The sequence below is a fragment of the Diabrotica virgifera genome, chromosome 4 (assembly GCF_917563875.1).
Source record: "Diabrotica virgifera virgifera chromosome 4, PGI_DIABVI_V3a".
Classification (NCBI taxonomy): Eukaryota; Metazoa; Arthropoda; class Insecta; order Coleoptera; family Chrysomelidae; genus Diabrotica; species Diabrotica virgifera.
Window position 1 is genome coordinate 239433622 of NC_065446.1, and position 127099 is coordinate 239560720.

The 127099-nt window shown below is 32.7% G+C and overlaps 2 protein-coding genes and 1 long non-coding RNA gene across 5 annotated transcripts; 2 read left to right on the forward strand and 1 right to left on the reverse strand.

The window, feature by feature from the left end:
• Positions 1–222: 222 nt before the first annotated feature.
• LOC114327130 (guanine nucleotide-binding protein subunit beta-like protein 1) lies at positions 223–23921 on the reverse strand. Of its 3 annotated transcripts, none has more exons than XM_028275660.2 (5): positions 20168–20303; positions 17834–18188; positions 13812–14008; positions 7048–7284; positions 223–1367 (listed from the first exon to the last, which is right to left on the reverse strand). In XM_028275660.2, exons 2-4 carry the CDS (start codon positions 18159–18161, stop codon positions 7048–7050), a joined length of 762 nt encoding a protein of 253 aa, XP_028131461.2. In that variant the 5' UTR covers positions 18162–18188; positions 20168–20303; the 3' UTR covers positions 223–1367. The 3 variants fall into 3 exon arrangements, with proteins under 3 accessions (XP_028131461.2, XP_028131444.2, XP_028131452.2); XM_028275643.2 differs by lacking the exon at positions 20168–20303 and adding an exon at positions 23606–23921 and having other exon boundaries at positions 225–1367; XM_028275651.2 differs by lacking the exons at positions 223–1367; positions 20168–20303 and adding an exon at positions 23606–23921 and having other exon boundaries at positions 6032–7284.
• On the forward strand, positions 9356–10223 carry LOC126883358 (uncharacterized). The gene is made up of 2 exons (XR_007697621.1): positions 9356–9690; positions 10037–10223. It is a non-coding gene; the product is annotated as an uncharacterized LOC126883358 (long non-coding RNA).
• Positions 23922–28624: 4703 nt separating the features above from the next.
• Positions 28625–114404, forward strand: LOC114327146 (signal peptide peptidase-like 3). The gene is made up of 7 exons (XM_050648821.1): positions 28625–28808; positions 56882–57235; positions 62173–62343; positions 76980–77152; positions 84365–84512; positions 98018–98259; positions 114032–114404. Exons 2-7 carry the CDS (start codon positions 56908–56910, stop codon positions 114101–114103), a joined length of 1134 nt encoding a protein of 377 aa, XP_050504778.1. The 5' UTR covers positions 28625–28808; positions 56882–56907; the 3' UTR covers positions 114104–114404.
• Positions 114405–127099: the final 12695 nt, after the last annotated feature.

Below are 127099 nucleotides of genomic sequence, written 5' to 3' on the forward strand. Positions count from 1 at the left end.
TTACATAAGTTATGAATATTTATAAAAAAAAACTCAAAATTTATGATTTATTTGGCAATTTTCTAAGTAACCAATAAGGATAGACATATTCAGCGAACGCCATATTGCAGTTTTTTATACGGTTTATGAGTCTATTACTCTCAAATTTGTTTAAAATGCCCAATTTTTTAGTAAGAGACGAAAAAAGCGAAAATTTACCGTTTTTTGATATTCATTTGTTTATAACTATGTATATCATCAAAATCGGCTGCAGGAAACATATAGGTTATTATTATAGATGACCATATTACTCGAAAAATTTGGTTTCAGCCTGGAGGGGGATGTGTCACCAACACGATATTTTTTTTCCTTATTTCTCTGAACTATAGTGCAATTTCGGTTCGAAATTTAATGAGAAAAGTATTGCGAATAATAACAACGCAAACAAGTAATTAGATTGTAATCGATGGCTAGTATCAGTACCTATGGCAGTACCTAAAGTCTTAAATATCCAGAACTCTTAAATATCCCCTCTACCTACGAGCTCACAGCGGATAGGGGAGGCAACACAGCTGCCAGAATTAAACTGAACTGTAATGGGTTGGTTATAGAGATGATTACTGCGTCTCTTTGCCTTCCCACTGATTCTACAGAACAACTTCAAGGGACTAACTTAGAGAAATTTCTAGAATATACCAAAAATAAGCGTACAGAGCTTATTATTGGAGTCGACTCCTATATACCAAAAGGATTTTTAGAAAATGTGTGACATCGATCTCGTAGTTCTAGACACGTTAGTGCTGCCTTTCATGGTAGATCTGCAAAAAAGATACCCTACGGTACATTTTTTTTGACCAGGGGACCGATATTTGCATTCAAAGTTATAGATTTGTATGTAGGATTTATACTTAACACAAATACCCCTCTTTTTCGTTCTTGTAATTTTTTCTTTTTTGTTTGAATCAAGCTGCCAAGTTTTGGATATTAATATATTAACAATCTTGTCGTGGGTAGGCCAGACTGAAACGAAGAGAATATTACACCTTCGAACTGTGAGAGATTTGTAATCTTCTGCTTTCATGCTTACAGAAAGCAAAAAAATACCTAACAAAAAATACAAGTCGTTCCGCTTTTACAAAAATACGTTTTGATAACAATAGAAGCTTTGCATGACTATAACATTTTAAACAAATATTCCAGGCTTGTGCCACAAATTAGAGACCTTATTTCAAGATTGTACTGATTTAGTGAACATCTCTGATTAAACAAGACAAATTTTAACAGTAAGTGAACTGCAACACATAGGAAACTTACAAATTTTCACAATTTGGCACGAAAAGTAGTCCAACTGAACATTTTCAATATATTTTAGACGTTTAACACAGCTTCTAAAACATAATAAAACATTATTTAAAATATATCGGATTACAATCTTTTTCAATGACTGTTTTCCACTAAAACTAATTCAAATTGACCTGTTTAATGAAAAAAAATATGTTATAATAGAATTTAAGCTTGTTAAAATATTTCTTTGGTTTGCTCTGAAGATCTACAAAAAATACAATAGTTAACTGTTTTGTAAGATTTGGCCTTGAAAATAGAGATATATTTGGTTAAAATTGGAAATAAACGTTCGTTTACTAAAATTCTACGTATTCTTCGTTCTTCTATATAAAGAAGAGTCATGGACCTCAACTGAAGCGTCACTGAAGGAACTCGAAAAATTTAAAGTGTGGTGCTGCAGACGCCTGTTGAGAATGGGTAATTTCATCAAAAGTTACGCACAAAGAAGTTCTTCATAGAATATGTTTTGCAAAAGCTTGCAAAAATCATCTATTGTAGACTCCTCTAATACTACTATACTGTAATACTGCTGATTTGTGCAAGTTTCATCATCCCATTTTGAGCGCACCAACATTTGGTGGTCTTTTAAATGTCCAGATATAGTGACAATTGACTTTTTTACAAATATATAAAAAAGTAAAATAAACAAATGTATATGCATGAACCAGAGGTGTAGAGATGAATGGATGGAGAGGTAGGAAGTAAGTGGTGTGTTGCGTGACAGAAATATTCCAATAAAACTGAACAACCAATTCCTATGGCTATAAAACTAACTTAGGTTAAAGCACATAACTGTCACATCGTAAACGAATTTTATAATAATCATTGGTCAATTACACTTTAGTTTAAAAACGTAAAAAAGCAGTAAAATTCTCTGTAAATTAATTAACAGTCATTAAAAAAAATCAATTTCACACCTGATAGTCGTAACTCATTTGAAACAGTGAATTATAACCATCACTGAAAGCTCGTTGAATAATAAACAATCATAAATTCGGTAAATGTGTAGTTACACGCACCGGTTACGGATCGTTTTCAAATCGTAAAATGTGCCTCGGTGTTGCCAATTCTACATTTTCGCTCTAACTTGCAGAAAAAAATATTTAAATTAGTGTCATTTGTGAACATAAGGTGACAACGTCGTGTATTAATGTGACCTATTACCGAAGCCTTATATTTGTCTCTCCAAGGGAAATTTGCCTTATATTTGCATTGGCTCTGCAGGGAAATTGTTTAGAAGAAAAAGAAAATAAATTGTCAGTTGCACTGAAGAGTTAACAGATTACTATGACAATAACTTTCATTAACAGGAGCTATTAAATGATTGTAAAGAACGAAAATATCTCAGGGTAAGACTGGATCAAGCTCTTAATATTTAAAAACTGCTGTCACGATACAAAGGCCAAAATTCCCTTTAATAAAATTAATATAATTTAGAAGTTAACAAGTTGCATCCAACTGTATTAAGGATAGCCCAGGACTTGTGTTTCTCTACAGCAGAGTACTCAGCTCCAGGTCCCGGTTTGCCCATACTTTCCACGTTGATCACCGTGTTAATGAGACTAACTGAATATTTAATATTTTATTAAATTGCTTGAGAGAATTGCTTCTCTCACAAGACAAGAATAGTGGTATCTGAAATTCAAAAGAAAAAAGTGATCCACATCATCCTATGTTTGTCATCAAAAACAAGACATCCAACGAGACTGAAATTTCGCAGAAATTTCATAGTTCTATGACTTCAATTAAAACAATTCCTGAACAACGTCAAAAAGTCCGTTGTTAACTTAGATCATAAAAAAGAACTGCTGAAGGTTGCCAATTATTACCTTACACCGAATGGACATCCCTTAATAGGGTCAGAACTGGTAAGGCAGGCCTAAGTAATGTATGCATCAATGATATAGCGAATATACATAAATGCAAAAAGTGCCATTGCCCATTAAAATGGAAAATAAAATTTCAGACGCATTTTCTGTCAAAAAAGGCTTCAGACAAGGATGTTCTTTGTCCCAACTCTATTCAAAATCTATATTCAGGAAACATTAAACAACTGGAGGAGAAAATGCACAGGAATGGGAATAGAACTGGGAAACAAGTACATAACAAATCTTTTCTTCGGAGACGATCAAGTGATTATGGCAAATATCGAGGAAGACATGAATCATATCATTCTGACAACTCTCGATTAGAGATACAAAAAAATGTGAAAAATTTAAATACTTAGGGACAGTGATATCGAAGAAAGAAACGTCGAAACGGAGATCCAGTAGAAAATACCACAGAGACGAAATGGGGTACAAACACTAAATTCGTTACTTTGGTCTCCTGAAATTAGTCTACAAACAAAAATGACATCTTGTAAGGGTACGGAAAATCAGTATCATTTTCGCTCCACCCTATATGCTAAATCCGTTTCAGGAATTGTACCGTGTATTGCGTAGAATTAGGTCATCTGTGATTCTTTTTCGTTTCTCATAATATTAAATCAATCATCCAATATTGTGCCGTTTATCTGATTTATGTTCTCTGGAATTTGGCGTAGATATCATAAGTACATCAAATTATTTATTATATTCTACAGAGGGCGCGGTATTAACTTCAAAGAGCTGTTCGTGAGAAGTTGCCTGGATGTCGCTGTTATGTTTATCTTATAAAGATAAAGTGTCTCTGAGTTGTTTATGTAGTATAACAAGTTCGCACGTGCAATATTGCTAACGATGTGAGAATCAGGAGAAGGCCTTAAGCTGAGATATAGTCATCAGAAATTTGTTGATCGATTCCTGTTCGCTAAAAAGAAGTAATTGCCTTATAGAGGCGTGGTTAAGTTTGCTTAGTTTTTCTATTCGTTTTGTAATGAAGAGTGGAAATTGGCTAATTTTTTTGATTGGTAAACCAGACATGGTTTAGTAGGATGGAAAAATGGGGAGAGGGAATGAGTTTTGGGTTGTGAGAGAGTTCTGGGGAGATTCTTTGCCGGATTCTTGGGCAGGCTCTTTGCCTTGCTGACGGAGAAAATTGTTGATAATAGTTCAATGGAGATAGTTGTTTGTATTTAGTACAGTTCAGTTTTTGTTCCAGAGCCGAAGTAGGCTTAAGTGGCTGCTGTGGTCGTAGAGAGTGTAGATTCTCGACCGTATTTTGTGTTTCTAGTGATGGATTAAACTGATCCATTGGTTTTCTTTTGTCGAAAAGTTCTTCGTTTCTTTCAATTAAGTTTAATCACTAACAATAATAATAATAATTTCAGAAAAGTATCCAAGCGTTGCGTACAATAAACGAACAATGGAATTTCATCTCTAATATAATTAATAGCTATACTTTATCTGTCAAAATGAGTGTCGTTATGTGCCGTAACATCAGGACAATGTTTAACACCTTAATTGCCGCGTGGATGGACTATGGATCACCCACGGATAAAGAACACAATAAGGTACTTGCGCTATTTTTAATTGTTGAACTCTTACGTTTTCTCGCCAATTGGTAAAATGATTAAAGACTTTTTTTTGATAACAACTTTACTAAATTTTTATTTGTTTTTAGTAAAGTAAGAATTATGTTTAATTATTACATTTTCTTTACCAATCTCTATTCTTCTTATAAAGTAATCATGCATGAAAATAGCTACGGTAAGCAATATTTCAATTAGTTTCTTATTTTTGAAGTTATACTTCTTTAGGCGCGATTGAGGGTGAAATTGTATTAATCTGCGCGCATGCGCACACAGACAGTATGAAGTTCGTTACTAAATATTTTAATTTATGTATGTATCAGTCCAGAAAAGGTGTGGAAAGGATATATTAGTGTTTTTAAATATATTTTTCTATAAACGTGTTAAAAATGCAATTTATAGCACTCCATAGGAGCGTTAAAAATGCTACTTTAAATTACCAGGGCTTTAAAAATTTTAAGGCACTGCAGTTAAAAGTGAATTGTCAAATTGTGAAACGTCAAAATATTTATATTTCATTTATTAACATTAATATTAATAATAAAACTTGCGCAATTTGAAAAAGGTGGTTTAAAAGGTTTTTTTAAATTTAATTTAAACTGTATTATTGCATTTTTAACACGTTTGTAGAAAAAAAGTATTAAAATTATTTGTTAGAATATTAAAAAATAAAAGTAGATGTTATTCTATAGTTGTTATGATTTACGTATTGACAGTATAGGCAGTTTTTATGTAATGTCAGTCAAGTTCAAGTAAAAGTTTTATGTAGGTATTTTCCTGTAATTGAGAATGAATAAATTATAATTGTTGATATATAAAACGTTTGTAGAAAAAATATTGTATGATATAGGTGTTAAAAAGTACATTTTTAAGGCACTCATGTGAATTGCAGAATGAGCGAAGCGAATATTTCACATATGTGCCTTAAAATTGTGCTTTTAACATTTATATCATAAATAACTATTATTATAATTTTTGTGTATTTGGACTTGTCTACCTCGGGAATAAGATAATAAGTAATATTTAAAGTATTTTATAATACACTTCGTATGTTTGTCACTATGTCTGAGAAATCTTGTAGCCCGTATAAACAAAAGGGTACAGCTCAGTGGTAGAGCGTTGGGCTGGAGATCAAGAGGTCCCCGGTTCAAATCCTGGTGTTTTCTAATCTTTTTTTAATTTTTGGTATTATTTTAATAATAATTTTTGGAAAGTAGTAAGTAAAAGTTAATTTAATCTTTAAATAAAATACAAATAAACTGTCCGAAAGTATATTTATTTCATTGAAATCATATTTAGAAGTATAACTTCTTACGTGCGTACAAAGTACACACACATTCTTTTTTTTTATAAGTAAGCATATATTATATTTTCTTATTTTAATTATGGCGCCCCCCGAGCATTTGAGTTTCAATTTTATTTAACATCTATTAAGAATCCACACCCCTAGGTCTCTGAAGACTTAGAGCTACCGAGGTACATCAAAAAGTTACGTAGCACCAAGTATATTTTTATATTTTGTTAAATTTGTCATGTTACATATTATTTTTTTTGCCTTTGTTATCCATAGGCGTGCTACAATTAAATGGCTTCCATTTATGGGGCTGTTATATAAAAATGTCGCGCTGGTGTCCATTCGCTAGTGGTACAATCTACAAGTCGGTTGTAGAACCAATTTTGACGTACGGATCCGAATGTTTGCAAATGACGATGAAAGAGAAGAAAAACTGGAAGTAATAGAAATGGATTGTCTAAGAAGAGAGGTCGGATATCCAGAGTTGATCACATCCCAAATGAAGATATAAGAAGAAGAACAGGAAGTATTTACAAAACTGTCGGTACAATGGAATCCAACAGCTTTTATGGTACAGGCATGTAATGCAAATAAATTATGAACGATTGGCAAAACAGGCCTTAAGCTATATTCCTTGGAATAGAAGAAGGAGAAGAAGACCAGCTTTAGAATCGAGAGAAGGAATCAGAGGAATAATGAGAGATAGAGCCATAAATGAGGAGCAATGGACCGACCGAAAAAGGTGGAGATCAAAATGCGAGATGCGGCAGAGGATGTGGGACCCCCGTCAAAGTATAATTTGAATAATTTATTTATTTAAACTGTTTTAAAAAATACGTCATTATTACGTAAAATATTGCGGTGTTGGCAACTCCGCATTGTCATTTATAAGATTTCGGGCCGGTTCACGATCTGAAGAGGTCAACTACACATTTACCCAAAATTTCACGTTCTTTATCACAATATGGATTTAACCTACTCAGTTGTACAAATTCCACAGACTTATAACTCCATCTCCCCCGCATGCGGCCATGATATTGGACTTCCAGTAGTTTACGGGATGAGGAGAATACTGGATATCCATTATGGTGTTTTTGTGCTCCGCCAAGACTGCCAATATCCTCAACGTTCTCCAAGAAAATACTCTTAGGCGTCCGTCCCATCCGCCGGATACCAAAACTTTGCCGTCAGGTCGCAGTTTAACGATATTACATCCCTAAAAATATTGTTAATTATCCAGGTAGTCAAAAAGATGTCACTTGTATAGAAGGTTCACAAATATAGTGTCTTCATTATCCTAAGGGCCTCTTAAAAAATGATGGTAAAGTAATAAAAAATTAGAGCGTGGTACTTGCGGAGTGCCGACAAAAGTGAATACTTCTTATAGATTCGATTATATACCCAATTTAATATACAGAGTGGGCAAAATAAAAGTGTCCACCTCGATATTTGGCAGTATTTATTAGATTTTAAGAAAATGACGAAACATGTCGATTTTTGATCAAAGGGGGACACATTTTTACGGTACATAAGTACATCTGTCATTTGTCAACCCCCTCCCTTCCACATCCCCCACCCCTTATTTTTAAATAGGGCATAGGGGTCGTGTGCTAGCTCATTTGAAAGGTTATTCAATTCTCTATTCAGTAATATTGACATTGGCATAATTATTTGTACCAAGAAAAATTATTTTAAATTAAATTACCTAATTGACACAAAAAGAAGAATGTATGTAATTTATTTAACTCAAAATACATTCTACTGCTGATATAAAACGAAAAAAAATGCTTATTTGATAAATAAACATTGTTGCTTAAATTCAATATTCAACCTACCAAGAGGCAGATGGGTGGCAGCTTGAACATTGAAATTAAGCAAAAAGCAATGTTTATTTATCAAAAAACATTTTTTTGTTTTGTGACAGCAGTAGAATGTATTTTGAATTAAATAAATTACATACATTTTTCTTTTTGTGTCAATTAATTTAATTTAAAAAAAAATTCTTGGACACCCTGTATAAATAATTATGTTAATGTTTGTATTACTGAATAGAGAATTGAATAACCTTTCAAATGAGCTAACACACAACCTCTATTCCCTATTTAAAAATAAGGGGTGGGGATGTGGAAGGGAGGGGGTTGACAAATGACAGATGTATGTACCGTAAAAATGTGTCCCCCTTAGATAAAAAATCGACCTGTTTCGTCATTTCCTTAAAATCTAATAAATACTGCCAAATATCGAGGTGAATACTTTTATTTGGCCCACTCTGTATAATGTATACTAGTGATTTTACCTGTTAATTTTAAGATTAACAAACTTTCAAAAGAATTTTTAGTTCAAATTTTTAAAATAATAAACATGTTACATAGATTTAAACCAAGTAAATACGAATAAATAAAGTTATATAAAGCAGCGGTTCTCAATCTTTTTGAGTGATGTACCACCAAATACTTTTTATTATTTTTGGTACCACCTAACTGAAATACCTATCTAGCTAGGTGATCTAATTAACTATAATAGTGGTGCTTATTTTAGCTGTTTTGCGTTTTGTGTACCACCTCAAATAATGAAATGTACCACCAGTGGTACATGTACCACAGATTGAGAACCGCTGATATAAAGCTTTTAATTATTTTCTGAATAAAATAACCAATATTTTTTTCAATTTCGTGTTTTGAATCGTCAACAATAGATGGAAGAGTCCATTTATTATTAGGTACTTCCGCTAAAGGGGAGGCCGTTATACAAAAGTGTACAAACTTTTTTAAAGTTGTTAATAAATTATTCCATTCAAAATATACTTCAATTGTATTTTTAAACATCTTATTTTTATGTTAGATAATAATTAAATTCATTATCAAATGTCATTTATATTTTATTAATACCTAATTTAGAATTTAGTTTGACATTGACGGATGCGTCGCACTCAAACGTAAATAACGTTTGCTAATATAAATACAAACATATATTAATTATTATTTGAATATAACATAAACTAAAATAAAAATGTATACCATTTTTATTCAGTTGCAATTAGGCAATCCAAAGCACGTGACCTCTGGTTGGCACACAAACTAACAAAGAGGTTATGTTTGTATCTATTTTTCAATGATTTTTCATTGTTTATCGTCGTATTTTGTCTATTTTGGATTCATTTGGATTTCGTTTCCCGTTTTTGTGAACTTTATAAACTTTACCACGATGCAAACTGATTATTTAAGGAAATTATTATTGGAAACTCCATATGTTTCGAGAAAGGTAGGCGAAATAATTTTTATTTACTGTTCATTTTGCCCCGATATTTATCAATAATGATGAATTTTGCAAGCAATAACATTATTTCTTTTATTGTTTTAGATATTTATTGAAGCTGAAAATAATTGGGGATTTAGATCCATACGCAATTCAGTCAGAATTGGATTTTACAGTAAAGTGCAGTCCATCAAGTTACTATTATAGATATTTATACATATCTGGTGGAGTCTCACAGTTGCTACTCTAAGCAGCAGATGAAAGCATACAAAAGCCTTCAGGCACATAAATATTTTACAGCTGGATTTGTTTTGAATGGAGTAAAAATTGTTAATGATTTCCTGATTTCCATATTATTGTAGGAAAGGTATGCCTTTATTTTATTTATTCACCATTAAGAAATATATGGATAACAGTATTAGTGTCTTTTGGATAAATTGGTTCTAAATATTAGATTTATTTACGTTTATATATCTGTATGAAACCAGACATACCGTCGTCCTAATCTGTAAACTGCGAACTCCATAATTCTCTGAAAATGATTTATTACTGCCATCTATTTGAATTACTGTCATGATTGTTCTAAAATTATATTATATGAATGTCTGATTTTAAATAAAATATTCTCAATCATTGTAAAGAACGCAAATACTCTAATAAAAATACATTTTTGTAGTTGAAGAATTTCCAAAAAAATAAAATATTTTTTTTAGGTGAAGCATTTCCAAAAATCTAATGCTAAACGACTAAATGCTTGGGTGGGGTGATAGCCAGTTCTGATGACATAGCAAATGCACATTGTATGCATATGGCCGGTAATAGTGAAGTCTGCAGCCATATTGCAGCAATCCTATTTTTAGCTGAGTATGCCCAGGGCAAGACAGACGAAGAAGAACCCAATGCATGTACATATGTTACAGCTACATGGTTTGGAGATAGCAACATATGCATTCTCTGATGAAAAACTAATGAGTTTTGAAACTGTTCGGTCAGAGTGCTTGTTGCGCTCACTAAACGAACTGATATATAAGATGGCTTTGGCATTGTGTTGCAGCGATATGAAAATGGTTATTTATTTTTAATTATAATGTACTTCTTCATCATGAGTAATTATGTATTGGTCTTTTAAATGTGTATTTATTTTTGTAATTAGTATCAACTTGTAATGATAATATACATTTATCGTTTAAGGTATGACTATGTTTTGACTCTAAAATAAATGTTTTAAAAATCGAATCCTGCCTCTTTCTGTTAGTAACTACCCATGGATATCACAAATTGTGCTTACTGATAGGTTTGTTCGTAGAACGATCAGCAACTCTTGCCAACCATCAGACACATGTGCATTCGTAGTCTATGAATGCTAACTATTAACTGCACAACGCTAACTGTTAACTGCTCATGCATCTGATGGTTGGCAGCAATTGCTAATCGTTTGTGTCGTACTACGAACAAACCTATTAGGTCTGGATCCCGTGTACCAAAAAAATTGATTAATAGCAAGCTGAAAATTTGTTAATAGCTTAACGGTGTCCAGTTGGACAAACTTTGATGTATTGTGATACTGGAACAGGGGTAGTTTTAATTGTGAAACAGTTTGGAAACTCAGATTTGGAACATCAGATTACAAAAACATCCCATATATTTTGTCGGACAGAACATCCAATTGATTTGTTATCCTTTCATTAAATTCTCATGCAAAAATCAGACTGCTATTACTAACCAACATGATTCCTGTAGTTTGACATGGTCTTCGTGTTCTACTCATTAAAATGCCCAGTTGGTGATTTTTTCACCAGTCTGGTTTTTGCATGAGAGTTTAATGAATTGGTAGCAAATCAATTGGAAGTTTTATCTGACAAATTACATAAACATTTTCGTAGTTTGACGTTCCAAATTTTTAACCTGTTCCACAGTTAAAACTTCCAGTGTTTCCGTACATCAAAGTTTGTCGGACTAGACACCGTTAAGCTATTAATAAATTTTCAGCTTGCTATTAATCAACTTTTTATTTGGTACGCGGGGTCCAGGTCTATATGGAATAAATAAATGACAAAACAAATTCCCTGTCAAAACTGCATTTATTTTGAATAGAATGAAAAACAAAATAATATTGTTTTAACAAAATAGGGGATAAATGTTAAAATTTAGTATTAATAAAGTTTGTCACATTGGCCTAAAAATTGATATCACTAGTTAAGTTAGTGTCACATATTAATAATTGTAATAATATTAATAAAAACCATAATTCCTAGCATGAGTGCGTCCTGTTTTTTGATAATTTAGTTAGGCGAGGAAACATAAATGAGTTTCTAATAGGGCTTTTCATCGATTGTCATTTGTTTCGAGCTTCTGTTAGATGTTGTATAATCCGTGTATAATATTACTATACACGGATTATACGACATATAACAGAAGCTCAAAACAAATGACTGTGAATGAAAAGCCCTATAGAGGGAACACGAAAAAAATTAACATTTTCCGATCCGCTCGACTTCCACAGTTCACTACTATACAAGTTACAGGCATGTTTTCAGCACTTAAAATCACCAAAAACGAAAAGTTTATAAAATAATCAATCTAATGAATGTATTTAAATACTATATTAAGCTCAAAATCACGACAAAAAACAAATTAAAATTAACATTATTCTGATCAGTTGGACTTCCACAGTTCACTACTATACAAGTCACATGCATGTTGTCAGCACTCAAAATCACCAAAAACGTAAAGTTTATAAAATAATTAATCTAATGAATGTCTTTAAATACTATATTAGCTCAAAATCAGGACAAAAAACAAATTAAAATTAACATTATCCCGATCAGTTGGACTTCCACAGTTCACTACTATACAAGTCACAGGCATGTTGTCAGCACTCAAAATCACCAAAAACGTAAAGTTTATAAAATAATTAATCTAATGAATGTCTTTAAATACTATATTAGCTCAAAATCACGACAAAAAACAAATAAGAAAAATCAATAATTACATTGAGTTTAGGTTAAGAACAGTTTTGTGTGCCAACCAAAGATCACGTGGTTTATCTTTGACAGGTCGATGGATTGCCTAATGCGAAGCCAAAACTGTCTTAATTTTTACTTAGGTTAGAGAGCGCAACCAGCACTCTTATCGACGATTTCACCTCTTGTTAGAGGCTCTTCAGAGAATGCATAGGTTGCTGTCTCTACTCCAGGTAAAAATGTTCGACATGTATCATTAGTCCCCCATTGAAACTGACGTGAAGGTAGTAGGTCCGTAGCAGCATCTGCTAAATGAAAGTCTAATAAAAATATTTGTAAAATAAAATGTTTTTAACAGATTTTTAATTGAAAAAATTATTGGACCATTTTCCTGGTGACAACCTCCATGGCTTCTAAAAACTACAAGCCAGATGGATGCTGTAGTGAAAACAAGAGGGAACTCTAAAAAGTTGCAATTCACAACCCCGTCTACAGCTTGGTAAAGTTCCAACGAAAAATGGACCTAGTTACTCTATAGGAGTAATACTAATATAAAATAAAAATGTATACCATTTTTATTCAGTTGCAATGCGAAGCCAAAACTGTCTTAATTTTTACTTAGGTTAGAGAGCGCAACTAGCACTCTTATCGACGATTTCACCTCTTGTTAGAGGCTCTTCAGAGAATGCATAGTCTGCTATCTCTACTCCAGGTAAAAATTTTCGACATTTATTAGTCCCCCATTGCAACTGACGTAAAGGTAGTAGGTGCGTAGCGGCATCTGCTAAATGAAAGTCTAAGTTTTTGAACCTAATAAAAATATTTGCAAAATAAAATATTTTTAAAATATTTTTAATTGAAAAACTTATTGGACCATTTTCCTGGTGACAACCTCCATGTCTTCTAAAAATTGCAAGCCAGATGGATGCTGCAGTGAAGACAAGAGGGAATTCTAAAAAGTTACAATTCACAACCCCGTCTACAGCTTGGTAACAAGTATTTTTTTTTTAGAATAACGTAATCTGTTTAAACAATATAATTCCTCTATTCAATTTTAAACATATTATTTTAATATGATGTATGCCGTTTTCTAATATGTCATATAATTTGTTTAAGTGCCTTTATAAGTTTCAGTAACGTACCTCTCACGTCACGATTTTTGAATGACGCCCAATACCTACGATTTTACACCCACCAAAATTCCATACCGAACTATAAGAATTATTCATTTCAAAAATAATCCCCTCTTATAAATATTTTATTGTTGAAAATTTGTAAGTTATCAGGACCAACCTAAATCCTAATTAAATACAGGATATCTGGTATAAAATTATTATGGTAGACTTAGCACGGCCCTTTTCAAAGCTTCTTAAACCCCCGCTGTGTTTATTGGTTTACCGCTTACCACAATTATTCACAAGTCTAGGGATATAATTGTGAACCTGGTATACACGTTTATTGTTATCTACGGAATGGATAAATTAGCAACCATTAACAAAGAAAATAAAAACCAACAAATGCATACTTCATTTGTGATGGAAACTTCTGCCTTCAATGCCATTTGGTAGCAGGAGTCTATGGTGAACACTTGCAGCATGTTAGATGCCGCTCCACACACGGCACGCAAGGTATAAGGGTCAAAAGTTAGTGAGGTAAGATGTTCTTGGAGTTTGATATGCCCACAAGGCTGGAATGTGTTCAGATCCCATAATACAACATCACCTGGAAAAATTTCATTTATTTATTAATTCCATGCCAGGTGGAGATTGTCTTTTTCTGGGCTTCTTTTATTGCTCCTAATGTGTTACTTATAAGTTCATCTGTTTAGAAGAATATTAATGATAGGTATAATAAGGAAACATATCGTTAGCTTAGTGTGAAAACCTCGTATCTCATTTTATTTTTCGAAAATGACATTTTGGTTGGTTGAGTTTGAAAACCTTGTATCTCACGATTTAGAACTGTTAGAAAAAATCCAAATACACTAGACTACACTAGACTCCAAATACACATATATCAATTGCTCTCTTGATTTAGTGTGACTACCACGTATATTTATAACCAAGAATTTGGTACTTAATTTGAAGTGTTTTTTTGAGAGATTCGACTTGGAGAAATGTTTTTTCTGTACAATAAAAGGTAGTCCGGCATATACAAACATTTTATGAACCTTAAATCAAAAGATTTGTACTGTATCAACCTATGTAGTATTTGGAGGTGTGCAATAAGCTATGAAAAATGAAAACCTCGTAAATAATAATAAACACAACCTCATTTTAGATGAAAAACACGTATAGTAAGATATACGAGGTTATCATAGTTACTTTGGGCAAAGGCTCTATATTATGCAAGGATATTTACGTGTTTTTCATAGTTAATATTTGTATTTCCAATTTAATAGCAACATTTAACACCTTTAGCTCTGGGCCAATATCAGATATTTGTCTCAATGTGCTCGAATTAAAAATATGTAACGGTAATTTTTGTTTTTAGGTTATATTATGCAGAAAATCAGTTTTTTTGTCTCTCCTGTAAAATTGTAATTTAATGAGACACGAGGTTTTCACACTAAGCCATCGATATGAGAATAGACCATTCCAGGGTGACGTCATTTGACAGCGACTAGAGCACAAAGATCTTGTAAACAAAGTAGGTTAAGTGTAGAAAATCATTGTTTAATTTAAGAACATGATTAAAATACCAGCGTTTTGTTCAGTTGTAAAGTGTTCCAGTAAAAGTAAAAGAGATAAAGTGAGTTTTTTTATAATACCGAGATGTTTTAAATCACTATAATCACAATGCACTGTAAACAGAACGACGATATGGGCCAATAAAACTGATTTTATGATTATTTTTGCATCCCCTATGAGGGTGTCCTATATCTAATATTAGAAATTTTTGTAGTTAAAACCACAGATTTCTTATAATAAAACGAGAAAATAGCAAAAAGAACACTGAAAACACAATTTTTGCCCCACAGCGACGCTGTCAAAGTCACGTGACCTGGAATGATCTATGGAAATATCATATGGAAGAAACATATGAGTACGGAATTGATACTCACCATTATTTTTTTGTGGATTTTAGAGGTGCCAATGACAGTGTAGACAGAAATTCATTATACAAAGCCATGGTAGAATTTAATATCCCAATACACTTAGTGAAATTGGTGAAAACAACTCTCTCAACAGTCTAGTGTAAGGTTAGAGTGCAGAACAAAGTCTCAAGAATTTTCCAGATACAAACAGGACTTTGACAGGGAGATAGCGTATGGTACCTACCGTTATTAATAGGAGTGTACAATTACAAGTGTATGCAGACAATATTGATATAGCAAGAAGAAAGGCGAAAGGATATATGACGGCCACAAATAATAATCAAGTAGCAAAACCCGAAGACAATTCATATATCTAAGCTCACACATCAACGAAAGTAATACAGCAACTACAGAAATTAACAGACGTATTTATCTAGCAAATAGAGCATACTATGCATTAAAGAAACCCTTAACATCAAACAAAGTCACAAAAATATTGATATACAGAACTCTAATAATAGTCCAAGAGGCACCGCTGAAAAATTTCTCTGAATTTACTATGATTTGTTTTTTAACCAAGAGGAGTGATTCAAATTTACCGCGCTGTATTGCTTGTTTGTAATTGGTCCAACCGCAGGCAAGTTTACGCCACTGTTATAAAATTTTGACACTAATGACATTTATCAAATTTTGACACTAGTGACATTTCATAGGTTAATTAAGTTATATCGGCGTTTTTTGTGTTTTCTGTGTTATTCCTTTAATTTTTAGATTGTTAGTCTGCTTTTATATAAAAAGCAGTTGTTGTTTTTGGAACTCTTTAGCGACGTATTAATTTAATATAATATTTATGGATTACCGTTGAGGGCCGACTAGATCAACCAAAAAAGATGTATTTGGTTATTATTCTAGTGACTTTCTTGGGTGTGAATCTGTCTTTTTAGTTTACTCCTCCTGGTTAAAAAATAAACGATAAAGCTAGTTATTTCACAGTTGATTAATGTGATTGTGTAGAGAAACATACTGCGGTCAGTCAAGCGAAACGTAGAACAGGTGGTACTGACAGCTTGTCAAAGTTGCTTACCTGCGGAGGTAATTAAAAATCCATTTACTAAGGCTGAAAATCAGTACACACATTCTAAATTGAATATAAATAAAAGTTATTATAGTCGGTCAGCTGTATGATGGGACAGAGCCGGTCGGTCGGCCCCAATGAATATACAGGGTTATTCACTATATTTTGACCCCCCTCTAAACTGCTTTATTTACAGAATTAGAAAAAAATATAAAATACAAAACTTATTCGATTTTTAAATTAGGATTTTTTGACATATATATCGTGCTAGCTTATTTGAAAGGTTATTCAATTCCCTATTCAGTAATATAAACATTAACATGATTGTTTATGCACGGTGTCCAAAAAAAATTTTTTAATTAAATTAATTGTTTAATTAATAATCCAAAACAATTTTTTGGACACCCTTTATAAATAATGATCTTAATGTTTATATTACTGCATAGAGAATTGAATAACCTTTCAAATGAGCTAGCACACAACCCCTATTCTCATTTAAAAAAATAGTCGATTACGTCATCACGCCCAGATGGATGACGTCACTAGTACGATATATATGTCAAAAAATCATAATTAAAAAATCGAATAACTTTCGTATTTTACATTTTTTTTCTAATTCTGTAAATAAAGCGGTTTACAAGGGGGTCAAAATATAGTGAATAACCCTGTACATTCATTAGGGCCGACCGACCGGCTCTGTCGCGTCATACAGCTGACTGACTATAATAATTTTTATTTATATTCAATTTAGAATGTGTGTACTGATTTTCAGTCTTAGTAAATGGATTTAATTACCTCCGCAGGTAAGCAACTTTGACAAGCTGTCAGTACCACCTGTTCTAAGTTTCGCTTGACCGACCGCAGTATGTTTCTCTACACAATCAAGGTAATCAACTGTGAAATAACTAGCTTTAGTAAATTCAGAGAGATTTTTCGGCGCTGCCTCTCCGTCTATAAAGCCCATCCTCATTTACCCGTAAGAAACATGCAAGATAACAAAAAGTGATGAAGAACGGTTAGGTTGTTTTGAATGTAAAATCCTCAGATATATTTATAAAGCCGTGCAGGAAAACTGATTATGGCGTAGACTCTATAATTTAGAGCTTTACCGCCTTTATAGTGAGCCTAGTGTTGGTAGGTCTATCAAAATAAACAGGCTGCGGTGGCTAGGCCACTTAGGGAGAATGGATGAGATGGAGCCTTCCAAACACATTTATAACCAAAGACCGATGGAGTGAGGAGAACAGGCAGACCTAAAGCACGATTTAAGGACCAGGTGGAAGATGACTTACGAGTATTAAGAGTAAGAAATTGGAAAACCAAGACGAAGGATAGGAAGGAATGAAAGCTGATTCTAGAACAGACCAAGTCTCACCATGGGTTGTAAAGCCAATAATGATGATGAAAGTAATAATACTTAATAAAAAAAAATTACCTGTTTCGTAAGCAGCCATAACACAACAACTATTTCCAATGGTAACTTTTTGCAAAGCCATAACTTGTCCTAGATTCTCTCTCCCTGGATTGAGCTGTTTTATTTTGGTCAGGTCAGTTACTTGTAAAACATCTACACAACTATTTTCCTGAGGTACAATCAGTGCTTCGTTTATTAAAATACTTTTACAAAAACCTATACCACACGTCGTCTCTTTCTCTACTTCATAGGAACTTTTTCTTACAGACCAGAGCTTCACGGAGCCTTCTTTCTCTTGAGTCAAAACTTTGTAGTCAAATGTGTGTATTGCCTGGATGGATTTACCCATTGCCTGTTTGTGGTGCAAACGATTGGTCTACAATAAACACACTATGTTAAATATACCCTATTGCACGAAAATATGACAATTGTGGATTATCTTGACAACGAATAGTTTACTGTGCAAATTATGAAGAACGAAAATAAATTGCAAAATACATTGTTGTTTATTGGAACAATTATTGGAGCCATTTACTTTCGCATTACTTAGGGAGCGTTCAAGTATTACGTAACGCAATTTTTGAGGATTTTTGACACCCCCCTCCCCCCATGTAACGCACCATAACGTTTTTCTGTACCCCCCTCCCCCTACCTAAACGTTACGTAACACCCAAGTGGCCATTTGAACCTAAATGGAAAACGAGGTTGCGAAAAGTACCGGAAACTCGGTAAAAGAACTTTGTTATTTTTTTAATGGCATTTGAGGTAATAATAAAAACTTACAATCATCATTCAGCCTTAAATGTCCACTGCTGAACATAGGCCTCCTCCCCTTGTTTCCAACCACGTCTATCGTGCGCCGCTCTCATCCAGTTTTTATTTAGATTTCTTAAGTCGTCAGTCCATCTTGTAGGTGGTCGACCGACGTTTCTCTTGTCTTCGCTTGACCTCCATTCCAATAACCTTTTTGTCCATCTCCCATCTGTCATTCTGGCAATGTGTCCTACCCATCTCCACTTCAACCTGGCTAGCCTTTCGATGACGTCAGTCACCTTTGTTCTTCTCCTGATTTCTTCGTTTTTGATTTTGTCTTGCAGAGTTATTCCTAACATTGAGCGCTCCATTCTTCTCTGCGTTACTCTTAGTTTGGTAGCCGAGGCTTTAGGTAAGGTAAGTGTTTCTGATCCGTACATCAAGACTGGGAGGACGCACTGATCAAATACCTTTCTCTTTAGGCATGTGGGCAACTCACTTTTAAAAGTTTCTCTCAGTTTTCCAAATGCTGCCCACCCAAGAACGATTCTTCTATTCAGTTCATGTGTCTAGTTATCCCTGCGACTCGTAATTTCATGTCCCATGACATGAAATATGTTCAAAACTTACAATAATAATCTTTTATTATTAATTTTACATTTACATTTAATTTACATTTACATTTTCCCTACTTGGCCCCATCCTTACATACATTTTTGGTTTCATTCTTTATTGTTCTTCTCATGCATTCTTCTATTTTATCTTTTTTAATAAAAGCTTAAAATAAAATAACATATTTATAATTTCAACATTTTATTTTGCTTAGTAAAAATTTTTGTATAACGAATAATATACGATGTTACCAGTAGTTTCGGAAAAATAGTGAAAAAAATGTGTAAAACTTTTTGTTCTTCAACGCCCTGTATCGTGAAACCAAAATTATATAGTAAGCAAACCCCAATTATTTTTTAATTTTTCACCTATCCTACAGATCGTGTTACCTTTTTCTGAAACACCTTGTATATATATATAAGAAGGCACTTATGGAATAAAATTATTTCTGTCCTTGTTTTAAATAATTTTAAAAAACGCTGGGACCCGTAGATTTTTATATATAAAAATGTGTTCTTTTTAAACATAAATTTAAATGTACAGGGTGATTCATGCAAGCCTAGCGTAGTCCATTATCTTTAATTTTAATTAAACCCCCTGTATATTTTTGTTTTTAGAAGCTGCTTAACAACCTCATCTCAAAAATGTGTATTATGTAGGGTCTATTATGAATAATGCAAGGTGAAATTTTGAAATTATGTATAATTTTCGTCAAGATGTTAATCACATAAAACTTTGAAATTAATAATTCAGGAATCACACTTTAAATAAGGGTATTATTTTTTCAAATATCTATCACTTTTCTAAACTAAGTATCAATATAGTGGGTTTTGTATTTAATGCTTTTTATTTAAAGACATTTTTAAATAATTTGAAAATTTGCGTTCATATTTAAAACATTAATGAATACCTACCTACTGCTGAAAACGATACTGCATGTTATGGACTTAAATTACCCACTTCATTTTTACCAAAATATAAAGTGCCTACCTATCTATTCATCAGATAAACCCATAAATAACTCCGAGGGCATATTTCCGGATAGTGGAAACATATGGTCTTTTGAAAACAAAACAATTCTCAACCAAAGAATCCCTTTAGGTTAGGCACTTGACATCATTTTGACTTGACCCTGAAAATCCTATGTCCCTAAACCATCAAATATAATTTATGTATTAGGTGAAGTGAAAGGAAAGAAGATTATGCGCTGTTGGATGTTGGGCTTTGGGTTGTATAATATAAATGAGAAATGGTTTACATTTGAGCAATGAATTTTTTTTAGAGTTTTCGGTTGATTTTATACAGTTTTCAGTAGATAAGTAGATTGGAGTTCAAATCAGTAGGTTTTATACAGTTTTCAGTAGATCGGAGTTCAAATCAGTAGGTCTACTGAAAAAACAGTAGACAAATCATAATACAATTCAGGGGTCTATGTAAAACATAAAAGAAATTATGTAGTTTTTTTTATTTAAGTTAAAAAAGAATGTTACGTAACGCGCTGTTCGAACCCCCCTCCCCCCATGTAACGCGCCGTAACGTTTTACAAAACCCCCCCTCCCCCCCAAACTGCGTTACTTAATACTTGAACGCTCCCTTATGTTACACACTAAGGGAGCATTCAAGTATTACGTAACACGATTTTTGAAGATTTTTAACCCCCCCTACGTTATGTAATACTTGAACGGTTCCTAAAATATTCGTTGTCGTGATAACCCAAAAGACAGTCGTATATTTGTGGAATAGCCCACATTATGTTTATATGCGGTTAAGCCACAATTAATTGTAATGAAAATTACATTTAGATAATGATTTTTACAAAAAAAAAATTCGGATTAGACATGGACTTCTTCTTTTACACCACTACAGCCCAAATTGACCCTTGGCCTCCTTTATTTTTATAAAGGCTTTATCCTAAGATCCAGTAAAGAATTTTATTGTGATACTACAATTAAGCTTTTTAATGCATATGTGAGGTCAAAACTCGAATATTGTTGTACCATATGGAGTCCCTCCACCATATCACATAGTGATATGATAGAGAGGATTCAGAAGAAATTTTTAAGGTCTTTATATCTAAAGAAATTTGGGATTTATCCTTTTAAGGTTTCCTATAACTTGCAGAGAATGCTTTTTGACACTGTGTTATTGAGCGAAAGACGCTAAAATCATTTTCATATTTAATATAGTTTATCAAATCATAGATTCTCCTACGATTCTTTCTTTTATACTCTTTAATGTACCAGACCAAAGACTTAGATGTAGACACACTTTATTTAAAATAACTCTAGAATATGCAAACTCCCCCATGGCAAATTGCTTGATGGCAATGAACGATTTTATCTTGAGTGGAGACCTTGACCTATATAATATGAAAAAGAGTACTATGTTACATAAACTGTGATACCCTTATTTATTGTTTTAAAGTGTATTTATTTTATTGTATTGTATAAATTAATTGTATGTTCTTATTTCTTTGACCAACTGTGTATTTATAAATGGCATCATTGCTGTAAATGTGCAGTATAAATAAATAAATAAATAACTATTTTGAAATTTTGAATATGTTATTCTTCAAATAATTCACAGCAAATTAAATTGGTGGGATGAAAAAAAGTCGACAATTTCTAGAGTGTAATACTAGCACCACATCCAAAACGCATGCATTTTATATCGTGGTATTATAGTTCTACGAAACGTACAATGGTGAACTTTTTTTCGTTTCTGTATTTTAATTTAATTTTAATTTTTATCGAACGACGGAAAGCTAGACTTAGAAATTGCAAATGGGACAAAGAAAGCTATGAGAATATATTTTGCAATTAATAATACGATACTGGCAAAAAGGGAAATCAGCCAGGAAACTAAAATACATGTAGGTATACAATTGGACGGCATTATGCATAACTCAACCAAGCGCCATTTCTTAATTATCGAGATAACAGAGGATTCTGGTGACACATAGCTAAAACTATCTTGGAAAAAATCCCTGTTATTATCACGTTAACGGTTACTAAGAAAAAAAAATTAAACCAAGCGACATTAATCCACTTACCATTAAGCGACCATTAAGCAACCAAGAACCGAAAAACTTTGAAGCCATTTATCTCAAAACTATGTTTTGGCGCTTGGTCGAGTTATGCATAACGCCGTCCAATTAGAGTACCAACTCTTCTATATGCAAGCGAGACATGAGGTATCTACAAATAAAAGACATGAAAGTGCCATTAATGCAGCAGAAATAAAGCAACTGAACAAAATAGCTGGAAAAAAAGGAGGGAAGAAAAAAAAGACAGGAAGCAATAGAGAAAAAAATTGAAAAAAGAAAACCTAATTGATTTGGACATATAACTACAATGAACGAGAACACACTAGTAAAGAAGGTGACAGATGCGAAAAGACAGGGGAATAAATGAAGGCGCAGACCTAGAAAGGGGTGGATGGAACAAATCCAAGAAATCGGGACCAAGAGAGGGAAAACAGTGCAACAGATGAAGGAAATGGCAGGAGACCAGAAGGCGTGGAAGAAATGTGTAACAGATAGATAGGTGATAGCAAAGTCTGAAGCTCTTATTGGGCATAAGGACAACGAGATGAAGAAGTATTATAATTATCATCTTCTGAAAAAAACAATGACCCGATTTTCATTGAAAAGTCCCTGATTTCAGGTATTTTTTCAGCATTGTCCCAGATTCGAGTGAATTGGAGTTGATCACACTAACATGACAATCTTTATCTTATCTGCAGCAGCATGGAAAAGATGCACACCTGTTGTGTTGAACCAGGTTCTGCGGTTATTTAACCAAGATCTTCTTCCTGGACCTCGCTTTCCAAATATTTTTCCTTGCAGGATGGCTTGTAAGAGGGCACATCTGGATTCATTATGCATAACTTGTTCGAAGTATTCTTCAGATACTCTAATACTGCACACATATTTTTTCAAAAAGCTACTTCTTCCTGATTAAGAGAGATTATTCCTTTAGAGAGGCATTTGTTGATGCTTTAACCGGAGAAGAGATTAAACCAATTTAAAAAAAAAACAAATTGCAAGAGCTTCATTATTTATAGATGATTCCACCTATTGGAAAAAGCTATATTGAGTTTGTACTAAAATGGATTAAAAAAATGTCCCTGCTAACGACAGTTTCTCCACAATATTAAGGAGGTTGAAATTAAAAGAAAAAATTTTTGTATTGAAATAAAAACGATCTATTTTGATTAAAATTTAACAAAAAAATATTTGAAACTGCTGATTTAGTTAACTGATATACTATTTTTAACCCAAATTCATATTAGAGTGCGTAGATAACAAATGTTTACTAAAAAAACTGCATGTCAAAAATTTTTCCAGTAGGTACACACAAGATTTTAGATCTATCAAATCTGATAACAGAACCCCCTTTTTGTTATAAATTGATACTGATTTCTTACCTCTAAATCCCAAAAATAAACGCCTCCTTTTTCGGTTCCAGCTAATAGATGAGATACAAAATTTTCTCCCCGAACGCAAAAATTCAAACTGTGGATTTGCCCCATATCTTCCTTGTAGCAGAATACTGGATCAGGTGGTAAAACTGCCATTTTTTTTTATTGTCTCACTTGCTATTTGGGAGGCTCGTTCATAAATGAAATAATTTCAAACGCAAATTACTAAATTTAATAAAAATGGAATGAAAAAACTGGGGCCCAAACAAAAAGTTAACCTAACCCACATTTGTTTTGGTTTTCATTAATTCTCTGTCTTTGTCTGATTTCCGTTATCTCATCTCAACAGCATTTGTTAATTTGTGTGTTAGAGATGCGAATGACAGAGTAATGGTTATTTTGGAACGGAATCTACAAAAGTTATATTTTATGCTCCTTACAAAATTTTACTGTGGCTACATAATTTTAAGAGAATACAAAACCATTGCAATCCGATTTATCAGTGAATTTGTAATTGAAATTAAAGCTTTTCTGATAAGCTAAGAACTCCTATTACCCTTCTTCTTCTTTATTCAGACTTGTTCAGACCGTCATCATGTTTACAATATCCTGAAACTGAAACCATCTATATTGACCGCTGCGCGAAATAATTCGTCTACTGTAGAATCACAGTAGAAGAATTATTTCTATCTATTAATAATTATATTATAATTTTCTTAAATTACAATTTAACAAAACCAAAACAGATACCTAATAAGTTTCTTAACAACTCGCAACGTGGTTTTATCTGACAATGACCTCAAACCTCAAGTTGATGTGATCTCTGTCTCTACATCCTTTTAATATCAGAGCTTCCATTGTTTGCGTAGTGAGTGTCAACTTTCGGTCTTTTAGCTAAGTTTTCACCCTCTCCAGTGCAGCATTGGCTGTATTCATCATAAGTCAATTTTCATTGTGCCCTACAATAACGACCAGGTCAGCCGTGTAAGCTATAACCTGTGCCCCTTCTCTTAAATCTTTCTCTAGTATATCATTGAAGGGGATGTTCCAGAGCAACGGTCCTAGAACCGAGCCTTGTGGCGCCCCCCACGAGGTTCCATAACGTCTCCTGTCGATATGTTAATCTGTTTATTTGAGAAGTGTTCCTTTACTAAATATTTGTAGGTATGGGTTACTTCCAACTTCTCCAGTATTCCAATTATTACTTCCAGATCTCTCGCAGTTCAAGGCATTTTTTATGACCAGAAAGAAGGCTACCAACCATGTGCTCCTACATGTAGCAGTTACTTCCGTGATCCTCCTCAATACGTCTATTGCAGATTTTCTTTTACTAAATCCATATTGGCGTTCAGACAAGCCCCTTTCTCTATAAATTCTTTCTCTATACTGTCTATACTAAATTTACAATCAAGATGCAGTAGAAATAAACAAACCAAGACACGTTAAATGCTACTAGGAGCACTCCCAAATCATAATTTAAAATGTATATACATTTTAAATCCCAAATCATGGTTTCCAAAGTTTATACATTGGAAATTATGATTCGGGAGTGCTCCTAGTAGCATTTAACGTGTCTTGGTTTGTTTATTTCTACTGCATCTTGATTGTAAATTTAGTATAGTCTCGTCTTTCTAAGTATTTTGAAGAGCTTGCCCATTACGTTTGAAGTAGATAGGTGTATATTTACTAATAGCAGGTATTGAACGAGACAATTAATAACATCAAAAACAAACAATAATTACAATACCTACTAAACAACTATACCCTTCAATAGCTTGCTGTGGAGAGATGAATGCTATTTTTCCACAGGTGCAATATAATATACACAAATTCAAAACTGGTTGCTAAATAATACAAAATGAAAATAAAGGAAATATTATATAGGTAATAAACCACTTACCGATAACTTGTCGAATTCGAGACACGAGGGAACGAACAACGATGTGTGTGCACACTTGAGGTCTGAATGCGTCTGTCCGCCTTTATGGCCCGATGGGGTGAAATTTCTTCTTCAGGGTGTTTTCAAGTGGATTTTGACGCCGCGTTCCTCAGCGAAAACACGATATATAAATAAGAGCACCCATGGGTAGCGGGAAGGGATACGCTTTCAAGCTATTTACACAACCAAATTAATTTATGGGTTTTCAAAAAATAGGTCTAAAAGCTCCCGGTTCCTTAGTGTTCCTTTTTTCTGTCCTTTCACCCATTGTGCTTTTTCCATCTTTACAATTTCTGGTAGAAATCTGTCGAGTTCGCGTGCTCTTCCGGTCTTTAGTGATTTCTCCGCCTACATCTGTTCATAGTATAGAAGTCTGTTGTCTACGTTTCTACATGATACGGTGTGCATTTTTTATTTCTATCTATGAGAATAGCTCCTATGTCAGCTCTCTTCTGTGGCCATCTTCGATTTTGAGGATGGTACTGAATTTAAGATTTTTTGTAGCTATTTTGTACGCATCATCTAAGATGTCATTTTCGAGTTTCTTGCATATTTCTTTGCTGCACGTATCCTTTTTATTTCCTTTGGGAGTTCTTTCTTTAAATTCTTTAACCGCTCTGACTCTTTCTCCACCAGCTGGTTCTTCTGTTTTGTCTCTAGTAACTTTTCTTCTCAATTTAATGAATCCTCTTGTTAACCCCTCTATGGGGTCTATGTTGTCTTTCCACCAATATGGTCTGCTACTTATTTTTCTACCTTTTGGGCACCGACTTCTGGCCAGCTTTTTGATTTTTTCGTATTCCTCTTCATAATTGTTGAGATATTTTTTCGTTGCTAAGATTTGTTCTTTTAGTCCCTGTCTATTGATGTGTTTCGTTCTTCTACCATCGTTAGTTTTCTTTATGTTCTCTCTCATTTTGAATAGGATGTGTCTATTATGGTTGAAATTTTCTTCTTCTAGTACATTCAATTCAGCCGTTTTAATCCTCATCGTCGCTGTCGCTAGCGTGAGGTCTATATGAGGTTGGGTTCCCCTCTACCGAAGGTTGGTTGGCCGTTGTTAAGGACTGATAGGTTCCCTACTTGGATCGCCACATCTCACATATCTCATCGCTAATCATTCTGTGGTCGCAATAATTTAAATATTTTTTCCTATTACGTAACTGGTTATTAGCTTCCACAACTTTCTTGCATTTCCTTAGTGTGGTATGTGGGAGACGGTAGGTCACCACCAGGCAGGATTAATATTCCGAGGTCCAGGACCTCAAATCCCTCCTTCCTTAGGCATGTTTTCACTCTTATTTCTCTGTTTCTGATAATGCTGAACAACAGGAAAGCTCTAGTAATATTCGATACATTATCTATTACAGTAGATACAATTTTTTCAGGGCTAATAAAATATTTAATGTCCGACCGGTATATTATACTTGACAAATAATGACATGATTTCGAAGTCAGTTAAGTATGATATAATGCCCTAGGGCGTTATTTTGAAAAATAACGCCCAATGGTATTAAATTTAAATAACCAGTTAAATACTGTCAAGTTGGCAAATAAAAACCTAAGTAAAACTATGGTTACCATAATTACGTTATGACTATTGCTGGTAAATGTACCTATTTGAAAACTAATTAATTCAAAATTCATTCAAATTTTTTGCATATAAAGAATAATTTAGTCGGACATTAAACGTAGAAGACACCACGGGTATTATAGATAATAACGCTTTCGGTCAACGTATATTCCTCGGGCCAAAGGCCCTTGGTATATACACCATTGACCTCAAACGTCATTATTCTTATAATACCCTTGGTACCTTAATAACTATATCATACGTTTGCAATTTAGCAATATTCTTATAATCGTGTGTGTAACTGTAACATTCAAAAGGCTATTGATGTTCAGCAGTACTTAGCATGATACTATAAATAACTTTATTTATAGTATCATGGTACTTAGTACAAAAGGCGGCCGTGGAGTAACGGCATATTCGCTGGCCTCATACACCAGTGCACGTGGGTTCGAGCCCTGCCAAAGACAAACCATTTTCATTTCCAATAATGACACGAGCCGTCTCACCGTGTCTCGGAGAGCACGTAAAGCCGTCGGTCCCCGGGGCTAGTGTACATCGGCACTAGTTTCTTGAAACAGGGTTAAAGATGTAAATGGCGCCGGAACTGTCCGAAAGGATCTCCCCGGCAAAAATTCCATACGATATTATTATTATAGTACAAAAATGTTTCATGCTAAATTCTTTTCTTGGTATTATTTATATGTTCAAAGTGTAGTTTTTTTAAAGCAGTTTGTTTTGACATTACTGTTAAGACTAATAGGAGTAACGTACACTTAGCTTTTATTTTTAAAATTTGACTATCAATCAAAATGGTAAATACAGGCCAAATCTTTTTTGAACCTCAATTTTCTACCCTTATTTTCGAAAGCAGTTCTCTAATATTGTTTTAGTCCAACTCTATTATTAGCAGTCCTTGGCAAAACTGTCAAATTTGGTAACGAAAACAATTAACTGTCAAAATAGAAGACAAGTATTATTTGAAAATTAAATTTTATGAATAGGGCTTTTCATTCACAGTCATGTGTTTCGAGCTTCTGTCATGTGTCACATAATATTAATTTATCTACGCCATACGTTATTGATATAACCAATGATACAAAACAAAGACGTATGACGTAGATATATTAATATTATGTGACACATGACAGAAGCTCCAAACAAATGACAATCGATGAAAAGCCCTATTAGGAACATAGATAAGGGATTAGGGTGATTAGGAAACAAAACAGCAGAAGAATATGATTATGATTACTAATCATCAATCATAAAATTATTTCAGTTTAGTTATTAGTACCCCTATTTGAAAAAGAATCGAATATCTTTTGATAAATAGATCTGTATGTTTCAAAAAAGCCTACTTCGTAAAATCTTAGAATAACGATAACAAAAAAGTAAATTGTTCTCAAAATAAATAATTGTTTTCAACTTTTTACAATAATAAATAAAAAAAAAAGAAATCAATTTGACAACTGACGTTTCATCTGTTTGGTGTTTTGTGTTCTGCTGCAGGTGGTTCCGTGCTTTTTTATAATTTTTAGTTGAAAATGGCGATGTTGAACAACAATATTTGTTGATAGTGATATAAACACACAACTATCGCATCTCGGTCGTCAGTCCATTTATTTTAATGGCCCGCACAAAAAAGTAGTGATGATCATCTCCACTACAAAGTTTAATTCAGCTCTGTTGTTGATAAGGTAAGCGAGAAAAAATAGATTTGTTCCAGTTTTTTGTTTAAAATTAGGCTACTCATCCGTCGCGGTACTGTTATATAAGAAGAATTGTAATTACTGTATTCTTATTTTAATTGCCCATTCTTTACTCTTTTGTTTGATGTGTGCTGTAGAAAAAAGTGGAACAGTAGAGCTTCATAATCACCAGTGCAAATATGAAATAGACAGGCAAATTGAATTTGCTATTGGTGATACTTTCATAGCTTACTATTCGCGCGAGTTTGTTTATTTTTATATGGACAATCAGAAAATTATTGTTATTGTGTGTGGTTGTAAGAGATATGGGGCGCATTTCACCATTATAAGGTTTCATTAGTCCTTATTTTATGGTAGACCTGTCTTGGAAAGCTGGGGATATTGTGTTGATGAAAATACCATGGGCATATAATTATTCATAATACACTAGGCAAGTATTTTCTAATTCATTTAGCATTGTACCAATGCTGTATTGCTTTTATTATCTATATTGGCCAGTCATAAGTAGGTATATTCCAATATTTTGGAAATACATTATTCAAAATATTGATACAATATACATAGATTCAAATTCAATAAGATTAAATGTTTCCATTACCTCTGCTTCCATAAACAATGGAATCAACGAAAAACATATGAGTACCTAACAATAAAAAAACCACTTTAATACAGGGGTACAGTGCATAATTGAATCGGTGAATTCGAAAACCGTAAAGTCTAAAATTGGACATTTTAAAGTAAAATAGCTATGTCCCTTCCTCGATTGGATCTAAAAATCGTACTACAAACTTAACTGTTAACGTAGCACAGCTAATTGTAGTCATACGTGAGGAGAAAAACCATACATGTCCGGGACTTGTATGGGTTTTCACCTCAACAATAAAATAGTGGTCCATATAATATATGATTATTTTCCAATAAGAGGCCATTCGTTCTTGCCTTGTGACCGGGATTTTGGTTGTGCAAAACGGAATTTCAGAAAATGTGATCGAATTTATACTCTAGAAGAATACGAGGACTTAACAAAGCCTTCCAGAACAAAGCAACCATTTACTGTGAAGCAAATCCGATACACTGATATTACTGATTTTAAGAACTGGTGGCCTGATTTCTATAAAAAAAAATGTGTAGCTCTCGAGGTACTATTCCAACAAAGAAACATTTGCTGTGTCAAACTATAGGGAGTTTCTGTATGACAGTGCAAAGCCGAGATATGTTAAAACGTGGGAGTATATAGATGGTTTACACTCCCATAGTTTTAAATTGCTCAAAGAACATAAGAACAGTCTACCTTTGCCCGCTAGTAATGCATATAAACAACCCGTTCCAATTAATGGAAAAAAATCCTGGACATTAAGAAGGTAATGACATACCCAAGGTGAAGCATTGGAATTCTATTACCACATCACATCATGGAAATCACCAAATTTTGAAAATAATGATTAAGTGATTGAGATAACAGTTTTGATATTAGAGAGATTTTGCACCTCTTAAAATAACCGCTGATTTTGGCTCCGCTATGGTTAACTTTATTAAGCATAACGATTACGGCAACGTTAAAAAGCAGAGTTTTTGCAGCCTGTCAAGTAGGTTTTTCGTGTCATCGTTATCGTTATTTAAACATAACCTCACTTCACAACGTTATTGTAATTTTAAGCATGTACTTGAACAGTTTTTGATATTTTAATTTATAGGTAATCAAAATTAGAATCTATGTAAATGTAATTTTACTGATTTTTTTACATTCTGGCAACAAAGCAATTTAACCATTACTATAACGATAACGATAAGCACTACTTTAAACCTCCGTAAATTACGGAATCCCTTATGTTTAATAACGATAACGGATCATATATTCGCTACTGCGCAGACGTAGTATAACGATAACCATAACGGAATTGCAAAATAAGAGGTGCAAAATCTCTCTATTATGTATTGAATAAATGTTAATAAAGCAAGAAATGTTTATCTAGAGAGAGACATACTTTATTGATACAATGTACCAAAAAGCCATCGACCGAAGTCTTTCAGCCATGCCATGTTTATCTTTCAGCCATGTTTATCTATTTCTTTTCAAATATAGGGTTAAGTTCAAAAACCATACAAGTCCATCCTTCATTTTGATCTGTCATTGGTAGTCCATTTTATTTTCTGAGAAACTACCATTAAAAACACATTGCAAAGTAAGAGACCTAAAACTTTTCAATGCATGACGATAGTCTATGTTGAGCAGTTTCAGTGTTAAAAGGTTTTTATTGATTTTCTCGGAACGCAGATTTTGGACATGTACGGTTTTCGAACTCACTGATTCAATTGTGGTTTATGTTGATCTACATATTTGTGTAGGTACTTATTTACTTATTGAACCACATAATATTATACAAAATATGTAAATTACTTACATTAAGTATGTACAGTTACGATCACTGAATAGTTAACACCTTAATTTTTATATTGAAATACTGAAAAACTGCAGTCTCGTACACATTTAATAAATGTCAAAGTAAAAAAATTTCAGCATGTGAGCATGTGCATATGGAAAATCAAACAAAGATAGGATAATTTTCACTCTATAGCACCGTTGGGTGGTTCAAGAGGGCATATAATCTCCACATATCAACAGGATGAGATGTTAGTAGATTATTTGAAAAAGTCTCCTTTTGCCACAGCTTAAAAAGCTAGAGAAGAGACAGTATTTCCGGGCAGTATTTGCACTGCAAGCAGAAGAATTAAAGCAAGTGGACTGATAAATTGCGCAGCTGCAAGGAAACCTTTTGAGTGAGGATCACAAGAGGAGACGAGTTGCATTTTGTATTGAATTTATAAACCGTGAAGAGAACTTTTGGTCTAGGGTGGCATTTTTCGATGAAAAAGTATTTCAGTCATATTATATCAATGGTTGAGTGAGTTTATATGTCGAGAAATCATAGGTATGATGGACAATATAGGCATCATTTAAGAGATAATGGAGATTGACGCAGTCAACATATGGGGATGGATAAGTACTGAAGGTCCGGGCGTTTGTTATCATATCGAAGAGAAATTAACAGGATTACATTACAAACATATTCTTGAGAACACAATGTTGCCATCAGTGATCCAGAGAATCCCCAACAATGACTTCATCTTCCAACATGACAATTGCCCAGTGCATACGAGTAGAATTGTTCGAGAATGGCTGGAAGAAACTCATGTTGATGTTCTTCTGTTGCCTTCCCGGAGTGCAGACTTTAACCCTGTCGAAAATGTGTGAGCAGAGTTAACAAAGAAACTAAACGAAAGAAACCTTTTAGACCACGGAATAGAATTGAATTATGGGAAGCAATTGAGCAGGCATGGGAAGAGCTTGTTGACTATAACATGAGGGGATTGGTGTTGTCTATGAACAGAAGACTGCAAGGCTGTATTGACAATAATGAGGCTTCCACTAAACATTAATTATTGTTTATTATTTATCATTAGATTTAAAATAAAATGGATATTTTAAAACTAGACTTTCTTATTTTTGTTATTAAGACCATAATCCATTTTATTCAAAAAAACTTCTTTCTATACTTTCCATTTTGTTAAATTTACTCAACCTATTCTAGGTACACCACTGGTAATGTCACTTTGACATAAAAGGTAAATATTTACAAAATCAGCTCTTCGATACGTAAGCCTGTAAACTATTCAATGACCATAACTGTACACAATTTAGCGCTTCAAGACATAGAAGGCCTATGGCTCGGTTTACTATTCTTTCCCATTCTTTCCTGTGCTGCTTTATTTTTTCTATGTCTTTTCCAACATCTTGCTTCCACCTGGTTTTCTGCCTACCTTTGTTCTTCTTTTCTTCTATTCCTCCCGTTAATATTCTTTTGGGAATTCTCTTGTATGACATATATGGAATATGACTATGACCCACCATCTCAGTTTTTGTGATTTTATGACCCTATGGTATTCAGTTCTTCATACATCTTCTCTAGTTATATATGTAAGATTCTTTAAAGACAATCGTAATAAAAGTCCATTTGATGTTTAATAGTTTTAATTAATAAAATAGATAACTAAATTATAGATACTATTAAATTGACGAAATGTAAAAGTGTTTGTGTAATTGCGACTAAAATTTTACGAGTTTTCACAAAAGAAAATATCTTTGACATAATCGCGTTTATCTACTTAATATATGACCAGCTTGTCAATATATAAGTTTCGTCTTATTCGCGTCCTTTCGATTATCGTCAAATACAGCCTCTTTCATTCGAATCTAAAAATCGACTCACTGGCCTCCCTATGCTAAAACAAATTCTCCTAATACCTCTAATCTCCTTTTTCCCGTTTTGCCATGAGAATCAACCTATTAAAATTGAATCAAAGTATGTACCGACTTTTTCCAATACACGAAAACCAATAAAATTAGTCAAGACGGCTACTTATGTTTATCTTGCAACTCCGATTCCCAATCCCCAAGCTAATCCGCACATGTGTTCTTATGCGTGAGACTCTTATTTCGTTTTCGGAATAATAATTAAGAAAAATTATATATACAGGAGAATTTAAAATTAAGGTAAAATATTTACAATTCTACATATATTTGGTCTTTTTATTTACATTCTATTTCATATCTTTTCTCCAAATATTTCCCCGAAGACCTTACTTTCTCACACTTCAAGTATGATTTGTTTTGATTTGTTCATCATCCAAGTCTCACTGGCATATAATGCTATTGTGTATACAGTGCTAGTCAAAAGTCCGTACCCCCCCTCGTATCTTTTGAACGGTTATACTTATAATAGTGGAATTTGGAGGGAGGAAATAAACGGATATAGGCTTCTTAACTAGTCATGACAGGTGACGTAATAGTGACAGATGACGTTACAGCGCCACTATGACAGATAATTTTAAATGGGACCTTATGGCAAGTGATACCTCGTTTGAAAGGTATTGAAAATACATCCAGTCATACTATTTTTTTTTGGGTTTAAGTTGATTTTGATTTTGGTGAATAAATTAAATAAATATAACATTGTAGTTTCATATTTAACTAATAAAAATTCAAATGTCCGCCTATGGTTTTTTTGTCAAAAAAGTTGACGTTTTTCAGTTCTCTAGTAGTTTTTACGTCAACGTCAACCTTTTTGACAAGTAATCATAGGCGGAGGTTTGAATTTTTATTAATTAAATGCGAAACTACAATTTTATATTATTTCATTTATTCATCAAAATGAGCTTAAACTCAAACAAAATTAGTATGACTGAATAGGTATTTTCAATACCTTTCAAACGAGGTATCACTTGCCATAAGGTCCCATTTAAAATTATCTGTCATAGTGGCGCTGTAACGTCATCTGTCACTATTACGTCACCTGTCATGCTTGGTTAAGAAGCCTACATCCGTTTATTTCCTCCCTCCTAATTTCACTATTATAAGTGTAACCGTTCAAAAGATACGAGGAGGGTACGGACTTTTGACTAGCACTGTCTAATGTCTTATTACTGTCGTATATATTCTTATCTTAGCCATTCTAGATATGTTTTTACTTCTTAATAACTGGTTTATAGCAAAGATACAGTGATTAAGTACATACTAGCCATATTTGGTCTCCTGATGAATGTCTCTCCTAGATATTGGAATCTTTCTTCTTCTTCGAATTTATATATTTTTCCTTCTGTGAATATTGTTAGGTATTATGTATGTTCCCCTTGTATGTTCTCGTTCTGTCTGTTTCATGTGTTTGGTCTTTTTTTTGTTTATGTATATCTATTTCTATCTCGTTTCTGCTTCTAGTCTTTGTAGTACTTCTTTTAATTCCTGTTTACTTGTGGCTATCAGTACTATGTCATCAGCATATTCTTTACTCTTTTGTTTGATGCGTGCTGAGAAAAAAGTGGAACAGTAGAGCTTCATAATCACCAGTGCGAATATGAAATAGTGGAAAAATCCCGTAAGAAAGATGCACTTTTCACCTTTAAAACGCATTTAGATTTTTTTTGCGCAAAAGATATCGAATTTTACCGTCGAGTTGATACAAATTTATTTAAAAATTTTTGCGTGTACTTAACTGACATTCAAAATCGCCGGTTGCTTCAAGCGTTGTTTCCGTTGTTTACGGCTCATTCTACATAAAATATTTTTTTCTATGGCGTACCGATTTTTAGTAAACCAATGTTTTTCGATTTTCCGGGTTTTTGGGGGAATGGAGTTGTAACGTACGTGCTAATGGAATTGTAGCGTTTTGCCCTTTTACTTTTATTTTATACAGGGTGTCCAGAAACTCTCGACAAACGAAGACGAAAGTGTCTGAAAATGCTTTCTACAGGAGCTAGAGCTCTTTGAAGATGGCGCCTTGTAATTAGTTTTTTTAATACCTCCAGAACGCTTCTATTTAGAAAAACGAAAACTGGTACGCCTATTTATCTCCCAGTGATAAGTACCGGCTGTACCGGTCATAGGCGTCCGTTTTGGGTAGGGTAAGGGTTGTTTTATCTGATAACTTTATTGTCTTTAACTTTTAAGCATTTTTGACACTGGATTATTAAATTGTGAGGTGTTCTAGTACTAAAAGGTACTCTTGTTTTAAGTCGGTAGAATACAGTTTTCTAGAAAAATCGATTTGAAAATATTTCGATTTTTGAATTTGAAAATACAAAAATTGAAATTAAAAAAAAAGTGTATTTTACCGACTTAAGCAAGAGTAGTTTTTAGTACTAGAACACCTCATAATTTAGCAATCTAATGTCAAAAATGTTTAAAAGTTAAAGACAAAAAAATTATGCGATAAAATAACTGTTCCCTACCCAAAACGGACGCCTATGACCGGTACTAGAAATTCGCAATTAATGGAATCGATTTATCTCTGGAGGATAATAATAGGCGTACCAGCGTTTTTCTAACTAGAAGTGCTCTGGAGGTATTTAAAGAAAACTAATTACAAGACGCCCTCTTTAAAAAGAGCTCTATACGGTATTTCAAACATGCTATTCAGTGTAAAGGATAGTCTCATGCGAACTAAATGAGAATTTTCTGACAACGTTGCCGCTATTCATAACAGAGGCCGTGAAAGGTAGTATTAGGCAGGTATTTGTAGAGGATTATCACTGTTAATTGCTGTGAAATACTAAAGGAGGATTTATTTATGATAATGGCAGCTAATCTGGAAAGCTCAACGTAGGTGGCGCTTGTATAGTTGGAGGTCACGTCAACTATTCAAATCAATCTATTTCTAAGTAAATATTGCATATTTGTTTGGCTGTGTGAATTTAATTTGAGAAAATAAAATGCCTCAATGTTGTGCTGTGCCTTTGTGCTTATTGAGAACATCAGGATACAGGTTTCCCAAAGATATTCTGATGAGAAAAAAGTGGATTGTAGCAATAAGAAGGGATAAATATTTGCTGACAATAAATGCACGTATCTGCAATAAACATTTTAGATTACGTATTGCCCCTGGATTCGATTGTACAAAATCGAATACTTCACTATGAAACTCAGATCAACATAAATATTTCTATTTTGGTCTGAGCTATAGAAATAAAATATTAAGACGATGATTAATATAGCTTACCCTTCGATAAGGGCTTCCTTTTTTCCAGTAACTCTCGCATTCCAGCAAAAAGAATATCGAAAGAAAATGGAAGAACTGAAACGTATTAATGAAAAGGCGCTTCAAGATATTAATCAATTACGAAATGAATTAAAGATCTCCAACGAAAGGGTACAAAAATTAGAAAGAGAGTGAAGAAGGAAAAATATTGTGATTTAAGGACTGCAGATTGACACCGATCAACCATTCTTGCTAGGGAATGAGGTAGAAAAATTCACATAAAAGGAAATGCGAGTAAAAGTAAACGTTAATGAAGCAAGAAACATTTTGGTAGAGATGGACAGCAAGACAGAAAAGACCAAAGTAATGTAAATAAGATGAAACTCAAGCAACTGAGAGAGAGAATATACGTAAATGATATGACGAAAGACGGAAAGGGAAATAATGGCCAAAATAAGAAGAATTGCTAAGGAAGAGAAAATCAAAGGAAATAGCACAAAAACAGGATACCAAAGACTGACAATAAACAATGAATTATGGAAATGGAATAAAGAAAAGGAGCAGCTGGAAAGAATAGAGGAAGACATTGCAAAAAACTAGAATTGAATGCAGTATAAGGAGACCCAACAAAGATGACCCGGCAAAGAAAACGGAAACAAGAATCGAAAAATAATAAACGAGATAATGGCAATATTGAAGAACTACTTAAAATAGCGACGTGAAATATAAGAGGATCATTCCAGGAAGGAAAACTGAAGCATCTAGTAAACGAAGCCAAAAAATATAAATTTGAGCTTGTGGCAACAAGAGACTAAGAAACTGGGATAGGGCAATTAGGAAATAGATGGCTATATAAGCAGTGGAGGCTGTTAAAGGGCTTCCTTTTTTCCAGTAACTCTCGCATTCCTTCTCCTCAATTCGTTTTTCAACGTACAAACAGTCCAAGATCCGTATTTTTCTGCCATAATTTATTATTTATTAAATCGTAATCAAAAACACCATAAACAAACTTTACGAATTGTCAAAACGTTGACCCCCAACTATACTAGCGCCGCCAAGCGGGAGCAACGGCGTACATAGCTGCCATTCACAGAATGGCAACAAACCCGCTTGCAATATAATATGTACAACCATACTGATTCTAACGTTTGACACGGAGAATAGCTTCCTTAGGCAGGCCGCACATCAAAGAAACATGAAACGTAAATCACGTTTCATGGAAATAAAACACTGCTAAACAAATAGACGTCCGGTCATTTATGAAACTCTCAGAAAATAAAAATGTTTTATGAGCATGAATCACACTCGTTTCATTGGTAGGCGGACTTCAAGAATTGTTTACCTGTATTTTATTTTCATGAAACGTGTTTTACGTTTCATGTTTTACGTTTCATGTTTCTTTGGTGTGCGGCTTGCCTTAGGAAACATTTTCGGGCTAGGTGAGTTGAGTTAAATTGTCTTAAAATTATCTGAGGAATCTCCGGTCTTCGTTTGCCAGGAGAGTTTCTAGACACCCTGTATAGAACGGTATAGAACGTTTCTAATTAGGGATGGACTCGAGCCGAACCAAGCTTTTGACAAGCTTGAGCTCGGCTCAAAATTTCGAGCCGAGCTCGAGATAGAAGCTCGGCTTGAACTTCGAGCTACAGGATGAGCTGGTTTCGACTCGGCCCTAATATTTCGAACCGAGCCGAGTCAGGTTCGGCTGGAATTTATTCCATATTTTACGGATACACTGTATATTGAAAATACAATTTGTAGTATGAATTACTTATACTGAAACAAATCAGTCGTAGCAGAAATAAATGAATCACAAAAAGGATTAGAGTATTAGCTAAAATATTGACAAGCTGGAAGGACAGCTCGGCTTGTTTCGAATTCGGCTCACCTCGCAAGAAACAAACCGACTTGACTCGGCTCGTCAAACGAGCCGAGCTAAGCTCTAGCTTGTGACCATCCCTATTAGTCTAGCCGCCAAATAGAGGTCACCGTGTCCTTTTCAATTCTGATGGACAAACTCAACGGTTTCTTATGGATTTTTGGCTGCTGATTACGAATTTCGAGGGTGGATTTCGATCCGAGTGGTCGAAAAATTGTTATAAACAATGTAATTGTTTATAAGGCTCTGGCTCATAAACTAAAAGAGATACAAAAAATGTTTCAAATAAAATTTATTCCTTAATAAAAAACGAAGAAAAAATGGTTTACTAAACTCAAATTCACGAATGCACGAATCAGAATTGGCAGCACCACGTCGGAGGAATTCCTCATTGACACCGGACTTAGACAAGGAGATCCTCTCGCCCCCCTGCTGTTTAACTTCGCACTGGAACATGCAGTGAGGAAAGCTCAGCCACAACTGACAAACGGATTTGCCGCCCAAGGATCAAAAATACTATTAGCCTTTGCGGATGACGTGGACACAATTGCACAATCCACCAGAGATGCAAAAGAAGTTTTCACCCTATTCGAGAACGGAGCCAAAGAAGTTGGTCTTAAGGTCAACGAGGACAAGACCAAGTACATGGTGGTTACGAAGAACCCAAGACCAAGGGTTAGACAAAGCGTACCAATTAATGAATACAATTTTGAAGTCGTCAAAGAATTTAAGTACCTGGGAGCGATCATAACATCTGAAAATAACTATGAAAAGGACGTGGCAGCCAGGATTATTGCAGGAAACAGGGCATATTACTCATTAAGGACCCTACTTAAATCAAAAATACACTCAAGACCAGCAAAAATAAGAGTATATAAGACAATAATTCGTCCCACAATAACGTATGGAAGCGAAACATGGACTCTGAATCAGCGGGAAACAACAAAATTACTGGTACTTGAAAGAAAGATACTGCGGACTATCTATGGGCCTTGCAGAGAAGAGACAACAGGAGAATGGAGAAGAAGACACAATGATGAACTCCAGACAATATACGGAGATGAAAACATAGTACGCTACATTAAATCAAACAGAATACGATGGGCGGGTCACGTACTAAGATCAAGTGACGAAAGACTTATAAACGCCACATTCTGGGAAAGGCCCGATGGAAAAAGGTCAGTTGGTCGCCCAAGAAAGAGATGGAAGGACGCAGTAGCCAGCGATCTACGCAAAATGGGAGTACAGCAATGGGAAATAGCTGCTCAGGACCGACAACAATGGAGGGAAATAGTAAACGCGGCCAAGACTCACATAGAGTTGTAGAGCCAAATGATGATGAAACTCAAATTCAATAATTAGGACTCAAGATATTGGAATATTAGTGCACAATGCAAATTGGAAATTTCAAAATAAGTATTTTTCGAATCTTTATCGATCGTAACTCGGCTTCTACGCATGCAAATGAGCCTTAGAAGATCTCATTACTTTGTATTCATTTGTTTTAAAGTTATACCCGTTTGAAGTTATAATTTTCTTGAAAAAAATTATACATTAATTTGTTTATAAGGGTTTCAAGCAAGTTTGAGCCATAAACATTTATACTTTAATTAACAATAATGATAGAACTCAAAAGCAACAATTTGAGCTTATAAAAATGTTCGTAAGTTTATTTTTGGCCAAGATATCGATATTTTAATGGCGCGCTATGAGGAGCAAGATCGGCTCATGCTCACAGTGTAAAGGTTCACGTGCTAACTTCTCCATGCAAATTATAATATCTATGTATACAGTAAAACCTCCGTTAACCGAAATAATTGGGGGGAGGCTGTTTCGGATAACAAGAATTTCGGATAAAAATAACATTGTTTTTGGTATTCTTCTTTTATCAAATTACATAGTATTCTTGGTCAAAGTTGGCATTAAAAAATACTATGAAGTGATTTCGTAATGTGTTGTATATTTAATAGGGTTCTTTAGTTGTATGAAAGCAATGTTGACGATGTTGACCAATTTACATCGAATTGTTTCCGTTTTGCTATAAAAATTTACTTTTTATTGACGAATGTCAGCCGTTTCGGTTAAACGATGTTTCGGTTAAAAAGGTTTCGGTTAACGGAGGTTTTACTGTATATACGTTATCTTCATTTTTCATTCTTGAAGATCCTAATAAAATTTTATATAATTCTTATATTAAATCATCATACTGTACCTAAAAACTAATATTTCAGAATTATAACTAAAAAGTCAGCTGATATTATTTATTAAGAATAGGCAAGGCCTCCTGAGCAAAATAATGTAACACGAGAGCAGTCGATCGGTGTCTTTACCGCGATATTACTTGACTGTGAGCCGATCTTGCACCTCATATCGCGCCATTAAAATATCGATATCTTGGCCAAAAATAAACTTACGAACATTTTCATAAGCTCAAATGGTTCCTTTTGAGTTGTTCTATCATCATCATCATCATGGTGCTACAGCCCTTAGAGGGCCTCGACCTTCTCAAGCGTTCTACGCCATTCTGTTCTGTCCCTTGCCTGCACTTTCCAGTTGCCGACTCCGATCTTCTCGGCATCTTGTGTTACCCCGTCCATCCATCTCAACTTTGGTCTACCTCGTCTTCTCATTCCCACGGGTTGAGCTGTTAGAATCCTTTTTATCATGTTCGATTCAGGGGCTCGGGCTACATGTCCTGCCCACTGCAGGCGATTTCGCTTAATTATAGTGATAATATCTTTTCCACCAAACGTTTGCTTGTAGATATGCTGCAGTTCAAAGTTATATCTACGCCTCCATATTCCGTTCTCACAAACCGCTCCGAATATCTTGCGTAGTACCTTTCTTTCAAAAATTGATAGAGCGGATTCATCTGTTTTAGTTAGCGTCCATGCCTCTGAACCATATGTGAGAACGGGGACTATCAATGTTTTACGAGTTCTTCTCTCAATACGAGTTTTTTGAGACAGACGTTTGTTAGATAAGTACTTTGATAGACCATGATAACACCTGTTTGCAATTATTATTCGCCTTTTTATTTCCTCAGATGTGTCATTTGTTGTTCTATCATTATTTTTAATTAAAGTATAAATGTTTATGGCTCAAATGTGCTTGAAATCCTTATAAACAAATTAATGTACAATTTTTTAAGAAAATTATAAATTCAAACGTTTATAACTTTAAAACAAATGAAGACAAAATAATTTGACAAACTGTGTTTGGAAACCTATGAATTAAGCTGAAAATGAAACCTTCTAATGCTCATTTGCATACGTAGAAGCCGAGTTACGATCGATAAAGCTTCGAAAAATACTTATTTTGCAATTTGAAATTTGCAATGTGCACTAATTTTACAATATCTTGAATTCTAATTGTTGGATTTGAGTTTAGTAAACGTTTTTTTTTGCGTTTTTTATTGAGGAACAAATTTTATTTGAAACATTTTTTTTGTATCTCTTTTAGTTTATGAACCAGAGCCTTATAAACAATAACAATTTTTTGACCACTCGGATCGAAATTCACCCTCGAAATTCGTAATCAGCAGCCAAAAATCCATAAGAAACCGTTGAATTTGTTCATCTAGACTATATTTCTAATTGCTCCTTTTGCAGCATACTGACGTTTTGAGTTTTTATTTTTGGTAGGTACGTTATTTTGTAGCAGAAAAAAAAATAAATGCGAATTTTTCTATCTAAAATGTACAAAGTTAAGCGTTAACAAGTACTTTACAATACATATTTTTCTCTAATCGAAACATTTTACACCTCGCCAACTGGCTTTCAAATGCCCAACGAAATAGCTTCACTATTTATTTAGTTTAATAACTAAAATTGTTTTCTAAAAAAAGAAGCTCTGTATTCATGGTAAACAACTAGACCAAATCTAATAATAACCATCCAAATTCACTGAACTGTTAACTGGTTTGGAAATTATTTACAGATTTAGAAAAATATATAATTATTGAACTGAAACTATGAAAAAAGGATTTGTGCTAAATATTTAGCTCATTGTTGGACAATTGAATGTTAAATGTATGAAACGATCAAATAAATCACATAACTGTAACATACTGTAAGATGGAAAGAGAAAAATATTGAAACATAAAGAAGCCAGTTTCCTAATACTTTGTTTATAACTCGAAAATGATCAACTTTAGAGATAAATTACACGAGACCTTTTTTGTTTCGAATGATCCTAAAAACCTAAAATAATATGCACTACTACAAGAAATTAAGGCCGGCCGTTGTATGAAAGAGAGGTCCCCAAGTTTCAGTGCAACAGAGAGAAAAGATTCTTTCCCGAGAGATGCTGCCTCTATCGGAGAAATAACGCAATAGATATCTAAGCGAAGCCGCGGACTCCAGACTTTATAGTCAGCTGATAGTTTAGTTTCAGTACAGAGAGGTATGCAGGTGCTGTCTCGCTAAGATGACTCGAAATCGTTTTATATGTGAGGTGCGAACTTTTCATTTTCTAGGAGGTTTAAGGACGGGGTCTCGCTGAAAATTTTACTCGGATAAATACTGTGCTCGTATCTCGTGGTAAAATCTAAACCAAAAGTATTGGAAAAATCTATTTCGCATATTGGTTCATCATAGTTTGTTACCTACTTCTCATGTCCCAATATTATAAAATTATACCAGGGAAGAACAATTATATCACTCAAATTTGTCTAATTGTCTAATTTAGAATGAAAATGTAATTAATGTTTAGAACATTTAATGAAAGCTTATAACCAAGGATGGTACTAAAGATGAGCAATTTGGTCCGTCGGTCTGCCTGACCGCGAATATAACTCCTCCGTCACTGTACCAGGTAGAATAGCGAATGATGTGTCGAATGAAAGCCTATAATCCAAGGATGGTACTAAAGCTGATAAATTTGACCAAGGCTGTCTGTACATCTGTCCGTCCGACCGCGAATGTAACTACTCCGTCATTATGCCAGGTAGAATGACAAATGAGGTGTCGAATGAATGGTTATAATCCAACGATGGTACTAAAGATAAGCAATTTGGTCCGTCGGTCTGCCTGACCGCGAATATAACTCCTCCGTCACTGTACCAGGTAGAATGACAAATAAGGTTTCGAATGAAAGCTTATAACCGAGGATGGTACTAAAGATGAAAAATTTGACCAAGGCTGTCGGTCCATTTGTCCGTCCTACCGCGAATGTAACTTCTCCGTCATTATGCCAGGGAAAATGACAAATGAGGTTTTAAATGAACAATTATAATCCAACGATGGTACTAAAGTTGAGCAATTTGGTCCGTCGGTCTGCCTGACCGCGAATATAACTCCTCCGTCACTGTACCAGGTAGAATGACCAATAAGGTGTCGAATGAAAGCTTATAACCAAGGATGGTACTAAAGATGAGAAATTTGACCAAGGCTGTCTGTCCATATGTCCGTCCGACCGCAAATGTAACTTCTCTCCGTCATTATGCCAGGGAAAATGACAAATGAGGTTTCGAATGAACGATTATAATCTAACGATGGTACTAAAGATGAGCAATTTGGTCCGTCGGTCTGATTGATCGCGAATATAACTCCTCCGTTACTGTACCAGGTAGAATGACAAATGAGGTGTCGAATGAAAGCTTATAATCCAAGGATGGTACTAAAGATGAGCAATTTGACCAAGGCTGTCTGTCCGTCGGTCCGTCCGACCGCGAATATAACTCTTCCGTCACTATACCAGGTTGAATGACAAATGAGGTGTCGAATGAAAGCTTATAATCCAAGGATGGTACTAAAGGTGAGAAATTTGACCAAGGACTTCCGGTTTTACAAATGGGACCGGAAATACTGTTTTAAAGTCACCGGAATAGTAAAAGTGATATATTATCCGACGAGCCTTCGCAAGGCGAGAACATATATATATACTTCCGGTTTCATGAGTGTCTTTCCGTCTGTCCTCCTACATACAACTCCTCCGTATTAATACAGATATAATGACAAATAATGAGGTTTCGAATAAAAGATTATAACACAAGGATGGTATTAAAGATGAGTAATTTAACATCGGACTTCAGTTTTAGAGTTGCAACCGCAAGTATCTGTTTTAAAGTGACTCAAAGTATGATATTAATGTAAATGAATATGATCCAAAATTAGTAAAATCGTATATGAATCGACGCAAAGTTACACGAAGAGTTAAAATATCGACTTCCAGTTCTACTTTCGATTACTTTGGATGAAAACCTAGGACTTACGAAGTCCAATTACTTGTTAACACGATGCTCTTGTGAACATGAACGGAAAGAAATAACACGAGTAGCGTTCATCAGCAAATCATCAACGGCTGATAGCAAAACTCTACGAAACTATATATACGTTATAGTCTAAGATCCGAATATAGGTCGACCTGCACCCATCTGCTTTCCGGATGAGACATTTTTTTATTAAATTTCATACATAGACAAAAACGACTTGCATGGCTTGCCTATCAAATTCGTGTCATAGCTATCCTTAAGGTGGGGTGAGCTTAGAGTTTGAAATAAATATTTCAAGCATATTTTTTTGAATTTTTTTTGAACTTATAATAGAATTCTTAAAATCCCATGGACTGATCGGGTCACAAATGAGGAGGTCCTTACAGAAGAATGGGGAAAAACCGAGAAGTATTAACCACCATCAAATCTCAAAAGTTGGAATACTTTGGACACATTATGCGAAATGAATCCAGATATGCCCTCCTACAAGTCATTCTGCAAGGAAAAATATTTGGAAAGCGAGGTCCAGGAAGAAGAAGAACATCCTGGTTAAAGAACCTCAGAACCTGGTTCAACTCAACATATGTGAAGCTTTCCTGCATTGCTGCAGATAAAATAAAGATTGCCATGCCATGGTGATCGCCAACATTCGTCACGGACAGGCACAGCAAGAAGAAGAGGATAGAATTATTTTATTTTTAAATTAAATAAGCATATTCACTATAATCGTTGATTGATATATTGGACGGCCTCTAATATCTCAATCAACGCTATAATTCAATGAATTAAAAAAAAAATAAGGAAAAATATTAAAAAATAAGCCAACGCTCAGTGAATCATGTGAAACGAAAAGATCAAAAATATTTTATTAGCTTTATGAGTATTATGAGTTTATCGAGCATAACTCTGTCGAGTTTTTTCAGTTATAACGATTTTTGACTTTTTGGTATTACTCAGAAGTCAAAACAACCAAATTTTTGCTCACGAATGGGTGAAAATCAACATATTTATTATAATAAAAAATAAGCATAAACAAAAAAAAATTGTATGTGCAATTTGTTAGCACGTTAAAAATTCGGTTAAAATTCACATTCTTATTCCAGTCAAAACACAATAATTAACAAGTCGCTGATGTGGCATTTCGATCATCGACCGAGAAACACATTAAATTTTTATTACTGGTGTTGATAACGTGAACGGTATCAAATATCGCATCGTGGGCAGCTGTATTGATTTTAAATAATAAAAAATGTGGCAGAGTCTCGAAGAGTTATGTTATAACGCCATTGATGATGATGAGCAAATACTTGAAATTACAAAAATGAATAGGTTTTTTTGTATTACAATCAAGATTATCGTTTTCAGGACAAGCAATTATCATCACAAATAGGATGTTTTGAACAGGGTTATTCAAAGCAGAGTGCTGCATGCACGATTTTTGAAAGAACTCACAATTGGAATTCGATATTTGGTAATCGAAATTACAATTCATGCTTAAATTTAATTGCTAATCACTATTTTCGTACCAAAAACCGGTTTAATGGCGATTGCTATAATAGCCCTATCTATACCTATAACCCATCTGCACACTAATGGAACGCAGATTCAGATAGAGCGCGTTAAACAGTCTTGCTACCTGGGAACTATTATAAATAATGAGCAGTAGAGCAAAAAAGTTGAAAATGGTGGAGGTATTTAGCATGAACGGTTCTCCTTTAAAATCAATATGACGGCTAACCCTTCAGCGGAATTCAGTCGCAATTTTAAATTTACACCACTATTGACCTCCCCTAAAGGTTAGAATTATAAAATTTGGGGCAGCTCGGAAACAAGATTCAATTCAATAAGTATGCTCCCCCACCCCTTTTTAATATATTCCCGCTAACTCGGAAAATATCAACCGCACGAAAAAAATTGTCAAAAAGAAATAATTGTAGGAAATCATATTTGAAACAATTTTAAATATTCGTAAAAAAAATGAAAGAGATCAAAATTCAAAATTATGTAAAAGTTAATTCTATCTACTAAGTTCTATTTTTGTATTATAGGTACCTACATTTTTGTCGTAAAACTCATAATTAACGAGACAATTCAATAGTTATGCTCTAACTCTAACCTCTAACTGTCACTATTTCCCCCCATAACTTGGAAAATATCGACATCATAAAATAGTTATTTTCCTAACTAGTGCGGAAAGTGATAATTTCACGCATGAGACTGTCGTTGACCCGAACGACGCGATAGCGGAGTTCGGGCAGGCATTCGAGTGCGAGGAACACACTTTCCGCACGAGTTAGGAATAATATTTATTCTAGGGCCGTACGTTTGGAAAAAGCCACAAAAAAATAGAGTTATATCAATTTTTATTTAGAAGTGAAAATACACAAATCAATAATTTGACAAGGTTGTCAAAAACAAACTTTCAATATTAGTTTATTGCATGTATTATAATATATTATAATGCAATATTACAAGGTATTTTACTTTCCCGCAAGTCGTGCGTGAAAGTGCAACTTTCGGAAACGAAATGCGTGCGTGAATCTTTAGTACCATGGTTGGATTATAACCGTTCACTGTACACTCGTCACCTCATCTGTCATTCTGCCTGGCATAATGACGGAGTAGTTACATTCGCGGTCGGACGGACCGATGGACAGACAGCCTTGGTCTAATTTCTCATCTTTAGTACCATCCTTGGATTATAAGTTTTCATTTGACACCTCATTTGTCATTCTACCTGGTACAGTGACGGAGGAGTTATATTCGCGGTCAGGCACACCGACGGATCAAATTTCTCATCTTTAGTACCATCGTTGGATTATAACCATTCATTCGACACGTCATTAGTCATTCTACCTGGCATATTGACGGAGTAGTTACATTCGCGGTCGGACGGACCGATGGACAGACAGCCTTGGTCAAATTTCTCAACCTTAGTACCATCCTTGGTTATAAGCTTTCATTCGACACCTTATTTGTCATTCGACCTGGTACAGTGACGGAAGACTTATATTCGCGGTCAGGCAGACCAACGGACCAAATTGCTCATCTTTAGTACCATCGTTGGAATATAACCGTTCATTCGACACCCCATTTGTCAATCTACCTGGCATAATGACGGAGTAGTTACATTCGCGGTCGGACGGACCGATGGACAGACAGCCTTGGTCTAATTTATCATCTTTAGTACCATCTTTGGATTATAAGCTTTCATTCGACACCTCATTTGTCATTCTACCTGGTACAGTGACGGGGGAGTTATATCCGCGGTCAAGCAGACCGACGGACCAAATTGCTCATCTTTAGTACCATTGTTGAATTATAATCGTTAATTCGACACCCCATTTGTCACTAATCCTGGCATAATGACGGAGTCGTTACATTCGCGGTCGGACGTACAGATGAACAGATAGCCTTGGTCAAATTTCTCATCTTTAGTACCATCCTTGGTTATAAGCTTTCACTGGAGACCTTATTGGTCATTCTACCTGGTACAGTGACGGAGGAGTTATATTTGCGGTCAGGCAGACAGACGGACCAAATTCGTTGGAATATAACCGTTCATTCAACATCCCTTTTGTCAATCTACCTGGCATAATGACGGAGTAGTTACATTCGCGGTCGGACGGACCGATGGACAGACAGCCTTGGTCTAATTTCTCATCTTTAGTACCATCTTTGGATTATAAGCTTTCATTCGACACCTCATTTGTCATTCTACCTGGTACAGTGACGGGGGAGTTATATTCGCGGTCAAGCAGACAGACGGACCAAATTGCTCATCTTTAGTACCATCGTTGGGTTATAACCGTTCATTCGACACCCCATTTGTCAATCTACCTGGCATATTGACGGAGTAGTTACATTCGCGGTCGGACGGACCGATGGACAGACAGCCTTGGTCAAATTTCTCAACCTTAGTACCATCCTTGGTTATAAGCTTTCATTCGACACCTTATTTGTCATTCTACCTGGTACAGTGACGGAAGACTTATATTCGCGGTCAGGCAGACCGACGGACCAAATTGCTCATCTTTAGTACCATCGTTGGAATATAACCGTTCATTCGACACCCCATTTGTCAATCTACCTGGCATAATGACGGAGTAGTTACATTCGCGGTCGGACGGACCGATGGACAGACAGCCTTGATCTAATTTCTCATCTTTAGTACCATCCTTGGATTATAAGCTTTCATTCGACACCTCATTTGTCATTCTACCTGGTACAGTGATGGAGGAGTTATATTCGTGGTCAAGCAGACCGACGGACCAAATTGCTCATCTGTAGTACCATTGTTGGATTATAACCGTTCATTCGACCCCTCATGTGTCATTCTACCTGGCATAATTACGGAGTAGTTATATGCGCGGTCGGATGTACCGACGGACAGACAGCCTAAATTTCTCATCTTTAGTACCATCCTTGGATTATAAGCATTCATTTGACAACTTTATTGGGCAAAAATATTTCTTGGGGATTTTTTGCGGGGATATTTTGTCAAAAAAAAATTGTGGGTATTATCTGTCCGGGATTTTTTGTGGGGATTATTTGTCCGGGGATTTTTTGTCCTTGGATTTTTGTCCGGGGATAATTTGTGGGGATTTTTTGTCCGGGATTATTTGTCCGGACCCCTAATAAACTCATATTTGTCAAGTACCGAAATTTCCTAAGGAAAGTTTCAAACGGGCCATTACGCTCCTGAATTTTTGATGTTTATTTAATTTTTTTCGTAGCGCCATCTTATACATAATTGCTACATTAACAGAGCTTAGATTCTTACAGATTCCTATACTTTTTGTGTATTATATGTACAAGATTTAAGTTTCACATGCCAATTTCTATTAATTCCAGAAATTTAATTTAAAAGTACACCACGCAAAAAGTAGTTTATTAATTCACATTTTTTTAACGTTACATCCTTCCGTTACATATAGGCTAGTGCTAAACGGACTTTTATCATGAAATTCATTTAAATACTTGAGTAATTTAGATATAAACGCTCTTATATTTATTGAGAAAAAAGCAAAACTTTCACATTTTTTTATAAACAATACACAACAGGTAGGGTAGCAAAAATATGGCTGTAATTAGCGAGATATATTGTTAGTAGGTTAAGCATTTTTCGGTATACATATATGCTCTAGATTATGAGTGGTGTACTTTATAAAGGTGATGGGATCGCCTATACTTGTAACATTACCAATGGCCGGCCTTAACGCACCACCTTAAAAAAGGATCTTTTTAGATGTCTCTAATTTCCTAAACCCGTTATCCCATTTAAATGATTTTTTTAATATGTTATAGCTTTATTCTTTAACAATATCGTAATAATATTGTTGCTAGACAGGTAAATTGTCATTGTATATCGGGTGTACCAATCAAACTGTGTTTTTTTTTCTCAAAGTTCACCACGCCTGTGGAAAATTCTAGCATTTATAAAATACCGAAATTAAAACCCAACTAGAGCCTCAGATTTTCCTAACATTCTGTTTTTTTATTCAATCGCTTATGTGTGATGTTTTTCATCAATTCAGGGTGTGCGACAAACTTTAAGGGGTAATTATGCATGAAAAAGAAATGACAGTTTACTTTATAAACGTATGTTCGCAAATGCTTCGTTTCCGAGATACGGGGTGTTGAAATTTTTCTTACAAACTGACGACTTATTTACAGCACTAAAACCGGTTGAGATATGCAAATGGGTGGGTTTTAAAAACGGGTCATATTACCTGTATGCACGCCAATGGTGAATATAAAATTCTTAATTGTAGTTCAAAAAAACGCAATCAATACCTCTTAAAACCTACCAAATTTCATTTGCATATCTCAACCGACTTGCTCGCAGCGTGCACGCCGATTAAAAAGACGCAAATGTGCATAGAGCCTAAAGGGCGTGTCCATAGTGCACGTTGGTTTTCGAAGTCAGCGCCGAGTCCGTGTGCAAATAGTCCTTAAACGAGCCTGTCCAAAGTGCACCTGCGCGCTGTTATTATAGTCGAGGAAATGAAGCATTTTGGCTCGCAATTTTTTCGTCCAGCATGGATTTACTTGAAATTTTCACAAAAGGTAGGGAATAGTCCAACGATCATTTTCTATATCATGCCGCTGTACGCTAAAACCTTGGGGGTGGTTGCCACCCCATCTCGGGGGCGGGAATTTTTTATTACATTTTAACCATGTAAATCGATGTAAAAAGTAATTCTAAGAAAAAAATGTGTTTTACATTTTCTTCGTAAAACTAATATTTTTCGAGTTATTCGCGCTTAAAGTAACAGTTTTTCGATGAAAAAATCGACTTTTTTAGAGGGTTTTTTGAGAATACCTCGAAAAATATGCATCTAATCAAAAAAACTGTAGATATCAAAATTGTATCTTTTAGTAACACAAACCAAATTCTTTTTCTGTAATATCTTTAAGACCAATACAAACCGAGATACGGCATGTTAAAAGTTAGCTTTTTTCGTCAAATGCATAATTTGAAATATTCAAAGTAAAATAACGGCATAACTTTGCATTTTTCGAGGAAAACTTAAATAATCTTTTTTCAAGTATACAGTTAGGCCTTTCAAAAAATAATAATAAAAAGTTTCTAGCCTGAAAATTAAGCGACTTATGATCAAGAAAGGTCGGTACCTGCTTTTCTCTATGAAAAAATCACTGAAAACAACCCCCTAACTACCCTCCTAATTAAAAATTGGTCTTCACCTTTCTGTAATTCCTTTTATATTTGTATTATCAATAATACACCCAAGAAGTTTGACCTATTTAAAAGGCCTAATTTTAGAAAAATTGGAGTTTAAAGAAAAATTAATTTTTTGGAATTTCCCATTTTTCACCTTTTACTTCAAAAGATCTCCGAAAATACTGGAGATACGAAAAAAATGATGGACTACTAAATTGTAGGTTTTTTAATAACTAAAATTCCCTTTTGCATAGATTTTCATTATAGTGAACAGTTAGCGAGATATAGCTATTTAAAACCTCTATTTACGAGCAAACACCCCCTTATTCGAGCCCTTTAAACCCACCCTAACTAAAAACTAATTAAAAACTAAGGGATCTAACGGAATTTAGTTTACACAGTCTTATAACTCTTCAAAAATCCTAGTCATTTTTGAAAAAACTTTTTATCGCCAAAAATGAAAGAGATATGTTTATAAAACGATTTTTTTTTTCGAAAAATTTGGATAGTCCGCTTATGGATAATTTTCAATGTATGTATAATACCACAGAACCGGTTCGTATACTGGAAGATGGCTAAAAAACTATTTGTATTTGTACATGTTTGTAAATTCGTATTTTTGTGTAAATAAATGATTTTGTAATTCTTTAATTCTACTTTTTTTTCTGTATAGATCTATTAAAATATCTACTTATAAAAACTGTAATGTTATTAAGGGTGGTTTTGAAATATTATGATATTATATCCTAAAGTATAAAACAATCATTATTTAACCAATCAAAACCAAATTTTACCCATATTAAAGTTTACAATGTTTTTATATAATTTTTGACATTAAGGGGTACTTTACATCCCTAAAAATAATCAACGCCCTTAAGCATGATATATAATATGTACAGGGTGAGATGATCCTAATCCCAAATTTTTAAGTAAATCGATCCAAGCCGAAATTATTATTTTAGGATAAGTAAATTTTTTATATATAGCTCCAACAAGGGTGGTTTTAAGGGTTGAAATATTATGATAGTATATCTTAAAGCATAAAACAATCGAAGAGTACAGTGCAAAAAGGGGGAATGTCAGTTTTTTTCATTTTTCGAGTTAATGTTGGTAACAGTTACTCTGAATATAGCAGATTAATGTCAACCATCGTTCAAAGCTGAAACGGTGACAGTCACTGATAAAAAAGCATTTAAATATATGTGGTAGCAAGCAAAAACGGGGATAGTCTAAACCTTTAAAACCAGTTTTCTCACAATTGTACTTTATTGACATTCCCTCTTTTTGCAGTGTACTCTTCATAATCATTATGTAACTAATAAGAACCAAATGTTCACAATATTAAAGTTTAAAATGTTATTTTATATTTTTTTACAAGTAGGGGTAGTTTTCACCCTTAAAAAACTAAAAGTGTACAAAGGCTCAATATAGAAAATGAACTAGAGGGTGTAATGAGCCTAATGCCAAATTTTTGTACAAATCGATGCTGGACGAAAAAATTGTGAGGTTTTGCCATTTTTTCAGCTTTATTTCCTCGACTATTAGGATTATTCGTACACGGACTCTGCATTTCAAAGGCCTCCAATTTGTTTACGGTTGATGTTTTAAGGGTCCACGTTTCATCTGCATAGAAAATAGTCGACCAGATGTAGCATTTTGATACACGTAGTCGAATTTCGAGAATCACATAGCAGTCTTTTGATTTTTTCGAATGATTTTCTGGCCTGTTCTATTCTCGATCTTATTTCTAGATCAGGATTTATGCTGCTGTCGATCCAACACCCCAGGTACTTAAATTTATTGACCTGTTCTAAAATGTGCCCGTTTATTGTGCAAGGTTGAGGTACATTTTGGTTTTTTTGGATTGACATCACTTTGGTTTTCTTAATGTTTATTTTCATATCGAATTGCTCACAGATTGATTTGGTCCTATCGATGATGAGTCGTTCTAGACCCAAGTCGGAATCCGCAATCAACTCCGTATCATCAGCGTATCTGATGCTGTTGATTAATGTTTACGCCATTCACCTTGACTCCATCCTTGAAATCCTCCTGTACCTCTAAATAGAAATTCGAGATAAAGATTCAATAGCAGGGGTGACAAAACACATCCTTGTCTAACTCCCCTCCTACTTTCTATATCTGCGGACGTGAAACCTTCGATCCTAATTCGGCTTTGGTTCCAGTATACATACATAAATTTTTTATGTCTTTCCATCTAAACCGAATTCTTGTAATCGTTCTAATCGTAGATCGTGTTTTACTCTATCAAATACTTTTTCGAAGTCTACGAAGCATAAAAATATATCTTTCTGTTGAATTTAGCATTTTTGGGTAAGAGCTAGTAAACTAAACAGGTCTTCTCTCGTTTCCATGCCGGCTCTGAATCCAAACTGATCGTTTCCGATGATCGTTGATCGTTTCGCACTTTTTATAGATTTGGTTATGTACGACTTTCAATAGGACTTTTACTGCGTGACTCATAGGGCTGATCAGACGGAACTCGTGGCAGTGTTGGCTGTTTTTGGTGGTTTGGCTGTTTTGGTAGTTGGATGAATATTGATTCTAGCCAGTCTTTGGGCACTTTTCCTGTATCATAAATGCGATTGAATAAAAGGACAATCATTAATATTTCGATGTTTTCTTCACTGATCAAGTTCAAAAGTTCTGGGTATATTCCATCTGGACCTGGGCTCTTATTTGTTTTGAGTTGATTAATGGCATTTATAATTTCAGTTTTCAGAATTTTTGGTCCTTCGTGTGGTTGTTTAATCTTCTTGGTTCTTCACGTATGCCGTTAAAAAGAATTTTGATATAGCTTTCCCATTCTTTCAGTTTATCTTCGTAACTAACTGTAGCAGTTTGCTATTCGTGTTCAGAATGGCGTGTAAAGTTGTTCTCTTGTTAGTCGATGTGAATTCTTTTCGATGCGAGAGAGTACCACGTGACCTATAATCATAATTAATGCTCCCAGCGAAAAGCTGTAGGAAGAGCCCTACTAGAGGCTTCGTGGAGCACCGGGATCTGCGGAGTACACTTTGTGTAACGTTTTCTAGGGTCTTCTTTTTTTATCATGTATTTATATATATATATATATATATATATATATATATATATATATATATATATATATATATATATATATATATATATATATTGTTATATTTCTATTTGATATGAAAATTAAATTTTGATAATTATAAGCATAATTCAATTTAATATAAAATATTTTCAATTTTCTCAACCACGGGCATATAAATTTAGAACAACCTGTATACAACAAATTGTCATATGTAATTTTAAGAAGTGATTAGAAGAAGCTTACGAAACTCGGACAATGCGACTAGAATAAACAAAGTGAATGGCGCGTACCATCATCGTTGTTCGCGGAAGGTTCGATCATTAGCCTATGCTAAATAAGACTCAGTTGAAATCGATAATAGGTCATTATCGTTGTTCGCGGAAGGTTCGATCATTAGCCTATGCTAAATAAGACTCAGTTGAAGTAGATAATAGGTCATTACATTTTGTAAATAGTAGAAAGTAATTTTAGAATGGGAATTAACTATTTTTTTTTTGAAATCCATTAAGCATATTTAGAAAGATTAAAAATTGGTTTTGAGGAATACTGCGAATGAGAGTTGGTGGTGGAAGGTTGATTTGTGAATCTGGAAGGGATATTTAGAAAGTAGGGGAATGAATGACAAATAGAGATCAGAATGTTTTGAGCTGTCGAGAAATGAAGTCCAGTAGTAGACGGTAGTGTACGGAGAGTGAGAAAGCCGGTGTAGTTCCGTGAGTGTGGAGTATCTATCGTGGAACGAGAGGTAGGCCAGGTTGAGAGTAAAGAACCTCCTTGAGCCAAGAGTTCCCGGTAGCTGATTGCAGTTTCGAAAAAGGTAGAACACAGCATCACGACAGAAGCAGGAACGAGAGCTATACGAGCTAGTTTCAAAGGAGAACATTACTGGAAGCCAGGACGAGGTTTTGATCGCAGCCAAGGATAGCAGGAAACGGGTCTTGTGTGAAGACATTCTCAGTTCACCAGAAAAAGGTCAGTCTCATTTGTTTGGACATGAATGTATGGGTTTTTCGTATTAAATACCACATTTAAAATTGAAGAACATAATCAATAATATCAGAAAAGCTTCATCAAACTTAAATAGAATTGTTGCTAATAAATCATAATAGTTAAATGTTAATACAAACTTTCAATTGGAAACCAAAAGGAAATAAGATTCCCATGTGTAAATGTTATGTTTAGGAATAATAAGATATAGCAAATATTAAGCAGTGATTGCCATTTAAATAAAATAAACAATATTTTGATTATAATTGTAACCCATATGTGTGTATTATTTTACTCTTTTCTTTCCTATCCCGATTAGGAACCATTGAGAAATACTTAGAAGCCACGTAAGTAAGTAATTCATTTTATAAAAAGCCCTGAGATTGAAAACATATTGATATGTGATCTGGTAAATTAATTAGATTATTATTAATGCATTGATTAAATTAAATGACATATAAGAATATTATCTCATATCAATAATCAAGATCACATCAATATATATATATATATATATATATATATATATATATATATATATATATATATATATAACCGGTTCTATAGCGTTCTACGCCTTCCGGTACCCAATCGCCAAGCCTGTCGATCTAGCCAGTCATTTTCTTGAAGATTTCTTTCTGACATGGCTTTTGTAATTCCTTGTTTCCAGGAGGTCGGTGGCCTTCCTCTTTTCCGTTTTTCTGGCGGTATCCATCTCATTGTAATTTTTGGTAATCTTTCATCTCCCATTCGTTGGACGTGTCCATACCAGGTAAGTTGGTTTCGTTGTACCTCGTCCACTATTGTTTTCTGCTTACCTACTTTTTCTCTGATCTGTTTATTTCGAACATGGTCCCATCTCGATATTCTGGTAGATCTTCTAAAAAAATCCATTTCAGTGGTAAGCAGCTTATTTTCGGATTTTTTTGTCATTTGCCACACTTCGGAGCCATACGTTAAAATTGGTTTCAGAATAGCGTCGTACATCCTCATTTTTGTATTTAAATTTATGTTATATTGCCATAAGACAGGGTTCAGGGCTCTAGTAACCTTTCTAGCCTTCGTCACTCTATCATCTATACTGGGTTCCGTTCTTCCACTATTTGTTAATTTAATCCCTAGATATATATACTCCGTACAACCCCTGATGTAGTCACTTCCGTCAAGATCTAGGTCCTCCTGTTGTATTTGGTTACCGATGTGTAGATATTGTGTTTTCCTTATGTTTACCTCTAAACCCCATTTCCTGTATTCTTCCATCAATTTTCTAGTCATATATTCTAAGTCTTCCTTATCTTGGGCAACTACCACCTGGTCGTCTGCGTAGTTCAAAGTGTATAATGTTATGTCTCCGATTGGTATACCCATACCACTGCATTTCTGTTTCCAAAGTCTGAGAGCACCGTCGGTATATATATTGAAAAGAATGGGAGATAAGCAGCACCCTTGTTTAAGGCCTTTTGTTTCTTGGAAGCTAGATGACAGGTGGTTACCTCTCTTTACTCTTGACATAGAATCTTTATAGAGGGATTGTATGGCTTTGATGACAGTTGCAGATATGTGTGTATTGTCCAAAACCTCCCACAGTTTTTTCACGTCATGTATTTACAAAAGCTAAAGTTAAAAGTTTATACTTGGTAAAACTCTATCGGAAATAGTTAAACTTGAATGTTATTTTGTTTCAGATAGTGACAAAAGAAAAACTGCCGTAATGGCAGACACTCAAAGCCAAACAGTCGAATACCAGTGGGCCTACTCCATAATGGACTCGAGCCGGGTGTCCACGTTCCTAATATCAATGTTGCTCATCGTGTACGGATCGTTTCGCAGCCTTAACATGGAGCAAGAAGCCAGGGAACGCGCCAACGGTACAACGAATTCCCTGCTGAATCCCCCCCAGAGCGTTCCCGCAGAGAACGGCGTCCAGACGTTGGACACCATGCAGGCGCTATGTTTGCCTTTGGGGGCTAGTGTGTCATTGTTGGTCATGTTTTTCTTTTTCGATTCTATGCAGATGTTGTTCGCAATATGCACAGCTGGTAAGTACAACTTGGTCTTCTCTTAACCCTTTAAGTGCCAGTGGTAGCTATATTTACCACTTATTAAAAGTTATTTTTCTAGCAGTGGGTACTAGACCATAAGCACCAACAGTACTGCTGCAGAGGATATTTGGTGAAATTAGACACTACACGATTCATTTATTCCTACACCAATCCGAAAGTCATTGAGTGGTAAAGATAGCTACCAGTATGCATTTGTGTAGGGTACTTTACGAGTGTCATTGTTATAATAATTTATGTTAGTTTTTTTAGTTTGTTTATTGAAATTTTGGATAATAAAAAGTGTAGTGGTGTAAAATATAGCGTAAAAAACGTTTTGTCATAATAAAGAGGTAATATTATTGATTTATGAAAGTTATATTAATCTATTCAACATTGAAAATATATCTTACCTAATTTTTTTTACAAACTTTACAATTATTTTCCCTGAATACATGGCAATTTTTGTGGTTTGTGACATGAATACGATTTTATCAAAAAAAAGTCGGAATTAAAAGGGCCAAAAAAAGCAAAATTAAAGGCACTACCATAGATGTTCTAACTGCAGTTCAAATAAGAAACAGCCAAAAAAGTGATGTAGCATTATGCAAAGAATGTTTTTCTATATATCATCAGAAATGAAGTTTGAAATACATGTTTTTCTCTTTTACAACTTTTCTTTCAGTGTGTAGATATAGCGGTACAAATCTTTACCAGAGGTAAATGCTCAAACGCATCCTGGTAGCAATATTTACCACTCCATAACACATCAATTTCAAGATAATTTCCGTTTTTCTATCAGGTAACCTATTAACTTCTATTTTATTTCACAATTTTCGAAAATATTTGTCTCAAAAAGAAATAATTATACAAAATTTTTATAAGTACAGTGTTGTCTAATTTTTCTAAATTTTAACATTTAATCATAATCGTATTCAGTCGGAAACCTTCCAGTGCCGATTTATGTCCTATTAATACAAATTTTATGAAATTTGGTCCGCCATATCGGATTGGCCATTTTGAACTTTTTAATTTTGATATCAAGTTCTTAATCAACGAAGTTAAAAAAATATCTATTTATGTCCAAATGATCCGAAATATGTGAAGTTAGGCCCACCATATTCGATCCGTAATTTTAAGTGTTTCAATTTTGACATCAAATTCCTAATCAGCAAGGTCGAAAGTCTATGGTTTGTTTTTAAACCAAGAGGACTAAACAAGACAGATTCACACCCAAGAAAGTCACTAGAAATATTACCAAATACATCTTCTTTTTTGGTTGATCATATCGGCCTACGACGGTAATCCACACATATATTATACTAATACGTCGCTAAAGAGTTCTAAAAACAACTGTTTTTTAAATAAAAGTAGACTAAAAATCTAAAAATTAAAGGAATAACGCAGAAAATACAAAAAATCGCTGACATAACTTAATTAACCTTTGAAATGTTAAGAGTGTCAAAATTTTATAAATGTCATTAGTGTCAAAATTTGATAACAGTGGAGTAAACTTGCCTGAGGTTGGACCAATTACAAACAAGCTTTATGGCGCGGAAAATTTGAATTACTCCTCTTGTTTAAAAACAGACTACAGTACACATTTATGTCCAAATTGTTGTATTATATTTAGAGTTTTGGCCCCACGTTTTCAGCAATTCTTCATACTGTGCCTATCTACTGACCCTATTTTTATGTAATGCAAAGTGGTAAATATATTAACCAGAGTTATATTACCACTTCTAACAATTTCTGAATATTGGTATGAGAACCATTGCAAAAATTCGTTTAACCTTATTCCCGTGAAACATGTTTTAATATGGACAGAGCACAAACTTTTAGCCAGATAAACAGTGTATTCTCAGATCCTGGAAGATTAGTTTTATAATACAATTAAAAAAAAAATAGATATATTTTAGTAAACATATTAATGTAAATTTAGTAATAAAAAGTCAGTAATTTTATATTTCCTGCCAAAATAAAAAAATTAACAATGTAAATGTGCTTGAATATTTATATTTATTTTAAAGAGATTACATGCATATAGTCGAACAAACATAAATAAGTTTACGTCATGGTAATAGTGTTCATGGCCTGAGGAATCTTCAACGGAACATTAATAATAATTCTATTGCAACTGTAGAGAGCACGCGACTTTTTTACCTACAGTAACTTTCACTCATTTGTAAAACAAGAATCATATGACACTATATCTATAATGAAAATAACCCAAGTTGTTGAAAAATATTTTTGGTAATATTTAACATCACGGATGTAGCAGATTTTACATGTGCGATAACTCAAGTACTACAAAAAAAAAAGAAAAGTAAAGCAGTGGAGGAGGAGTAGCGTTAAAAGTCCCAGAAAAAGGAGAATATTTTGGAATATAAGATAAAAAGATGAAAAGTGCATGATGATGATGAAAATTTGCCTCACAAACAGATTGGGAAAAATATTACAAAAATTAAATTTGTCTTGTGAGAAGTAACGTTACAAATCAGTGATAAAATAGTTATAAAAGATATTCGAAAATACAGACTAAAAATTCCTGTCGGCAAAGCTTAAATATTTTGAGCCATTTGAATCGCCTATGCCGCCTATGGTGTTACACAAGGTTCAAGCATAATAGGGACATTATTACAATTGATTATAAAATTCAATTAAATAAAAGTTTCAATATGTGTCATAATTTCTTGATAATCTACACTAGTTTTGTGAAAGAAATCAGAACCAAAAAATTTATACACAATGTAATTTATACACCGAGTAATTTTAATTGAAAACACAACACCTTGGTTGCGTTTAGAGACATTTATAAACTTACATGGAGTGCGTTACGAGGCGTTTACGAGTATTAAAAAATATTGCATAAATGTTCCGACCCAAAAAAATACCCTATATATTAAATTTTTTTTAAATGGATTTTGCATTTGAAAATAATATGAAAAACTAAATTTAGGGGTATACTTTGAATTTTCGGCAAAATGATTTTTCTGGTAAAATTTTGAATTTGAATTATGAAATTATGTGCATTGCGAAGCTCAAAGTAAAATAAATTAAAATATGACTTAATTTTAATTAATACCATTATTTTATAAATTGGTAAAATATTAACATTTGCACACATAACAATAATTTGTTATGGTGGTAATTTTGAATAAGTGCTTTAGTTCTGAATAGTTATTATATTGCAAATTTTCGCTGTTTGTTATAATTTTTAGATACTTTGTTGATTAAATTGATGTATTCTTTATTGACCCTTTATTATTTATTCATTATTTAAAGATGAATATTCGCCATAAACTATTTGTCGCACATAATTAAAAAACACTGAAATGTTAACATTTTACCAATTTAGATTAAATAATGGTATTAATTAAAATTAAGTCGCATTTTAATTTTTTCTGTTTAGAGCTCTCGCAATTGACATAATTTCAGAATTCAAGTTCAAAATTTTACCAGAAAAATCATTTTGCCGAAAATTCAAAGTATACTACTAAATTTAGTTTTTCATCCTCTTTTCAAATGCAAAATCCATTTTAAAAAAATTTAATATACAGGGTATTTTTTTGGGTCGGAACATTTATGCAATATTTTTTAATCCGGACCTGGATTTTTTATAATTGTAAATAAATTAATTGATTGGGCACCTAAAAGAATATTCGCGTGTTAAATATAAAATCAATATACAGTGCGGTTGACAAGTTGTAAGCTGTATTTAAATTTTTTTCTACTTAGAGCTCTCGCAATTCACATAATTTCAGAATTCATACTCAAAGTTTGACCAGAAAAATCATTTTGCCGAAAACTCAAAGTATACCACTAAATTTGGTTTTTATCCTCTTTTCAACTGAAAAATCGATTTTAAAAACATTTAATGTACAGGGTGTTGTTTTTGGGTCGGAACATTTTTCAAATATTTTTTAATCCGGACCTGGTTTTTTTACAATTGTAAATAAATTAATTTATTGTACACCTTAAATGATATTTGCGTGCCAAATATAAAATAAATATACAGTGTGGTTAAAAAGTTATGAACCAATTAAGAAAATGGCAAAGTAGATAAAACACCCAGTATCTTTGTTATTAATGGAGTAAGACCCATTAAGTATGGTATTTTTGAGACCGCCTAAGTGTCCTCTTTCTACAGTTAACGTATGTTACTTTCCCAATGAAACACCCTGTATATACCGTTGCACGCCATTATCTACGTCAGAGATCTAAGTTGACGTTGTTACCAAATTACAAAAAAATTCTTGAATTCATACAAAGTAACAAGACACTTACTCAACACACACACTACACATGACACTAGGTACGTAACTGCAAAATTCACTGTACCTACCATGCCAATGGCCATTAGTTGTCGAGGCATTAGCTAAATAAAAAAAATAATAAAATTAAATAATATCAACCCCGCTTTGAAGTAGAGCTTACAAGTTTGCCAAGAGGGTAGGCGCAAAGTTTCGGGCCAATGCTTTTTAAATGCATTTATTTTTTTTCGAATCCTGAGAAAACTATGTAATAAGTATTTTTGAAAATTTTAAACGCAGAATGAAAGATTACATTATTACCAAGGGCTGAAAATTCCTAAAAACTTCTATAATGTTTATTTTAATAAGTTACAGGGGTGAAAAACTAAGAAAAATTGAGTGTGATTTTTAATTTCAAATACATATCTCATTCAAAAGAAACTTTTTGTTTATTCTAAGGGACTTTTGGCCCTCGGCAATAATGTAATCTTTCATTTTGCGTTTAAATTTTTGAAAAATATTTATTTGTTTTCTCAGGATTCGAAAAAAATTAATGCATTTAAAAAGCATTGGCCCGAAATTTTGCGCCTGCGCTCTTAAGGCTAAGAATCGAAATAATACCAGCGTAACATAAATAATTTTTAAACAAACACTTTGAATGTAAATTGTTTTCTTCTTTTCCAGTGATCGCAACAGTTGCACTTGCCTTTCTCCTATTGCCAATGTGTCAATACATAATGGGACCGTGTTCCGATGGCAAGAAGATCTCCTTTGGGATGTGTGGACGGTTCACTGCCGCTGAATTGTTTTCCCTTTCTTTGTCAGTTTTTATTGTTTGCATATGGGTCTTGACAGGTAAGTTTTTATTTATACTTTTAATCAAATTATTCTTATCTCTTAATAGACTGATCAGTTGTAATGGATGAATTACAAACAGTAGTTAAAATGTAATTTTCATTACAATAAATTGTTAATTATTCCATATAAACGTAATATTTAATCAAGAACTAATGAATCAGGATAAGTATAACAGATGAATGACGGGGTTTTCGTACTGGAAGATCGTGTACAGATGCAATATTCGTGTTAAAGCAAATTACTGAGAAATCACTAGAGCAGAGGTCGGCAACATTTTTAATGTAAAGAGTGAAATACTAAATTAAAAATTCATGGCGGGCGCCAACTATTTTTAACCTAACAAATATAAGATAAAAAATATGCGTTTTGAATTTCTTGTCTAAATTAACAATAGTTCAAGGGCGCATTAAAATTTATTGAAGGGCGCAGTGGCGCCCGCGGGCGCCGCGTTGCCGACCTCTGCACTAGAGTATAATAATAAACCAGCATTTCTATGACAACAAGAAATAATGGCGAAATAATGGTGTGGTAGTATTATTGTACCCATTAGTCCTGTCGCCAGGGGGGGTACAACGGCCTCCTTTATTCAGATGGACTTACCCAAGTTTTTTTTTATGTATTTTGACCCGTAGAACACGAATTTGTTGGGTAACAGTTGATCCGGATGTCGATAAATTTGTTATAAACAAAGAACTTGAGGAATTACATAACAGCGATTTCTCGCAAAACAAAACAATTTTTCGTATTTTTTGGGTCATTCTAAGCAAAAAATGTTTCAACAAGTTTTTTCGTAGGATTCATAGTTTTCGAGATAACCGCTGTTAAAATTTCAAAAAATCGAAAAATTGCAATTTTTGAACCCGAATAACTTTTGATTTAAATATAAAATAGCAATTCTGCTTACCGTATTTGAAAGTTCAAGTTAAATTATATCGGTTTTGATTATTTTCATTGCTAAAAATTTATTTTTTTATTGTCAAGCAAAGTTATAAACACATAGTGTTTCCCGTACCTAATACATGCGTTCTAATACATCCTACGTAGATATTGCCTCGCTTGCACTAGTACCTACTCTACCTAGTTGTTCGATTTTAAATGAGAAATCATTGAAAACATCACTCACGCACTAGGTGTTTATTACTGTTTATAGCTTTGTTTAAGAATAAAAAAATTAATTTTTAGCAATGCAAATAATCAAAACCGATAGAATTTGACTTGAACTTTCAAATGCAGTAAGCAGAATTGCTATTTTATTTTTTAATCAAAAGTTATTCTGGTTCAAAATTTGCAATTTTTCGATTTTTTGGAAGTTCAACCGCGCTTATCTCGAAAACTATGCATCCTACGAAAAAACTAACCAGAACATTTTTTGCTTAGAATGAACCAAAAAATACAAAAAAGTATTTTGTTTTGCGAGAAATCGCTGTTATGTAATTCCTCAAGTTCTTTGTCTATAACAATCTTATCGACATCCGGATCAACTGTTACCCAAAAAATTCGTATTCTACGGGTCAAAATACATGAAAAAAACTTGGGTAAGTCCATCTGAATTAAGGAGGCCGTTGTACCCCCCCTGGCGACAGGACTACATACACAAGAAGGGAAAAAAGGACTCATGCATGAATTACAGAGGAATCTCACTAATCAACCCTACGTATAAAATATTGGCTTCGATATTATTAAAAAGATAAACTAAGAAATAGTTGGTGACTACCAGTGTGGTTTTAGGCCTGGCAGATCGACTATTGATCAAATATTTACAATAAGACAAATGCTTGAAAAGTATTGGGAATATAATCAGGACGTGCATCAGATATTTATAGACTTCAAACAAGCTTATGATTCAATTAATCGTGCATAATAAACATTATGGAAGGCAATGATCGAGCTCGGCGTACCCAAGAAACTAGCTGCGGTAACACAAATGTGTGTAAGTAACTCCTTTGCACAAGTTAGAATAAGGGGGAAAATATCAAATGCTTTCTGCGTAAATTCTGGACTGAGAGAGAGATTCGTTGTCCCCATTGTTGTTTAACCTGGCCTTAGAATATGTCATGCGGAAAATATATCACAAATTCAAACCAGACATAACTGCTCTGGGAGCAAAAATCATACTCGCCTTTGCCGATGATGTAGACGCAGTAGCACAATCAACATTAGAAATGACGGATATTTTCTCGAGCTTTGAAGAAGCTGCATTAAACATCGGTCTAAAAATAAATGAAGACAAAACAAAATACATGGTCTTCTCAAAACAAGAACGACGGCGAATAAGGCAAAACATTACTATAAACGATCACAACTTCGAAGTGGTTAAAGAATTTAAATATCTAGGAGCAACAATCACAAATAACAACAAATTAGAGCGAGAAGTTGAAACGAGAATAATGGCAGGAAACAGATCTTTCTTTGCAATGCAACATCTAATGAAGTCAAAACTTCTTTCACGAGGTGCAAAAATCGAGATATATAAGACCATAATACGAACAGCAGTCGCGTGTGGAAGCGAAACATGGACGCTAACAAAAAGAGAAATAAATAAATTGCCGGTGTGGGAACGTAAAATCCTTCGAATGATATATGGCCCTTGCAGAGACAACGTGACAAACGAATGGAGGCGCAGATACAATGACGAGCTAGAGTCTCTATTCGGAAAAGAAAATCTAGTCAGATATATCGCCGCCGCCTACGAAAAGTATAACTCCGAAAAATGCGGCGAAGAGTAGAACTTTCAATGAACGCCGCGAAAAATATTATTTTTGATTATATGATTGTGAAAATTATAATCCCTAATAAAGTGTTTTTTGAGGAGTATCAGCAAAAAACATCATTTCTGTTTGTGGGTTCACGAAAATTATAATACTAAAAAGTTCTCATAAATAATTGTTTTCTTCGGCAGAAACAGAAAGGGAAATAATTGTTTTCGTCGGCATCTATTATGAACTAAATCTTTTCGTTATTAATATTTTGGGAGTTATAATCTTCGCGGACACGCATATAAAAAATAATTGTATCGCCAACACTTATCAAAGAGTTATTATTTTCACTGGAAATGTATTAGGAATCACATTAATCATAGGTACCAGCGATATAAAGGCCAATAGACTCAGATGGGCAGGGCATGTGATACGCAGTAACGACAATCGCCTTATAAACAATGTGTTCTGGGAAAGGCCAGATGGAAGAAGGTCTGTAGGGCGGCCTAGAAAAAGGTGGAAAGATGCAGTCAAAGAAGATCTAGAGAAAATGGGAGTGGCACAGGACCGACAAACATGGAAGGCAATAGTAAACGCGGCAAAGACTCACGAAGAGTTGTAGCGTCATTGATGATGATGATTTCTATGTCTGATTGACCTGAAGAAAGTATTTGACAGAGTTAGACTGAAAGATGCAATCCATCTTCTGTAAATAACTTATAAAGAATTTCCCCTACATGTCATAAAAACTATTATATATAACTTAGGGAGCCCATAGACATAGGCAGCGGAATAAGAAAGGGAACTCATTGAGCCCTTTGCTCTTCTATTTAATCATGGTTGAAATCATCAAAAGAGTCAACAATGGAAGAGGATACAAATGGGAAACAAAGAAGTAAAAATACTCTGTTACGCAGACGACGCAATATTGATAGCCCAGGATGAAGATAGTATGCAAAGATTAGTCCACAGTTTTAATAAAAGAGCAAACGAATTCCGTATGACAATTTCATTTCAGAAAACTAAAACAATAGTAATCAGTACAGAACCAATCAGATGTAAAATAGAAATTGATGGCATCAGTATTAAACAAGTAATGGAAATAAAATACCCTGGAATTACATTGTTCAGTTACGGATACCTGGACAAAGGAGTGAGAAATCAAGTACAAAAAGCAAACAGATTGACAGGGTGCCTTAATAACACTACATGGCGAAACCGATATACATATTAACACTGAGATGAAGTCAAGAATTTATAAAGCCAGTGTAGGACCAATAATGCCATGTGCATCAGAAACACGACCCGATACAGCCGCAACACAAAGATTACTATTCTCCATTTCAAATGTTATCCGATGTTCAAACTATCTCCAGTATGGTTGCATATTGCAAGCAGGATTGCCATTCTAGCCCGATCAGAGAACACAAAATTTTACGAAAACCTCCAAAAAAATAAAGGAAGGATGAGAATTTGGGAATAGGTAGCTGAAATTGTCTATTATTATATAAGAAAAAGTTTACAATTCTATATCCCCTCCATTTTACAAAAATTGGGAAATACGGTGTGAAAAATATTTTCTCGGGGGTGAAAAAATATACTTTCAAAATAAGTCCGAAATTGTATAAAATTACTTCACAGGTTACTTTACTTATGTATTGTTTATATTATCTATAAGTTTCATTGGTTCAAAGTGCTCATTTTTGAAAAAAATTGGGTATAAAATAAAACATTTTTTTTATTTTGAAAAAAATGGATTTTTTTATGGAATTAACTTAAAAATTATTAGTAATACCAAAAATCTGAAAGAGTAATAACATGTTCGTTTTGCTTTTCTGAATATTTTTGATTTTTTTGTTTTCTTGTTAGACAAAAATTGGTTATGCTATGGCTGTTCAAAATTTGAATAAACTCGTGATTAGTTACTCGTTGAAGCCATTTAACTACAGCTTTTAAAAAAAAAGCACTTTGAACCGATGAAACTTACAGATCATATAAAAAAAAACATAAGCAAAGTAACTTGTCAAGTGGTAACTTGTGATGTTAATTACGGGGTGATTTTCGCGATTTTTTTTACCAAAAAATAAAAGGGACCTACAATATTTTGAGCGTAACTCACTTTTAATGCTAGAAGTTTTTTTAGAAAACAAAAATAAACATTTTTTTAAACACTTTAAAAAAATTGAAATGAATTTTCTCCGAAAAGTGCTCCGTTTTTAGGTTATTTCACATTGAAATTTTCGATTTGAAATTTGACGAAGAAGCACCTACTTTTCATTAGCTACAACTCTGCTTCTACTTCTACTGGGTCTACAGACCTAGTGCATACACCATTTTTTTCAATTTTCTATAAGCTATATTTTTGCCAAGAATATTTTTTTCAATAAAATACTTACTTTTTGTAGTTATCTCCGTAAAACCGTCAAAGAACATGTTTTTTTTTTGTTAAAAATGAACATATTCACTCGCAAATAACTCGAAAAGTATTTAAGTATTTTCGATGGGAAATAAGCCACAATTTTACCAAAAAATGAATTTATTAACGTTTCGACGCCCAAGTCGGGTGTCGTTGTCAAAATACAAAATAATACTAAATAAACAAAAATGTTGTTGCTTAGTAAAAAATTCTTCTAATAATTTATTTAAGACGATCGGTACGTTTTTTCGGCTGCAATGCTATTCAAATGGGGATTCATTTTTTTCAAATCCTGAGAAAACTGATAAGTATTTTAAAAAAATTTAATCCCAGAATGAAAGATTACGTTATTAGCGAGGGCCGAAAGTCCCTGAGAACTTCTATAATGTTTATTTTAATAAGTTACAGGGGTGAAAATCTAAGAGAAAATTTAGTGTTATTTTTAATTTCAAATATCTCATTCAAAATAAACTTTTTATTTATTCTAAGGGACTTTCGGCGCTCGGCAATAATCTAGTCTTTCATTCTGCGTTTAGATTTTTCAAAAATATTTATTGGTTTTTTCAGGATTTGAAAAAAATAAACACAATGTCCGTGGTAATATTTTCCAAATATATCTTTGTCATACAACGCACAATAGAATATTGTCAGTCAGACACTGACAATCAGTGATAATTTTAAATAATTATTTGACATGAATCGGGAATATTTTTAGTTGTTGATTAAATAATATTGATATATAGTGTATTTGATAAATAATTGATTTAAGAGGTGAACTTTATAAAAAGATATTTATTGTGTATTATTTATGGAAGATAGAAGCAGAGAATACATCAAGATGTATTCTGTGATCCAAGTATTTTGTTGTTAAAGATGTTCAAAATTGTAAGCGTCCATAGTAACAATATATTATTAAAAAATCACTTTAACACTTTTCCTCTTTTCTCGATTGAGTAGTAGTTTTTTTTTGTAGGTACGTATAAATTATTACAATCACTGAATACATAGCTAGTGGAAAAATTATCACATTTATTAACTGAATTAATAATTTGCAATTATACAAAAAATAACAGTTATCCAAGAACATTCAAAAGCCATCTCCTTAAACTAATTGTTATGACATTGTCAAATAGAATGACATTCTAGTAATATGTACATATCCATACCAGTGTGAGTTTTACTACACGTAACTTGCCATGTAAAGACAGAAAAGGTAGGGATAGCCGTAAAATATTTGCGAATTATGTACCTATAGCCTTAATCTGACTGATTTATATCGGCAATTCAGGCATGTATTATACATTTTAAAGTATAAGACTTTAAAATGATATTGCCAATATTGATGAGTTGCGTTCCTGGGACGACTTTACTAAAAGATAGTTCATTCGATTACATGAAATCAACTCCAACTCAAAATATCCGCCACAAAAAATCATAGCATGTGATCTGTCTTTAAAAAGACAACCAAATGCAACGATGGCAGTAAAATTCTCGCGCTAGAGATTCCATAGTAAATCACGAGGGAAAACCAGGAAAAAACTTCGTGATACTATCGAAAAGTATTGACTTAGCGAAAAAACTCTATAGAACAAAAGTTGTTTAGAATTAGTCATTTTATTCAATTCCGGTCTTATTTTGAATGTATATTTTTCACCTTCGAGAGGGGGTATTCCCCTACATTTTACAAAAACTTGATGTAGAATTGTAAACTTTTTCCAACCTATATAATAATAGACAATTTCATCTACCTATTCCCAAAGTTTCATCCTTCCTTTATTTTTTTTGGGATCAGATTGTTCTTTGATCGGGATATTCTATGAATTATCATAAATAAATCATTCGTTAGTATTTCACAGCAGTTAACAGCGATAATCCTCTACAAGTACCTGCCTAATACTACCTTTCACAGCCGCTGCCGTTGAGAGCGGCAACGTTGTCAACACAATTCTCATTTAGTTTGCAGTGGCTCTATTCTCCGTACACTGCATCGCATGCCTGAAATACGGTATAGAAGGGACATAAGAAGAACCATAATATTTAACTGAGACATGCCACAAGGAAACAATTTCAGGACCTTTTTTATATACTAGGAGTTACACAAATTATATTTAGACCAGGAAGACAAGTAAATGAAAACATTTTCGTAGTGAGAAGAGCAATCGAAAGAAGATTGGAAGAGGGCTAAGAACTCTTCCTAGACTTTGTAGATCTAAAAGCAGCTTTTGAAACGGTAAATAGGGAGGAAATATGGAATTACTTAGAGGAGATACAAATACCAGGGAAACTAATATCAGCCATTAAATCCACCTATAAGACGGTGAAAGCGAGAGTACAGATATTAGGCAAGAGGTTAGAGGAACTTGAGGTGAGGAATGGAATAAAACAGGGGGATAGTACTCCTCTTGTTTATAAAAATATAATGCACAAAAATACGAGAAAGGGAAGTCAATCTTAACACAAAATTATTAAACAAATGAATTGGTTCGGTCACGTGGTAAGAATGGATCAAATCTGACTGGTAGAGAGAATAATGGAAATGGGAAAATCAACGAAAAGAAGAATGTGGAGATCAAGAAAGAAATGGCTGGACCAAATAGAAGAGCATAAAAGGGAAATAGGAAAAACCGTAGAGGAGATGAAGGAATTAGCAAAGAAGAGAAGAAAGTGCAAAAATGGATAAATTACAAACCACATTCACATCCCGACTCCTGAATGGGAGCGGGAGAATAAGAATCTTGCAATTAAATTTTTAACTGTCTCAAGAAATTGATTGCCAAAGCTATTAAGTACATCTTCGTAAACTTGCTTAGGTTTTAACCACTTCAAATACGTATATTTGATGAAGGCTCGATACTAAAATATGTCAATTTTTATAATTTGGGCGACATTCCTTTTGTTTATAATTTTCTTGCGCAACGTTGGTTTGACTTTTTGTCAAGTTTCTAGTAAATTATTCTTGGTTTCCATGGTAACGATTTTTTTTTAACGGAACCGGTATAGGCTAATTATTACGTTATTATATCAATATATCCTTGTACAAAAATAAAAACAAAACTATTAATAAACAACTAGAAATCGAATTTTTAATGTACCTATACTGTACAAATAAGCTTGTTGGTTAATATTGTTTGTTTTTGTTACTACAATAATTCTAATAGATATTCTGTTATATTGTATCCAAATACAATTACTTTCAATATTGATTATATCGTTCTTTGCTAATACTGTGAATCATTAAAGAACATCGTACATATTTGGTATACAAAGGAATGTATGCGATTAAGTGCATATCTGGATTGAGCAACAATTCATCCTTGTCGATAATAACATAATCATGATAATGACACCTGGTAGCACAAGTTCATTATTGGAAGCCTTTAATTTGAATTGCATTTATTTTCTTTGGTAATTATTATATGTGAGCAATTATCTCACATATAACTATACTAAATTTACAGTCAAGATGCAGTAGAAATAAACAAACCAAGACACGTTAAATGCTATTAGGAGCACTCTCGAATCATAATTTACAATGCATACACTTTGGAAATCATGATTTGGGATTTACAATGTATATAGGGTGAGGCAGATAACTGGCCTATTAGAAATATCTCGAGAACTAAAGGTAACAGAATCATGAAAATTGGAATAAAGGGGTTTTCAGGAATGATCTATTAAATGAAAATATTTTCATCTCTTTGCAACTTCCGGTTATACCGGAAGTTGCTTATAACTTGGTTTTTTTAAATGGGACACCCTGTATATTTTTACATTTTTGGATTCTCCTCAATATCTTCTTTCTTAAAATATGAAATTTTGTAATACTATACAGGGTATTTTAAAAGATGTTTACGTTTTTTTATTAATTTCGTAGCAACATTCACACCCTGTAGAATTGTAATAGTTTGACATTAAAAACTCTGCTTACGTTCAAGTGATTTCTAATATAGTCTATTATTGTTAAGAATTATTAGTATAGCTTATTTTGAAATTTTAGTATACAGGGTTGGTCGAAACTCGGAATGAATATTTTCTGAGTTTTCTTAAATATAACACCCTGTATTTTAGTATTGTAATGAAATGGTATTTCATAGTACTTTTTTTATTTTATAAGTATTCCCTATACCTAACTGCTTTAATTTGTGAGTTATTGGTGATTAAAGCTAAACATTAATTGCAACAAAAAATACGTAAAATTTTATTAGGTTGGCCGTGAAAATAATCAATTACAATTAATTTTTCAGAAATAAATACATATTAATCCAGACTGATCCTTAAAATTACCAATAATGGTTTAGCTATTAAAATACATACGTAATTAAGATTGTTGGTGCGACTAACAATTAAGCACAAATTAAAGCAGTTAGGTATAGGGAATGCTTAAGAAATAAAAAAGTACCATAAAATATCATTTCATTACAATACTAAAATACAGGGTGTTCCATTTAAGAAAACTCAGAAAATACTCATTCCGAGTTTCGACCAACCCTGTATACTAAAATTAAAAATTTAGCTATCCTAATGATTCTTAACAATAGTAGACTATATTAAAAATCATTTGAACGTAAGTAGAGTTTTAGTTGTCAAACTACTAAAATTCTACAGGGTGTGGAGATTGCTACGAAATTAATAAAAAACGTAATTATCTTTTAAAATACCCTGTATAACATTACAAATCCTCATATTTTAAGAAAGAAGACATCGAAGAGAATCCAAAAATGTAAAAATATACAGGGTGTCCCATTTAAAAAAACGAAGTTATAATTAACTTCCGGTATAACCGGAAGTTGCAAAGAGATGAAAATATTTTCATTTAATAGATCATCCTTCAAAACCCGTGTATTCCAATTTTCATGATTCTGTTGCCTTTAGTTCTCGAGATATTTCTAATAGGCCAGTTATCTGCCTCACCCTGTATATATTGTAAATTATGATTCGGGAGTGCTCCTAGTAGCATTTAACGTGTCTGGGGTTTGTTTATTTCTATTGCATCTTGATTTTAAATTTAGTATATAACTCAGTAGCTGGTCTTAATAAAATAATTAATAAATACTAAATTTTCCAATCAGAAAAGTTGTTATAATCGCATGTATATAGAGTGTATCATCTATAACGTGAGTTTCTTTTTATATTCATTAGCCCCGATGTTTTCCTTTTATCTTGACCATGCTCGAGTTAAATTATTCATCACCAATGATGCTATGGTCCAAGTTGAGCATCCACATTCCTAAGGTTATTCCTTTCTTTGGTTCTAGTCTTTCCAGTTTTATAATACTTAACAATAGTGATCTTCCTCGCATTTTTATCTACACCCATGTTATAGAATAGAATAGAAATATGCTTTATTGTCACTGAAAATTTTTACAATTTTATGGACAAAGCTTACATACAGTCAAAAGAAAAATAATATCAATAACAAATAACAACTACAATTTATTAAAATTAGATAAATCGCCAATATACAGTATATAAGATATAAAAGCAAAGACAAAAACAATTTATTGCAAAATTTATATAAATTGCAAATTGAACATACTTACAACAAATAAAATACAACATTAGGAACTGACAAGTATAAGCTACTGCGTATGAAACCCAATTTTCTTCATTAAGAAATTCTTGTATTGAATAATATGGTCTTTTAGATAGATATCCTTTTGTCATTTTATGGTACTTTGGAAAGATGGAAGTGTTAAAATTCCGTGATCTCTGAAGTAACTTCTGCAATGTGTAGATCTTCTGAGGCCAAACAGATATCTTATTGCTCTTTTTTTGCAATTTAAAAATAACATCAAATTGAGCAGCTGTACTAGAACCCCAAAAAGGAAGACCATATCGAAGCTGAGAGTCGGAACAACGAAAAGTATGTTATTTTAGAAGATGCTAAATTGAGTTACCTTGATACAGATCTTATTGTATAGCAAGCGGAGGCGAGTTTCTTACTTAACGAATCGATATAGTCCAGGGCGGATCTGTTTTGAGATGGACGTTGAGAGGTGACCCCAATTTTTTTGCAGATATTGCTTGAAATTGGCCCATATAATAATAATTGAGTTATCCTCCCACTCAAAAAGGTCCGGAACATTATTTAAATAATCAAAACGTCAAAAAATGAAGGAAAAATTAGATTTTTTTCTTGGCTTTTTGATTATAACTTTAAAAGTATTCACTTCCGAGAAAAGTTATACTAAAATAAAAGTTGCGTAATTAAATTTACTACAATATAAGATTAGTTAAAAATTTTTAAAATTGTTACCCTTGTTGCAAAATAGCAATAATTGCAAAAAAAAACAAAAAAAAAGTATTCGCATTTTACGTTTTTCAAACATTTCTGCTAAACTTAGGACCTTCATATTTCACCCAGAAAAACTTTGTGATATGATAAAATAATACTGTAAATTTAGTTAAGATCGGTTCAACAGATTTTGCAAAATAAATTTTGCAATCCAGCTTTCGCAAAAAAAATTAATTTTTTCAAAATGTTGCAGTACTGAAAATAAAGCAGATAGCAAGTTAATTTTTTTTTGCAAATAGAAGAATACTGTGCCTTTCATTTGCAATTTGCAAAATTAAAATCGGTTAACTACCAAGGCGTCAGGATTTTTTTTTAAATAAACATTAATTTTTGGTGCTACGCGCAGGACAGCGGTGTTTGATTCACACAAGTTGATTTCCACCAAAATTTTTTCCAATCTTTATCTAATATATTATTTTCTTACTCTATATTTTGTTGTATTTTAATATTTTAATTCCACAAAAATCAAACTAATTTTATTATTGTTTGTGAAATATTGTTTAAACAATTGCATATGTTTAAAAACAATAAACTTTTATTCTCTAAGTTAAAATATATGAACAAAGAAAGTTTTTGCTAAAAAAGTGTTATTTCAAAGGAAAAGTATGTGTTTTATTTTGCAATAAACAAATTTATTTATTTATATCGAAATGTAATAAAAATTAAAATATATCAATCATTGTCAAAGGTCATTGGAATGCCCAATCAGAGCAAACTATCCGCTGTCCTGCGCGTAGCACCAATAATTAATGTTTATTTAAAAAAATTCCTGACGCCGTGGTAGTTCATCGATTTTAGTTTTGCGAATTGCAAATGAAAGGTACAGTACACTTCTGTAAGCAAAAAAATGTTTAACTTACTACCTGCTTTATTTTCAGTCCTGTAACATTTTGAAAAAATGAATTTTTTTTGCGAAAGCTGGATTGCAAAATTTATTGTGCAAAATCTATTGAACCGATCTTAACGAAATTTACAGTATTGTTTTACTGCATCATAAGGTTTTTCTGGGTAAAATATGGAGGTCCTAGGTGTAGCATAAATGGTTGAAATACGTAAAATGCGGATACTTGTTTTTGTATGGTTTTTTTCGCAATTATTGCTATTTTGCAACAAGGGTGACTATTTTTTTATTTTTAGATAATTCTATGTTATAGGGAATTTAATTTCGCAACTTTTATGTCAGCACAACTTTTGTCTAAAATGAATAGTGTTAAAGTTATAATCAAAAAACGAAGAAAAAAATTGAATTTTTGCTTCCTTTTTTGACATTTTGATTATTTAAACAATGTTCCAGACCTTTTTGAGAGGGAGGATAACTTAAATATTATTATTTGAGTTATTTTTAAGCAATGTCTGCAAAAAAATTTGAGTCACCTCTCAACGTCCAAATGTGCTAATATTTTTACAGATGCGCCCTGGTCTAATATGAAGGGACCATTTTGAGGTTGCTGTCTAAAAAAATACCAAGAAATTTTACAGACTCAACGGTACTGATCTGGCTGTTATTAAAAGAAAAAGGTTGAAGAGCTCCTTTATAGGATAATGCTACTGTTTTATCTACGTTAAAAGAGAGTAAATTAGAGTCAGACCAGGTCTTTACCGTCAGTAGATCCGAAGTTATAGTTTTATGAAGAGATGCAATAATTGAGTTGCTCCAAGTGATACTGGTATCATCAGCAAAAAGAAAAATTTTCCCATCGATTTTTAAATTAGTGATGTCATTTATAAAGATAAGGAACAGAAGAGGACCCAATACTGAACCTTGTGGTACTCCACATACAATGTTTTTGAGACTAGAGTCAGTATCATTTGCTGTAACTAGTTGTTTCCTATTATTCAAGTAGGATTGGAACCAATTCAAAGAAATACCTCGAATTCCAGAGAAATTAAATTTTTTAATCAAGATGTCGTGATTTACACGATCAAAAGCTTTGACAGAAAACAGTGGCAGTATAAAGATTATTGTTTAGTGCTTGGTAAACCTCATGTAGGTGGTCTCAATAAAAGTATTATTTTAATGTTATTTTTAATCTTATTAAAGTAAAACTTTCGCTTCCTGTCAGTGGCGGCCCGTGAGGTAGTGCCATAGAGCCATGGCACTACCTTGCTAACTATGCAGAAACATATTTTTTATCTTAAAAACATTTTAATGCCTGTTTATTTTTTTTGTGAATATTTCTCTTTATTTTTATAAATTATATCAAATCTGGCAACTGTGTAGCGCAATGCAAATCTACCGACTCTGGCCACCCACAGCTGACCGGATAAAGGATGAAAATCATAAAAATCCCAGTGCCGAACGGCATAGTGGCTCGTGAGAAAAGAGAAAGATTGTATGAGCATCCTGTGTAAGTGACAGAGAGAGAGCGGTATTGCACTTTTAACATACGTTTAAATTGGAGTCTCCGTGCCAGGCTCGAAATCTCGAAAAGGAAGTTAGTGGATCTTAAGATACAATGTTTTAGATCTACATATTTCTAGTTTCTTTTCGCGTTCGCTTGACGCTATTGTGTTTATTGTCTACTACTGTATTGTATATTTGTGTTTATACTCTACTATATTTTTTAATTTGTAATTATTAGTTAGTGCGTTGTGATCGTGGGTGTCGTAGGTATAAAAATAATATTTTGATTATTTTCTACGTTTAATTTATTTATTGACAATGAATCAAATTAGTATATTAAAAAACTCTTTTGGTGGTTTTTCGTTAGAAAAAAAAACTACAAATTAAAGAACTCGGTCGGCCTTTACCCGATTTAAAAATTGAAAAACAAAGTGGAAATGGACAAAAACTTCGCTGTCGTAAGTTTAATAAAATTATTTATGATAAAAATAGCTGGTTGTGTGGTTGCGAACAAACTAATAAACTCTTCTGTTTTGTATGCGTTTTGTTTGGAGGTGACGAGACTTGGTCAAACAAAGGCACCGATGATCTTGTACATATATGGGAGAAATTGAAATCCCATGAAAAATCTAAAGTGCACATGAATAACGTTTTTAGCTTTTCAATGCTTGGTAAGTTAAATATAAAAACCCAATTAAATTCAGCTTATCGTGATACTCTATTTATATTTTATATCCTTTTTGACCATATCGTAAAACCGCCACAAAAAATTTAGGCAGCTGCCCGGATTCTGGCACTACCTTCCTAAAGTTATACGAGCCGCCACTGCTTCCTGTAATGTACTTTACCCGTTACTACATGTTAAGTATTTGTTTGTTGTAGGTCACTGGTTGCTCATGGACGCTATGGGTATGGGACTGTGTGTAGCTTTTATCGCCTTTGTGAGATTACCCAGTTTGAAAGTATCGACGTTGCTTCTCACTGGACTGTTGATATATGATGTGTTTTGGGTGTTTTTCTCGTCGTACATATTTAGCACTAATGTTATGGTTAAGGTAAGTTACTTGTTTTCTTATAAAAATACATAACAACCTAAAATATTTTTAAAAATTTAATAAAAATCCTTTATAAAAGGTATATTTGTATTAAAAGACCACGTCGGGCTACACCACAGGACGTTTTCGGAGTGACAATTCCATCATCAGTGGGACCGTTCAAGTATTACGTAACGCAGGTTACGTAATAGCCACTAAAAATATATGGGTCAAAACCCATTAAATGCTGTAAAGTTATTATAATGTTACATTGTTATAGTTAATAATTAACACGACCTGTTGGGTCGTATTCCGTTTGGTGTTTACCAATGGTGTATACAGTTTCCAAAGAACAATCGAGTGGCTCACTCAAAGAAAATATCGAAAGGACATATGCCTACATTGATGGCAGAACTGTTTGTTGTAAAACGAAGGTAGAACATGACTAAAATCTTGAAATCGTTCTGAAAGCCACCGACAAATATTGCTTGACTTTAAACAAAACGAAGACCAAATTCAATGAAACAGTAGTAAACTTACTTGGTCCAAAACTTATAGGTCCAAACCATGTCATAAAACTCGATAGTAGCAGACTACAGCCCTTGTTAAAAAGCCTCCACCAAATGACATTGCATCTCTATGATCTCTCTATTGTCGCAAAGTTGTCCGTTCACTATTAACGGGAATATGCCATTTGTTCTTGAAACTGATGCTTCAGAACACTCGATTACTGTAACCGTGAGTCAGGATTCCAGACCCGTTGCTTTCTTGTCAAGATCGCTTAACTCTAGCAAGCTAAACCATTCTAATGCGGGGAAAGAAGCGTATGCTATGGTTGAATATCTAAAAAAGTGACATCATTTTCTTGTAGTCTTTCACAATCATCACTGATCTGTAACAATTATGTTCAACACAAAGTCAATATGACAAACTATATCGACCAGGAAAAGACAACCAAGCAGCGGATACTTTATAGCGCATCTGCTTTTGCGCTGCTACCACGACGTTAGGTGCATCAGAACTCAAGTTACTTCACACAGCACTTTGTCATCCAGGGGTAACACCTATGTTCCACTGGATAAAATCAAAGAATTTACCTTTCTCTCTCGATGAAGTCATGACTATGACTCGTGACTGTGAAGTATGTGCTAAAGTCAGACGAGGTACTGCTTTAAAAATGAGGGACCTTTTGCGAAGCTCATAATAGCCAAATCTCCCTTCGAATTTAAAGCATCAGTGTCTTTCTTCGAATACCAAGAATCGTTATATTCTAACGATAATAGATAAGTATTACAAATTCCCATTTGCTTTCCCATGCAGTGGCATTAGTGCCAAATCGGTAATTAATAATTTAAATAACTTATTCATGATTCGAAAAGAGAAAGAAATACTCAACACTATGAAGGAAAGAAAAAACTTTTTCCACCTACCTCTACCGAAAGTATACCTTTCCGGACCTGATTGTAGGGAGCAAAGTTGTACTTTTCCTCCCTAGGGAGGAAAAGTAAAAGTGACGTCATGGTATTTCATTCATGAAATATAGCTTATTAACGCCCTGTACAATATCTATTTTCTATTACGTAAGTATCTATACATTTTAACGTTTATTAATAAAACACCCTGTATTTTGCAGAATGGTAAAAAACAGTAAATTGTTATTTTGATTTAACAATGTTTACATTAATAATTTGACTTATATTTAACAGTTGACAGATATATTGTACCTACTTGTTAGTTTAATTTTAATAAATTTTGTTGGTTAGTTACATAAATAAATTAAGTAAAAATAAAAAAATTACTTGTTATTTGAGGAAGGTGGAAAAACCATATGTATAACATGGGAGTAAAGTGCCTTTTCCTCCCTTGAATGATTACTGCCCTCCGCTACGCGTCGGGCAGTAGACTTCATTCTCGGGATGAAAAGTAGCACCTTCCTCCTTTGTTATGCAAATAGCTATTGTCACAAACTAAGAAATGAAAAATATGAGTTGATGCATTTAGTTATACAAGGGAAAGTGGAAGGCATCCTGGTTGAAAAATTAAAAGTAGTGGAGTGGAAAACGACAATAGAACTCTTCATAACCGCTGCAGACAGAGTTAAATAGGCCATGATGGTCGCCAATGCCCTTAAAGTATGAGGCACTTCCTCTTCTTCATGTACCATGTCCTCTCAGAACGTTGGTTACCATCATAGCTATCTTAATTTTATTCACTGCCACCCTAAATAGCATGCTTGTATTAACACCATACCAATTTCGCAAGTTCTTCAACCATGAGGTTCTTCTTCGTCCTGGACTGCGTTTGCCTGCTATTTTTCCTTGCATAATATTTTGTAGCAACCTATGTTTGGGACCTCTCATTACATGTCCGAAGTACTCCAGCTTTCTCTGCTTGATGCTTTTTATGATCTCAGTAGTCTTGCTGAGACGTTCTAGTATTGTGGAGTTTCGAATCTTCTCCACCCAGGAAACTTTTAAAATTCTTCTATAGCACCACATTTCGAAAGCCTCAAGGCGATTTAGATCGATTTTATTCACAGTCCAGGACTCGACACCATAAAGTAAGACCGAGAACACGTAGCAGCGAAGTAGGCGGATCCTCAATGCCAATTTTAGGTCTCTGTTACATAACACCTTGTGACATCCTTCTAAAAGCGGCTCTAGCCTGCTCTATCCTAGATCTAATTTAGCCGTGACTTTCTGCGTTACAATTTAGTTGCTGTCCAAGGTAAACGATTTTATCAACTTGCTTAAGTTTGGTATTATTTACATATATAGGCGGTTTTATATGCTGCTGTTTACTTATTACGAGTATTTTGGTTTTCCGTATGTTCAGATCCAGACCTGCCTCCCTACAACTCTCAACGACACTATCAAGTAGTGTTTGCAGATCTTCTTGACTAGAAGCTAGGAGTACTGTATCGTCCGCATATCGCAAATTATTGATGACTTCACCGTTCACAAGTATTCCTTCTTGTTTTTCAGAAAGAGCTTTTCTGAAAATTCTTTCGGAGTAAACGTGGAAAAGCAGTGGTGACAAGAGGCATCCCTGCCGTACTCCTCTTTTAATATTAAGAGCCTGTGATTCTGCACCATCTACTAAAACTGATGTTGTTTGATTCCAATATAAATTTGCAATTATTCGAACATCTCTGCCGTCCAAGCCTATGTCTTTTAGAGCTTCGATCAATATAGAGTGCTTAACACGATCAAATGCCTTTTGGAAGTCAATAAAACAACAGCATATGTCTACAGATATATCTCGACATCTTTGAGCAAGTACGTTCATTCCAAATAATGCCTCTCTCGTTCCAAACCCGTTACGGAAACCAAACTGTGTGTCATCCAGGTATTCCTCGCATTTATTGTAGATACGACCATGTATTACCTTCAGAAAAATTTTCAATAAATGGTTTAACAAACTGGTGGTTCTGTAATCAGCACAGGTTTTTGCTGTTGTCTTCTTAGGTAGAGCTATAAACAGTGAATTAGACCAGCCATTAGGAAGTTTTCCGCTGCGCTGGTATAAATGGTATTGAAAAACGAGGTTATAGCCTCTAAAGGCTATAGTATGAGGCACATGAAGACGATATATAGGCATAACCTATAGTATGAGGCACATGACGAAGAATTCATGATGTTTCAAATGTTTGCATACTTCCATTCGGATAGAGTGACTCAATTTCTATCAGCTGCACATTTCGTTGTACATTCCTATTTTCGTGTTGTAAGTTTCTCAATAGTATAATAATTCTTCCAGTCTTGAGGTGTAGTAATGTGAGTAAACTACTAATTAATTTTAAAGTTGTGCTGATATTATGGCACATTTCAAACTTAAAATTCCCGCTGAAAAATTAAGTTAAAAGGCACATATTTTATAGAACAAAAATATGAACGATCGGAAATTGATCAGAAAATTGACACCGTGTATATCTTATATTATAGAATGAATTAAATCTATCATTAAATTCCTTAAATGACATCACTAACTAGGTATACTAATTACGGGTAATAAAACTTTTCGCATCGATCAAGGTTCTTTTAAGTAAATTACATAATATCCTAGTATTATGACTCCCGTTTACAATTTTATAGAAATTTCAAAACAAAACAAAAAACACGACAATTCGTGTATCGCTTCCTCATTTTTTTATGTAAATTTTTTCTTGCGGTTTCAAGTCCACTCCTGTGTTGGCGGACAATAATAATTAGAAGGATGACATATTATTTCTAATTATTTCTACACAGCGCGTGCGGGCTTTTATAATTGTTTTTTTTAATCATGCGAACGTGTCATAGGTTAATTATTGTGTTAAATTTATAAATATAATATATTATTAACGTGTTTTTATTGATTGTATAGGCGTTTTATTGAATAAAGCAATTTATTCTATAAAGAAACACCGACATAGAGATATTTGAATACAACTTTACATTAATGTTTAACCCATATTTTAACCGGTAACTCGTAGAATGAGAAAATTATTTTGAAAAACGCGTTTTTGGCAATTAATTTGTGTAGTTAAAACAAAAATGAAAAAAAAAATTAAATTTTTTGTAAGAAAAGTGCGTTTATGCATTATAATTTTTTTTAATTAATTATAAGAAGGCCTAAACGGGTTATTTTTGTTTACTACTATCACTTAAACATTGTGGAAGTCGGAAAAATTTCAAACAGTATTTCAATATTGTTTTTCAGATTTGATCAGACTCTAGGCAATAATATAAATTAAATTCCATTTGCGACATTCGAAATTTATTGATTTCATGTTAAATTTTACAGCAATTAACAATAATACTGTTTCACAGCAAGCAAGCACTTGCTTCCATACAGCCATGATGTGAACAAGTCAAATTTAGCTCAATGGTACCTCGAGCGTGAAACATTGGATATTTTAACCATCCATGTTCAAATTCACATCATTTTTATATGTTGCTATGACGGATTAATTTTAAAGGGTTTTTACCCAAATATTTTTTACTTTGGTGGTTAGCATGTTAGATCCAAGAAAACACTGATGACGATCGGTCAACCGATTGAAAACTAATTCTGTTTGTTCTGTGATGTAGCCCTGTATAGGGATTGTAACAAATATACCTTTTATAAAGGATTTCATGTTTTTTTTATCTAAATTACATTTGAAGTTGTATACAGTATTGTTCATTTCTTGGTAAAAAATTCACTCAATTCCGATTGTGTTTTTACGTTACAATTGTATTACGTTTTTATTGTTGAAATCTTTGTCTGATAAATATTGTCTTAAAAATATTGTCTTAAAATAGGTCCGGGTTAGCCGGACTTCCGGGTTATCGGAGGCCGACTTATTGGAGTTCCACTGTACTTTTACTATTTTCAAGTGAACAATGATTTGTTTTGTTTTGGTGGATTGTACTAGTAGCAAAAAACCCTTTAGATTTTAGATGTATAAATAAATCTGAAGAAGAAAAAAATTGTCAAAAAATAATTATGATTACTCGGTTTTTCAAATTTTGATAGCAGCTCTAACATTTTATCATCACCGAGACCATATTCAAATTAATGAATGGTAAATATATCTACTAAATCAAAAGGTCTGATTTTGGCATAGTTATCATCTTTATTTAGATTTGAATTATCATAAGATGTAAATTTTGTAAAACTTGTCCCGGCTCATCGACGGTATCTTCGTCGATGTCGTCTTTATCGGTAGGTAATATCGTCTACTACAGGAGAGATGACGAGAAATGATACACGAAAAACCTTTAATTAAGTCAAGTGTTCAAAATTGTCATTAACTATCTGATAGTGGCCAATTCGATGTTGGAATAAATCAGCGATAGTCTGAATGATATTATAGGTAGAAAATTCTAAGGGGATTAAATCCGTAGATCACCGTGTCCATTCAATGAACCCTCTTTTATCTATTCATCGATATTGACATATTTCCTCAAGATAATTCTGCAAATCATTCATAAAATAAGGCGGGGCACCGTCTTGTTGAAACCAGATATTATTAAACAGTACATACGGATCTTCTTAATGTGAAAACATGACTGCTAATGATGTGATAAGGTCAAAATGTAAAAAGTATAATTAAACATCTGCATTAAAATTGATGTTGAAAAAATATGGGTCCACTATCCGATTTTCAACAATCCCAGCCTAAACATTAACTTTTTGTGGTACTTGTGTATAACCTTCTAAAAATTCTCTGAAAACTCTATATCCGGCAAGAATATACTCAACTAACAAATCTTTCCGACATTTAGCTGTTCGTTTTCTTCTTATTACAGACATCGACCCAATAGTTCCACTTAAGAAAACTGAATATACGACAGTTTGTATGTATGTACTCACAAACCTCCTTAGTTGCATGATCGTTTAATATAATATCTCGGTAAGACTTGCCTTTCTTAATTTCCTAGTCTTTTCTTTCTTCCAGTGTTCCACTCTTCTGACTCTTTCTCTTCCAGACTCTATGGTTTAGGTTCTTATATACCTCCTAAAAGGTTCGAAAAAGTTCCTATGCAGCCGGGACATAAATATTAACTTAAGAACGAGAATGTTAAGGTGCTATGTTTTCTCCGTTCTGCTGTACGGCATGGAAGCTTGGACACTGAAAAAGATAAACATAAAAAACATTGAGGCATTCCAGATGTGGTGCTACAGGAGAATGTGGAAAATACCATGGACAGAGAGAGTAACAAATCAAGATGTTTTGCTGAAGATGGGGAAGGAATGCGAAGTCATAAAAACTACACAAACGAAAAAACTGGAATATCTAGGCCACATAATGAGAAGAGAAAAGTACTCTCTGCTAAGACTCATAATCCAAGGAAAAATCTCGGGAAAGGGAAATGTGGGACGTAGGAGGATTTCCTGGTTGCGAAATTTAAGAGAGCGGTATGGGTGCAGTTCAATACAGTTGTTAAGAGCTGCAGCCAACAAAGTTAAGATTGCTGTGATCTGTGATGGTAGCCAACCTCCGATAGGAGACGCTACTGCAAGAAGATACCTCCTAAAATACAAAGAAAAGGAATTTTAAGCCGCTGATATGGCTTGTTATCAGTTGATATTGATAAATTGTTTGTAAGCGATATCATTGTGAATTTTAAGCGATAATTATTAATGTAATTATTAGAATTTGAAATATTATTTGTTATTTAGTGAGTTTTTTTGTATTTAAAACCACTTTTGCTTCACTTTACCTCTGAACTCACAGAAAAACTTAACAATACTTTTATTTGTTTCAAGGTGGCCACGCGCCCCGCCGAAAACCCCGTAGGTGTGGTAGCTAGAAAATTGCACATAGGTGGTGTGGCCAAAGAAGCACCGAAACTGAGCCTGCCAGGAAAATTAGTATTTCCCAGCATCCACAATTCTGGACATTTCAGTATGTTAGGTAAGATGCACCAATTATTGTTTTTCAAATGATGAAACAGTTGCAAGTGTGAGTCCATAAATGCAATGGTTAGGTAAAGAAAAGGGGCAATATTCACAATCTTATTCTTTATTGTTGTTAAAAAATTGGCTACCGGTTTCGGGCCTTATAATTTATGTCCCATCATCAGGACAGAATAAGAGGTAAAATTGTTTGTTGTTAAAACAAAATCAAAAGATATCAGTTACAAGTAGGCTTGCAGCTAAGGTATGTGAATGCATTCGAAGTCATCATCTCCTCACGATAGGACCTCGTTCATTCAGATGTTAGGCAAGGGATTTTAGTTAGTTGTGTGTGTTTTTAAAAATTGAAAAATTGCATCAAATTATCTGGCAAAATGATACCATAATATGTACTAGTAGACTAAGAGCCGCTATAGGTGAAATTTCTTAATCATTTTAGGCACGATGGGACCCTATAACTTAAATAGTAGAACCTAAAAGAAAACGTTTGAACACTGTGCCGTCACTTTTCAGTGGCATATGCGTCGATAGTGGCGCATCGAACTTTCCACTTATGGACAGGATACATAAATTAAAAAATCCCTCCCTCATTACCAGAATTCAGTTATTTTCATTTTTTTAAGTTCTATGTGATTAAGACATAAGATTCATCGTAATTTTAACCCACCACCCCCTTCTCCCTACCCCCACCATCAAAAACTTTATTTTTCGATTTTATTTTTTTTTTGGTGGGATGCAATCAATTTTATAATTTCAAAAAATTCACGCGCATAGTTAAGGCTTTTAAAAAACACGTATATTTTTTATAGACCTGTAAGTTGAGTGTACATAACCTCAAAAAAATTTAAAATTTTTTTTTTTGGAAAAAAGTATATAACTTTTTTTTGGGGATAGCTGCAGATCTAATTTTTTCTTAGTCTTGTGTATTTTATCAAACACTATATTTCTAATTTTTTTCAGACTTTTCTGTAACGCTGGTCACCTTCAAAAATCAAAAAACTGTTTTTTAAGGGGGTTTTGGGGGGTTTGAACGTGTTTCTCTCATTTTTAAATATTCTAAAGGACTCAGTTACTTCAAGTTACATATAACCTATAAAAACGAAATTTATTTGATATATTATGAAGTCTATAAAATAGGGAAAATTCCCAAAAACCCCCCAAAAAACAGTTTTTCGGATTTTTGAAGGGGGCGAGCCTTACAGAAAAATCTGAAAAAAATCAGAAATATAGTGTTTGATAAAACACACAAGAATAAGAAAAAATTAGACCTGCAGCTATTCCCCAAAAAATGTTATACGCTTTTTTGAAAAAAAAATTTTTCTTTTATTTTTTTGAGGTTATGTACACTCTACCTACGCACGGGTCTATAAAAAATAGACATGTTTTATAAAAGCCTCAGCTATGCGTGTGAATTTTTTGAAATTTTAAAATTGATTGCATCCCACAAAAAAAAAATAAAAACGAAAAATGAAGTTTTTGATCGTGGGGGCAGGGGGAAGGAGGTGGTGGGTTAAAATTACGCTGAATCTTACGTGTTAATAGCACTTAAAAAAATAGAAAAAATTTAATTCTGTTAGTAAGGGAGGGTAACTTTTAATTTATTTATCCCGTCCATAAGTGGAAAGTTTGATGCGCCACTGAAAAGTGACGGCACAGTGTTTAAACGTTTTCTTTTAGGTTCTACTATTTAAGTTATAGGGTCCCATCGTGCCTAAAATGATTAAGAAATTTCACCTATAGCGGCTCTTAGTCTATAGTTGATGTGGTTAAGTACTTCTATTGTGTGTTACAGCTGTTTTTGTCTGCACGTCTTCTAACTTCCGATGATGGAGTTTATTGGTGTTTTTTATTCTTCTGTTATGTTTGAATTGTCAATGAATAAAACATTTAAAGTATATAACACGATGGACATTACAAACAAACATTCATTTTTTTAGAACACACTTTTTCCAAAAATTTTTATCAGGCGGCCCTTGATGTTTTCTGGTTCTTGTTTGTTTTTCTGCAAGCCTACTTGTAACTGATATCTTTTGATTTTGTTTTAACAACAAACAATTTGACCTCTTATTCTGGCCTGATGATGGGACATAAATTATTATAAGCCCCGAAACTGGTAGCCAATTTTTTAACAACAATAAAGGATAAAGCTGGATTTATAGTTTGACGTAGCGTAGACGTAGGCATTCTGCACACGAGGCGTATCATCATAGACGCGTATAAGTTTCGTCATGCAGCGACGATTCCTTTACGCCTTAAAATCCGCAAACGATTTGATTTTCTAGTGTTGTTTTAAGGTTTTCTATGCTTTTACAGTAGTTGCAAAGATGTCCAGTGATGAAGAGGACTTACTTTTGTTAAATTACCTTCGCCACCGCAAAAAAAAGAAACAGAGGAAATTTTGGGTGCATCCTTATATGTATCTACAAAAACTACAACAGAAGGTTATTTACACAGGTTATTATATAGGTTATTTAACAGTCACATCTTTTCTGGAGTACTCTTGTAGCGTATTATTATATTGTATGGTGCAAATGAAAGGAATACATTCGTTATTTCATAAACCGGTGACTTTAAGGAAAAATACCGAAACAGGTTGATTTTTATTTTTAAATTAAGATATTTTGGCATATATCGCATACTAGTGACGTCATCCATCTGGGCGTGATGACGTAATTGACGATTTTTTTTAAATGAGAATATGTGTCGTGTGCTAGCTCACTTGAAAGGATATTCAATTCTCTATTCAGTAATATAGTCATTTACATAATTATTTATACAGGGCGTCCAAAAAAATATTAAATTAAATTATTTGACAAAAAAAGAAGAATATATGTAATTTATTTACTTCAAAATACATTTTACTGCTGTCACAAATCAGAAAAAAAATGTTTATTTCACAAATAAACATTGCTTTTCGCTTAAATTAATTGTTCAAACTTCTAAGAGGCAAGTGACTGGCGGGAGCTGGCTTGAACATTTTGGCTTAAATTTAATCGAAAAACAATGTTTATTTGTGAAATAAACATTTTTTTCTGTTTTCGGGTAACAGTAAAATGTATTTTAAATTATGTAAATAAATTACATACATTCTTTTTTTTTTGTCAAATAATTTAATTAAAAAATATTTTCGGACACCCTGTATAAATAATTATGTAAAAAATGTTTATATTACTGAACAGAGAGTTGAATAACCTTTCAAATGAGCTACCATACGACCCCTATTCCCGTTAAAACAATCGTTGATTACGCACTAGTATGACATATATGCCAGAATATCATAATTTAAAAATAAAAATCGACCTGTTTCGGGATTTTTTCTTAAAGTCGCCAGTTACGAAATAACGAATTTATTCCTTTCATTTGCACCATACTGTATAAACACTGATAATTATCAGTTGAACAAATTTTAATATTTGATCCGCCATTCTCATAAAATTCCGTCAAAAAGGTGTTCTAACACTCAAGCGTACTGCAAGCGACTGACAACGTTGTACGCCTGGCGGCTAGAAGCTTGTCTGCGTTAACGATTCCGCGCCGCTTACGCTTCGTGTACAGTATTCCATAAAGACACAAGTGAGTAGCACGAAAGCGTATGCTTTTAGTACGTCGCATCTAATACGCGTCTATGACGATACGCTTCGTGTGCAGAATGCCGTAGACGCACTGGAGACGTAACGTGGACGTAACAAACGGACTGTAAATTGATGTCAATTTATAAATCGACGGAGTGGAATTTTTGCGCATGAGTAGAAACATTGGCTTAATAAATTCAACATAGCCTATATATACGAACAAACAAACGATGTGTTTATTTGTTTATGCTATTATTTATTATAATATTTACCCGTTTTGTGTGTTACAATGGATTAGGAAATACACGAAGGTATGCTCCTTGTTGCCGTGGGATTTTCAACTATTTTGTTCCATTTGCTGGTCTTTAAAATGTTTATTGGATTTATCGTATATTATGTGTGGATAACCCCGAATTAGGCTAATGAACAACCCATATTTATCTGAAGTTTAAAAATTATGACTGTGATATATTTTTATTAAATTAATAACACATCCCTTGTAACAAATAATTAACAAAATTCGAATATGTTGATAAACAACTTTACAAAATGGATGAGGGCGGGATCATTTAGGTTGACAGAACAAAATTCTTCCTTTTGATTGGCCAGACGCAAGAAACGCACTGTAAAAGATGAAAGTTGGCAAACTCTTCCGTTCCGTTACGTTTCTCTTACGTTCCGTCATGCGTTTACGTTCATTTATAAACAAGAGTACACAAAATTCGGTGTTGATCTTTTCCAGTGCGTCTACGTTGCGTCTAAATATACAGTACGTCAAACTATAAATCCAGCTTAAGATTGTGAGTATTGACCGTTTTCTTTACCTATCCGTTGTATTATTTTTCAATAGTACCAATAGAGTACCAATTTTCAATAGAGGTTCCGGTACGCAATGTTCCGGGGGGTCTGGGGAGGATTCATAAGGGGGTCTGCCCCCGGGAAAACTTTTTAAATTTAGCCTCAATAAGGGCATTTTAAAGCTATTTGGGAACAAGGAAAAAATTCATGAATTTGTCTGTAATTTGGTCGTTTTTTTATTTTTTGCCCCAAGAGGTGCCGGTACGGCGTACCGACGCGTACCGTCACAAAAACAGCACTGCATATAGGTATATAATAATATTATATAGATATTATAGATTTATTTTATAAATTGAAGAATTATGCAGCTGCTAGAGCGTGCTAAGAGGAAAAGTCACGAGAAACAGAAGGGCGAGAAATAAATGGCAAAAAAATGAGATGTTGGAAAGAACTTTTGCGAAAATGTTAAAAGGATATCTGGGAGACGCCTGTCAAATAGTTGTCAAGTGTTTTAAAGGGACAGGAGGCTTCTTTAATATCGAGGAGAACCGGAGGAAAGCACTGGCCCAAGCTCTTTTTCCACAGAGGGAAAAAGTAAATTTTACGCCACTCCAGGTGGAGACACCCTTATCTGAATTCACAAGGGAAGAAGTGACGGAAGCTTAAAAAAACGGTCAAAGCAGGAAAGCGCCTGGACCTGATAGGATAGCACCAAAGATAATAAACATCATCATTGAGGAGAATGTGCAATGGGTACAGGATGTTATGAACAAACTGCTAAGAAGCCAAGAGTTCCCAGGAGATCTGAAAACGGCCAATCTCATACTTATCCCGAAACCGGTAAAGGAATTACAGGAGCCTGGACCTATATGAATGTTAAAAACCTTAGGGAAGGTCTTTGAGATTCTTGTGAAGACTTGAGGCTACTAACGTGTATTACTGTTTAAATACATAATACAATTTTTGGAAAGTCAGAAATAGACAACAAAACTAAACTCAGCGTATATAACAGCATAGTAAATCCGATAACGACATATGGGGCGGAAACATGGATTGTGCAAAAAAGAAACATGAATCAATGATAAATGCGACCGAGATGAAATACATAAGAAGAATAGCTGGAGTTACGAAGTTTGAAAGATTCAGAAATGAAGATATAAGGAGAGAGCTGGAACAAGAACCGACAATGAGGAAGATCGAAAACAAACAATTGAGTTGGTTTGGCCACATACAACGAATCGAGCAAAAGAATCTTTAAGGTACACCTGGTTCCAAAAAAAACTGATACGACTCTTGACGCGTATTTTGTCGAAAATTGAGCAGTGTATTTTGAAGGATAAATACTTAATATTTACATACTGTCAATGTCACTGCCAAATCTTAAAATTTGTCAGATAGCTTATTCTGTTCCACGGTTATTAGACTTTATTATTAATCTTTATTATTAATACTTTCTCCGCAACTGAGGGTATCTTATCAACTGTATTGTTTTACAATAGATGATAAAATAAAAATATTGACAGTTCAAAAATGTGAACATTATTGCATTGTGTGTGGCCTAAGTTAGGGCTGAAAACTGAAATGTATTACATTTTTACAAAATTTTGGAATATGTTTAATTACGTAGACCAATTTTAACAGTTGTTTTCAATACAGATTTGAATCATCTACAAATAGTTTCTAATGTCTTTTGATGTCAAACAATTAGGGAAGCTGGAATTCAACAGTTTAGAATTTTACATTGAGTTAATGCAAAATTGTGACGCATGTCAAAATTCTCAATGTATTTTAATTGTATTCATTTTTTTTCGAATCCTGAGAAAGCTAATAAATATTTTTGAAAAATTTAAACTCAGAATGAAAGACTACATTATTACCGAGGGCTGAAAGTCCCTGAAAACTTCTATAATATTTATTTTAATAAGTTACAGGGCTGAAAATAAAAAAAGTGTGATATTTAATTTCAAATATTTCATTCAATAGAAACTGCTTGTTTATTCTAAGGGGCTTTCCGCCCTCGGTAATAATGTAATCTTTCATCCTGCGTTTAAATTTTTCTAAAATACTTATTAGTTTTTTCATGAATCAGTTGTTTGTTGTTTGTTTATTTTATTATTTGTCTGTCATAATAAATATAATGTCAGATCAATCAAATACACTGCTCAACATGATGAAATCTTGCTAAGAGTCGTATCAGTTTTTTTAGGAACCGGCTGTACATGAAGCCAAAATGGGAAACACAAGAAAAAAGGGGAGGTCGAGGAAGACATGGATGGACCAGATCCAGGATATAGGGGATAGGAGACACATGAGTATAAGAGATATGAAGAACCTGTCCGCCAATAGAAGCGCATGGAAGAAATGGATAAGGGGCGGAACCCGACACACGATGCCCTGAAGGGCACTAAGGGTCATGAGAAAGAAGAAGTGAAGACAAGACTGGAGAGAAAAATAATTGAGAAAGATGGCATATCAACGTTTTAATTCTAATTCCCCGTATCTGCAAAAAAAAAATGAATTTCCGATTTTCACGGCAAACGGTTAACAAAACAGTTATCCATCTATACACAAAACTCCGATCTAAACAAAAAATTCTAGGAATCTCTAATACAGCTCATCTAATACTCCGTAACTGAATATCTCTAAAATTGATAAGAAATTCCTCGTATCATAATACCCGGCGACCGCCGCGCCAGTATCGGTTCAGGAAAGGAAACTGCGGCAGACGCCATAAACAGGATTAAGAGAAAGATATCCATATGTAGGAACAAATGGGTGGTAACTTTCTTCTAGGCTATTGATTATGTACTATAGAAAGGAACTACAACGTTAACGGGGTTTTATTATTTCATATGGTCAATGAATCTCTATATATGAAAAAACCGCGGAATGCTACCATTTAAAGGGGTGCGTTTTTGATAAAGGGGTGAATTAGTCCCTGGGCACAGGTTACATTAGGGTGAGTTCTATGCACTTTTGGTACAAACACGTCTACATAAAAATTGTTCTTGGTTAAATTTCCTATCTAAATATAACTTTTAAAAGTCAAAGATACTTTTTTTTACAAAAATATATTCAAAAGAAAAAGCACAAAGAAACCCAAATGAAAGAAATTTTGTTCTTTGTCCCATAACTTTTGCCCACGGGGATATAGGTATAGACATTGGTCATTAGGCTTTACAGTTTTCGAAATATGATTTTTCAAAGTTCGCCACTCACAGCAATTTTGGGCAATTTTCCTTGTTATTTCGCAAATATTGTTCTGTAAATTTTTTCTACGCAACTTTAGGCATATGCAATGGTACATGTAAGAGGAATAGAAATCAATTACCTTTAAAATGTTCTACTGTATAATATTGTACGACTTCTTTTAAAGAGGTTATCTTTTTTTTTTTTTTTTTTTTATTAAGAAAAAGTCGCATCCACCTAATGGTTATTAGCGACGGAACAATACGTAGGTTAAACAAAAAATGTGGTACAATATAACTATAGTACAATGGTAAGGTTACATGCATTATCTACAAAAACTTGTTATATTTTATTGAATACACCAACTGTTTTTAAAAAGTCAATTAAATTTTTGGTTCTTTATTATTGGCACCCAGAACAGACATATTTGATACGATATTAAAATCAATACGTTCTTGTGTATAATTTTGGCATTCAATGTTTGACAGTTACTTGTGTGTTACACGATTCACAAATAGGTGGTTCAGATCTTGAGAACAAATATGAGTAAGTAAGCCTGGTATGGCTTAGTCGTAGGCGGTTGAAAACTGCTTGCTCATAACAACTTTTATAAACTGTTTTGACTCTTTTTACTGTGTCTTTAATTGGTCTAAGTTTTAAATTTGAGTTTTGCCATTCATCGAGCCAGTCATTTAACACATATTGTTTTAACAACACTTTCAAGTCTTTAGGGGCATATTGTAATACCGTTTCTGAATCCGCACCGGTCACTGCACTACGCGCACTTGAGTCTGCATCTTCATTTCCAAGGAGTCCAAATGAAGTTGACTATTCTACCATTTTGTTGAGATAAGTGAAACTCCAACGACTGCAGGAAAGTCGAAATAAGTGGTACTAAAATTGCAACTCCCTCACTTGCGCGAGCTGTGTTAGTTCGGTCTTTACGAAAGCATGTAAAATGTATTTGCGAATATGGGTTAGAAGATACAGGATTAGTTTCCTGTAGACATATAATTTCGGGACAGTGTTCTGATTGAATGATATTGAGCATTGGTAAGCGATGGAAAAGCCCATCAACATTCCACTGTAAAATTGAGTTGAATGTTATGTTTCAGTTGAAGAGAGTTCACTCTCAGTAGTAGCTTCTTCACCGAGAAAACGTAGCAGTAGGGTTTTTAGCCTTGTAAAACGATATTTTGTGGCTCTGTCTGGAATATATTTATAAGAGACGGTAAGCAAATTTACGAGACCAAGGAAATCAGATGTGAATTCTTTAACAATTTCAATAGGAGATTGGCTGCCTTGAATATTTTCAATAAGCATCATTAATTGGTCATAGCTTAAAATGGACGGTGTTGATTGTTTACTTAGATATGATTCAAGTGATTCTGGGATAGGTAATGAGCGTTTAGGTTTTTTATTCTTTTGAGTTTTTGTTTTATGAGGCTGAGCAGGAAGAAGAAATGTTTGATTATCAACGACATTTTCAACAGGTGGAGATAATGTTTCCTCTATGGTTCGTTTGGTGGAGGGACAGGGTGATTCTTTCGTGATCGCTAGTGAAGTCTGTGAAATTATCTCTATATTTTCGGCTGTAGCAGAAGATTCCAGTGGAGTATTTTCGTTAGTTTTTAAATCTTGGGTTGCTTCAGAAACGGGCTGTATAATTTCCACTGATGTAGAGTTAGAGGTGTTTGGTATGGATACTTGTGGAAATATTTCGGTATTTTTATTTTGATCATTATTAGAAGTGTGGTCTACTTGACTACCAGCATTGGTAGGAGAGTCAGAAGATTGAACAGTAGGGGGAGTTAAGGGTCCTGAAGGCTGAGAAGAAGAATTTTTATTGCTTGGACAGTTACTAGCAATGTGATTTATTTGTTTACATATATAGCATGTCATACTATCCTGCGAAATGAATATTCTATAATTAGTATTATCATAATTCAGAAGAATTGAATCTGGGATCGTCGTGTTATGCGGACTAATAAACACTTGCCTTCTAAAACTTTTTATATGGCTATATTCTGGAAGAGAGGCACTGATCTTTAGGAAAGTGATTGGAAAAACTAAGTTTAGGCCGAGATGTTTTAATTCTTGGATGATTACTTCGTGTGGGATACTTGGACAAACATTTGATAGCACTATTCTTTCTGCAGGCGTTATGAACCTTCTGGCCCTGACTGTTTGTCCATTTACCTGTATAGAACCATAGTTTGTCATAAAAGCCTCAACAGCTTGCTTGCTACTTAAATACATGCATATTCGATTATTAGATAGGCGAGACGAGAATAAGATATTTTTGGGATTTATTAAATTACCTAAAGAAATAAGATAATCTTGCAGTGGTGTATTATTAATAGCGCTAAAAAGTATTGCGTTTTCTTTTCCTGGGAAGAAATGTTGCTGTGAAGCTGCGGTAGAATAAGATTTATTCGCTGGGACGTCCTGTATAGTAACATCTGATGACATATTGATAATTTATTTACGGTACTACCGAAACTAATTACTTTCGTTTCCCGCAAAAAACAAAACTGGTAAATTGTTTATAATCCATAAACCTGTGTCTGTTTACAATAACTGGTGTAGTATACAGGAATATAAACTAACAAAACTGGTTTAAATACGCAAATATACGATTAAATAATGTATGTAGTATAAAACTTACAGTTTAAAGTTAGTTTGATCACTTTAACTATAATTAAAAACTGGTAGTTTCACTGGTAATAGACAAAATATCAAGCGCCGAGACACTACGTGTTTACAGCTCATTAACTTTTTCGGTACTCACGACTTCTTTTAAAGAGGTTATCTTTTTCAAGATTTTATACTTTTAACGAGTTTTTATATTTTTTACGATTATTTTTTAAATGTCCTATTATAACTTTTTTTCTACATTTAGGTATATATAATATAATAAAAAAGAAAGCTTATTCTGTTTACTTTAAAATGGTGTATTATAAAAAATTCTAGGATTATTTTTGCATAAGATATGCTTTTTCAAAATGTAATAAGTACTTGCAACGATTTTTGATTTTAGGATTATTTTTTAAATTTCTCGTTATAACTTTTTATGTGATTGTGTGTTATGATTGAATCTTATTTTTTATAGGTAATACTTTGGATCCACTTGACTCCGCCGGGCAAATTTTACTGTCAAAGCTCCTGTACCACAAGCTTTGCTTGAAAAAATAGCATGTAAATGTACCAAATGATGTACAAAAAACTGCGGTTGTAAGAAGATAGGAATTAGTTGCTCAATATTCTACAAAGGGTACATGTTCATGGGTACTAATTGTGGGAACTTTAAGATAACTGAGGTGTCAGAGGAAGATATTGAAGCTAATGCTAACGAAGACTTTGATTTTGAAATTTTTTTAAATGTCAACGTTTAAATAATTTTAACTAAAGTGATGTTTTCTAAGAGTAATGTTTATGTAATTTTTTTAAAAGAAATAATTTTAAATAATACAGGTAAAAAATATCAAAGAATCACTTGCTCGGTTTCCATTATTTAAATATAGATGATACACCATTTTAAAGAACAGAAAGTAAGAAAAAAAGTATAATGAGAAATTTAAAAAATAATCGTAAAAAATTTAAAAAATAATATGTTTTTTATATTAGGTATAATAATAATATAATATTATATTATATATACTATATATAATATATAATATATTATATAATAATATTATTTTATTTTTATATTATATTATAAAAAATCGTTAAAAGTATAAAACCTTGAAAAACGATAATCTCTTAAAAAAAAAGTCGTACAACGTTATACAGTAGACCATTTTAAAGGTAATTGATTTCTATTTCTATTACATGTACCATTGCATATACCTAAAGTTACGTAGAAAAAAGTTACAGAACAATATTTGCGAAATAACAAGGAAAATTGCCCAAAATTGCTGTGAGTGGCGAACTTTGAAAAATCATATTTCGAAAACTAAACAACATTTTAAAGAAAAAATATGTAGTTTTTTTTCTGTAAAGCAATGTCTATACCTATATCCTCGTGGACAAAAGTTATGGGACAAAAAACAAAATTTCTTTCTTTTGGGTTTCTTTGTGCTTTTTCTTTTTATTATATTTTTGTAAAAAAAAGTATCATTGACTTTAAAAAGTGATACTTAGATAGCAAATTTAACCAGGAACAATTTTTATTTAGGTATGTTTGTACCAAAAGTGCATATAACTCATCCTAATGTAACCTGTGCCCAGGGACTAATTCACCCATTTCTCAAAAACGCACCCCTTTAAATGGTAGCACTCCACGGTTTTTTCATATATAGATGTCCATTGACCATATGAAATAATAAAACCCCGTTAACGTTGTAGTTCCTTTTAGCTACATATCTTATTTTGAATATAATCAATAACCTATTCCTTGATATAAAAAATGCTTTTAATAGTGGTAGGTGAAAAATTATCGTCAGACTACTGGGCAACTTGTGAATATCTCCCTATCTGCAGAACTAGTCTGGGACTAGTTCACAGATAGATACATCAATATTACGAGGGGTGACTCTATGAGGAGCATGGCAGATGTGCTGCAGGGCTCCGTCCTGGGGCCATTGCTTTGGAATGTTCTGTTAACGAGATTTTGGAGACCAACCTGGTCTTGGATTTGGATTATTGGAGGGTTAAGCAACTTAATTTTAATATCACTCAATACCGGGTGTCCACTTATATTTTCCCCCATTTTAACTGCCTATAACTTCTAAACGGCTCAAGATAGAAATATGCGGTTTTCGATGAAATGTTTTATTTTAGTAAAAGTTTTGTGTGAATTGATTGAATTTTTTATATCGCTTTCAAGTACGTAAAACAAAATGGCGGATTTTTGAAAAAAAACGTTGTTGACTTTTTTGTAATGGAACACCCAGTATATTTTTTTGTAAATTGAAAGAAAGGTCATTCACCTATCCAGCGATATAAAGTTTTTCAAAATCGGTTGTTAAATCACTGAGTAATTAATTTTTAAAATGAGAGGTGCAACATGGATATCACATACCTAAATACCATAATTTAAGCAAATTGATATTATGTTATGTGATTTCCACATTGCATGTCTCATTTTAAAAATGAATTGCTCAGTCATTTGACAACCGATTTTAAAAAATTTTATATCGCTGGATAGGTAAATGAACGTTTTTTCAAGTTTTTAGGTAAATGACCATTTTTTATATCGCTTTTAAATACAAAAGGCGGAATTTTGAAAAAAAAACGTTGATGACTTTTTTATCAAAACACCCAGTATATTTTTTCGTAAACTGAAAAAATGGTCATTTACCTATCCAGCGATATAAAAAATTTTAAAACCGGTTATCAAATGGCTGAGCAATTAATTTTTAAAATGAGAGATGCAATGTGGAAATCACATAACATAATATCAATTTGCTTATAATGTTATTTAGGTATGTGATATCCACGTTGCAACTCTCATTTTAAAAATTAATTACTCAGTGATTTGACAACCGATTTTGAAAAACCTTATAACGCTGGATAGGCGAATGACCTTTCTTTCAATTTACAAAAAAAATATACTGGGTGTTCCATTAAAAAAAAGTCAACGTTTTTTTCAAAAATCCGCCATTTTTTTTTCGTATTTGAAAGTGATATAAAAAATTCAATCAATTCAGACAAAACTTTTACTAAAATAAAACATTTCAGCGAAAACCGCATATTTCTATCTTGAACCGTTTAGAAGTTATAGGCAGTTAAAATGGGGGAAAATATAAGTGGACACCCGGTATAATGCTTACAGACGTAGTGTACTTCAATATCTAATAATTATAAAATATGACACCAAGTGAGAACAAGTGGCATTTGTTTAGTGTTTAATTATAATTATTAACAATATTATTATTTTGAATCAAGCTTTTATTTTTCTTTTATTTAGCTTTTGTATAACAAGATGCATATTTTGTTTTAGGTCTAGGAGATATCGTAATGCCCGGCCTGTTGCTGTGTTTCGTGTTGCGTTATGACGCTTATAGGAAATCTCAAGGTTTAACCGGCTCCAGACTGACTTATTTTCATTGTTCTCTCTTAGGTTATTTCCTAGGCTTACTGACAGCTACTGTCACCTCTGAACTGTTCAAAGCCGCCCAACCTGCTCTTTTATATTTAGTTCCGTTTACGTTATTACCTTTACTAACAATGGCGTACCTCAAGGTAAGTTTCTTAAACAGATATTCTTCTTACTATTTTGATAAGGTCACTTGATAGGGGGTATTCCCATTTCGGCTCACTATAATCCTTTAGTCCTTTATAATACCCCAGGTACATTTTAAAAACCCCCAGGTCGGCTCGAAGGTTAACAGGTAGGTATTAGTACCCCGTTACTAGGTATAATAATAATTTTATCTTGGAATTATAGATTAGGAAAAATTTCTTATTAACATAGAAAAACATCCTACCCTCAATACCCCTTCCTTCAATAGTGTACAGGAATTTTGGGTTCTTTGCGAATTTAAGAAACAGTTTCTCTTGGTTGGAAATGTTGGCCGTGGAATCGATTTCGCTACTGATACATAGGATAAAGCTTGGTTAGATGTTTGAGACATATTAACTGTTTGGGTATCTGCTACGCCACTGCTTTCATCAAAACAATTGGAGAAAATCAGAATCTAATTACAACTAGTATAAACAATAATCATAATCATGATCCAGAATCAGAAAATCTATTAGAAAGACTCTATGTATAATTACCTATGTAGGAAAACCTATGTATAATTATATATCTATTTAATCAAGTTATTCTATAAATGTCTTTTTTTCCATTGAGATATAAAATTATTTGATAGTAACAATTAATATCCCATGAGCCGAGCTGGTATATTTTATATCGGGCAGTTTTAATCTTTGAGCCGACTTGGGGCATTTTTAAAAAACCTACCTGTTTCTTGGGCCGAGATAGGCACTGCCCCTTGATAGTACAACAATCCAATTTCAACGTATAAATCACATCTTTAATAATAAAGTGGCACAACTAAAAACATATGATTTTGTAGACATCACAAAAAACGTTATGATAGTTACATTTATCTCTGTACTAAAGCGACCCAGGTAAGCAGAAATTACCTAATTTCAACGTGTGGTGTGCATTAAATCAATAGACGGCACCGTATTTAGTCGTTTTATAACTAGAACTTAGTTGTGCCACCTTATTAAAGGTAGAAGGAAAAAATCCCAGTGGTTGGCTGTATACAATACGATACATCAGTTCGAAAGTGTAACAAGTCGGAAGTCATTAGTTACGATAAAACAAGCTAACAACTCTAATTATTACACTTTGGAACTAAAATAATTACCGTTTTATGACAAAATATATGTGTGACTAACTATTTTTAATGGGAAATAAGCCACAATTTTACTAAAAAAAAAAGATTTTATTAACGTTTCGACGTCCAAATCGGATGCCGTTGTCAAAATACAAAATATTAATAAATTAAACAAAAATGTTGTTGCTTAGTAAAAAAATAATGTGTGTGTACTTTGTACGCACGTAAGAAGTTATACAGTAATACCTCGACTTACGCTACCCCGACTTACGTGAACCCAGAGTTAAGTGATTTTCAAATCTTGTCTATTTGTTATTGATATGCGATTTTAAAATCTTGTCGATTCATTATTTGAGCGCACACGATCGTTTAGTTATCGACGGACGAGATAGAATTACCACCCACACACTATTGCTCATCCAATGTATTATACATGTTTGGACTTTTAATACGGAATCAAAGATTTTATTTTGTATTAGGTATTTCTTATCTACAGTTTTGTCTAATGGAGCGGGTGTTTTTTACTTTTATAAAGGGGTTTTTTTGTTTTATATCGAAGAAGACTTGAAAGAGTAATAATGTCATCCAAACGAAGTAAAACTGATCCGCCTGTATCAAATAAGAAAATAAAAACGTTATCTTTGGAATGTAAACTTAATTAACGTAATTAAAGATTTTGAATCAAAAATGAAATTTTGTGAATTTATCAAAGAAGTTTGATCTATCGAAATCGACGGTCAGACCAATTATAAAGTGCAAGGAAAAAATTCTCGATGCTGTAAAAAGTGCACAATCTTTGAATTCCACCATCGTACGTACACGTCATGGTAATATCGCCGATATGGAGACAATGTTAAAATTATGGTGTGATAATCAGGTGAATGTGAAAAATTGTCCTATTGGCCAGAACACAGTGTGCTCCCAAGCTAAGCTAATTTTTGATATATTGAAGGAAGATGCTGAAGAAATCGCTAAAGACGAAGAGTTTAAAGCTAGTAATGGTTGGTTCAGCCGATTCAAAAGTCGCTGTAATTGACATAGCATTGCAAAAAGCGGAGAAGCAGCAAGTGCTGATAAAGTAAATTGCATTTTTTTAACTTCCGGTACCAATTAAAATAATTTATATATTATGTACATACATATACGAAATTATACCCCGACTTATGCGAATTCGACTTATGCGATTATCGCTCGGTCCCACCTATCGCGTAAGTTCGGGGTATTACTGTACTATTATTATGATTTCAACGAAATTAATATACTTAACAGGTTATTTGTATTTTATTTAAATATTAAACTAACTTTCTTTACCTACCACTTTTAAAAAATTTTTATTAAAACGATACCAAAAATATAAAAAAAATATGAATCGTCCGGGATTTGAACCCGGGACCTCTTGATCTCCGGTCACACGCTCAACCACTGAGCTATATCCCTTTTGCTTTGACAGGTTACAAGATTTCTCATACATACTGACAAATTTAATACAAAAATACTTTAAATATATATATACTTACTATTATTATAAAATATCTTATTCCCGAGGAAGACAAATCTAAAGACACAAAAATTATAATAAATACATTTACTAAAAACACTAATATATTCTTTTCACACCTTTTCTTGCACTGATATATTTATACATAACTTGAAAGATTCAGCAATTAAACGGTATACTGTCTGTGTGCGCATGCGCGCAGTATTATGAAATTTTACTATCAATCTCGCCTAAAGAAGTATAACTTCAAAAATTCTTCTAATAATTTATTTAATCTGACTCATTTATATCGGCAATTCAGACATTATTATACATTTTAAAGTAGAAGACTTTAAAATGATATTGCCAATATTTATGAGTTGCGTTCCTGGGACGACTTTACTGAAAGGTAGTTCATTCGATTACATGAAATCAACCACAACTCAAGAATATCCGTCACAAAAAAATCATAGCATGTGATCTGTCTTTAAAAAGACAACCACATGCAACGGTGACAGTAAAATTCTCGCGTTAGAGATTCCAGAGTAAATCACGAGGGAAAACCAGGAAAAAACCTCGTGATACTATCCTGACATCGTAAGTATTAGGTCTTACTTTAATTTACTCTCAAAACCAATACCAAATTCTGACCTTAATATGTACATATGTTATTTTAAATTATAAATAAACTCGATATGTTATTGACTTACTAATCGTGGTATTTTCTTTCTATTGACTTCCTCTTTCAGTATGGGTAACCACATCCTATTGCATTCTACCGAGGAATTTGCGACACAGTTGGTTTCATCATTTTCTCAACCGAGCCGCTTCTTTGATTTTTCTCTTTTTACTATCTGTTTCTTTCAGGACTATACTTGAATCTCTCCACTCAACTCTATGTTCATTATCCCATACGTGTTGACATATTTGAGGTCTATCAAATTCTCTATTTTTAATATAAGACTGATGTTCACTTATTCTAACGTTTAATGGTCTTGATGTTTCACCTAAATAGAATTGTTCGCATTCACAAGGTATTTTATAAATACAATTCTTTGTTCTTTCTTGTTCACTGTTAGGTTTAGTTTTAGATAAAATAGATCTGAATGTTTTTGTTGTTTTGAATGTTCTTGAAATGTTGAAATTATTTCCTATTGTTTTAAGTTTCTCGGATAGTCCTTTTATATATAGTATTGCTATTTTCCTCGTATTATTTCTTGTGAATGCTATAGAATCCCTATAAATATTGGCAATATCATTTTAAAGTCTAATATATAATATTTTATAATAATATAATATATGTTTGAATTGCCGATATAAACGAATCAGATTAAATAAATTATTAGAAGAATTTTTTACTAAGCAACAACATTTTTGTTTAATATTAATATTTTTTGTATTGTGACAACGGCATCCGATTTGGACGTCGAAACGTTAATAAAATCATTTTTTTAGTAAAATTGTGGCTTATTTCCCATTAAAAATAGTTAATTGCAAAAATGCCACAAGAAAATAGCTTCAGAACAACATATGTGTGACATCTTCACAGAACGTTATTACAGAGTTGTTACTCTTTGGAATTCGTATTGGTTATTCAAGCACTTTCCAATATGTACTTAACTCCAAATCACTTAAATTCAGACTCATTACTCTTTGGAACTGGTGTAGCGAATAGTTTAAATAAACTTACTAGTCTAGGCGCCAAATAGAGGTCACCGCGTCCTTTTCAATTTTGATGGACAAACTCAACGATTTCTTATGGATTTTTGGCTGCTGATTACGAATTTCGAGGGTGGATTTCGATCTGAGTGGTCAAACAATTGTTATAAACAATTTAATTGTTTATAATTTGTTTATAATACTCTGGCTCATAAACTAAAAGAGATAAAAAAATGTTTTAAATAAAATTTTTTCCTTAATAAAAAACGAAGAAAAAAACGTTTACTAAACTTAAATCCAACAATTAGAACTCAAGATAATGTAAAATTACTGCACAATGCAAATTTCAAATTGCAAAATAAGTATTTTTCGAAGCTTTATCGATCGTTACTCGGCTTCTACACATGCAAATAAGCCTTAGAAGATCTTATTTTAAAGCTTAATCAATAGGCTTCCAAACAAAATTTGTTAAATTACTTTATCTTCATTTGTTTTAAAGTTGTACCCGTTTGAAATTAAAATTTTCTTAAAATAATTATACATTAATTTGTTTATAAGGGTTTCAATCAAATTTGAGCTATAAACATTTATACTTTAATTAACAATAATGATAAAAGAACTCAAAAAGAACAATTTGAGGTTACGAAAATGTTCGTAAGTTTATTTTTGGCTAAGATATCGATATTTAAATGTCGCGCTATGAGGCGCAAGATCGGCTCACCGCGTAAAGGTTCACGTGCTAACTTCTCGATGCAAATTATAATTTCTATGTATATACACGTTATCTTCATTTTTCAATTTTAAAAATCCTAATAAAATTTTATCATATAATTCTTATAATTAAATCATCATACCGCCGGTCCAGAATAAAAATGACGATACTGCAAATTTTGCCAATTCCTGTTTATTGCGTAACTAACTTCTAAAATACTGTATACAGATGATACACAAGCGACAGAACTGTAACTATGTGCTGAGCCACCACAGAGTAGTAGTTGCGTCGTTATTCAAATACGCACCATTTTAGACCTTGTTTTAGATGAAGAATGACTCAACTGTAAATAGGGTTGAAAATGAGGGGGCTAAATTATGATAATGAAATTCGGACCCACAGGGATGAAAATAAGAGCCATCGCTGTAAGAATAAACGGCATAAAAAAATATTTAAAAAAATCTTTTTGTAGGGAAAAATTTTCAGATCAAGAATGACGCAACTGTAGATGGGGTCGAAAATGGGGGAATTAAATTGGGCCAATGGGGATAATACTTAAAGCCATGATTTTAAGAATGAATGTCATACCAATGCTCCGGACGGTTACTATGTAATCACTATTGTAAATATTTAAAAAAATTTAAATGAAGAATGACGCAACTGTAAAAACGGTTGAATGGGGGGATTAAATTAAGATAATGAAATTCGAACAATTTGGCATAAAAATAAAAGCCTATTGTCTTCTATTTTTTGTACCAAATGAGAAAAAAACATTAGAAACTAATATTTCAGAAGTATAACTACAAAGTAAGTTGATATTATTTACTTAATACTATTTTTACAAAAAAAATTTTTCATGCATCTGCATACAGGGATCTCAGCTTTTTTACATCTGCATAAATTCTTAGAGCAATTTTTATAGTTACATGGTGGTACTAAGTCTGTTCTTGTAGGCAGTAAAACTAAAACTTTTTGGGGCTTCAGAGTCTAATTATCTATATGATATCCATATAAAGTGGATCTAGTTCTTTTGCAGCATCATCAAGGCCCGTCAATTGTGTTACGTTAAATTGAGTTACGATCAATAAAGCGTCGAAAAATAATTACTTGACTGTGAGCCGACCATGCGTCTCATAGCGCGCCATTAAAATATCGATATCTTGTTCGTTACGAACATTTTCGTAAGCTCAAATTGTTCCTTTCGAGTTGTTTTATCATTATTGTTAATTAAAGTATAAATGGTTATAGCTCAAATTTGCTTGAAACCCTTATAAACAAATTAATGTACAACTTTTTAAGAAAATTATAACTTCAAAACGGTATAACTTTAAAACAAATGAAGATAAAGTAATTTAACAAACTTTGCTTGAGAGCCTATTCATTAATCTTTAAAATGAGACCTTCCAAGGCTCATTTGCATGCGTATAAGCCGAGTTACGATCGATAAAGCTTCGAATAATACTTATTTTGCAATTTGAAATTTGCATTGTGCACTAATTTTACAATATCTTGAGTTCTAATTGGAAATTTAAGTTTAGTAAACGTTTTTTCTTTGTTTTTTATTAGCAACATTTTTATTGCCACAAATTTTATTTGAAACATTTTTTTTATCTCTTTTAGTTTATGAGCCAGAGCCTTATAAACAATTTATTAACAATTAAATTGTTTATAACAAATTTTTGACCACTCGGATCGAAATTCACCCTCGAAATTCGTAATCCGCAGCCAAAAATCCATAAGAAACCGTTGAGTTTGTCCATCAGAATTGAAAAGGACACGGTGGCCCCTCTGGCGCCTAGACTATACAGTGAAAACTTAAAAATTATTTTTTAAAAAGTTGAAATTTTCCAAATTGGATAAAACTTTAGAACATTTTCGATCTTGTCAGACGATCGTCGGTGAAAATATAGATAGCAATTGAAACTAGCTACTTGAAAAGTGTAATAACCTTTTGATTACATTTTAAATATACCAGGTGTAATAACCATTTGATTACATTTTAAATGTACTAAAAATTAAAATTGAAGTTACATGAGGTCGATTCTAATAGGAAACATAGGTGCCATTCTGGGATTGATGGTTATAGTATTTTTACTACAAAAACGTTATTACGTAGGTCAAAATTTTTGACGTAAGAGAACTGTCAAAACATTAGAATGTGACTTTTCATTATTGCCATATTTTTATAAACATGACAATAATGAAAAGTCACATTCCAATGTTTTGACAGTTCTCTTACGTCAAAAATTTTGACCTACGTAATAACGTTTTTGTAGTAAAAATACTATACTTTAATCTCGTTGATTATTTCGTTCATATAGGGCTTTTCATTCACAGTCATTTGTTTCGACCTTCTGTCAAATGTCGTATAATCTGTGTATATTAATATTATACACAGACTATACAACATATGACAGAAGCTCGAAACAAATGACAATCGATGAAAAGCCCTATACAGGGGTAATTCTACATGGAAAAATAATGACAGTTTGCTCTATAAATGTATGTCCTCAAATGCTTCGTTTCCAATATAGGGGGTGTTGAAATTTTTATTTTAAACTGCCAATTTATTTATTGCTCTAAGACCGGTTGAGCTATGAAAATGAAATTTGGTGTGTTTTAAGAGGTAGTTATTGTGCATTTTTTGACATAGAATTAAGAATTTTTTATTCATCATTGGCGTGCCTACGGGTAATGGTCTGAATTTTTTTAAAGAAAAAAATAGTATGCCACTGAGATATTTCGAATTAAAAATTATTTTTATATTCCACGTCTAATTTGTGATAAAAAACTTTTCTTGTCTTTTTTTCATATGGTGCACCGTTTTTATGCAGAAAAATAAAACATCTTGACGCGCATTTTTCATTTTTTTAATACATTATCAAGAACTATCCAATATAATAATACTAAACTAGAATCTAGAACAATAACAGAAAATATTAGGTACTAATAAAAGTTTAACTAGGTGAAAATCTACAAGAAATGTTCAAAATGATCTCATTTACAGGTAACAGAAGAATTTTATATTCATCATTGGCGCGCGTACAGGTAATGGTTTGATTTTTTTTTAAGAAAAAAATAGTACGCCACTGAGATATGTCAAACTAAAAATCATTTTTGAATTCCTCGTTCAATTTTTGACAAAAAATCTTTCTTGCCTTTTTTTCATACGAGGCGCCGTTTTTATACAAAAAAATAAAACATCTTAACGCTAACAAAGTATTCGGGGTAGTTTCCATAAATATGTATATAAACTTACGCTCGGTTTCATAATCAGTTAAAGTGGACTTTAAATTTTAAGTTGGTACCTTTATCAATGCAATGGACCGTGATAGTCGTGACGTCAAAACGTCAAAAAAAGTTTTCCAAACACGTTGTGTCTAGGTACACGCTAAAATGTACGCAAATAAAAAAGTTAAACTTCATCAAGCTAGTGACTATTTAGCGTGGGCAGTGACTGTATATTTTGATACACGCTATTTTGATATGTTTAGTGTTTGTTTGATAGAAAAATATTTGTTATGACGTTTAATTCTACCTAACTTTTTTATTTGCGTACACGTTAGCTTATCCTAGACACAACGTGTTTGGAAAAAATTTGACGTTTTGACGTCACACTATCACGGTCCATTCATATGGGTAAATGTCAACGTTAACATGAACTTTAGTTAATGTTCACTTTAAGTTGATTATGAAACCGGGCGTTAGTTCAAATACTTTGTAAAGTTAAGATGTTTTATTTTTTTGCATAAAAACGGCGCCGTATATGAAAAAAAGGCAAGAAAGATTTTTTGTCTTAAACTGAACGAGCAATTCAAAAATTATTTTTAATTTGACATATCTCAGTGGCGTACTATTGTTTTCTTAAAATATATTCAGACCATTACCCGTACGCGCGCCAATGATGAATATAAAATTATTCTGTAGCCTCTAAAGGGCGTTATTTTTAACATTTGTTGTAGCTGTGCACCTAGTTAAAATCTTATAGTCGATTCGCCAATCTGAGACACAATTGTCTACACTACAATCACAATAAAAATGCACTTTATAGAAATAAACAAACCACTACACGTTGAATGTTCGAGGAGCACTCCCAAATCATGATTTGGGAGTGCTCTTCGTGCTTGTTTATTTCTAGTGCATCTTTATTGTAATTGTAGTGTAGACAGTTGTGTCTCAGATTAGCGAATCGACTATAGTAATATTTTCTGTTATTGTTCTAGTTTAGTATTATTATATTAGTCCAGGGTAATAAGGTTTTTCCCATGACACTCGAGCAGTCAGGGTACTGAAGCGTTTTTTCGACAGGTAATACCTATAAGAGCAAATTGTAACTATTTCCTGCGTAGGATCTGGCGGCCATTTTTATTTATAAACGATTAAGTGTCACAAAAAATGGCATTTTTCCCTCTTTTTTTAAAATAAATGGAAAACAGTGAAACTTATGGTTTTCTTAGTACAAATATCTTTGAGATTATGGAAAAAGCTTTAAAATGATGTATTACAAAGTTTGATATACTCATTTATTGTTAATATAATTGCGAAAAAAGGTCGGAATTGCAAAAAAAATTAATTTCGCAATATCTATTGTAAAAATTAGTGTACAGATTTGAAATTCTTGTCATATAAGGGTTCTTTGGTGCTTAATATGTGATAATAATTTCAAAGCGATTCATTCAATTGTTTAAATTTTATTCAAATTGTTTATCCCAGAGAGCATTTTTTTCGCAATAACATAAGTCAGAAAAAAATGACGTTAGAACCATTCCACAGGTGTCAAATGAAAGAGCATAGCTATATTTTCAACTTGGTTTAAAATAAGCGAATAAAAAATGTATTTATTAGTAATAATTAATTATGCAAAAGTATCATAAATCTTTCCTTATAAACTTTTTATTTTGTTATATAAGAAATTATATATATTTATTACAATTTTTTATCAATTATGATATAAATAACATTACTTGGTAGTTGTGCACTTAAAACAGGGTAAAAAAGTTAATTTTTTTGGAAAAAGTTATCCAAAAAGTTTATAAGGAAAGATTTACGATACTTTTGCATAATTATTTATTACTAATAAATGCATTTTTTATTTGCTTTTTTAAACCAAGTTGAAAATATAGCTCATGCTCTTCCATTTGACACCTATGGAATGGTTCTAACGTCATTTTTTTCTGACTTATGTTATTTCAAAAAAAAAAATGCTCTGTGAGATAAACAATTCGAATAAAATTTAAACAATGGAATGAATCGCTTTGAAATTTTTATCACATATTAAGCACCAAAGAACCCTCATTTGACAAAAATTTCAAACCTGTACACTAATTTTTACAACAGTTATTGCGAAAATAATTTTTTTTGCAATTCCGACCTTTTTTCGCAATTATATTAACAATAAATGAGTATATCAAACTTTGTAATACGTCATTTTAAAGCTTTTTCCATAATCTAAAAGATATTTGTACTAAGAAAACCATAAGTTTCACTGTTTTCCATTAATTTGAAAATAAAAGGGAAAAATGCCATTTTTGACACTTAATTGTTTATAAATTAAAATGGCCGCCAGATCCTACGCAGGAAATAGTTACAATTTGCTCTTATAGGTATTACCTGTCGAAAAAACGCTTCAGTACCCTGGCTGCTCGAGTGTCACGAACAGGGTATATTTTTGTCTTATTACCCTGGCCTATATTAGATAGTTCTTGATAATGTATTAAACAATGAAAAATACGCGTCAAAATGGTTTATTTTTCTGCATAAAAGCCGTGCACCATATGAAAAAAAGACAAGAAAGGTTTTTTATCACAAATTAGACGTGGAATATAAAAAAAAATTAATTCGAAATATCTCAGTGGCGTACTATTTTTTTTTCTTTAAAAAAATTCAGACCATTAGACCCGTAGGCGCGCCAATGATGAATACAAAATTCTTAATTGTATGTCAAAAAATGCACAATAACTTCCTCTTAAAACCCACCAAATTTCATTTTCATAGTTCAACCGATCTGAGCAATAAATAAATTGGCATTTTGAAATGAAAATTTCAGCACCCCGTATCTCGAAAAGAAGCATCTGCAAACATACGTTTATCGAGCAAACTGTCATTATTTTTTCAAGTAGAATTACCCCTTAAAGTTTGTCATACTTATTTACACACACCCTGTATATGTGACCAATAGAAACCTACAAAAATCAAAATGTCAGCGATTATTTTTTAATGATTTTAATTTCCAATCGTGTAATAAGATTTTTTATCACGTGTTTAATTCTGTCCAATCAGATTATTATTATACCGAGAATAATCTACTTACATTATTATACTGAGAATAAATTTAAATATTTTGTTTCTGTTTAATTACAACCAGTTTTATAGTTTTGACATTGCCACGTTTAAGAAAATGAACCAAAAGAAATTTTTAGTTTAGTTTTTGTTGGTTTCATGGTTTCTGTGGTTGCATCCTATGCGGCTGTTTATTTATGGTGGTTGTCTTATTTCGTTTATCTTTTAATTCTGTATGTTTTTTAAATAGCATAAGATTGAACCAAAATGGGTCCATATCGAAGCATCATCTTAGTTATTATCTATCATATTCGTATTAATTGAAATCACCTTTGTCTTATCAGAAATAGTTAAGTGCTCCATACCGCTGAAGGTGATACCTGATGTTTATTATTCTTTCATTTTTGCACAGCTTTTCTTTCAAATTTAGATATATGTATATAAATTTTATACGATATAATACATTTTATAAAATATACTTACTAAACACTTGTCACAAAGTACTCAGGAATTCATATCAAACGAGCTCTAGAGGAAGTTGATAGCATTAAAATTAAGCAAGCTATGATGAAAATTTAGAGAATCCTTTCAATTTTTTTTACGAAAAAGTGAAAAATAAAACACGCTATTTCCACAAAATTAAAATTTATAATAATCCATGTAAGACTTTCTTTATTTTAACGTAAGTACTGACCAAAAAAATTTTGACTGGTTTAGAATGCATATTTTTGAAAAAAGAAGTATAATTTTAAAAAATCAGATTTTTTCAAATTTTCATAAATGTCATTTTCTTTTGATAATAATTCCAAAATCACTCGATATAAGTAAAAACCAAATTTTAATATTTTCTTTAACTTATTTTACTACTTTTATATTTACTTTACTTTTAATACTTAATAATAATTACTTTTAATATTTTACTTTTTTTATTATTTTTGTGGGATAAAAAATACCCGAGATAGGAACGAACCATGTAACCGAGGTCCTTTATTTTAAAAGATTAAATTTAATATAATTTTATAGCCATTGAAATTACCTTTCAATGGTTTTTAGATGAACTGGAAAAATTAACGTAGTTATTAAAAAAAAAACAATAACATTTTCTTTTTGATAAATTTATGGAACATAAATTTTAATGCTATCAAATTGTTCAGGAGCTCATTTGATAGATATTTCTGAGTAGTTTGACAATACTTTATTTAGTAAGTATATGTTCTAAAATGTTTTCCCGTTATTCAAGGTTGAAATTATCCTAATAGGGAATTGATTGGTTAGACGGACAATGCTGCATAGGTTTACAAGTAAAGTCTGGCAAACTATCTAAGAGCGTCTGTAGTCTGGGCAGAATATCGGAGAATAGGCCATTTTTGGGAAAAGTTATTTACCAGCAATTTTTGTTTCTGGAATCTAATCTTATGATTGTATATGTATATTAATAATATAGGTATGCAAAGTCCGCAGATAGTGTGCTACTTTTTTTATAAACAAAATGGCGCCCGAAAATCGTGTTTTTTTCAATTTTTGCTCTATAACTCCAAAGATTTTAACTTTACACCAAAAACACCCAAATAAAAATTCACCGTAATTAAATTTTGCATAGAGACGTGTTTTTCCCGATTTAATTCGACGAAAATTTCCCCCGGAAAATGCGGGTTTTTCCAACAAAATCTTTAATTTTCAACTAAACTTTTAGACAAGTAATTGTTTATCAATAATTAAATAACTTGGTAATATAAAAGCTCTTTTTGTATAGATTATAATTCCAGAAGCCAGAATTGTTAATTAAAAATTTACGGTCGCTATTCGCAGTGTGCAAGTACTTGGAAGGGATACGTGAAACGATCATGCGCGAATAGCGGAGAAATATTGCAACTTTCTTATTGTCAATTGAAATTGTCAAATTGACGTACATTTCATATCTACTGTCATTGATGAAGAAAAATTATATGTTGCTCCACAATATTGATATGATAGTATTGATATGACAGTACTGCATTTTAATAACTAATTTTATTTACTACATACAATTGTTTAAGTTTTAATAACATAACCTGAATCTTATTTTTTCTTCTTATTATTTTTTTGGGCTATGGCCTTGACAATTATCCAGTAACCAGGACTAATATAATTGGCCAATATAATTAAAACTGCGAATAAAGTTGCAGAGCGTAGAAATAGGTGTCGCTTTGCCGAACTTCCACGGTCCCAATAATAACCACAATAATTCTAGAGTATGTGTATTAAGAGTATAAGTCAAAAATGAAAATTTTTTTATTACGACTTTTCAAAGTCTTTTTTACCAGTGATGAAATAAATATTACAACTAAATATCAAAATGGTAACGAAATTGATTAATAAATTAATAATTAACTATTTTACTTTCTACCTTGGTAATACCTTATTCATTATATAATTCAAAATATGGAAGAATCCCGAAAAATCTTTTTTATGACTGATACTCTTAGTACCTAGCGCGTTAGAATTATGATATATAAGAATAGCTATGCTTTTTGTATAAAAAGACACTGTACCTATCTAATGTACTTTACAGAATTGAAATTGGACTATTTAAGCGGCCTCAGGAATATTTTAAAAAACAATGTTTTGTCTTATAAACAGATAGAATATCTCGGGAAATATTAAATTAAATTAAATCACGAAAACGGTATTGGAAAAAAAGCGGCAGGACGCTTCTTTTAAAAGAAAAAGCGTTTAATTGTGATGAGTGGTTCCTGAGATACAACCGGTCACAGTTGACCGGCACTTAAGGCAAAGATATAAACAATAGGATCATAATTTTCGAACCATTATCTTTTTATTTTGGTCCTCTTTCTCCACATCAATTTTCATATCTTTAAAATACTTATAACATATATTATTATAATAAAAACTATTGATATTACGAGTGAAAATTGCCAAAAATAGCAAAATTCCAATCAAAAATTAGGTTGGAGAAAATGTAATCTCAATGTTCAAAATCGGTATACGTTAAAAAAAAATGCATTTTCTCGACTTCCCATGAAGCAATTTTCTTCATTCTTTTTTTATTCCCAAGTAAATCGAGTAGAGCCATCTAACTAACGCATTATTAAATGACAAAGTTGCTTTTCTTTTGTTATAATAAATTTATTTATTATAACAAAATTTTTTAATTTGTTTAAATAAAGATTGTTTAAATAATTATACAGCTTTCAAATGAGAATATTTGTGTTTTTAACGTTAAAAGGTACACTTGTGGTAAGTTTATCTAAAAAAAGTCTACAACTGGAAAAATATGTAGTTTTCTTTTCTTATAAATAAATAAATATCTGCCGTAAATGCCGTTCAACTTTGACCGGTTGTATCTCAGGAACCACTCATCCCAATTAAACGTTTTTTCTTTTAAAAGAAGCGTCCTGCCGCTTTTTTTCCAATACCGTTTGCATGATTTAATTTAATTTATAATTTCCCGAGATATTCTATTTGTTTATAAGCCAAAAAAATTGTTTATAATTTTAAAATATTCCTGAGGCCGCTTAAATAGTCCAATTTCAATTCTGTAAAGTACATTAGATAAGCACAGTGTCTTTTTATACAAAAATCATAGTTATTCTTATGTATCATAATTATTGTGGTTCTTATAGCGACCGTAAATTTTTAATTAACAATTCAATTGTTGCTAAACTGTTCATTCAATTTCCATTCAATTTACGTCTGGAATTATCATCTATACGAAAAGAGCTTTTATATTACCAAGTTATTTAATTATTGATAAACAATTACATATCTAAAATTTTAGTTGAAAATTAAAGATTTTGTTGCAAAAACTTGCATTTTCCGGGGAAAATTTTCGTCGAAGTAAATCGGGAAAAACACGTCTCTATGCAGAATTTGATTAAGGTGAATTTTTATTTGGGTGTTTTTGGTGTAAAGTTAAAATCTTTGTAGTTATAGAGCAAAAATTGAAAAAAACAAGATTTTTGGGCGCCACTTTGTTTATAAAAAAAGTAGCACACTATCTGCGGACTTTGCATACCTATATTATTATCTAATATATACAATCATAAGATTCGATTCCAGCAATAAAATTGCTAGTAAATAACTTTTTCTTGTATTTTGCTAATTAGCCCAGAGTATTGCGCGGGTACTATTGTCCCCGGGTAGTTGAGAAATTCCATAAACAATGAATCTACCTATTTTATAAAATTAAACCTTTGTTCAATTAATTTCACAACTCGGACAATGGCACCCCGCTCAACAGAAGTATATAAGAGACTCATTAATATTGAACTTAGCGGGGTGCTATGCTTCAAAGTGTGAAATTCTATCAACAAGAGATCTACCTGTTTTATGGAATCATCCCTTGTTCATTTAAGTACACATGTCCATCAATAGTACCCCGCTGAGCTGAAATTAATTACTCTCTTAGTTTCCTTGCACAACTATATATGGGCAAATTCTTGAGGGCCAACTAATCCGTGTTATGCGTTCAACATTGTATCCATTCAACATATAAATTGATATTTGTTATTAAAAAGTTTATATTTTATATTTTAGGGCGACTTGCGGCGGATGTGGTCCGAACCATTCAAATCATTAGCTGTTTCTAAGCATTTACAAGATGTGTGATAGAGATTTTCGACTGTTATATTACTGTTACTTCAATTTTTAAGTATATTGAATTAAATTTAAGATATAAAGTGTGTTAAAAATGTTTTAGCGAGCTAAGAACAAAATCGTGAACAATGTGAAATTTTATTTATTACTATTATTATAATTACTATTGTGTATTATTAAATATAGCATCTATTGTCAATTGAAAAATACATAATTAGATAATTCACTAGGTTTCAAAATAACATACGTACGTTATAAAGACATTTTGTTACTTTTTTTTATACATTAAATATAGTTTTTTGCTTATAACCATTTCGAATTATTTTCTTATTTTTTAAACCGTTTAATTTCATTCATATTTAAGGTGAGTTCAGAGAATTGAACAGATGTATCAGAGGAACAGAAAATTACCTACAAAGAAATCGTAGTATATAAAGTATTAGTAAAATTATAAGAAGTAGAATAAAAAACTGAGATAAAAGGAGAATTCCAGGCTGATTTCAGGCTGGCAAGAACAACCGATCAAATTTTTATGCTAAAAATATTACAAAACAGGTTATGAAATCTAGTTTTGCAAATGCTCTTTATAGATTTTAAACATGCCTACGACTCCAAACACGAAACGGACTATACGAAGCAATGAGATCACTAGGAATACCAGAAAAACTGATACGATTAGTTAAAGAAACGCTAACTAATACGAATGACGTATATAAAGTTATGATAGATGTAAATCTTTCAAATAAGTTTAACATGAATAGAGAATTAAAACAGATAGACGCTTCTCCATACTTCAAGTGATCCATCCGAGATCCGAGAGTCCATCCCCCACACCGCAACTGACGTAAATGGACTAGGTGACTAGCGTCATCTGGCAATTGAAAGATGAAGTAGTTTTCAATCCTAATAGCAATATTATTAATATTTAAAAATATTAAAATATTATTAAAAGATTTTTAAATTGAAAACGTAAGTTTTCAGGCTAAGTTTCAGAAGCAGGCCTACGTTCTCTCCGATGCGACTCCAACAAGAGTCGAAAATCGTCGATTCAGAGGGCTGGACTGCGCTCCGTATTTTAAGTGAAAAATAAGATTGTGTTGCCTTCGCATTGCAACTGAATAAAAATGGAATTTTTATTTTATTTTTATATTAGTCGTTACTTCTTTTGAGTAACTAGGTTCATTTTCTTTTGGAATTTACCAGCTGAACAGACGGGGTCGTGAATTGTAAGTTTTTGAATTCCCTCTTGTCTTGTTCACTTCAGCATCCATCTGGCTTGCAAATTTTAGAAGCCATGGAGGTGTTACCAAGAAAATGGACCAATAAGTTTTCAATTTAAAAATCTTCTAGTAATATTTTAATATTTTTAAATATTATTAATATTGCTATTAGGATTGAAAACTACTTCATCTTAGTTTATTTTTATTTTATTAAACTAATTTTAATACTTACACTTTCCAAAAATTAAAAAAAAAGACAGCAATTGTCCGCATTTGAACCCAGGATCTCTCGATCTCTAGTTAAATGCTGTACCAATTCGACCCATGCAACGAAGACTATTGTAACTCATTTTTGGTTGAACTATAATCGCGTTTGAAAATTTTCTGCTGTAACAAATGACGATATATTTGAAACAAATACTCCTTACACACTGAAATTTCTGATATATTATATTTAAAGGGTTTTAAGGGATTTCACAAATCAAACATAACAAAAAACACATTTTTTTGCTAAATCTTGTAGACTTGCTATATAGTGCAGTCACTGAAGGTTTTCACCTCCGATTTCGTTGAACCTCCATCGATTTTCATGAAAATTGGTGAGTAATTAGAGGATATCTCAAGGAACAAAAGTGACATGATGCCAACTTGCGCTTTTACCCTGGGGGTGGATGCCACCCCTTCTCGGGGGTGAAAATTATTTTATTAAAAATAATACCAAAGTCGATAGAGGGACAAATTATAAGCAAAATTTGTTATATAAAGTTATTAAAATAAATCAACACTTTGAGTTATTAAAGACCAAAGATTTTATTTTTTCGTAAAAACATGCATGTTTTAAATCGGTTTTTCACGTATAAATCAAAAACTATAAGCTTTTACAAAATTTATTATTACTGAAATTGAAGATAATAAAAAATTGAATACATTCCTCACATAAAGAACTAAATTAGTGCAAAGTGAGTTATTGGCAATTGAATGTGTATTTTTTCGACAAGTACTCAAATCTAAGTATTCAAGCTTAAATAACGGAAAAACGATGCAATGTATAAAATATTCCTGCTTAACATTTGCGGGTACTTCGGAATACCTATCAAATGAGCTTCAGAACAAGGTAATAGCGTCAAAATTTGGCAAGTTATAATGAAAATAAAAGAACCGATTCGAATTTTTTAGGAAAAAGTGAAAAATAAAACATACGCCATTTCCACAAAAATTAAAATTTATAGTAATCCTTACAAAAACCTCTTTATATTAGCATAAGTAATGTTTTCGATAATGTTGACCGGTTTAGAATGCATATTTTTGAAAAAAGATATAATTTAAAAAAATCATACTTTTTAAAATTATTGTACTTCTCATATTCTTTTGATAATAACTCCAAAAATACTCAATATACGTAAAAAATTATATATAAACAAATTTTAGTTTTTTCTGTGCCAAATATTTTACCTGTTTTACTATTTCTATAGGGTAAAAAATAACCGAGATAGAAACGTTTAAATCTTAAATTTTGCTGTGGGAACCATGCAACCGGGGTCATTTAACCTTTTATTTTTAAAAAAGTAAGGAGTTTAAAAGATTAGGTTCAACTTGCTTAAATAGCACTTTGAATTAACTTTCAAACAGTTTTTAGATGAACCTGATATCGTAAACACGAACGGAGTTATTAAAAAAAAACAATAACATTTTTTGGAAAAATTTTTAAAAGATAAATTTTGGAGCATAAATTTTAACGCTATCAACATGTTCGGGGGCTCATTTAATAGATATTTTTAAGTACTTTGACAAATGTTTCACAAGTTTATGTTATAAAATGCATAAATTTCCCGTTATTTCAGCTTGAATACTTGAGTTTTTTACTCGCCGAAAAAAATATACATTCAATTACCTGTAACTCACTTTTAATTAACATTAATAGGTTTTTGTAGTAAGGGGTTTATTTCATTTTTTATTAGCTTCAATTTTGGTAATAATAACTTTTTTGTAAAAATTTACACTTTTTGAGTTATTGATGAAAAATTGGTTAAAAACACGCATTTTTCTCAAGAAAAATTAAAATCTTTGATCTTTAATAACTCAAAAAGTTTTGATTAATTTTAATAATTGTATATAACAAATTTTGCTTGAAATTTTTTCCTCTATCGAATTATGGGGTTATTTTTAATCAAATAATTTTCACCCCCGAGAAGGGGTGGCATGCACCCCCAGGGTAAAAGCGCAAGTTGGCACCATGTCACCTTTGTTCCTTGAGATATCCTCTAACCACTCACCAATTTTCATGCAAATCGATGGAGGTTCAACGAAATCGGAGGTAATAGCTCATATCCACCTTCAGTGACTCCACTAATAGTTTTCGTCGAAGCAATTAAGGAAAAAATAATACTTACTCTAGACTTACTAACAGTAAATGACGTTATCTTTGGAAGAAATACGTCTTACAAATTTAAATTTCTGTTATATTATGTATAAACGGTTTTAAGGGATTTCACAGATCAAACATAACAAAAAACAGATTTTTTGCTAAATTTTGTAGACTTACTATAGTTTTCGTCGAAACAGTTACCGAATAAATACTTATTCTAGACTAGACTTACTAGTAACAGATTTATTGAAGCAAAACAGTAATTTAAAAAATTGTAATAAAAAACATTTCTATAGTTAATCGGAATAACTAAAATTAGAGTCTAACTAGAGAAAACTATTATAGTAAGTCAAACAGTTTACTCAAACTTGGAATACCTTCCGTTGTTTCTTGCAACGAAGACTACAGTAACTCAACTTACTATAGTTTTCGCTTGCATGAGTGTGGGTCAGTACACTTACTATACACATGCAAATGCTTTACTGGTTGCCTTAAAATTCATACCTGATTTACCATACTTTTCCACCAAATAAAGCTTAAAAAGAATAATAATACCATAATAGTAAATAAAATGTAACGGTTTTTGAGTTACGATAGTCTTCGTTGCGTGGGTCGCAATGACGCTACGAAGGCATTGTTTATACGGTTTCTCGGACATTACGACAAATCACGGTAACAAATAGACGAAGTGAAGTATTAAATATAAACATGTTTTAATAATACGTATTATCTTACTCCCGAAGAAGACAAATCCAAAGATACAAAAATTATAATAAATATATTTACTAAAAACACTAATATACTTATTCCACACCTTTTTTGGACTGATACATACATAACTTAAAATATTTAGCAACGCATAACATACTGTCTCTGTGCGCATGCGCGCTGAATAATAAAAATTCACTCCCTATCGCGCTTAAAGAAGTATAACTTCAAAAATAAACTGTCGTTAAAATATAAAGTAAATAAATAAAACATAATTTGAAAACAATAATTTGACATATTTAACCTCCAATATTCACAGACGTCAGTTACCATTCACAATCTCACCAAATATAATAATGACATCATGTAAACTGGTCACTAATTTTATAATTCCCCATATATTTTTTCAAATTTAGAATATGGCAACAAAGGGGAAAATTAGGTGCAGCCAAGATTCAGACAAACGCAAGGGGCACGATTCTGAACAAATTGCATAAGTTTCGCAGATAACTTTATATGTCTGACACGTTCAAGAATAGAACTTCGAAAAATATTCACAAAATTTGAAGAAGAATTTAGAAAATATGATCCGACTATAAATCAAGAAGAAAAGTACATATATGGAAATGAGAAGGGAAAATGAAGAAGAAAATAAAGGACACTGTAAGGACGAATGAGAGAGTATACATTTGAGAAGGTAACAGAATTTAACTACCTTGTAGTACCAGTTACAAATAGACAAATAGAGGAGGCAAAAAGAGAAATTGATAAACGGTTGTTGAAACGTAACAAACCAGTAGGATCATTAAAAGCAAAAAACGTGTCCATGACGAGCCAGGATTTGAACTTTCAAGATTTTTGTGTGTTCTCAAGTCCGTCTGCCACGAGAGAAGGAGTTTGATACCGTCCGGCCTAATAGACGGAGAGACAGCACCGAAAAATCTCTCTGAATTTACTAAAGCTAGTTTTTTCACATTTGATTACCGTGATTGTGTAGAGAAACATACTGCGGTCGGTCAAGTGAAATGTAGAACAGGTGTTACTGATAGCTTACCTGCGGAGGTAATGCAATCCATTTACTAAGGCTGAAAATCAGTACACACATTCTAAATTAAATATAAATAAAAGTTATTATAGTCGGTCAGCTGTATGACGGGACAGAGCCGGTCGCACAGTGGTGAATTTTGCCGAAAACCTGGCCAAAATGCAAAAATTTAAGTTTATATATTCCGAGAAATTTTATATGAATCTTGCTCTGTAGGTTTCGGAGGATCATAAACGGCGGTTGAGGGTAGAACAATACAAGCATATCACATATTTATTTTAGTGTAAAGTTGGGATTGAACGAAAGCGGACCGAATAAAATTAAAGTGTATTATACAATTGAGGCATTGTTAGGTTTTCGTTTAAAACTATAGACGTGTATTATTTTGTTATTTTATAGTGGATGCTATTTCTTGAGGTAAGTGGAGTATTTCAATATACTTTTTAGATTCTTTTTCCTAACATAAACTTTATTTACAACATATTTACAAAATGATGTCAAGAATCTTCAATCGTTTTCTGTTTACCAAGTTTTAAAATGGAAAAAGTAAAAAAGTCAGCTTTGGTCAGCAAAGATTTTTTGCTTAATAAATAATTCAATATGTATATAAATATTCCTCAAGAAATCATCTGCAACAAGTTGCAAACTTAGCGGAATTCTTCATTTTAAAAAACTGTAACATGCTGGAGAATTTCTACATTAAGAGACTTTAATGTTATGGTCAGTTAATAAAGTAAGAACAAAATATGAAGCAGTTGATCCAGAAAATTTACAGTTTTTTTACACAAGAACCGCAGTTTTTTGTTATTTTTTTGCTTTCTTCTTCTTTTTTTGAAGTAATACTTCTTTAGGCGCGATTGAGATTGATTGTGAATTTATATTGATCTGCGCGCATGCGCACACCGACAGTATGGTATTAGTCGTTATACGGGCTCTGATTGGGTGTTAAAATGATCTGTCAATAATAAATAATTGTTCAATATGAAGGTACACAAATGTATAATATATTAGTTTTATTGTTGTGAGGACAGAAACAAAAAAGTTTATAATTGTAGTGACATTTAAATAGTTTTTAAAAGCAACAGGTACGTAATAATTGTAAATGTATCATAGGTACCTACCTATTTAAACCTACCAAAATACATAGTATGTATTGTCCTTTTCATGAGCATTTTTCAGTGCGTAACAAATAATAGGAAAAAGGGTAAGTCCGTGATAATACACATTTATGACATTTATTCTAACATGACATTTTAGTTAAATCTGACAGTTGTCACATTTTATTTTCAATTTGAAATAAAAACAAATCAAATGTGTTTCTTGCATTTATAAAATGGTATTTTCTTTGATTTGTATAGTCTTATAAATTATACAGATTATATTTGTAATATTATTATATATAAAGAGAGTGTCTGTAAAGTGGAATAAATTCAATATCTCAAATACTAATTGTTTTTTTGGAAAATGCTCAGACCCGTCGATTAGTATTTCAAATTGTCCTTTTTGACATTCAATAATAATGTATACAGGGTGTCCCAATTTAGAGATATGACGTCATCGTCGATTTTCTTAAATGGCAACACTGTCATTTTGATAGCTAATTTGATAGGGTTTGTAAAGTTATACATAACTGCAAAATATCAAATTTTTATTCTCTACCATTTACAAGATAATAGAAAATAACAAAGTTATATCTGTAATTTGGAATATATTCAATAATTAAAATACTAACTGTTTTTTTGAAAAATGTTCAGACCCGTCGATTAGTATATCAAATTGTCCTTTTTGACATATAATAATAATGTATACAGGGTGTCCCAATTTAGAGATATGACGTCATCGTTGATTTTCTTAAATGGCAACACTGTCATTTTGATAGCTATTTTGATAGGGTGTGTAAAGTTATACACAACTGCAAAATTTCAAATTTGTATTCTCTACCATTTAGATGATAATAAAAAATAACAAAGTTATGAAAAAGAAGTAATCAACTAATAATTGAATTTAATTATTTCAATAAATTAAGCAAAAACTCATAATGTGGCCCTCAATTATTGTCAAATTGTCAATGGGCAACGTTATGAGCATTTGCTTAATTGAAATAAATAAATTCAATTATTATTTGATTACTTCTTGTTCTTCATAACTTTGTTATTTTTTATTATCTTGTAAATGGTAGGGAATAAAATTTTGAAATTTTTCAGATGTGTATAACTTTACACACGCTATCAAAATAGCTATCAAAATGATAGTGTTGCCATTTAAGAAAATCAACAATGACGTCATATCTCTAAATTGGGACACCCTGTATACATTATTATTATATGTCAAAAATGACAATTTGATATACTAATCGACGGGTCTGAGCATTTTTCAAAAAAACAGTATTTTAATTATTGAATATATTCCAAATTACAGATATAACTTTGTTATTTTCTATTATCTTGTAAATGGTAGAGAATAAAAATTTGATATTTTGCAGTTATGTATAACTTTACAAACCCTATCAAATTAGCTATCAAAATGACAGTGTTGCCATTTAAGAAAATCGACGATGACGTCATATCTCTAAATTGGGACACCCTGTATACATTTTTATTGAATGTCAAAAAGGACAATTTGAAATACTAATCGACGGGTCTGAGCATTTTCCAAAAAAAACAATTAGTATTTGAGATATTGAATTTATTCCACTTTACAGACTCTCTCTGTATACACCGTTTTTAGGCGTCAACGCCCTTCCGGTAGGGATCTATGGAGGAGTGTCACCGAGCCGCAAGCCCTTATTCCTTGCCGTACCGCTCCTCCATAGGCCGATCAGACACCAGCTTATTCCAGACCAAGTCGTAGATTCTTTTTAGAATTTTAGACTACGACGCCAGACTTTATTTTTCTGTTCACCGGGCTGGGGCACGAACCTCGATCGCCTCGACCGCATATCCACTATAGATTTGTCAATCGTGCGCCTCAGTCCGCTTGGCTAATCTGATCGACTTGTAATATTATTATCTAATTTAAAAAAAAATATTTTTTATTATGGCGCCATCTATCGACAACTAGAATAAATGTTGTAAATGTCTGTAATAACGGACGTGCCTTTTCTTCTGTCACATACAATTTAATGCGTTAGAAAGAAATCGAAAAACTGTGACGCACTGAAAGATGATCATGAGAAAAAGAATAATACTTTTATTTACATAATTTGATTACCATCAAAATTTTTATCAATGTTCACCTAATATATTGTTTTCTTACTCTATGTTTTGTTGTATTTTTTCAATTCTAAATCATTTCAATTCAAAATCAAAATAATTTAATTGAATTCAAAAATGTCAAAAGCTTAATCCGTTTAGTTAGTCGATCTTCGCACATAATGACACATTGCCTCCGTGGCGAAGCGTTTAAGGCGAATGAACCCCAATATACCAACCGCGCTGATAGCTGGTTCGAATCCCAATAAAAACTTTTATTTTTTATTTTTTTTATACACTTTATGATTGTAAGTATATTTATTATATAATTTTATTTTCAGAAAATACGTATTTAGTTAAAAAATTTTCCGACAATTAATGTTCAGAAATCATTTGTGGCATTTTTAATGTGTTTGTGTGTGTTTTATTCTTTTATTATTTTAATTTTTGGCACTGTTTTAATAAAAATGTTTGAGAAGTAGTAAGTATAAATTAGTTTAATATTTAAATAAAATATAAATAAAAAGTATATTAATTTCGTTTAAATCATATAATAGAAGTATAACTTCTTACGTGCGTACAAAGTACACACACATTCTTTTTTAATCTTTAAAAGTCATTTTACCTTTATGAATAGGTCTATCTTTTTGCTTTCTTATTTTTATACAGCGTGTCTACTTAAGTTGGAAACATATGGGAAACTTTTTTGTTATTAATTTTACGAAAAAAAGTTATTCTTTATAAAATGTTCTGCATGCTCTAAAACCTAAGATTCAATCATCAGATATCAAATTTTGTCAATATCATACGAGGTATGTCAAAAAATATATACTTCGTTCAAGAGTAAAGTACCTTTATTTCTGTCAATATCGAGAATTCTTATTATGAAAAGTTGTTTGGAAATAAAAACTAAGATCAAATATGCAATTACATGCTTCTAATCGAAAAAAAAAATATTTTTCAAATTTTTCTCAAATTTATTGATACTTTATACGTTTTTATTTATTACACGTACGATAACTCTTTTATTATTACTTTTACGAAAAAAAGGTATTCTTTATAAAAAGCTCTGTATGTCCTAAGACCGAAGATACGACCATCAGATATCACATTTTATTAATTTTATACGAGGTATGTCAAAAAATATGAATTTCACTCAAGAGTAAAGTACCTTTATTTTTCACTATATTGAAAATGGTTATTAAAAAAAGTTGTTAAAAATTAAAAACTATGTTTCAATATGCAATTACATCCTTCTAATTGAAATATTGTGAAATATAAAGGTACTATAATCTTGAGCGAATTTCATATTTTTGACACACCTCGTATAAAATTAATAAAAGTTGATATATCATGATTGTGTCTTAAATTTTAAACCATGCAGAGCTTTCTATGAAGAATAACTTTTTTTCGTAAAATGAATAATAAAAGAGTTAATAATTAAAACGATGTTGGGTACCTATCCATAAATTTGAGAAAAATTTTTTATTTTTTTTTCAATTAGAAGCATGTAATTGCATATTTGATCTTAGTTTTTAATTCCAAACAACTTTTTATCATAAGATTTTTCGATATTGAGAGAAATAAAGGTACTTTACCCTTGACCGAAATTCATATTTTTTGACATACCTCGTATAATATTGAGAAAATTTTATATCTGATGATTGAATTTTAGGTTTTGGGGCATGCAGAACTTTTTATAAAGAATAATTTTTTTTCGTAAAATTAATAATAAAAAAGTTTCCCATATGTTTCCAACTTAAGTAGACACGCTGTATATTTTATAATTTTGGTCGTGTGAGTCCAAAAGTTTGCCTTTTTTTTAAAATAAAATGCATAAACGATACTTTATATTAAGAAGCCAAAAATAGGTAGGTCAACTCTTAATACATCTTAATTGTTTTGTAAATGGATCCGATTAATTATAATTATTACCTACCAATGTGTGGCTTCTTAACACAAAGTTTCGTTTATACATTTCATTTTTTAAAAATTAAAATTTTTGGCTCACACGACCAAAATTATTAAAAAATATAAAAGTAACGAAGCAAAAACAAGATTATACATAAGAGTAAAAGGATTTAAATATTAAGACAAAGAATAGAGAAAGCAAAAAAATAACAAAAAACGGCGGCTCTTGTGTAAAAAAAACTGTAAATTTGCTGGATCAGATGCTTCATATTATGTTCTTACTTTATTAACTGCTGACCATATAACATTAAAGTCTTTTTATGTACAAATTCTCCAGCATGTTATATTTCTTTAAAATGAAAAATTCCGCTAAGGATGCATTTAGCTGCAGATTATTTTTTGAGGAATATTTATATACCTACATTTTGAACTATTTATTAAACAAAATATCTTTGCTGAGCAAAGTAGACTTTTTTACTTTTCCCTTTTTAAAACTTGGAAAACTTAAAACGATTGAAAATTCTTGCCAATTTTCAAACATGTTGTAAATAAAGTCTATTTTACGAAGAAAAAAGTCTAAAAAGTATATTAAAATACCCCACTTACCTCCAGACATAGCATCCACTATAAACTAACAAAATAATACACGTCTATAGTTCTAAATGAAAACCAAACAATGGCCCAATATTATTGTATAACACACTTAATTTTTATTTGGTCCGCTGTCGTTCAACCACAACTTTACACTAATATAAATACATATATGATCTCATAGGCGCCCATGTCATCTTTTTTGGCGCCTTTTCTTTTGCTGTAAACTATAATATATTGTCATCCAAAGTATACAGAATGTAATGTGCAACATCTTCATGTCTGGCCCCTCCCCTAAAAAATTTTTAGATGGGCGCCCATGCATGATCTGCTTGTATTGTTCTACCCTTAACGGCCGTTTATGATTTTCAAAAACCTACAGAGCAAGGTTCGTATAAAATTTCTCAGGGTATACCTATAAACTTAGATTTTTACATTTTGGGCAGGTTTTCGGCGAAATTCACCACCGTGGGTCGGTCGGCCCCGATGAATGTACAGGGTTATTCACTATATTTTGACCCCCTTGTAAACTGCTTTATTTACAGAATTAGAAAAAAATGTAAAATACAAAAGGGAGCGTTCAAGTATTACGTAACGCGATTTTTGACCCCCCCCCACGTAACGCACTCTAATGGGCGTTTAACTATTGCGTAACGCAATTTTTGAAATTTTTTTGAATTATTAATTAAACAATTTAAATAAAAAAAATTTTTTGGACACCCTGTATAAACAATCATCTTAATGTTTATATTACTGAATAGGAAATAACCTTTCAAATGAGCTAGCACACGACCCCTATTCTCATTTAAAAAAATAGTCGATTACGTCATCACGCCCAGATGGATGACGTCACTAGTACGATATATATATGTCAAAAATCATAATTTAAAAATCGAATAAGTTTTGTATTTTATATTTTTTTCTAATTCTGTAAATAAAGCAGTTTAGAGTGTCAAAATATAGTGAATACCCTGTACATTCATTGGAGCCGACCGACCGGCTCTGTCCCGTTATACAGCTGACCGACTATAATCACTTTTATTTATATTCCATTTAGAATGTGTGTACTGATTTTCAGCCTTAGTAAATTGATTTAATTACCTCTGCAGGTAAGCAACTTTGACAAGCTGTCAGTATCACCTGTTCTACGTTTCGCTTGACCGACCGCAGTATGCTTCTCTACACCATCACAGTAATTAACTGTGAAATAACTAGCTTTAGTAAATTCAGATAAATTTTTCAGCGCTGCCTCTTGGACTATAAGATGGGAACAAGTGAAGGGCCGAAAAAAAGGGAAGAAACTGTTCTGCATGTATCTGGAATAATATTTCTCACAGCTTGCACAAATATTAAAGTATAATACTGTATATGTAGTTATTTGGGTTTTACCTTTAACCAGGTATCTGATTGTAGCTGTCCATGAGAAATAGCTTCTCATCTTCTTGTATTGTAGTGATTTGTATTATAGGTGCCACTAAAGACGATTCATTTTATGATTTTTCATAGGTGATGATCAGCTAATTTCTTTACTTAAGTGGTTCTTACCTTTTTCTACCCAACTTTTAACCCAAAATCTCGGTTTTTCCGATTATAGCTCTTCAAAATCGGGTTTTCCGATTATAGCGCTATCTATCCATGATTCGAAAAAATGTCTCGAATAAACGTTCCTTATTTTTACGTAAGGAATCCAAATCTGCAATAAAAATGGGGACTTTTATTTAAGATTTTGAAGTAACCCACCACCCACCTCCGTGGGTGGTCGTGTTTGATGTCATTTGATAGATTTTTAAAAAAATATTGAACACGTATTTTTCAGTTTTTTGATCTGATGTTCTTTTTGCAATATATCGCGGGGTTCCTATTTAAAATTTCAAAGTTAGGGTCGTGTTTGGGATCATTCAATAGATTTTTGAAAAATATTGAACATGCATTTTTCAGTTTCTCGATCTGACGTTCATTCCGCGAAATATTCACTTT

Bases quoted from the DNA above. Each gene is read 5' to 3' on its own strand.
- LOC114327146 (XM_050648821.1), top strand. From the start codon at position 56,908: ATGGCAGACACTCAAAGCCAAACAGTCGAATACCAGTGGGCCTACTCC. The intron at 77,153-84,364 runs GTAAGTTACTTG...ATTTGTTTCAAG, and splicing joins GCACTAATGTTATGGTTAAG to GTGGCCACGCGCCCCGCCGA. The intron at 98,260-114,031 runs GTAAGTTTCTTA...TTTATATTTTAG, and splicing joins TAACAATGGCGTACCTCAAG to GGCGACTTGCGGCGGATGTG.
- LOC114327130 (XM_028275643.2), bottom strand. From the start codon at position 23,755: ATGGCAGTTTTACCACCTGATCCAGTATTCTGCTACAAGGAAGATATG. The intron at 18,189-23,605 runs GTAAGAAATCAG...TGTTTATTGTAG, and splicing joins TTTATTTTTGGGATTTAGAG to ACCAATCGTTTGCACCACAA. The intron at 7,285-13,811 runs GTATGCATTTGT...CAATATTTTTAG, and splicing joins AAGTTTCCATCACAAATGAA to GGATGTAATATCGTTAAACT.